The 144,179-nt window shown below is 41.8% G+C and overlaps 4 protein-coding genes across 4 annotated transcripts; 3 read left to right on the plus strand and 1 right to left on the minus strand.

Annotated features, from left to right (window-relative positions):
* Positions 1-28,506: 28,506 nt before the first annotated feature.
* Positions 28,507-65,402, plus strand: LOC119651603 (synaptic vesicle glycoprotein 2B). Its single transcript, XM_038055256.1, has 9 exons — positions 28,507-28,814; positions 40,400-40,561; positions 40,619-40,781; positions 48,076-48,197; positions 58,678-59,092; positions 59,519-59,657; positions 60,127-60,410; positions 65,066-65,193; positions 65,258-65,402. Exons 1-9 carry the CDS (start codon positions 28,688-28,690, stop codon positions 65,305-65,307), a joined length of 1,590 nt encoding a protein of 529 aa, XP_037911184.1. The 5' UTR covers positions 28,507-28,687; the 3' UTR covers positions 65,308-65,402.
* A 4,038-nt stretch (positions 65,403-69,440) lies between these two features.
* LOC119652474 lies at positions 69,441-70,386 on the plus strand. The gene is made up of 3 exons (XM_038056644.1): positions 69,441-69,660; positions 69,743-69,827; positions 69,898-70,386. The coding sequence occupies exons 1-3, from the start codon at positions 69,523-69,525 to the stop codon at positions 70,227-70,229; spliced, it is 555 nt and encodes a 184-aa protein (XP_037912572.1). The 5' UTR covers positions 69,441-69,522; the 3' UTR covers positions 70,230-70,386.
* Positions 70,387-91,490: 21,104 nt separating this feature from the next.
* On the plus strand, positions 91,491-92,260 carry LOC119652712. Its single transcript, XM_038056997.1, has 3 exons — positions 91,491-91,748; positions 91,859-91,907; positions 91,971-92,260. Exons 1-3 carry the CDS (start codon positions 91,599-91,601, stop codon positions 92,228-92,230), a joined length of 459 nt encoding a protein of 152 aa, XP_037912925.1. The 5' UTR covers positions 91,491-91,598; the 3' UTR covers positions 92,231-92,260.
* Positions 92,261-96,257: 3,997 nt separating this feature from the next.
* LOC119651993 (neuropeptide F) lies at positions 96,258-106,187 on the minus strand. Its single transcript, XM_038055913.1, has 4 exons — positions 106,036-106,187; positions 97,340-97,535; positions 96,503-96,566; positions 96,258-96,439 (listed from the first exon to the last, which is right to left on the minus strand). Exons 2-4 carry the CDS (start codon positions 97,516-97,518, stop codon positions 96,404-96,406), a joined length of 279 nt encoding a protein of 92 aa, XP_037911841.1. The 5' UTR covers positions 97,519-97,535; positions 106,036-106,187; the 3' UTR covers positions 96,258-96,403.
* Between the last annotated feature and the right edge of the window lie 37,992 nt (positions 106,188-144,179).

Consider the following 144,179-nt stretch of genomic DNA (forward strand, 5'->3'; position numbering starts at 1 on the left):
TCCCGTCCGCAGATGGGTTTAAGATATTTCCAAATGGTAATTTCGATGCTAAAGAAGAGAATAAACAAATCCGGCAACTGGAAGCTTAGCGCTTCAGGTATAAAAGGCTTTGTGTCTCTCTATGTGAGGAGCATGAGGTTCCATCTTTCATGGAAAGCACTGTATTGATAATAGTCATCCTCATACGCTTTACACTCGAAGTTTAATATTACTAGTAAATGTGAAGAACTTACCCTACAACGGATACAAAAGGGCTGGGGAGAAGTAGATTCTTCAGGAATGGAATTTTAATATTACACTCGAATGTCAGTTATTCTCGTTAATTATGACGTCAGCATCTTATTTTGAAGGTTTAGGGCGCGGTAAATTTGCCCCCAATTGATAAGTTTGAACTGCTATAACGTTGGCAATAATAACCGGATTTTCATGAAATGGATGCGTATACACGATACTGTCTTCTATGCGGGTGCAAAATTTAGTACTCCTAGGATGAAATTAAGGGGGTTTTCAGTCAAATGGCACACATTTTGAGGCATAGATTTCATCTAAGCGCACCATTCTGATTTTTTCTGATTTTTGGGATGGGTAGTTTCCGAAAATGAGTCTTGCTCCACTTTAATAGTGTACACTTTGATTCCCTACTCACGTACTTCACAATTCACGACAAAACTAATATCAGTTTCGAAAAGCATTAACCGAGAACTTTCGCTTGATACCTCACACGACTATATCCAGTGAAAAAAATTATAAATCCACCCTTTGCATATATGGGGAGCCCCTCTTTAAACTCCGCCTAAATCATGTCACTCGCTGTATGCTTGGGATTTCATAGTTCCAATCTGTCCACCAAATTTACTTCGGATCGGTTTAGTCGTTTTAAGGAAAAGTGCGTGTGACCAACAGTGAATCGAATTTATTGAAAGGGCACACAAAACTGTCGGAAACATTGGATGCGATGATGAGAAGAAACTTAAAGTTAAGGCAAATCGATGAAACCTGGTTTGCGCAACAAAGTCTTATTGTTGAAACTTGAGAAGAAGTATGGGCCAATGATGTTGTGGGCGTATGGGACTATCCGGCCTAGCAAGATAATAGAGAATATTTTATAGATGGAACTCAGCAACGCGACACCTCTATAATTGCTGCACTGCGTGATATCCCCCTTTTTATTCTGCTTGAAATTATGCGGTGTTTCCAACGATTAATTAATTGAAATAATAAAAACTTGTTGTTTCCTTTTCGTTGGTGTGGATATTTATTCTTGCAAATACCGATATTTCGGGAACCACTTGCTCCCTTCATCAGTGCTAACAAGTTTTTTATGTATGGGACAGATAATGATCCATTACCGGTCGCCAGGCATAGATTCGCTGTACCAGACTTTGAGCATCAGTTGATGAGCCGCTTGCTGTAGTTGATCGCCTCCATATTTAACCGATTGGGCTGTAATGGTTTTTAAGCCGGTGGATAGCACGGACTGTTTCTTCTATGCTTGGTGGTGGCAGCATTTGTCCGTCGTCTTCAGTTGGCGGGACCTCCAACTCGTCGATATTTTAGTTGTTGAGCAGTTCATCAAAATACTCAACCCATCGCTCCAATATGCTCATTCTGTCGGAAATCAGATTTCCCTCTTTGTCTCGGCAGGATGAGTATCGACGAGAATAAGTTTTCATCCTGTTGACTTATTGGTTCGGTTGCTCCTGTTGGTCGCTTCTCCGCTCGACAGAGCTTTTGGTAGGTCCTGCGCGTGCCCGCTTTCTTTGAGAATGCAACATTACTCGGTATGCGGCATTCTTCTATTCTGTAGCTAGCTTATATTCATCATCGATCCTGGGCTGGGCCAAGTATGTTTGCGGCCGTGTCACTGATAACGTTCTTCAGGTGATTTGGTTGAAAGTGGTCCCGTCTGGAGAAGACCACGTATGTTTGTGGACCGCTTTCCCCGCAAACCAGATACTTCCAACAAGCATTTCATGCGATACGGTTAACTGAATAGTCCGCAGTTATCATTGGTATCCTTATGTAAGCTATGGGAGACGATGTATCGCCTGAATACGGGCTCCGTCCCTACTTGACTGTTGAAATCTCCAAATGTGATTTTTATATCATACTTGAGACAGGTTTCGAGGGTCCGCTCAAATGCTCGTAGAAGGTATCCTTCTCCGACTCTGCAGTCTGTAGGACCGTGAACGTTAATGAGGCTTATGTTTCGAAATTTGTCTCGCAAAAGCAGAGTACATAATCTTTCGCTTATTAATAAAAATAAAACTAGGTAGCTTGCTCCTACTACAATATATTTTAATAGTTAGTAAATACGTATTTTGAAAGCTACTTACTCTCTTCCTCAGTACTTAAGCTACTAAATCATTGGGAAGTTTTTCCTGATTTTTAAATAGAACAAATTAAAGGTCTGTAGGGACAGATTATAAAAAGTTGCTTAAAAGCTAAAGATCCGTATGTGGGTACAAATTCTAAAAGGTAAAGAGAAAAACGTAAAAAGGTCCACATGCAGGTAGGGATAATATTATAACTTTTGGGTTGATGACCATCAATTATCAATAGTTAGTGGGTGGTGCGGTCCCTGTGTTTGTCAGCGAGTTTTTTGATTAGCCTTGATGCACAATTCCCTCCATCTGTGTTCATCAATTTTGCCGCATCCTTTCGCAATATTTCCAAGCTCTCCCATGTGTCCAAGGTGTGTGGCTTATTCACTTGTCGTACCAGCTCAAGATTTGCCCTCGTCACAGAATGCCCCTCCTCTATGACGTGCATCGCAACCGAAGAACGCACCGTGTTGGCTCCTCGTCTTTCTCCCTTCTCTACTTCCTTTAGGTGTTCTTGGAACCTAGTCGTGATGAGGCGTTTTGTCTGGCCAATGTAGACCATCTCGCAGTCATTGCAGCTGATCTTGTAAATCCCACTTTTTTCCCCTTCCGTTAATGGGTCCTTTTCGTTCCCTAATTGTCTTTTAAGGGTTGCGTCTCTGCTTGATCCGACCACTTTTATATTGTATTTCCCTAGGAGGGATTTTATTCTATAAAAGTCTTTGGATAATGGTATGCTCACTCATTTTGTATCAGCTAGAGTGCTTTCTTGCTCGAACAATGTTGAATGTTGGTTCTTCCATATCTGGTCTTTCTTCCTCTTGATCAGCTTTTCGATTATTTCGACCGTGTAACCATTCTTGATAGCTGTATCAAGTATGAACATTCTTTCTTTATGGAAGCTATCTTTGTTTAGTAGCTTAAGTACTGAGGAAGAGAGTAAGTAGCTTTCGAAATACGTATTTACTAACTATTAAAATATGTTGTAGTAGGAGCCAGCTACCTACTTTTATTTTTATTTAGAAGAACTACAAGCATCGGAACGATAACTATCTTTCGCTTATGTTTTTAAAGCGGGTAACAGTAGGTTTCATTTTTTCACTGACTAAAAAACCTACTCCGCACACATGGTTTGGATGGCCACTATAATATAATCCAGGAAACCGGTCCCTGTCCAGCGCATCTTTTGCAAGGCTGTCACATCAGCCTTATATTGGGACAGGGTATCGGCTAGCTGCTGAACAGCATTCGGTCTGTACAGGGAGGGCACGTTCCATGAGGAAATGCGCAAATCGTTGCTCCGTTTTCATTCCCGGGTTCGTCGTGAAATCCATCCTGTCCTGTACGGTGGAAAAAAGACACTTTTTTAACCTTTTTTCACGGGCAATGCATATGGAATGAAAATATTACAGTATTACAGAATGATATATTAAGAATATTTGCTGAAAATTTCAGCGAGAAATATTAAAATTTGAGCTGTTGGCAGCAAATCTCTCGAGGTGTCTCTAAAAAAACTCGTTTTTCGGTGACGGCTGTAACTTATGGGTCGATAATCTGAAGCAAAAAACTAAAGGAATTCTATTGGATATGAGTTTCCCCAGGTAAGGCTGTAGATTACTTCTTTTGTAATGATTTTTCGATTTTTGGTAACACTGAAAAGTCAACAAACGCGATTTTCGCTTAAAATCGGCATATTGCCACTGTAAAATAAAAAATAACAACAAACTTAAAAAAACTCGACAGGGTTATCTCGCCAATTATACAAGGAAAGTGTGTAGCAAATTTCAAAAGAATCGGTGCAATAGATTATATCTACAGCCTGCACAGACTTTGAAAATGCGAAGTGTGGGAAAATTGTTTGAAAGTTCCATAGATCGGGGATCACATCATCGTTAGTTTTGCCCCAATCGCTCTAAAAACAAAAAGAAACAAGTCGGGAAACCGGAAGCTGGACGCTTCAGGTACGAAAGGTTTTGTGTATTTCTTTGCACGTAGCAGGTAATATATGCGTATATTATGTGAGAATATCCACTTTCGGATGACATTGACATTCATAGTCTTGAATTTACAAGGAAGTGACAACTTTGACGTATTATAACTTTGTTAGTAATAGTGGTATTTCGACCAAACTTGATGAGATCGTGCTTTATGTTATACCCTATATTATTGCGAAATTTCATGTTGCTAACATGAACTTAAGGGGGGTTTTGCAGCCAATTACTAAAAATTATGGTAATATACTATTATTAACTTTATTTGTACAGATATCAGTATGGAAGGTATTTCGGAGCCTAGGCACCATATAGTGGCAGCCTCCTGATTTTTTTCAGATTTTTCAGTTTGTTAGTTTCTGAGAATGGCCCCCTTAAAGGAATGGTCACTTTCAACCCCCCGCACTCCCCACCTTTCTAACAAATGTCAAAACTAAGACCGGCTTCGAAAAGTACTAATCGAGACCTTTAATTTGATACCCCACATGAGTATATTTGATGAAAAAAAAATTTACACCCCCCTTTTGCATGTATGGGGACCCCCCCTTAAATTCAACGTAAAAGGATGTAACTCACTGTATGCGTGAGCGCTCACAGTTCCCACCTTTTTACCAAATTTGGTGTTAATCGCTGTAACCGTTTCCGAGAAAAATGCGTGTGACGGACAGACAGACAGACAGACAGACAGACAGACAGACAGACGGACAGACAGACAGACAGACAGACAGACAGACAGACGGTAAACCGATTTTAATAAGGTTTTGTGTTTACACAAAACCTTAAAAAAGTGTCAGAACCGAATATTTCCGAACTACCAACTTCCGTAGTGGGTCGTCCCACTTTTAGTCCAACTGTGTGCTATTTTATACCTTTTATCATATAGAGCATTGCATTCCCCGAAACTTCTACTTTGTTTTTGCGATTAACGGAAATTTTGACCTATTTCACAAAGTGACAACAGGCAGCGTAAAGCTACCAGTCTAACTTTTCAGTTATATTGTCATCAAGCAAAACGTGATAATGCCAAATATTGACTTTTCCACGGTTTCTGCATTGAAAATGAGAAAAAGTACTGAGGTACTGAGGAATTTCGAAAGGTCTAGGACTCATTCACAACTGAGTCGACTGGTATTCGGCGTCAAATCACGATACAAATTCCACTGTCACCAGTGAGATTTGAACGGCGACCTTCCGTACGACAGCTTTGTGCTCTAACCACTCAGCTATAAGGACACTGGAAAAGTCATGCTGATGTAAATGTGAGAGCCGTCACCGTTTTCAAGGTCAACCAACTGCTGGCCTATACTGATGATATCGACATCTTGGGAAGAACAACCAGAGATGTATAAACTGCCTTCATTCGGAACAAGCAGGCGGTACGAGATCTTGGGCTGCACAATAATGAAGGCAAGACGAAATATATGGTGGCAACGGCCGCATCAAAGACGAAAGAAATACCAACAAATAGCACTGGTCAATAACGATAAAGATAAGAGAATACAACTTCGAAACCGTTGATAATATCTAGGGTTGACAATCACAACAGATAACAACTACGACGATGAAATCCGAGCTTACAATAACTCCGCTCAAAATGTCTCACGATAGGGTCAACGTTCTTACTAAACAAAACAATGATCTTGAAAGTCCTCATATATACGTCTTCGAGGTTCATTCGAGAGATGTATCCTCCGAAGAATTTTTATCCCCTTGCAAGAGCGTGTACGATTCTATAATAAAATCTGGGCCAATAAGTTGCGATGAAAGCGTTACTTAAATCATATAGGTGAGGATAATCCAGCCAGGAGAATCCATAAGGGCAATGTCTCTAGTAGAAAAACAAAACTGCCAAAGTACTATATGTTTAGAAAATAATATAATAATAAGGTAACTCCATGTCAACAAATCGTTAATCCTAAATTAAGCTGACCAAAGGCAGTTGCATGAAAAGTGGTAAGGAGCATCGTTTTCCTTGTATACGAGTAATTTTGTGACTTCCAGTTTCATTCAGGGCAGGGACAATTTATAAGAAGTTGCATCACATCTGCCCTAGGAGCAGCGTGACCGAAGTGGCTCCAAGGTTTTATTTGCTCTCTTTAATAAATTCGAAAACATGACATATGGATGAATTATAAGCTGGACAAACCGCCTAAGAAAATTTAGGCCTAAGCCGACCGAAGCTAAACTAGATTTTGTTTAGGAAATTAAGGGAGTTTAGGAAATTAAGGGAGTTCTGGACTTCAGGACTGGGGTGTTAAAAGGAGGTCGACTTTTTTATCCACGAAGAAAATTTTGAATATAGAATATATTATCTTCTTTCTTAGTGAAATCATCAAAGCAGGGATACGACGTTCGGAGGAGGGGGGCGGTTTTTGTGGACGGCTCCAAAATACATGCGCACGTCCACGACGCTTCGCATATCGACTGACCACACAGCTACTATCTTTGACTATAGCAAGCAATTTATGATTGATTTCAGGGATATATGCACGCTCCATGAAAACGATTTCGATGGATCCCCAGGATGGACCTTTTGAGACTAAACAGAAGAGTACCCCTCTCCCTCGAATGTTGCCCGTGTTGTAGTTTAATCTGTTAATCTCTGGGTCTCCTAAGATAGCCAGGCCCCCTTGCCCCTCTAGCTTTCTGCTGTCCCCGTATTGCTGAACTATGTACATGGTGTTCCATGTGATACTATGTCTTTATGATGTAATGTGTTACCATCGATGTAGGCGATGTGGTCTTCCTTTTTATATCCTAGCGTTTCCGCTTTTTTCCCGTACGTACGTTTCAGTCTCAAGTTATCGCGTATCAAAGATGGAGTCCACCAAGGAAGAAATTTGTCATATTTTACATTTTTACTACCTGAGAGGTAAAAATGCAACGAAGGCGGCCAAAAAAATTTGTAAAGTTTATGGGTCCGATCTGTAACGATTCGCACAGTACAGCGTTGGTTCGATCGATTTCGTTCTGGTATAGTGGATGTCGAAGATACACCTTGTACTGGTAGGCCAATCGTCGTAGAAACCGATAAAATCGTCGAAATCATCTAACTAGACCGGCATGTGAGCATTCACTCGATTGGCCAGGAACTGGGAAAGGATCATAAAACCATTTGGAACCATTTGCAGAAAATTGGATTCCAAAAAAAACTGGATGTTTGGGTGCCACACGAGTTGACGGAAAAAAATCTCGTGGACCGAATCAACGCCTGCGATCCACTGCTGAAACGGAACGAATTTTGACCCATTTTTGAGGCGGATGGTGACTGGTTATGAAAAGTGCATCACGTACGAAAATCTCACGCGAAAAGGATTTTGGTCGAAGTACGGCGAGCCGGCTCAAACCATCGCCAAGCCCGGATTGACGACCAGGAAGTTTTTGCTGAGTGTTTGGTGGGATTGGAAGGGAATCATCCACTATGAGCTGCTCAACTATGGTCAGACCCTCAATTTGGTCCTCTACTATCGTTTGAAACAGGCGATTGACCAGAAACGGCCAAAATTGGCCAATAGAAATGGTATTGTGTTGCACGAGTACAACGCTCGGCTCACACATTTTTGATGACCCGCCAGAAGCTACGGGTCATGCAAAACGCTCTTGGTGCTACTAAGTTCGCCTCAAAAGAAGCTTGCGAAAACTGGCTGTCTGAGTTTTTTGCAAATAAGGAGGGGGGTGTTTATAAGGGCGGGGGGGGGGGGGGGGGGGGGGGGATAATGAAATGGCCTTCTAAATGGCAACAAGTTTGCGAACAAAACGGCGCATATTTGACTTAGATCGAATAATTCTAAGTATGTTAAATAAAGCCTCAAATTTCGATCACAAATACGACATTTCTTTTCCCCAACCCAATATATTCCGTTATATAACTATTCTGATCGATAGCAAAGCGGCTATTAAGGCCTTGTACTCAGTGGGGACATCCTCCAGGTTGGTGGGGTAGCGCAGGAACGCGATGAATAGTCTGGGCGACACGCTCAAGGTTACTCTCCTCCTCTACGTTCCCGGTCTTGGAAACATAGAGGAGAATGAGCGGGTTGACGGACTGGCCAGTCGGGGCTTTGCTCTCAGCAGTGTCTCGATGAGCACTGTATATGTCCCGCTAGCAAACGTGGAATCTACTCGCACTACTTAGCAGCCGTGAACCTCAAATGACGAAGGATCGTCATCTGTGCAGTCAGGGAGGATTTGGCACCCCTATGACAGGACTTGGCTGTGATAGCTCTCGTGCCAGATGCGTACAAATGCATACAAGAGTACGCTGGTGTGCATGGGGCACTGGTTTATAGGGGACCATGTCGTCAGACTCGCCATACCCCACAAATTGCACTGCCGAAATTGCGGAGTAGAAGGAGAAACCCTCCTTGCGATTACCCATCTCTAGCTAGAGTCAAGCTGCGGATACTTGGCAAACCATGCTTTGAGGACATCAGAGAGATCTGCCGGCGCACAGGGTATTCTAAAAATTCTTAAACCTAGAAATGGGAGTTCTAAATCGCCTTCAATTTCCATTGTAAATCGTAAGTTCTGGTGCACTTTGTTCAGAATCTGCAGCATTTTATCCACTTTGTCTTTATGGACAATGGTGAAAATATCATCCACATATGTATCTTGCTCTCTAATTTTTTGGTTGGCTGATCCTTTGACGACCCACTTCTTGCAATAAAATTCGAAAACGTGAATCACGCTTACTTGAATGATATTTATTATCAGCTACGTTTACGGGACAATTTCAAGAAAAAAGTAAGTTTGAATTATTACCACAAAAAGGCTCCTTGTTGGTATGAGCCTGAACGAAAGATGAATTGATTTTTGATAAATCCATTCTGCCATCATTTGAAACCAAATTGAACGAAGACTGGATGTTGTAAATTTCGGTCGTTGTTTGAAAGAAATTAATGTTGGGCCAATTGATCCTTCGAGTTTGACAGGCGGGATCTGTTAGCTTAGCAATTTCCTGAAACTGAATGTTAGTTAACATTTTAGTAGAGAAATTCAGGTTTAGGAGCCTTACAGCTAAGACCTCGAATCTGCTGCTCTCACATATATAAGACCCTCTCTTCCTTTTTAATGGTTGATGGTAGTTCTTGCGTTCAACACCAAGATCGCCTTGAAATAAACTCTCTTTTTTGAAGTCATGATCCTGAAAACATCCTCAATAAATTCGCTTAATTTCAAATGCATATCCTTTACCAAATCAGACAACAGCAAAGTCGAGCCTTCAGCTAACATCCTGCTACCATTTACTAGTGGAGGAAATGGTACAGGAGATGGAAATGAAGAGAATTCAAATGTTTCGAAACTTTCCAATACTTCGTGGAAAATGGTTTCTGATAGTAACGGGTTTCGAGTTGTGCTTTTTATAAGAGGAGCAGGCGATTTGTGAGAACTTTTGCAGGAACGGAGAAGTGAGAAATCCTTGAAAACATTGGTTTTGAAGAAGCTAAGGGCGGGCGTTTGAATATTTCTAGATTTTTTGACCCGATAGGTTCTCAAGGTTGTGTATATATTCTTAGTGCACTCAGCTAGATTGGGTGTAAGAATGTCCATAGTGTTGCTTTGATATTCCATCGGAGAGGATTTGTCGATTTCTTCATTATCAATTTCTACCTGGGATGGTATCTCATCTTTTTCGTTATCGTGGATTTCAGGCAACACGGAATTATCGAATGTGTTTATACATGACGGAGGTACACCGTCTGTGAGCGCTGTTTTATTGCAGAACCTCGATGGCGTTGTAGTTAGTCTTCTAATGTTTTCTATCTGAGAGAAAAGTTGTTTACAAGACCGCATAGAAGCAGACTCGGTTTCCCCAAACAGTTTATTAAGACAAGAACTTATTTCCGAATTAACTTTTTCATTAAATTGTTTTCGATACTTCTCTGTAACTGTGGATTCTTTGTTAACTGCTCCAAGTCGACCCATCAAATATCTTTCGATTCTTCTGTTCTTAGAATTCCGTTGAGATTCATATGTTTTGGACAGAAGCGACTGCAGGTTGACGGATTCCTCAGGAGAGTAGAAAGCATTCGGAGAAAGTTTTGAATTTGGTTTTCTTTTCCGGCAACCACGATGAACCATTCTGCGCTCGTAAGTTGATGGTTTCAGGAAATCATTACGTAGGAAATTGGCAATGGCGGAGAAATCCATTTTGTAGAATTCTTGGACTATTGAAGCTTGAATACGTAAAACGCGAGAAACGAACTTATTGTGTTAACGGTGCTGTTACTATTAGTTGAATATGTGTGAAACTTGTAGTAGAATACGACTAAGTTGACTTGATCAATCGATGGCAATACCTCATGAAAATTACATTTCGTGCTGCTTAGAATTTCAAATTTGAACGATCAGCATTAAATATTAGGCAGTCGGGATAATCTGAGTTCCAGGCAGAATCATCCATATTTAAAAAGTCAATTGTTTGCGGTTATGATGTAAATATGTATATATGGATGGATAGATTTGCAGAGGTGGGATTTTGTGGCTGTTGTATGTACGTTCTATCAGTTTGTTGGAGTAAATAGCGGCATCCAATATGTTAGTATGAGGCGATTTTCGACTAGGAGTATCTCACGCAAACGCACTTTTCTCAGAGGAGGTCACTGCTAGTGCTGAGAAGGTGGGAACTGTGAACGCCCACGCTTGCAGTGAGTAATATTCTGCTTTGTGTGTAAGAGGTGCGTTTTTTCATCGAATATGGTCATGTGGGGTATCAAATGAAAGGTGTTCTGTTCAGGCATTTGAGCAAAAAAAGGGGGGGGGGGTGTGGCGCAGGGAAACGATAATTTTTTTCAAGCACCAATTTTTAGAACTTCTAAAAATTGGTGCGTGAAACCAACCAAAAACTGAAAAAAAATAATGAAGCTGGTACTAAACAGTATCTAGGATCCGAAATACCTTCCATATCGATGTGTACTGAAATAAGGTTAATAATAGTATGTTACCGCATTTTTTGGGCGGCTAAAGGGTAGTAGTAGTAGGGTAGGTTCCGAGGGTGAAACGTGGATTTGTATGCACGATTGAGCATAAAAAAATGAAAAGAAATGCCTGCTGAACGAACACCAAAAGCTCTACTACAAAACTCTATCACCACCTACACGGGGAGATCGTTGGGCAATTTTTTTTTTAATGAGAAAGTGCAGACGGAGACGACGAGTTCCCCGCGCCTATAAACGGAAAAAAATATACCAACTAGTCCTCCAGGTTGGGCGTTGGGTAGGGCGGACAACCTTATACGGAAGACCAAAATTACGGAGCCACGAAAGGAACCGGCAAAAAAATTGCTGCATCCAATTTTTCTAACAAATTTTGAAATATAAGCCTCATTAACGTTCAAGGCCCTACAGTAAAGACCGCAGAGTTAGAAAAGGATACTTTCTACGAGGTCGTGGGACGAACCCTCGTAGTTTTGCCCAGATATAATATCAAAGTCACCAGCCGCCACCTCTCACCCTTGATGAATGTCAGAACATATAGGAGGCTAATATAGACTTAGGTCATTATCTCGTTGGCATAGTGCTCAGGGCTCGAATTAAAACACCGCCTAGAATCTTCTCTGACAATCAGGTGAGAGTGATCATTGAAGCCATCCATAACGCAGTCCTCCGTAATATCTCTAAGGGAAAAATGGATGTCACAATAACTATAGCATACAGAGGTCCTGGAGATGAAGCATCAACTAATGATCTTCACAATAATCTGAAGAACGTTATCAATGGTACTGCTATAAACGTATTTGGCTCCAGCCGCCAAAAAAATCGGAATGATGTTGTTATCTTACATTCATGAAATAGAAGAATGCCGCATACCGGGCAATAATGCACTCCTAAAGAAGGTAAGCACGTGCAGAGGCTCAAAATGAGTTCCGTCGACTAGACAACCAACAAGTCAAGTGAGCAGTTTACCATCTGGCAAAGAAGCATTATCTGTCCCATACATAAAAACGGGGAGATCACGCAGTGCAACAATTATAGAGGTGTCCCATTGTTGAGTACCATCTATAAGATATTCTCTGCTATCTCGCTAAGTCCGATACACTCAGAGCATAATTGGCACATACCAAAGAGGCTTCACTCCTGGCAAATCAGCAACAGTTCAGATTTTCTCAGTACGGCAAGCGATGGGAAAACCATTGGGATGTTCAGTTGCGCAATTTTTTCGTCGAATATTAGGTGACTTATAATAGCATATCCATTGTAAAACTGTACACATTTATGAGAGAATTCGCTATCCAGATTTAATTGATAAGACTGCCTAGGTTTACCCTGACCTATGTGCGAAATCAGATAAAAGCCGCAGAATCACTCTCCAAACCATTCAACATCAATAATGGGCTCCGGGGAGGGGGGGGGCTCTATCTCTGCTGCTGCTCTGCATACTTTTTAGTTTTTAACATGACCCTGGTAGTAATGATCGGTGATATTGATGTAAATGCACCACTCTATGCCGACTTTCGGCGAGAGATCTGGGCTTACCCATTAATGTAAAATAATAATAATCGTTAGCGCAATGATGAAATTGTCCTGTGGTTGTTGGGAGCCAACAGAAAATTTTTCAGCTTACAAAAACTGTTCCGCTCAAAACGTCTCACCTTAGGGTCAAAGCTCTTACTTTACAAGAGAATGATCTTATATTCCTCAGAGACTTCGGTTCTTAGGAAGAAAAATTGTGAACTCTTAGCCGCGTTCGAGATGAAGCAATGGTATAGGTCAAAACACCAGACAGCTTTTGAGGATATCGAATTAGTGTTGGTCGGCAAAAAACTGGAATACCTGGAGTTCGTTATCACACTGGTTGTTGTTATTGATTTTGCAGCCAGTAGAAATATAGTCAACAGGTCAATATACTCCCAACTTCATCGTATTCCCAAAATGATCTATCGATTTGGTATATTTTAAACTCCCTGAACACAGCTAACTTTGTCAAAAAATTTGACACAGACGTGCCATTTCCGGAAAAGGGAATAAATTCACATTTATATGAGTTCTCAGACGAACCGATGAGTGGCATTTTTACGAAATTTAAAAATGTTACTGGGCCCGAAATAGAATTTGCGACTCGGCGCAAATGAAACGATTGGTTTCACAATAAATACAAGGAGGGGAATAAAGCCTACCGGATCGAAGATAGACAAAGCTGATGATCTAAGGTCAAAAGCCAATAGATTGCTTAGATGTAAGGAGAGAAATATTTTTGCTAGACTCTGCGGAGCATTGAAAATAAGTCAGTGATAGACAATATCAGATGAGCATTTAGGGTAGTGCAAACACTATAAGATGGTTATCAACCAAGTGGGAGATGGGGATGATCCTTAAGATTGCAACGAAGAGTACGCGTTTTGAGTGTGACAATTAGAGAGATAATTGCGTTCTCCCTGCAGTCGTGAAGATAATAGCTAAAATAATTCTGAAACGTATCAAAGAACATCAAAAGCTTGGTCTACAGAACAGACTGGTTCCCGCTCGCGCTCCGGATCCTCTTGTAATGAATACAAAGTATTACTTGCTGCCCCGAGGTGAAATCACAGAGGGCCCAAAATGGACTCCGCCAGACTTTCACTATATTCTCTTCTCATTATCGCTGACAATGGACTATGATATCTTTCCTCAAACCTCTCGATAAAGCCGATGCCATCCGTTTGCTTTCTTATCGGGTCATGAATCTTGGCCAAATGGATCCTGCTGCATTGACCACATAAACACCGTATGGATAATTTTAGAGCAGTGCGCGGAGCAGGTGCGACGTGCTCTTCATTGATTTTGAGAAAGCTTTTGATAGCGTGAACGGGGAGTATGTCTGGTATGTTCTATGGAGAAGGGGCATTCCGAACAAAGTAATATTATTAGAGCGACATATCATAAAGTAAAATAATAAAATCATAAAATGTCACATGCTGCATCGAGTCAAAATCTCGAGGTATTTGAGGTCGAAAGCCCAGTTGCATTTTGTTACCGATGTTTCTTCTTGTTATCGGTGACGCTCTTGATGCTGTCTTCAGTACAGGCAATTATGATATCTATCCTCAATTATCTCGACTATGCTGATGACATCTGTTTGCTCTCTCTTGAGTCGAGTACCCTGGCCAAATGGCGGCATAAAGAGAGGCAGGTAGAGCCGGACTAAAAATAAACACTAACAAAATCATCAATTTGACGCGTCATCGCACTCTCCCTATATGCATTATTTTGTCGTTCGTCGATTTGTATATCTAGGAAGCGGAAATGCTGTTATCTCAACACAAACATGTATCAGGTGCAACAACGAGTGCGAAATTATTTTGTATTTGGAAAATATTTTGCATTTGTTTGGAACTGATGGGGCGCTGAGTCCTCGATTTACTTGCTAGCGGGCCGGGCCAATTGGAGAACAACTTTCTCCCAATTTTCTGGTCCATGGGTTCTTTTTTTGGACTAACACTCAAAGTTATAAAAAAATATACAAACGACTTCGGTTTAATCTAGAGCAGTGGCAAACTCATCAGACGATGCCAAATCTTTGCCATGGGAGCAACGTGACCGTAGGCGTAAAACGGGCAAAAAGAAAATTCGTTCGGAAATGATAATAATTATTTTCAAGAATATCCAAATCAGAAAAGGACTCTAATGCCGGAATGTAACAAATTCAATGAGAAGTCAATGGCTAGCTTTTGCGACTAGTTGTAAAACGAGTTAGGAAAGCATATCTGTGTTCCGCTAATAAAAAAAAACAAGCAACAATTTAATGTTAGAGGCATAGGCTTGAGTATAGTATATGGGAGCATACAAACCGTTATTATTGGTTTTCCGGTCGAAGCAGCGTATCTGATTACCAATGTTGCTGGAAGATTATAGTATCGAAGACCAAAAAGGTACTAAATGGAGTATGCAGGAAAAAGGAAAGCTGAAAGCTCTCCTGTTGTTGTATTTTATATTTTTTATACTATAATAGTTCTAGGGGTTGTAGAACGTACATCCAAACACGTATGAGGTGACACAGTGAAGAGAGCAAAGCATTTATTATCACGTAATTCAGATTCCACAAGGAAAGCAAAGAAAGTGAACACAACCAAGTGCAACAAATGAGTTGGCACAACAAGAACAAGTCGGGAAACCGGAAGCTGGACGTTTTAGGTACGATAGGTTTTGTGTATTTCTTAGTACGTACGTATCCATATATTATGTGAGAATATCCATTTTCGGGTGATATTGACATTTATAATCTTTAATTTTCAAAGAAGCAACAATTTTGACGGGTTATAACTTTGTTAGTAATAGTGCGATTTCCACCAAACTTGGTAAGATCATGCTCTAGATTATAGCCTACATCACCGCAAAATTTCGTGGTAGGATGAACTTAAGGGGGGTTTTGCAAGGAATTACAAAAAATTATAGTCATATACTATTATTAACTTTATTTGAACAGATATCGGTATGGAAGGTATTTCGGAGCTTAGGCACCATATGGTGGCAGCCTCTTGATTTTTTTCGGATTTTTCGGTTTGGTAGTTTCTGAGAATGGCCCCCTTAAAGAAATGATCAAATGTCAAAACTAAGACCGGCTTTGAAAAGTACTAACCGAGACTTTTAATTTGATACCCCACATGACTATATTTGATGAAAAAAATTTTACACCCCGCTTTTGCATGTATGGGGACCCCCCTTAGATTCGACGTAACAGGATGTAACTCACTGTATGCGTGAGCGTTCACAATTCCCACCTTTCTATCAAATTTGGTGTCAATCGCTATAACTGTGTCTGAGAAAAATGCGTGTGACGGACAGACAGACAAACACAGACAAAGACTTCCACAGTGGTGTCTTTGTGTCAGACAGAAGCGGCAAAGCGGCAATCTGGATTTGCGGAAACCGAGCGATCGAAAATACGAGCAATAGGATAGAAGACGAATTCACACAAGCTAAGGTAAGCGTTATTCACATATTCAGCTGCTATGCTGCGCCGAGCCTCGCACTGATGGTGGAAAAATTAGCTTCCGAAGCAAACCGCCACAACCCAATAATAATAGCTGGCGATTTTAACGCTTGTGCCGAAGATTGGGGTAGTCGCGAAACAAATGCTAGAGGCCGCATATTGCTCGAAGTATTTTCACGTCTGAACGTTGTTCTGGCAAATACTGGCGGCGTTAATACTTTTCGGAGATGGGATATGGGATCGGTGATAGACTTTACGTTTCTTAGCGATTCATTATCTAAGGATCTTCAATGGCAGGTGAGCGAGGAATATACGCACAGTGACCGTCAGGCTACCATCTTCCAGATGGAGCGTACGACAGGAGCAAAGCGAATCAAGAACACTGCAGTATCGGGTTGGACATCCGAAAAACTTGATGAAGAAATGTTCGAGGAAATACTTCTGCAGGAAGCGATGCCGGTGGGAAATGCACGAGAAAAGGTGGCGCAGGCCCTTGAAAAGTTATAAAAAGCTTGTGACGCTTCCATGCCTCGCCGTAGGGTTTTCAAAAAACGAATGCACTACTTTTCGTGGAATGCCGAAATCGAAGAACTTCGTAAAGCTTGCCTTAAAGCCAGAAGACACAGCCAACGAAGCAGAAACCGGTCTGAGTCAGAAGAGTTGCACAACCAATGTAAGAAGGCGAGGAAAGAATTGCAAGCAGCCATCTCTAGAAGTAAAACTGAACACTTCAAGAGGCTATGCAAGGAAGCGGACTTCGACCCTTGGGGAGGTGCATACAAGGTAGTTATGGCAACAATCAAGGGAAAGCGCTCACCGCCGATCACCAACCCTGATTTGTTGCGGGAAATCATTAGCACTCTCTTCCCACAAGTTTCAAGTGAGTCGAACCTACCCACTGGCCAGGTAGATCGCGGTGAAATTCCCGAGGTAACCACGAAAGAAGTCCTGTACGTCGGGAAGAAGATTGCCGAAAATAAAGCCTCAGGTTTAGACGGCATTCCGAATAAAGCACTGACAGTGACCGTCGAGACAGTTCCAAGGTGGTTCGCTGAAACATTTACGACGTGCCTCATAGATGGGATTTTCCCGGAAGAGTGGAGGAAACAGAAGCTTGTGCTAATCCCGAAGTCAAATAAACCTTCGGGTGATACTTCGTCTTATAGACCTATATGCCTGCTAAACGGCATAGGCAAACTTTTCGAACAGGTGATGTTCAATAAGCTTGTACCAATCACACAAAAGGAGGGTGGTCTCACAGACAGCAGTTCGAATTCCGTCAATGCCATCAGCACGGTGAAGAAAATTGCGGAAAAAGCAGTGGAGGCCCTAAAATCTTGCGTGGTAGTTACTCTCGACGTGAAGAATGCTTTTAATACGGCAAAGTGGAGCAAAATAATTGCGGTTTTAGTCAAATTGGGCGCTCCTAAATATCTGGTGCACATAGTCATGGAATTTCTCCGGGAGAGGATATTGTGTTACGATTCGGACGATGGACCTAAGACGTATACAACAACCTGCGGGGTTCCACAAGAATCAGTCCTCGGTCCTCTCTTGTGGATAATAATGTATGACGGAATTTTAAAGTTTCAACTACCCAAAGGAGTGACAATCATCGGCTTCGCAGACGATATCGGAGTAACTATTGCGGCACAAAACATTGATGAGATCACGGTACTCACAAACAAGACAGATTTGGAAATCAGATCTTGGCTAGAGGCAGCTGGTCTGATACTTACGGAGCTTAAAACCGAGGTAGTCTTGATTACCAAGCGAGGGAAACAGACACCGATGAAGATCAGGATTGGTGAACACATCATACAGTCGCAGCCAACGCTTAAATACCTAGGAGTCATGGTTGACCAAAGACTGAAATTCAAGTCCCATCTTGAAAATTTAGCAAACAAGGCTTCCGGAGTGGCTACATTGTTACCAAATGTAGGTAGGCCTAGGCAAAGCCGTCGGCTGCTGATCTCGAGTGTTGTTAGCTACATCTTGTTTTATGCAGCTTCAGTGTGGGCACCGTCTTTGAAAGTGGAAGCAAAAAGAAGAAAAATCGCAGCCCCATACCGATTGAGCGCATTGCGAACGTCATGCGCTTACCGTACGACTTCAGATGAAGCAGGTTCTATGATAGCAGGCATGATTCCGCCGACGCCTCTATGACCCATCATATGCAATCGGCGAGTCCCATACCAATCGTCGGCAATTGGCACGAAGTGAATCTATTTTGGAATGACAAAAAAATGGGATGAATCACTTAACGGACGCTGGACACACCGGATTATTCCAATGGTTCGAGCGAAGGTACGGTGGGGTTAGTTACCACTTAACTCAATTCCTAAGCGGACACGGAGGGTACCGTGCATACCATTATCGCTTCGGGCGTGACGACTCCTCGTATTGCCCGACATGTGTGATGATTCCGGAAAATGCGAAGCATGTTATTTTTAACTGCCCGCGGTTCGCCGCACACAGAGCGGAGGCGGAAATTGACGCCGAGGCACGGTTGACACCCGAGAATATCGTGGACCACATGCTAGCCTCTGAAACATCATGGAGGGCGGTGGAAAAATTAATGAAGGCGATCCACCGAAATGGCAGTCCCGCGGGGTAAGCGAAGGAGGAGGAGGAGGTGGTTTTAGTGAGTAAAAGTCTCACATAACCGTATGGCAGGAGCCAGCGGTAGGTTTTGAACCTTTCCACCTTCCAACGTATAAAAAAAAGACACAGACAGTAAACCGATTTTAATACACAAAACCTTAAAAATGAACGAATTCTAATGAAAAATAATCCAAATTCGAACTTTTATTTTAATTTTAATGTTAGGTATGCAATTACAACTATGAGACAACAATGCACCAAAAGTATTGAGTCATATGGGGGGGGGGGGGGGGGGGGGGGAGATTTCATGAACAGCTTCCTAGAATGCCTTCCGGAAATAATTTTTTGAAGACATGTGCCGTTTATATACCTGAAGTTCGTGCAAATGCTGCAGATGCTCAACGAAGTTGATTTTTAACGATTGGGGAGGCAGATAGAGTCGGAGTGGAACATTTTACAATAACCATTTTCGTGCCGAGAAGGAGATGAACTGTCTGGTGGAAGACAAATGATTGTTCTATGTCTAGGGTGGCGTTTTGTTACAAATTAAACACACATCACATTAAAAAATACTTCCTTTTCATGTTTTAGCCAAAAGATACCTATTTACCCACTCTGGTCGCTTTGAACCCTTGATTTAATCCTTGCATTTGTGTCGCAAGTTTCAAGCTTTGTATTGACTTACCTACAGAGGTACAAACGCTGATTGCCGGTTACAAGGTAAAAAATAAGTTGGGTCATGTGTAAACTCAGAAAGCAAGAATTTCCAATGAGATGCTTCAGATACCTCAATTTCGGCACCTTTGCAGCAGTATGCACCAGTGATAAGACGAAAAGGTGCAGGAAGTGCAGCCATCTCATCACGGATTGCATTGGAGAGAAGCAGGGTATACGTAGACGGAGCGCTAACGCTTTTTGGGTGAAAGATAGTCTACCGAACTATGATATAGGTATCTGCAAGAAAAGCAATACCCGAATCTCTCAAGAAGACTTAAAAAGGTCATACGAAAAAACGATTTTGACTTCATAGGCAGCTATACTATGAGATTAATACGAATAAGTGGGGCTGCTAATAAAATTGTAAAGAACGTGGTTCGGGGGCCCAAATAACTTTATGGCAGGTGATGGACCCAAGGTTCTTGATGAAAATAATTATAACCTTTCTTGTGCATTAGAAAGAGGATGAGTATCAGTCAACGGTTCAACAGGACGTCTTCCCGATACCTGAGGTTATCCAGGTATAACTACTGAAAATCTGCGAACGCATTAGAGATGAAAGGCCCGAGATTCCCTCTGAAGTAAAAAAGGATATCTATGTTGCTGCACTAATCTCAAAAAGTTTGTGCTCACTCCAAATACGCGTGCTTGTCTTGTATGGGAAAATTTAGAGTCATTATCTCATTCAACATTAGCATATTCATACTATAAATGTTCCGTTCTTCTTTTTAAGTAAACAAAAAACTTTCAGAAACGTTCATTGTATTTACAAAAATCCACAGTAATTTTAAGATAACTTTAAAACGAATGACGCGTCAAATTCTAGGAAAGCGGTGAGGGTACTCAAATTTCGTCACAAACTTCCAAAAATCTTGGGGTAAGTAAGTGAATATTATTTTATTGTATCAGCAAATACGAATGTTGTTGATCAAATAAAAACAATGTTTTCATATTTTTATCTGTTGACTTTGTAAATTTGGGGCGATATAAAATGATAGCTAAATTTATACAATCAATGAGCTTTTGAAAAAAATTAATTTGAGATGTACATAAGTAAACTTTTGGGGGAAGCGTAGCTAGCAAAGGATACGTTCTTATTTAAGTGCTTTGCTTAGCTCCGCGATTTCTTGACAATGTTGTACACCTGCTCTTCAGTTCTTCATGGCGTCAATCGGTGGGGGACAGCATTACCTTCGTATTGCGGTTAAGCAGTTACGTTGCTCAAAAAAGAGTATATCAAAAGCTTGATGCCGTGATACGCAACATCTATACTACAAAGTTAAATACATCGTTCCGCACAATTATATGCATTTATGCAGGTTATCAGTCATACATCTTTTATGAGTACGTTGTTATCTGTTTTCACTCTGAAACTGCTTGCTAATCTTTTAGAAGCAGATCTATTAAATAAAAGAGACCAAAGATTTGATTTAAAATACTACAGGAAAGATGCTGCTGTTTATGAGTTTTTTTTTATTCCTCAACCAAATTATTTCTTTTTATCTTTTCATCAATATTTTAACGCGTGTGACAAAATTACGTAGCCATCCTAAAATAATGAGGATGTTAATTGAACTTAGAAGCAACTAGCACCTAGCAAAGCCAAGTAAATATAATAGTTAAACGGGTTTGGGTTTGGAGAGAAGGTAAGCAGGATCGGATTAAAGATAAATACCTACAAAAACAAGGTCCTCAGTCCAATGAGTCAGATATGTTCCCCGACACATTAACTGGGCAGAAATGCAGATATCTCCACATCGAAATTAAGTTAAGGTTGTTCCATATCAACTTTCTCCCTGTTCTGCTATGATATATAGGGGAAGCACATGGAAAATTACTATTGTTACTCGAAAGCTCCAAGCTTTCATTAACACCGTGTTAATTAGATGGCCCTTCCTCTAAATAGTGGCAGTGGTGGATGATCACTTCTTATCCTAGAGTGGCCAATGAGTGGGTTATCTTAGCCTGGAAAATGTGAAGGGAGCTGAAAGGAATTGCCAGGAATCAACAACGACCTCGCTTAGATACGATAGGTACGGTTGATGTGCTTTGGCTCATTTAGGGGATAATGTCAACCATATAATTGAAAGGTTACTTTACGTAGAACACAAGTAAAAACCGAAGAAAGATGAGCTGAAAGTAGATCATCACTACCAACGGCGCAACAACCGGTATCCAGTCTAGGCCTATCTTAATAAGGAACTTCAGACATCCCGGTTTTGCGCCGAAATCCACCAATTCGATATCTCTAAAAGCCGCCTGGCGTCCTGGCCAACGCCATCGTTCCATCTCAGGCAGGGTCTCCTCGTCTTTTTTTTCTACCATAGATGTTGCCGTTATAGACTTTGCGGGCTGGATCATCCTCATTCATACGTATTAAGTAACCCGACCACTGCAACCTGTTGAGCCAGATTTTATCCGCAATCAGACGGTGATGGTATCACTAATAGATTTCGTCGTTATGTAAGTTACGAAATCGTCCATCCTCATATAGGGTGCCAAAAATTCTTTGAAGGATTCTTCTCTCGAACGCGGTCAAGAGTTCGCAATTTTTCTTGCTAAGAACCCTAGTCTCTGAGGAATACATGAGGACTGGCTTTGATTTCGTCTTTATAATTGTTATCGGTTGTGATTTTCGACTCTAATTCTAGTCTTCTATCTATTGTTTTCGTTTGGCCGGTGCGATTCAATGTTGTTGGTTTTTTTTTCTTTCGCGCTAACGTTGCGACCATGTACTTCGTCTTGCCATCATTAATGTGCAGTCCCAGATCTCGCGCAGTCTGCTCGATTTGGATGAAGGTAGACTGTACACCTTGGCATGTTCTTCCCATAATGTTAATACCGTCAGCATAGGCCAATAGTTAGGTGCACTTGAAGAGGATAGTGTATCTTGCATTGACATCTGCATCACGGATTACTTTTTCCAGGGCCAGGTTAAAGGGGACGCATTATAGGACATCCCCTTTTCTTAGACCGTTGTTGATGTCGAATGGTCTCGAGAGTGATCCTGCTGCTTGTATCTGGTCTCGCACCTTGGTCAGGGTCAGCCTAGTCAGTCTTATCAATTCCGTTGAGATATCGAATTCTCTTATGGCCGTGTACAGTTTTACCCTGGCTATGCTGTTGTAGGCGGCTTTAAAGTCGCTTGCGCTTGCTTGCGCAGAGAGAAAATCTGATATGTTGCTGACTTGTCTGGAGTGAAGCCTTTGGTATGGGCCAATTCTGAGCGTATGGGGCTATTCGGCCTAGCAAGATAGCTGAAAATATCTTATAGATGGTACTCAGCAACGTGATTCCTCTGCACTGCGTAATATCTCCCTTTTTATGTATGGGGCAGATAATGTCTCTTTGCCAGTCGTCAGGCATTGACTCGTTGTCCTACACCTTGGGTATAAGTTGATGATGCGCTTGGTGTGGTTGGTTGGTTGTGGTTTCCTAAATATTTAACCAGTTCGGCTGTAATTCCATGGGGTCCTGGCGACTTATAATTTTTAAGCCGATGAATTGAACGGACTGTTTTTTCTATACTTGGTGGTGGCAGTATTTGCCCGTCGTCTTCAGTTGGCGGGACCTCTAACTCGCCGGTGTTTTGGATGTTGAGCAGTTCATTAAAGTACTCAACCCATCGGTCTAATGTGTCCATTGTGTCGGATATCAAATTTCCCTCTTTGTCTCGTTAGGATGAGCATCGAGGTGTGTCCATCCTGCTGATTTGTTGGTAGCACTTTTCGAGCTCACAGATCTGTTGGTTCTCCCAGGCTTCCTTTTTCCGTCTGTGAGGTCGCTTCTTCGCTGGCCGGAGTTCGTGAGAAGTCTACGTGCGTGCCCACGTCCTTCGAGGATACAACATTACTCGGTATGCGGCATTCTCCCGTTCCGTTGCTAGTTTACATTCATCGTCGAACCAGACGTTCCGACTCTTTTTGCGGCTTTAGTGTTAACTCTCACATGGTTGTTAGAGGGGATTCTGGGTGGTGTTGTTATTCGAGCTCGGAGCACCATGCCAACGAGATAGATGCTGATACGAGTCTATATTGGCCCCCTATATGTTCTGACATTCATCAAGGGTGAGAGGTGGCGGCCTTTGATTAGCGCGTGGTAAATTTGGTTGAAAGTGGTCCATCTGTGGACCGCTTTCCGCGCAAACCAGGTACTTCTAACAACCATTTCGTGTTATCATTTATATTTTGATGTAAGCTATGGGAGCCACGGTATCGCCTGAATACGGGCTCCGTGCCTATTTGGCTGTTAAAATCCCCCAAGTATAATTATGATATCATATTTGGAACATGCTTCGAGGGTTCGTTCTACTGCCTCGTAGAAGATATCCTTCTCCGACTCTGCAGTCTCCTCTGTAGGGGCGTGAACGTTAGTGAGGTTTATGTTTTCAAAGCCGATAACAGAAGGTTTCTTTCTTGGTTGACTAAGAAACATACTCCGAGCACATAGTTTACTTGATGGCCGCTATAATATATGGAATGCCAAGAAGAAACTGAAACCAGCTGCCTCAACAGCGGCCGAAGTGATGTGTAACCATAACCGTAATCCGGGACAAGAGGAGGACTTTCTCGGGAATGAACAAGCTTTTGTGGCATCGTGAAGTTGAGAGTGATGGGATAAGCGGATATTGAGGCAAGTGGTAAATTACCGGAATTTTGGAAGTCGCTGACTGCAATGAGAAATGAAATTTATTCAAACAAATTTCATTCATTAGAGGATTTATCTATGAATCTAAAAGAACTTCTCTCTTAAAATATTGGAGTGGCGTATGGATCACACATTCCAGCGGTGGATCGGCGATATGGGCATACGGTCGCCAAACCATATAATGTTCCAAGCCAGTGGATTTGTCTGGGCGGAAATAGGTAATGTGCTGCTATGCAGGTCATTAGATACTTGGGAGTGATGATAGAGGCGAAGCTCACTTACAAGCAGTACATACGGTATGCCTGTCTGTGTCTGACAAGGACGATGCCGAACATAGGAGCGACACGGAATACTTATAAGTTGCTTGTAGCCTTTGTGGCGAGCTCGGTCTTGTTCTATTCAGCTCCAGTTTAGGCGAAAACATTGCAGATGTCATTTAACATTAATAATCTGAGTGCGATCAACAGAAGGACACAGCTTTCAGAATTGTCTCAGATGATGCAACGATCGTCATCTCGTGAATGATGCAGATTGATATCTTCGCAGAAGAGATAACGAAAATATACAATGTCAAGTCCGTTCCTCCATTACCACAAACGAAGTTCTCTAAAAGAGAGTGATCTGTAAATAGATGGTAACAGCATTTGGAACGTTTGGAGAAGGGTCAGTGGTTGGAGAGACAATGTGGTGAGATTAACCAGTTCCTCACTGGGCATTGAGAATATCAGCAATTGCTGTGTAGATTTAAACTGGACACCTCATCCGATAGCCCAAACTGCGATAGAGTCTCAGAGGAACCAGACCATGTATTCATTCACTGTCCAAGATTCGTGTAAGAAAGGAGGAGGATGAGAGGAAATTCCAGGAGAGATGCTGGATAGGAATGCGATAAAGTTCATGATCAGATCTATCCAGAGTAAACTGCGAAAGCCAGAGGAGACCAAAAAGGCGCAGTTATGAATGCCGTGATTAGAGGAAAGGACACTAAGTTACAGTTAGCTAACTCCGCCCCTTGATGCAATACTATACCATACCAATCCACAGGTTAGTGGGCAAATTGATTTTTTCCTACACGCAACCTTCAAAAGATAAAAGATAAAGATAGAAATTTGTGGACTAGTAACCTGCAAATGTTGATACTTTATTGCTACTGAAACATCAACAACGCTTCGAATAGGGACTGATCTCACGGAAACGACCCTTGCTATCAAAAACTGACTATGATTGGTTTTTGGAATGTGCACACATTCTCAACAACGGTAGCGAGGATTCCTAGAATGCTTGCTCTCTCCAACTTGAGCGGGAAATCGAACGATGTAAACTGGTAATTTTGGGCCTAAGCCAGGTAAGATGGAGGGGGAGAGTATACCTCTTCCTCTTGTAAAGTTGTCAAGTCAAGTGGTAGCAAACGTGAATCCCATGTCGGGCTGCTTCTGGCGGCTGCTGCAAAGCGCGCTCTCTTGACCTGTTAGATCGTTTCTGAAGGACGGTTCGTGGATTTCTCTAACTTCCACCGCTTCGCCATTGGTGGCACACTACGCCAGCATAAAGACTGCCATAGGATTAGTTGGGTTTCGGCTGACTGACACCATGCGAATAATTAGATCGACAATTTCGCGATTAGCAGTGGATTTAAGAATGGTCTTCTGGATGCGTGTAACAAGAGAGGCGCTGACATTGACCTCGAAAGGGATCATCTTCTTATGTTCGCTCGGGTGTTGTGTCCACCACTCTTCGGAGAGTTGGGGAGGTGCAACCCAGCAAGATCCAACATGGACCGCTTGTAAGATTCAACTGTCGCTTGACTGTGGGAGAGCTATCTTGCTGATTGAACGGTAGATAGAATACCGATGAGCATTGGGTCGCCATCAAAAATATGTTTTCCTCGGGCGCTACACAAGACATCGACCGCGTTCAGAAGGGGCGCGATAAGATCTGGCTGACTGCGGACATGGAAGCGGATCGATAAACAGAAGGGGTTGAGGATTCTACTGACCGTTGCGAATGATGGCGGGCTTGACGCACTTGAACTCCAATACTGAGCAACATCCCGCGAAGTTGTTATTGCGCTAGTAAGGGATGCGAAATATGTCACGAAATGCAATGATTTCAGAAGTGTATACTGCATAACGAAAGAGTCAACATGTGGTCGCAAATTTTTCGATGGTCCGCTGGAGGGCTTTAACGGTTGGCTTCTCATCCACGATGACGAGCAACTGAAAAGATGGAAAAAAGTTTCACCAGGGTAGTCACCGTAGCATGCAGAAGAGAAGTCATTTCTGCCATTAACACTCAAACGGAGTGAAGCCGCTTGGTTTGACGGTCTCCCCGCAGAGTTATTCATCGCTCCACTTGCAGTTACTGCGGATCTGCTACTTCCACTCGTACGCAAATCTTGGGATTCCGGAACATTTCCCAGAGAGTGAAAGTCACACAAACAAGTCAAAGTACCGGAAGCTCGCGCTTTAGGTATTAAGGTTTTATGTTCATATTGTGTAGGAAACTTCTACGCACATTTTTCCATCCGTATATAACTACAAATCCAACATATTCCTTCATATTTTTCGAAACAGGCATAGATAATATCCTCATTCTAAATAAAAAAACCGCCTTTTACAGAATACTGTACAGAGATGTGGCGCGGCAGGATTCGCGGCATTCGAAATTTATTTCGAATGTCGTGAATACCGGCGGACAGATGACGTCACCGGCGAATCCTGCCGCGCCACATCCATGCACGTACATACATTGGTCGTACCCATATTTCCGATCTAATTCCTACCTACTACTACTAGTACGTATATACTAGCGCTGGTTTAATTTAAAAATATGTCTATTTGAATTAGACACTACTAAAAAACTAAAACAAAATGTTTCTTGGATACCCCCATTCATATGAGCTCACCTTGTTGTGGTATTGATGAATTGATATGTGATGATGACGTTTTGAATGGGATAATTGGAGGGGTAACTGCGTGCTTCTGCCGTCGCAAAGATAATGGATAAAATAATCCTGGAACGCATCAAAGAACCTCTTGAAAGCTTGATCGACATAGAGCAGGCTGGTTTTCGCTCGGGATACTCCTGCATTGACCACATCAAGGCGTTACGGATCATTTTGGAATAGTGTGTGGAGCTTAGATTTTCGCTGTACCTCCTTTTCTTTGACTTCGAGAAAGCTTTCGATTACGTCAACAGGGAGTGTATCTGCTCTATGTAGAAGGGATATTCTGGAGAGAATAATAGGGACAAATTATTGCAGTTACCAATTTGAGACTATTATGTGTTAGTGTTCTTTCTGTGTTTTTATATGGGTGTAGCACATAGAAAATGAACCCCACTTTTATCCAAAAGCTCTAGGCCTTCATCAAAACCTGTCTGCTTCGTATCATCGGAGTACGTTAGGCCGAACGCATTGTGTGTACGAATTGTGATCGGAAGACGGAAGTGACAGTGGATAGGTCACACATTAAGGAGGGGTGACAATTAGATTGCTGGCAAGAACATCTAGTGGAATCCATTCTCCCGAGATGGCTGACGGGTGGCTCGCCCCAAGGATACTTGGCGCAGAACAGTAGAGGAGGAGTACGGGTCTCCCGGGAAGAGGGGGGCAACTGAAGCGCATTTCAAGTAACCGCGAACGATGGCGCGGAGGTGTGGTTGACGTGATATATTCCACCAAGGAGTGAATGACAACCATATATACTTTACGCCATTCTACATTCAAACTATCTCACTTCATTACAAATTTAGGTTTGGATCACTCCGGTTTTGACGTTCTCAAATCCAATGGGGAACTTACTTAAAATTACGAATAGGATGGCACTGGAATTTCAAAAAGAAATTTCAACATTTCTCGATAGTAGATAAGGAAGCTGCTTGTATATCTAATTAATCTACTTCATTGTTACAGATATCATTTCCAAATCATATGCATATGTATAGATTGGCACTGGATCCGAATTCACCTTATTTTCCAGAAGTTGAAAAAATTCTCAGTGCCGCACATTGTTTTCTGGGGGATTGTGATAGCAGTTTGCAGTTATTATCGCACGCAACAAATCAATCCAACTATTTCCTGTTTTTCTAGTAAATCCAGGTTAAATCTCGGTATCTAAATTTAAGTAGTTTGAAATTTCATTAAGAAGACTCCACTATATTCTCTTTAGTCACATTTACATCTATACACGTGGTTACGTCCAATATTTACCCCGTTTATCACGAGGCGTCAAGCTGGATGACAATTGGAAACTAAGAACAAATATAACATTTTTTGTATTATCGCAGTCGTTTTATTTATATAAATGCACGCATAATTAGAAATTATCATTTAGATACATCCGTGGCCAGTAGTCGTTTCAAGCTCTACCAGATGATACGAAAAGATTAAGACTTCTGTGATTTCCTCCTAATATTTTGTGTTAATTTGTGACAACTTGGTTTTGAGGTAGTGAAAGTTAAAGGTTATCGCGAAGACTTCTTCACGCACGAAAAGAAATGGCCCCGAAAAGCCGTGAAGTGTATTTAATTGAGGGTGATATAGTGGCTACACATGACAGTGATAAGGGAGACCCTAGATTATACGAGAAAGAATATAATTACGAGGATGCTTTGGATATTATAGGTTTGTTTGAAGTCTCGATGTTTTTCGCTAGTTTTAATTATGGCAGACTCCACTAAGTACATATCTGTATTCCGTTGATTCCGAAATTTGATTGATTGCTGAAACTGAATATTTGTTGATTTTATCAGAGGAGCTTGACCACCTTATTGTTAAAGTGGTGTTAAAGGAACTAGTTAGAGAGTAGCTGTAAGGAATTCAGTGTCTTGAAATCCGATTCTGTGAAACGAACCTCTCTGCGAGAAAGAAAGGTTGTAAAAGTTTGGACAACTCAATTATTGCTCAGTCAGAACCATCCGTTTGTCCATATTGTGCGAAAAGGTTCGTTTAAAATAGCGTCTTCATGTCCCGGACTACGTCGACAAGTCTCGAAAGTTGGGGATCACGACATGTACGGCTAGAAATGTAAAATGATTAGATATTTACTCCTGCTCTTGCTTGTTCGCTGCGATGTTCGGGACAGACAAAATAGTAGAGACATGCTCAGTATATTCAGAGATTTTTCTTGAACACTTTTGAACAGTATAACAGTGCAAACCGTACGTCCTTCTGGAACTTAAAATCAAAACGTGCTAAATAATAATAATTACTTTCCGTGAGAAAAAAAATATCTGAAGTTAGTCTTGATTGGATTTTTTCTTCGATAATCTAACTAGTAGACTAGCGCCATCTTTATAACTTTAAATTCAACATTTCACTCGTTTTTGGGTCAGCATGTCTAAATGGTTAGCGCGGTAGACAGTCACAGCGGAAGGTCGCAGCGTATGAATAAAATACCCTAATACACTTCAAGGGTCATCTGGTTGGGTTGTCGCGCCAACGATTATTATTAGTCCATGTATGGGGCCCTTCCTAAATCTCAACGTAGGAAGACATCACTCAATGCATGTCTGGGGGTTCATAGGTCCCACCTGCTCACCAAAAATCGTGTCAATCGGTATAGCCGTTTCTGAGAAAAGTGTCTGTGACAGACAGACAGACGGACAGACAGATTTAATAGAAGCTTTCGCGCAGATGGACATAGCTTTGGCTAACGAAGGTGCTGTAAACTCATTCCAGAAAGGGGTGTCAGGCTCAGTTGTAGACCAGACCTTTATCAGCCTTTTGCTGGCGCGTGTTATGTCCTGGTGCGTCAGCAAACGCTACATCCACAGCGATCACCAGGCAATCTTCTTTGAGACATGTGTCGAGCCTCATGCCAAAGAGCTATCATGCCCGAAACCGAAAAAGATTTCAGGCTGGTTTGCAAAATTTTTGGATGAGCAGACCTTCATAGAGGTGTGGTTAGATCAACCTGATAATGCAGGCGCCTTTACAGAAAGAGCCGTCCATCTGGCTCAATGCATCGCCAAAGCATGTGACGCGTCCATGCCTAGGAGGTGCTCATTCCCCAGTAGAAGACCAAACTACTGGTGGAATGATGAACTGACCGGCCTTCGATCAGCCTGCCACCGAGCCAGAAGAGCGGCTCAGAGGACGGTAGGTAGAGTCGATCAGGGGCAGAAAGAGTGCGACTATAAGGCAGCCTGCAAAATCCTCAAGCTCGCCATCCAGCGTAGCAAGAGGAAATGCTTTAAGGAGCTCTGCTCAGAAGCGAACGTAAACCCGTGGGGGAGAGCTTATGGAATCGTGATGGGACGATTCATCTCCGCAGATCACGTGTCCCACCCTCTTGCTAAAAATCATCCACTGATTATTCCCCTAGCAAGAAGACAGCACCGACACACTCCAACCACCTCTGAATGTGACGGCAATCCCGCCAGTCACCAGAGACGAGCTGCTGGAGATCTGCGGCAGAATAGGAGACAATAAAGCACCGGGCCTGGACGGAGTACCGAATAAGGCCCTTAAGCTTGGCGTGAAATCCAGGCCGGACATGTTCGCTGAGTTGTTCGAAGCGTGCATGCCTGAAGGAATATTTCCAGCGGCTTGGAAGCGAGTTGGTACTTCTGCCTAAGCCTGGCAAACCTCCAGATGAACCATCGTCATACCGACCCATATGTCTTTTGGACACTGTGGGGAAAATGTTAGAGCGGGTCATCTATAATAGATTACTCCCGGTTGTTGAGAGCCAAGGCGGTCTTTCAGATCGGCAGTACGGGTTCCGAAAAGCCAGATCAACCATTGATGCCATCAAATTGGTTACTGGCTTGGCCGAAGATGCAATTCACGGAAAGGGTAGTACCAGCAAATATTGCGTGGTAGTAATGCTGGACGTGAAAAATGCATTCAATTCGGCGAATTGGAATCTATAATAATACGCAAATCCCTAGCGAAGGTTGGTATTCCCGCCTATCTCGCTGCTATCGTCGATAGTTATTTAACCGAAAGGAGGCTCTGGTATGACACTGATGACGGACCCCAGGAGTACGTTGTTTCCGCGAGTGTCCCACAGGGCTCCGTATTGGGCCCACTACTGTGGAACATCATGTACAACGATGTACTTAATCTTCCCCTTCCGGAGGAAGCCACAGTGGTGGGTTACGCTGACGACATAGCGCTGGTTGTTGTCGCAAAGCATCTCGAAGATGCTGAGTTATACTCAAGCGAAGCAATCAGTGCTGTCAAATGCTGGTTGGAGAGCTCTGGTTTGACGCTTGCGGAGGAAAAGACAGAAGCGGTCCTCATCACGAAACGCCGGAAGAGAAATTACGCCTGTGTTAGAATCGGGAATCATATCATCACTTCCAAGCCGACCATCAAATACTTGGGGGTGGTGATAGACAGGAAGCTAGGCTATAAGCAAAACGTACAGTATGTTTATGATAAATCATCCACTGCCACTATGGTTCTGGCGAGGATGATGCCGAACGTGGGAGGGCCATGGCATACCTCTAGGTTGCTTATAGCCAGGGTGGTGACCTCAATCATGCTCTATGCGACCCCAGTTTGGAGCGAGGCATTGCGGATGTCAGTTAACACTAGCAAACTGAATGCAGTCTACAGGAGGACAGCTCCGGGGGTATGCTCTGCCTTTAGGACTGTCTCAGATGACGCAGCATTCGTCATCTCTCGAATGATGCCGATTGACATCTTGGCAGATGAGTTGGCGAATATGTACAATGCGAAGCCAACCTCTCCCTTATTGCAGACGAAGAACGCTGAAAGGGAGAGATTCATAAATAGATGGCAAGAGCGGTGGGAACGCTCGGGAAAGGGTCGGTGGACTCACAGGCTCATTCCTGCCATCAAGGAGTGGTTGGAGAGACGACACGGTGAGATTAATTATAATCTAACCCAGTTTCTCACGGGACATGGAGCATATCTCCAATACCTTCACAGGTTTAAATTGGAGACCTCACCCGACTGTACAAATTGCGAGGGAGTCCCAGAACACCCATAGCATCTATTCTTCCACTGTCCGAGATTTGTGGAAGAAAGGAGAAATCTAGAGGAGACTCTGGGAGAGGTGCCGGTACCAGAAAATCTGGTGCCGAAAATGCTAGCACATCAAGAGAATTGGGATGCGGTCAACTGCATGATCGCATCTATTCAAGATAAATTGCGAAAGGCAGAGGAAAGGAGAAAAGCGCGGTCACGTGCGCCGCGTATAGAAGAAATGGGATTAAGCTAGAGTGAGCTAACTCCGCCCCGTGATGTAATACCTTATCGTGGTTCTGCGGGGCAGGGAGGGAGTCGGGGGTGGTTTTAGTGGGTAAAAATCCCACACGCTGGCGTGTCCAGACCAGTGTCTTTCGATGATTTCCACCTCCTCAAAAAAAAAAAATGACAGACTGACAGACAGACAGACAGACATTGAACCGATTTCAATAAAAAAACAAAACAAAAACAATTTTTTTTTTTATTATTTCAAATAATTAATCGCTGGAAACACCACATAATTACACTCAGATATAAAAGTTTGTAGTAGTATAGAATATAACAGAAAGCATGTTATCTGCAAGTTTGATCAAAATCACACTATTACTAACAAAGTTACAGTAGCTCAAAGTTGACTTTACCGTGTAAATTTACTGCAACTAAATATTATATAATATATCACACTGAAGTGCGTAGTCTGATATGCTAAATTCGTATACATAATGGAGTATGTACAAACGGGACAGTTATGCACTAAAATATATTTACAGAAGAGGCAAACAAAACCTTTCATACCTGAAGCGCCGAGCTTCCGGTTTCCAGATTTGCTTTGCTTATACTCGTTTCAAACTTTTTATACATACAGGGTGCGGCAGCATAACTTCCTTTTTTAAAATGCGCGCCACTCAGTTAGTTGATGTCATAGCGGAGCGCTAGTGGTCTGGTTCAAGAGAGGATACTGTAAAGTTTTGTCCCGACATGGTTCAGTCGCCATCATGCGTTGGAATAGTGAGAAGCGTGCCTTTGCCGTTGAGGTTTACTTTACAAGCGGATGTTCGGTTATTGCAACACAGCGTGCATTTCGGAATCGCTTTAATTTAGCCCCGTTGGCTCCCGTCCCAGACCGCAAATCAATTGTTACATGGGTCACTACATTCAGACAAACTGCAAATGCGACAAAAGGAAGATCTGGAGTCGCTCGACCCGTTAGATCACCTGAGAACATTGAAGCAGTGAGAGCGTCAATGTTGCGATCGCCACGGCGTTCTGCGCGCAAACACGCATCTGCCCTTGGACTATCCGATCGATAGAAGATTTCTTCGTGATGGTCTTCACTTTCATCCCTATAAGATGGCGATAGTGCAGGAACTTTCAGAACGTGACTTCAATTCTCGGATGAATGCGTGTGAGCTTCTTCTTGATTTCGTTCCCGAGGGTGTTATTGTTTTTTTTAGCGATGAAGCCTATTTTCATTTGTGTGGGTCGGTTAACAAACAAAACATGCGCTACTGGGCTGACACCAACCCTCGAGAATTGCATCAAAAGCCTTTGCATTCACCCAAGGTCACAGTGTGGTGTGCAATTTCCTCAGCTGGAATTATTGGTCCCTGGTTTTTTGAGGAAAATGAGGTTACAGTGATAGTGAATTCGGACCGGTATGTAAACATGCTACAGAATTTTTTTTTTCCACGGCTAGAAAATTTGAATTTGGGGGACACTTGGTTCCAACAAGACGGTGCAACAGCACACACTTCAAGAGCATCGATGGCTGTTTTGAGGGAACACTTTCCAGAGCGCCTTATCTCAATTAGAGGCAATTTGGAATGGCCGGCACGCTCTCCCGATCTGTCCCCTTGTGATTTTTTTCTATGGGGTTTTTTGAAATCCCGTGTTTATGTGAACCGTCCAAGAACCCTACAAGGTTTGAAGACCAAGATCCAAGAAGAAATTGCCAATATAACACCTGCTATGCTAGCAAGAGTCATGACAAACGCCAGAAATCGGTTTACGCAATGTATGGAGAATGGGGGACGTCACCTAACAGATTTGATCTTCAAAACAATGTAAATAAAAACTTTAGACATGTACCTACATTATAAAAAATAAATAAATATTTTCCGATGCATAGAATAGTTTTTATTGAGTTTTGAAAAAAGGAAGTTATGCTGCCGCACCCTGTATAAGCGGCTTGCCTCATCATCGGCTGCCTCATACGATGTAGCGATACCCAGCTTGATGCGGTCTGCGACTTTTTGAAATGTTTAGCGCTGACATGGCGCTGAGGCACCTATAAGAGGGCAAAACTGACGACTAGCGATAGAAGTAATCGCCGACTATATTTCGGGCCTGCTAATTATCAGCTAATGGTCACTGCTCAGTTTCGGATCGAACGTTGTTCCCGATGTAAATAAAACAGTTTTCTGTTTCTACCGCCCTGTAAAAATTTCCAAATCGGTTGTATGTTTGGCAAGTTTAAGCCTGAAGTCCTCACGGAAAGATTTGATTGTTCAGATAACTCCCCTCGCAGAAATCTCAACTTTGGGGTGATGGCGTGTTATGACCACCAACCATGTCATTTGCGACTCCGGCGACAGAAGCGTATTTATGTACCGGGAGCCGTAGAACGCCATCATATATTATGTTCCATAGCAAAGGACTAAGAACAGACCCCTGCGAACACCTATTATTACATTGTATGTCTTAGTGAAGATTTTAGTTAGTATATAGTTTGGCGTTTATGTCACAATCAGTGTTATGATGGCACGGTTCTACGTCCCAGAAGTGAACGCGCCTTTGATGCCAAGAGCCAAGGGCTTTACTGGGTACCTCAATAATCATTTCAGTGCCTCGTTGGGGATTCGGACCCGAAGTGAATAGGTGTCCCACTGAATTACCAAACGAACTATCTAGTTTTGGTAAAGTTTCTATTCCGGGCTCCTGATAAAACCCCGGCCCTGGCGAAAATCATGTTGGATCAGAAAACTTTGAGGTGACACTAGTGCTATTATCGTTCTGTAAACAATCTGGAGTAGGTACCCTAAAATTTGTTCTCCAGGATTCCGCAACAGATTAAGCGAATAGGAATATTCAGTTGGTTGAACCGCCTTGGCGATGGTTATTTGTAAACCTTCCTGAGGGCAAACTATCACTTTCTAGTCGCGTTCTTCCCCATATCAGGGGAGTCAATACCAGCAATTTAGGTATACGTTTACCTCATCTTATGGAAGTTGTTTCCACTTCAGTTGGAAAGGGTTTTGGAGGTATATTGGTTAATTTGAGGGTGGGAGGAGACAAATTTGGATACCAACATTTGAAATGGCGATATCAAGGTAGGATTTGCCTAGCAGATCGAATTTATTTTATTTTAGGTTTAGGGCGCGCAATGACTTCCAATTGTATATATTACTTGGCACAAAAAACGGCCTCTCCCACCTTCCTCTCAGCGGGGAGATAGGATAGAGACCGGAGACGGAGTCGACAACTGCTGGAAATTTCATTCATTTTCTTCTCCGGAAAGTTTATAATGATCTTTTCGTACTCATACTCTTGGTAATATCTCCTAGTGTTCTGTATCGATCGCAAATCCGACATGTCATAAAGAGCATGCAAACTCTTTATGGAAGAAAACCTCTCTAATTTATTTTTGTACCATGGGACTGAGTTTATTTCTAATTTGAAGCTTAATAGCCCCCGCTAGATGCTAGTATTACGACCTCCAGGTTTTCATGTCCCCTTCTTTTAAGGGACAATAAGCATGCTTCTTTAATGACTTCAGGGTTCTTTCACAAAAATATTGGTTTGTTTCCAGTGAAGTTGGGTGAGTGAGACCTTGTTTGTATCTCTGGATCATCCCATTCAGTTGATGAAGTTGAAGTAGGTACTGGCCATCTATACCATCTACGGTACGACAAATAAAGTAGATTTAAATGATGCGACCATGTCAGTTTTGCAGTTGATATTTATATGTTGCCATTAGAATAGCTGCTTGCAATATCGTAGCTGTTTTGGGACGGGCTGGGAAGCTACATTTTTCGAAAGTGCCCTGAGACTGATACCACAAATGAAAAACTCATCAGTGAAGATTGTGATGCCTTTAACGCCAAAGAATATATGGTCTTCGGGGGATCATTATTTTGCCTCTATGGTCACCGCGTAGTATTTTTAATGATATATCTAGGAACCATATAGAACGCAGATATCAGAGGCCTTGGTATTTACCAAGAAATTCCCAAATAGACTCGTGACTATAGGCTTGATTACTTTTTCTGATACCTTATCTGTGGACGCCATTAGCTGCGGATGGAGTGGAGCATTCATCGGTTTAAGCAATGCGTAGGATATCAAGCTTTTTAATCTGTACTTGTAATTATCAAAGTTTAACTTAGACCACCAGACGGTATGTGGCAGTTTAACGTAGAAAGACCGAGATTTATAATGGGAGAAGTATATTTATTAATAAAGAACGAAATATATGTTAGTAAAAATTAGGAACACAGGTGACAACAGAAACTCAAAATGTCGCCTGAGAGCCCTCCAGAAAAATAGTGAGGCCATCTGAGGTACTTCTGGTATTATCCTTGGAGATTGGTTTTAATTAAAATAAAAATCACTTAAATTAAAATCAGTTAATTGTCAGGATGCCGGCCCTCATAGATATTTTCCTTATAGACTTTCCGGGTTGGATCATCCTCGCCTATGTGGATTAAGTGACCCGCCCGCCGCAATCTATTGAGCGGGATTTTATCCACTAGCAGACGGTGGTGGTACCCCGCATTGATTTTGCCTTTATATAGGCTACGGGATCATCCATCCTCTTGTAACATAATATATATGGTGGAATAATATATGAGGATTGGTAAGTTCATGGTCTTGTTAAGTAAGAGTTTTGACCCTATGGTGAGACGGAAAAGTTTTTGTAGACTGAAATAGGATTTCTTGACTGTCAAGAACTGTGCGGGGATTTAATTGCCGTAGCAATTATCGGTTGTGATTTTCGACCAGAAACGATCTTAACTTTGTGGTCTCTTATTTTTATTGTTCTCATTTGACCAGTGCCATTTGATGTAGTTAGTTCGTTGATTTTTGGTGCTGGCATTGTTACCCTGTACATTGTATTGCCTTTATTAATGTAAAGGGACTGTAAATCTCGGCTTGTTCTTATCATATTGTGAATATCGTCAGTATATGCGAATGGCCTGGCTGGACTTCAAGAAGATATGTTAACATCAGCTTCGCCGATCGCTTTTCCAAGGGCTAGGTTAAAAAGGGTGCATTGCAGGGCAGGTCTTAGACCGTTGTTGATGTTGAATGGTCTCGAGAGTGATTCTGCTGCTGTGGTTAGAACCAGCTTAGTCAGTCTTATCAATTTGTTGCTGATTAGCTTGGAGTGAAGCCTCTCTAATATGGGTCATTGATTTTATGGGCATATGGAGCTATCCGGTCTAGCAAGATATCGGAGAATATCTACTACTCAACTACGTGATACATAATGGCTGCACTTCGTGATTTACCCATTTTCATGTATGGGACAGATAATGCTCGTTGCCATTCATCAGGCATTCGCTTTCCTTCACCATGAGTAACAGTTGGTGAACCGTTTGGTTGAGATGGTCACCTCCATATTTACCCAATTCAGTTGTAATTCGATCGGCTCCTGATTACTTATGATTATCTCTGTATTTCTCAAGTTCGCAGACTTGCTGGTTCTCCCAAGGTTCCTGTTTCTTTCTGTGAAACTGTTTCTCCACTCGACGAAGTTTTTTAAGAGTGTTGCATTGCCCGGTATGCAGCATTCTTTTGTTCCGTTGTATTCACCGTGGAACCAGTCGTTCCGATTTTCTGCGACTGAGGCCAAATATGTTTGTAGCGTACCAATGATAAAGTTTTTCAGGTGGTTGTGAAGATCATTTGTCGATGCTTCTTCTCCAGGATCTTTGTTTATTGCAGCTATTGCGGCATTTATTTCGGAAGTCTTTATTGTGGATGGGTTCCATATTTAGTCTCACCTGACTGTCAAGCGAAATTCCAGGTGGTGTTGCAATTCGAGCCCGGAGCACTATGCCAACGAGATAGTGATAGTGATATTGGCCTCCTTATATGTTGAAACATTTAGGAAGGCTGAGTGTGGTAGTAATGGTGTTCGATAAGCACTTAGTCAACTTGGTTGAAAGTGGTCCGGTCTGGAGAGGACCAAGCGTGTTTGTGAGCTGTATTCCACGCATACCTGGTACTTCCAACAACATTTATGATTGAATAATCTTCAGTTATCATTGGTGAATAAATTCAAGGTAAGGTGTACTGAAGCGGCTACTTAGGAATGTACAAGTAGTTTATGAACTGATATTAAGATATTCCCAGTCTTTTTAAAGAAAGGTAAATGAATTGACCATGCAGTCTATGTAGGTTGGTTTTCCAGTTGTGAAAATAAATACCGCCTTCATGTTCTGGGCCATGATATCCGTTTCCAATTTTTTTCCTATGGAACGAATTAACACAGTTCATATATCTATATCTAGTCTGTGAATTTGTAACTTTTCACTCTTAAGCTCTAGGACCTAAGTCCAATCGGGCTGGCAGAATCCTAAATTGTTGAATATTGACCGTACAAGTCAGTTAATATCTAAGTGTCTTGTTGTACACCTTGGTGCTAGCCAAGTTCGGGATTTCGATATTTCAGTCCCTCTTGCATTACTACAAAAAAATCGACTGTCTTAGTGATAGGTGGAATTATGACCTTCGCTGAAAGGCTAACTTCATTAATTGATATTACTTTACCTAGACGTCGAAGTTTTAATGGGAGACACCACATCAGAAGGCATTTTCACGTAGTTTTTGAGATTTTTTTTTAGTGGGAAGAATTATTCAGAATTCAATAAAATTTGGACATTATATTATTCATATTCCAAACAATTTTTGGGAATGTCTGAAAAGTTTAAGCTAAAAATGAAAGAGTTACGCGACAATATTCTGCCGGTGGTCGTAACTTAAGTTTTTCAACTGCAGTACGTGTAACAACTCCAATTGTTATCTCAAATCAAAAAGTTCTTAGTTTTCAATTTCAAGTATTCAAAAAAATATTTCGATTTTGACTTTTTTTCGCTAAATACGATTTCATCCCAAATATTTCTTCATATTCTTCGTAATTTTGTAAAGAATCATATCTTCCAATTTCATAATGATCGATTTATTATTTTTTGAGCTAGAATTTAGGCAAATGTGAAAACCTCGTTTTGAGAAGAACGTTCTTGAAAAAAAAAAATGGTTTCATAAATCTCCTTTCGGATATGAAGACATTTACCACTCTTAATTATGACTAAAATGCAGTTACACCAAATACAAATGCACTCGTTCAAGAAACTGACATAGTATTTATAAATACACTATTTACATAACGCTACCAGAGTTTGTAACCTACCACTTCCTGGGCAGTGGACCTTGAGCTCGAAATTTCTGCAGCGTATTCTGGGATAGCTAAGCTAACTATTTATGAAATAAAAAAAATCGATTCTGAAAACCTCCTAATGTGGCTCCCCCCTTAAGTTACGGTTCGGCCGTATCTGGAACGGGTTACGGCTCCGTTCCTGAACCTCACTTTGCGTTCGCTTCCCATTCGGAAGCCAAATAAAGTCCTTGCTTCTAAGAATTCTTGGCTCCCTACAGGAGGGTAGACGATAGAGGGACGCTTATATAACGAGAAAATTTATGAGCGACACTACCAACGTCTGATTACGGATAAAGTCCAGTTTAATAAGCTGAAGATAATCCAGCCTGTATAGTTTTTAAGGTTAATATCTATGGTTAGAAAAGAAGATGTGGCATACCCTGCCTTAGATAGAGCGATGGAGTAGGCCAGCACGCCGTTGTTGCGTCATTAATGATGATGAAGAATCACCACAAGATCTTCACAATCCATCTTTCTTGGGCGCCTAATATAGTGGATTTGCTCAAGGACTGTTGGATTGATGGTATTACCAATGCTAGAAAATAGATTCGAAAAATTTTCAGGCAATGGGAATTTTTTCCTGGTGGCCTGCGTGCGCACTCGACAACAGGCGGTCCTTTCTCAGCGGTCCTTTCCTGACATATGAGAGATACACGTCACTGAAGACGTCTACCACTTTGTAAACAAAATAAACATTACTTTGTCGGCCGACTTTTCACAAACCACAGAATGAATATTAATTATTTATAAAATAAACAACAAGTGTTCTTGCTTCGGTTTTAGTTTGTTTAGTTTTCACAATAAAATTTTACTATTTTTTTTCAAGGTTTTGGAAAAGTACATTTAGCTGCTCTTATCATTTGTGGCCTCATATTGATGGCGGTGATATGTGAAACGATGGGAATGATGATAATTGTGATAGCTTCACGATGCGACTTAAGCTTGGAAGATTATCAGAAAGGACTTTTAACGGGAGTTGCCTTTTTCGGTATAGTATGACTTAAACATTTTGAAATCAAATGTTTCTACAACACTTTTCTTGAAGGCATCTTAATATCATCATATTTCTGGGGATTCTTTTCTGATAGATATGGACGAAAGAGTATAATTTTATATTCTACATATGCATCAGTATTTTTCAGTTGTGCATCTGTCCTCACTAATAATTTTTGGATTTTTCTAATTTTACGGCTTTGTAGTGGGATAAGGTAAGTGGGAGTTAGCTTTCTATTTAGATCTTGATCTTTTGACATGTCAATACTTTTTATTGAATGTAATAAATGTATGAGTGTGAGTGTGAGTGTAAAATGAGTGTTTCTGGGTCCAAAATATGTGACGTCCTTTGCTGCTGTTACGTAAATACCGATGCTTTCACATTAGGTTCTATTATATTTGCGTAAAGTTTTGAGACTTCCGAAGTCCCTCTTATATCTAGCGGAATATATCAGGAAGCTGGGCATGTATTTAACTAGGAACTACTTGTGTCTACCATTGGTGATCATTTGTCATAACAAAATATCTACTAAACTGTTATATAATGTGTCACTGCTAAGTTCCATTATGTCGAACTTTCACTGGCATAGCTCGTAACTTTCTTACTTGAAACATAACGTAGTTTGGCCTCATCCTTTCACATCTTGTTTCCAGCCTGGTATATTAATAGTAGATTGAGTGAGTTTTAAATATGAGTGGATACAAGGAGAAACGATACCGGTGACCAAGCATAACTTTGACTGATTCCTCTTTGGAGTTCGTCCTTATCGCCGCAAGAGGAAACCTGCTCGTTTGGAGGCAAGGCGATTCCAGAGTTTCAATTTCTTTCTTTGTCGAAAAGGTGGTCAGGTTTTTTACGTTGGCTGATGATATCTCACTTCGCTAAAGGTTGCAATACAATTTAGCTGGTGGTGATCATTAATCGGTTACCCCTCTCTATGGGTTACGTATTTAAACTGGGAGTAATTACTTTAGAGCTATGATTACTTGTGTTTGTACAACATTACGCTGTTGTTGTAATAGGAGGAGGACTACACTTGTGTGTGTCGCTAATTTTTCGCCTCACACTTTTGGGACCGATTTATTTCCCGTATGATCGTATCATGACCTACCATTATTTCGCATTGTTGTAATTTCGATTCAATCTTCCTAAGGGCATTAACGCCTGCAAAATCGAAGACGTTGACAAGCTTGTATATCGACAGAGTTTTGTTTCTGCCTGAGGGGGCATCAAATTCGATGTTGTTGTTTTGTCCTAAAGTTAGAAATGCAACTATTTCAACATCACTATCAAGTTGCGCCGGTTTGGTGCCAATATTCCATATTTGCTACTATGCGGGAGGACTAAATGGAAAGGGACCATCACGGTTATTCCAAACCTTCATCAACTCATGTTTGCCTCGTACCATCGGGGTTCTCTGACATGAGACAATAATACATAAATAACTCCATCAGATTGGATTCCATTTAGATTCAATCAGAAGGGGGAACTGTGCTGTGATCCAGGAAATTTCCGCTGCGAACGACCTAAGTCAACACAAAGTTGAAGTTATATTCTTCTTGAGATTGCTTGATCTTGACTTATTACGAATATCGGGAGCTCACTTAATGGAAAAAAGTAATAAGTTCAGTATTCCTGGCTATATCATTTATTATGTTACATATGTTTGAGAGAAAGCCAGAAGTGGATCAACGATTTTAATTAAACGGGAACTTAACCACCACCAACTGAAAGCGAACAGTAAAGCCACATTTAAGTAACCTCATCACGCCTGCAAATGAAGTGAGGTGGAATTATAATAACCAAGATATAGGAGAATAGCTTGAGAACAGTTTACTAGGTGAACAAATTCATCGCTGCTGAATATTTCAATGAGAAGCACACTACCTGGGGCGTAAAGTTAGTTAGGGTAAAGAACAACAAGCTTGACAACATATAAGCAGGTCAGTCTGCTAACAAACCGGCTGATATCAACAAATTACTAGATCTAAGAGAGTTTGGAGTTTCAAAAGAGATAGCATGTCAAAGCACTAACAGTCTACAAACTATGATTATACCATTCCTCCGTAATCATCACGGTACATAATAAGCTAATATACAATATTTTACAGAATAGATGGACGAACAAGTCAAAGTCGACAATAATATTTCGCTGAACATTCGATTAAAAACCAAATCCGACATTAACAAAGTGCTTAGGCCTTTCAACGAAGTTATAACCGCATCTACAGCAGCAACGATTTTAAAGAAGTCTGTTGATCGACAATTCTGCGAATCTGATATCCGACGATTCTTGGGCGGGGGGTTTATTTATCAGTCCACGGACTATTCGTTGTGGAAAGAAGTTAAGAAGATCAATAGATCAGTAACCAAAGAGCCTCCGTTAAAACTGGCCATAGGGAATGAGGTTAAAAATAACGGAAACAGAGCCAGAGAATTGGCAGCTCCCTTAGAAGAAGTATACGTACTAACCGAGCCGAGAAATTCAAAATGTCCACTCAATCTCACGTCGAGCCACTTGCGAATATCGCTGAAAGAAATTAGAAGTTTGTTTATGAAAAAACGCTCTTGGGTATGATCCGTTCTTGCATGTTGAAATAGCTGTCTTAAAAGTCTTGAAACTGTCGTGCTTTCAAATGCAATCCTGGGAGTCGGACATTACCCGAACTTTTGGAAAAATACACTTGTGGTAAGGATTCCAAAGTCTGAAGGGGATGCCACGCAATTAAAATCAGACAGACCGCAAAGCCTTCTTCTTACCATTTCGAAAGCATTCAAAAAACGTTTACTCCAGAAACTATTGTAGAGTTCACCAGATTTTATCAGAAATAAGAAGCACTCTTGGAAGGATATTGTACGGCAGTGTTCCAAGATGCAGTAGATGTATAATATTAATAAGATAGAATATCTGCTCCCTCGTTGCTTCTATAAACTATTAACATCGTATTAAAGGAAAACAGATTCCAGGTGAAGCACAAAGATGATTTCAGTGAGCAACATAAGATCAGAGCAGGAGTCCTTCAGGCAAGTGCTAAACACCTGGGAATACAAAAGAAAGCATACCTGGAAATGGCATGTAAAGACGAAGAACCACCAGGTCAGACTTAAGTTCCAAAATTCTCTGAACTGTAAGTTGTTCGAAAAAAATCAAAAGTTGACTGACGGTTTCGTGATTCGTGATTTTTTCGATTTTTTAATGCTTGGGGTGCTACGCTCCAAACTAGGAATCCATGGACTAAAAAACGTGGGAGTAAGTTGCTCCTCATCTAGTCCGGCCCGCCAGCAAGTGGATCCCGCAGATCCTAAACAACAATGTAAGTTATTGATCTATAAATCGACGGATATATGGAATTCAACTATGTGGCTTTACTAAACCATCCACATTAATCTGCTACAGGGATTTCTGTCACAAATTCTAATATATATTAAAGTGTTCCTTAGTATTTCCGAGCCATTATAAAGTTTTGGAAACTGGAACAATATTGGAAGAAATTGTTAGTTTTGTTTTTGTGGTTGTTGTTGTACAGCTAACTGCATGCGCAATTGATGTAGCAAGTTATTTCGATTGACTTGACAACATTTCAGCTTAGCGAAGTCCTTCGCTGTACTCAGCTCTCCTGAGGGGTCTCGACTTAAAGGTTGCTTTTAGTGTTACTTGGTGGTTTTGTTAGCAGGACAAAACATTGAGATATTGTCCCGGTGGAGCTTTGACATATCGTTCTTGATATTTTAGCGTTTCAAGTAACTGTACTTTACTGAGGCCACAGCTTCACAGTTCGAGATGATTTTGTCAAAAACGTATAATCCCTTTTGAGTGCTTTTGAAGCCAGTATGTGAATATACATGAGTGTTATGCCTGGCCGATTTAGCTTGTAAGTCAACTGAATCTTTACAAAGTGGAGGCCTCAATTGTTCTTCTGAATTTTTCATATAGTGTTTGCGAAATAGGACATCCGCACAATCTATGCTTGCTCCCCCCTGTTCTTTTTCCGATGAGGCTATACTTGACCTTCCTTATCATCACATATGCGAGTCAGCCTAGTGAAGAAGGACAAGCATAAATGTGAACATAGATTTTCTTGGCGGACCCTCGCGCGAACGCGGCCAAGAGTTCGCAACTCATCTTGTTAAAGACCCAAGTCTCCGAGGAATACATGAGGACTGGCAAGATCATTGTCTTGTACAGTAAAAGCTTTGACCCTATGGTGAGACGTTTCGAGCGGAACAGTTTTTGTAAGCTGAAATGGGCTCTGTTGATTTGTGATTTTCGACCCTAGATAGGAGAAATTATCAACGGTCTCAAAGTTGTAGTCTCCTATCTTTATTCTTCCCGTTTGACCAGTGCGGTTTGATGTTGGACTTAAAGAGGATCGTACCTCTTTCTCGAGGGCTAGGTTACAGAGGACGCATGATAAGACACCCCCTTGTCGTAGACTGTTGTTGATGTCGAATGGTCTTGAGAGTGATCCTGCTGCTTTCATCTGGTCTCGGTCAGCCTAGTCAGTCTTATCAATTTCGTCGGGATACTGAATTCTCTCATGGCCGTGTACAGTTTTACCTTGGCTATGCTATCATAGGCGGGTTTAAAGTCGACGAATAGATGGTGCAACTGTTGTCCATATTCCAACAGTTTTTCCATCGTTTGCCGCAGAGAGAAAATTTGATCTGCTGCTGATTTGCCCGGAGTGAAGCCTCTTTGGTGTGGGCCAATGATGTTCTGGGCGTATGGGGCTATCCGGCCTAGCAAGATAGCGACGAATATCTTATAGATGGTACTCAGCAACGTGATACCTCTATAATTGCTACACTGTGTGATGTCCCCCTTTTTATGTATGAGACAGATAATGCCTCGTTGCCAATCGTCAGGCATTGATTCGCTGTCCCATATATTGAACACAAGTTGATCAACGACTTGGTGTAACTGGTCGATGAGTTGTAGGACTGTTGGTGGTGGCAGTATTTTTCCGTCATCTTCAGTTGGCGGGACCTCCAACTCGCTGATGTTCTGGTTGTTTAGTAGCTCATCAAAGTATTCAACCCATCGTTCCAATATGCCCATTCTGCCGGAAATAAGATTTCTTTATTTGTCTCCGTAGGATGAGTATCGAGGTGTATAAGGCTTCATCCTGCTGACTTGTTGGTAAAACTTCCGCGCCTGGTGCGGTTGCTCCCTATACTTTTCTAGTTCACAGACTGGTTGGTTCTTTAAGGCTTCCTTTTTCCGTCTGTGCCAACGAGATAGTGGTCCGAGTTTATAGTGGTCCGAGTCTATTTAGGCCCCCCCCCCCCCCCCCCCCCCCCTATATGATCTGACATTCATTAAGGCTGAGAGGTGGCGGCGTTCAATCAGCACTAACTGGATAATGTGCAGTCCGTTATCATTGGTATCCCCATGTAAACTACGGGAACTGACGTATCGCCTGAATATGGGCTCCCTCCCTACTTGACTGTTGAAATCTTCAAGTGTGAATTTGATATTATATAAGGCCTACAAATAAGTTCTGTCGGTTTTCACAATAGATTGCGTAGCTTGTTTTTTATTCCATTGATCCACATTTCCAAACATTCATCGGAAAGCTACTGTCAATAGGCACACACGTCAGTATAAATTATTTAATTGAAGTGTAAACAACAATACTTTTTTCATCAACGAAAATGGCCAATTTTGTACCCAATAATGTGTTTTTGCGGGGAGTTCTACTTCATTATTTCAATATGAAGAAAAAAGCAACCGAAAGTCATCGCATTTTGGTGAAAGTTTATGGTGACCATGCTCTATATGAGCGAACGTATCAGAGGTGGTTTGGACGGTTTAAAAGTGGCAATTTTGACTTAGAAGACGAAGAGCGCGCCGGACGGCCAACAATTTTTGAAGATGAAGAATTAGAGGCATTGCTCTACCAAGATCCATCGCAAACGCAAGAAGAACTTGGAAAAACACTTGGAGTCACTCAGCAAGCCATTTCCAACCGTTTAAAAGCAACGGGAATGATCCGAAAGGTCGGAAATTGGGTTCCGTATGAACTGAAGCCAAGAGACGTCGAACGCCGTTTTTTCACGTGGGAACATCTGTTCCAACGACAAGAAAGGAAGGGTTTTCTGCATCGAATAGTTACTGGCGATGAAAAGTGGATCCATTACGATAATCCCAAGCGTCGGGTAACGTGGGGATACCCCGGCCATGCCTCATCATCGATGGCCAAAGCGAATATTCATGGTGAGAAGATCATGCAGTGTATATGGTGGGACCAGCTGGGTGTGGTACACTATGAGCTGCTATTATAAAACCGAACGAAACGGTCACGGGCAAACTCTACCGACGTCAAATGATGCGTTTGAGCCGCGAACTCAAGAAAAAACGGTCGCAATACCAGCAAAGGTATGATAAAGTTATTTTGCAACATGACAATGCTCGTCCACATGTTCCACAGCCCGTTAAAACATATCTAGAAACGTTGAAATGGGAAGTCCTACCCCACCCGCTGTACTCTCCAGACATTGCTCCTTCTGATTACCATTTGTTCCGGTCGATGCAACATGACTTGGCTGACCAGCACTTCTCCAATTACGACGCACTCAAAAAATGGCTCGATGAGTGGATAGCGGCCAAGCAGGCCAATTTTTGGCGCGATGGTATCTATGAATTGTCTGAAAGATGGAAGAAAATTATGGCTTGCGATGGGCAATACCTTGAACAATGAATGTATAACCAATTTTTCACAATAAAGCTTCAAATTTAAAGAAAAAACCGACAGAATTTATTTGTAGGCCTTTTACTTGTGACAGGCTTCGGGGGTCCGCTCAACTGCCTTGTAGAAGCTATCCTTCTCCGACTCTGCAGTCTCCTCTGTAGGGGCGTGAACGTTAATAATGTTTATGTTTTCAAAGCCGATAACAGCAGGTTTCATTTTTTGGCTGACTAGGAAACCTACTCCGAGCACATGGTTTACTGGATGGCCACTATTATATATGGTGTAGCCTTATATTGGCACAGGGTACCGGCTAGCTGCTCAGCAGCATTCGGTCTGTACAGGGAGTGCACGTTCTATGAGAAAATGGAAGAACAGTTGGTACATTTTGTCCCGTTTTTAGGCGCGGGAGACTCGCCTTCATCCGTCTCCGTCCGCAGTTTTTGATAAAGAAAGAACTCCCAGCGATCACCACGTAGAGGTGGGGATAGGGTTTGGTTGTTGGTGTTGGTTCAGCAGGCGTTTCCTAGGTTTTATGCTCCATCGTGGGTACCAATCTACGTTTCGCCCTGGGATCTATACTACCCTTTGACCGCTATAGTAATTTTTAATTAGTTAAAAGCTCTTTCACCCAGTACTCAACGTGCGCGGCAAAGTCAGTGCCCCGTATAATTAATCTAATTGTTTGTAGACTTATTTTTTTATAAATTCTAAACGCAATATATTGTAATGAATTGGGATAAGCATCACATCAGCATGCTAGTATGCAGCAAATACTGTAAAATTTATTAAATAATTTTCTTTTCTATCTTTTTATAGCATATCTGGACCGTCAGCAGCTATCTACGCATATTTAGGCGAGTTTAACACAATGAAAAACCGACAAACTACTATATCATGGGCTAGTATCTTTGTTGGACTTGCAAACACATTTATTCCAGGTTAGTAAATTTAACTCAGCTTGAATTTTATCTGCTGTTGAATTTATGATGAATAAAATTAAATGGCAGAAGTTTAGATACTGGAGTTCAGGTGGGAGCTAGCACACTTATGTTCATTTCTATGATAACGATAGTATATATTTAGGTACAAAATTGAGTTAGTTGTTTCCTTGAATAGATGGCTGTTGGTATAACCTCAGTGCACGTTTGAGAATGAAATACTGTCGTTATATAGTTTGGAAGGCTGTGACGTAGTTTCAAAGGTGTAATGTGCCCTGACTCGAGCATTTTTAAACTATATTTTATGGGGATACAGTTTTCGTTTAGCCTTCCCATCTCATCACTAAGTTTCGAACCATGGAACACAATATAATATGGACTCTCCAGGGTATTACCTTATCTAGGACAATTCGCACAGCCATCCATTGCTGATACTGCTAATGAGAGAATACCATGCGCGATGTTTTCGTTTCTCCGTGTATCCGCGCAAGCTATTCGTTTGCCTTTTGGCGTTTAAATTTCCGCGCTTCTCCGCTAGTTGGGGATGTATTTTTGGTGCAACTATGTCGTGCTACAATTAATAGCGCTTGATAGCCTCATGTTGTTCTAAGAATTCTGCAGGCCCTCAGAGCTATGATACAATTAAGTGATTTTTTTTCTTTTGGTATTTTTAGTTTCTCAGCGTTCGTACCCGCACTGGCTGTTCATTTATTTATATAAAACGATAATAAACAGAAACGAGTTGCCTTCACAAGGTGAAGATGGTAAAAATGGACCAAGCTGAAGTGTTTTAAAATTACACGGAAGACTCCGATGGCTTCCAGATAAGATGTGCTAAGAATATAGAAAAACTGAGAGGAAAAGGATTTAAGAGGGTAACGAGCGGTATTTGCTCATGATCATCTGCGGAGAGCACACAAGAGTAAGTGATAGTAACGGAAAGGTCATTATAATAATCGTTGGCGCAACCATTCATATTGGATCAGGGCCTTGAAGTGTGTTAGAGCACTTCATTGAAGACCGTAATGGTACACTACAGGATTACAGTCCCCTGCAGGAGGTAATGTGGTCAGCATTGCGCTCGAGATTATTCACAGCTGAGTCGACTAGTACTCGACGTCAAATCACGTTACAAATTCCAATGCCTCCAGTGAGATTTGAACCGCAACCTACCGTACGACAGCCTTGTGCTCTAACCACTCAGCTATCCGGACATACGGTTTTGGTGGTGCCAGATAACCTCCGGCGAAGTTTCGTGGCAAGAGACACTTCAGCTGAATCTCTTGCAGATTGGAGCCTGACGAACGACACTTTCTTTTCCCTTTCTTTAAAGATAATCAGCAAATGTTACAAGGCTCGATACTAGACCTGAATCATAGAACGAAAATTTCACAAAGCTCTGAAGCTGAATCATAAAAGGAAATTTACTTTTATGAATCAAATTTGGTATGGAGCTTTTTGATATTTGTTAATTCTCTATAATGAAAGGGAAAATTTGTCATTATAAGATGAGTTCTATGGGTTGTGCGAAGTGGTTAGTGCCTAGATATTGTACATGATTATTTTCAAGCAACCTTGCCAAGTAGTTAGAAACTCTTATTCTAACTAAGGCGCTTTTTCTCCGTTAAAATCGACGACTATTGTTAACATGATAAAGTATTTCTTCTTTTTTTAGTTCGGATTGACTGTTCCAAGGCTTGGACCCAAACTTATTTTCCATATTTGCAGATATTATATCTAGTATTGCATATGCTTTGAGGAAGACACGTTGTCTGTCTGTCTCGCATTAAAACCGCAGTGAACACCTTTGAGCTTTGCTGTCCTGCACTAGGACGGTGAGCACTCTTATTTTTTCATTTCAGAATAAGGTACCTTCTGATGACTACCTCTTGCTTTGTTTTGTTCTGAGATAACATGGTTTAACCAGCAATGAAATTTTGAGCCTTTCTTAATATGAGATGGTGGTTAAGGTGGGAAAAAGGCATAGCCTTTGAGCATTTAGATCGTCGTGACCAGTTGTGCTTTGGATATGAGGTTAATCTGGTGCCAATTTTGCTTTCTAAACTGAATGTACAAGGATATTTCTTTTACTGAGGGAACAGTTGGTATTATTGGAGCAATGCTTTTAATTCGTCTTTGTATGAATATGGCTTAAATATTAGGAGTTCGCGACAGGGGAGTTATTGAAAAATGGTCATGCCGATGGAGTCGTACCCCAATGTCTCAGGGGGAAGCGGCATGGGAGCTGCTAAGCAATTGCAGATGTGTGTTAAGCGATAGAGGCCATCGTTGCACGCTAGTGAAATATTTTTGGATGTTATGGTTGATTTAGGTTTGAGGTGACAAGACCACCCTGACAAAAATAGATTTCTTTAATCAAGGTACGGTCCACTTTTGTTTCGGTTCCGGATTCGGTTTGCTTTTTGGATATTCCTTTCGAGGTCTTCCATGTTCGTATGATGTTATGGTCAGGAAGTATTCTGTCCATTCTGTGATGGTTGGGGTAGTATTTTCGGTAATCTCCTACCAGATATTGTTAAGGGAATAGATTGTGGTTTATTATAGGTAGCATATTGTTGCCTTTGTGCAATTCTTTTTGGAATCACATCCGGAGGTGAAGGTTTGTCTATTGTATGTCACTTAAGTTAGCAGATCAATTGGGAACTGCATAATCTGCAATAGATGTGGTAATTGTTTTTTTAGGTAGTATTTGCAGATGAATTGGACATGCTATCGAGTGGTAGGACAGATTGAACGTTCGTACGATAAAGCATTGCTGTTGGCCCAGGAGCAGATAAACATGATAATAAGCACTGAAAACGGGAGGAAGGAATGCACAAATATACCGGGTCTCTCATAAATTTAGCTGAATATGCCGCGGAGAGCAATGATTTCAGGAATGTATACCGCATCAAGAAAAAGCTTGCATGTGGGCGCAAATCTTTCGATGGTCCTGTGAAGGACGTCAACGGTTCTCATCCACGATGATGAACAACTTAAGAGGTTGAAAGAACAGCTTACCACGGTTCCTCTTCATCTGACGAAGTTCCTCCTCTTGTGGATGAAATGACTAGTCACTGCTAAATGCGGATACGAACTGTTCAGAAGAGAAATCGTTCCGGTCATCAATGCAGTTAATGTTAATGTTGATAGCCTTGACGGTCTCCCCGCAGAGTTATTTATCGTTGGGCTTGCAGTTACTTCTGAACTGTTGCTACTGCTGCTTGTACAGAAATCTTGGGAATCCAAGAGTTGAAGAAGGGGATGATCGTCAAGATCCGAAGAAAGGGAGGCCCGTTTTGAGTGAGACAATTGGAGGGGTATCTGTGTGGTCTTTGCCGTTGCAGAGACAATAGCTAAAATAATACTGGAACGCATTCAAAAAGAGCTGAAAAGCTTGGTTGACGGAGAGCAGGCTGGTTTACGCTCTGGATGCTCCTGCATTGACGATATCAACACCCTACGGATAATTTTGGAACAGTGCGTGGACTTTAGGTTCTTCTTCTTTTAGCTTTATCGATTTCGAGAAAACTTTTTATAGCATCAACGGGGATTGTGCTTGGACTGCTCTACGCAGGAGTGGTATTCCAGAGAAACTAATAGCTATTATCAGAGGGACATATGATGGCGCAAAATGTCATATGCAGCACCGAGACAAAATTTTGGACGATTTCCAGGTCCAAAGCGGAGTCCATTAGGGTTGCAACATGTCGCTGATATTATTTTTTCTTGTTATCGGTAACGTTCTATATGCTGCCTTGTACGTAGGACGTGGAGGAGTTCAATGGAGAACGATATTTCTCCTCAAACACCCCGGCTACGCTCATGACATCTGTTTTCTCTCCCCCGGGTGGGACCTTGGCAAAATGGTTCTGGATTTCAAAAGAGAGGCCAGTAGAGTTGGACTGAAAATAAACACTAACAAAACCAAGGTTCTCAGTCGGGCGGGTCAACGGATTCTCCTTATCTGCATTAATGGCTATAGCTTCAAAGGCGTCGATAAATTTGCATATCGGGGAAGCGTGGTTTCTGCGGACGGTAGCACCAGACTGGATGTTTCCCGCGCATTAACAGCGCTAGATCCGCTTTCGCTGCCCTATCTTGAATCTGAAAATGCAATTATATCTCACCAAGATCAAGTTGAAACTGCTCTGTGCGAGTGTTGTTCCTGTGTTGTTGTATGGGAGAAGCACATGGAAAGTGAACTCCGGCGCACAGATCGGCCACTCCTACGCACTGTGATCGAAAGTGATGGCAGTGGATAGGTCACACTTTAAGGAGGGGCGACAATTTTATTGGACTCCACTCTCCCAAGATGGCCAACGAGTGGGTCGCCCCAAGGGTACTTGGTGCAAAACAGTAGAAGAGAAGTGCGAGCGTCTTGGAGAAGTCGTGGGCAGAGTTGAATCGCATTTCAGGTAACGGCGAGCGATGATGCTGCTGTACCCTACTTATAACAGATGACGTGTTAAACACATTTGCTCTCTTTTTTTTTAAAATTGGGTGAATATGATAAGGGAGGGCCGATGTGATGAACCAGCTACAAGCAGTAATAGGTGCAGTTGTCCATTTTAAATTATCTCAGGTAAGAATATCTGATGGTGCGATTTCTAAGGACTGTGGATGAAACTGAGTGCGGAACAGTCACAATTCGATGTTTGTTTTGAAGTACAGTAGATTTTAGACAAAATAACGATTACGCATTTAGCCCATTTAAAATGTCGAGTGACATTGATCTAACATCTCCCATTAGCACAAGCTGCACACCTTAGATGCCCCCTGTGAGGAGTGGCCAGATCTCCCATCAGGCGCGACCCCAGCTGGCGGATTGGGGTATACCTATTGATGTGTAAATATGTGTTCATGCACTTTTCTTTTCTGACTGTGCATGGATTATTGTTTGCTCATTTCTGGTGCGCGGACCAAAATGGCTATGAGAAGGATACCCAGAACATTAAACCACCATGGAAGACGAGAGAAGTTGGAAACTTACGGTGCAGGGCTCGGAACCCCAGTACCGGCGGCTTTTGGGAGTGAGCAAGCGGGCTCCCGGTCGTCGCTATCCCTCGACCGCAGTGCCTCGGTGGTGGACAACTTGGCCACCTTGGCATATAATGCTACAAGTGATTTGGATCTGGAGAAGGAGGTATTCAAGCGAAGTACGACTTTACCGAGAACACCAATAACAAGACCAAACAAAGATGAACTAAAAGCAGCTTTTTGGACAACAAAAACCGTGACAACACCCAGCGCACATGTTCAAGATGCTCGACAGCAGGAGGTGCTCCAGGAACAAGGAAGAGACCCATTCAAAAGAAGTTCATCAACTTTGAGATCTCCACCAATGCCAAAGACGATGAAGGACAAAGTACAGGCAAGGTCAATAAACGCCAAAAGTGAAGGACCGTGTAAAAGGGGTAACCCTGCCGGAACTTATAGGGAACAGAGTCCCGATCTGGAGGAATTACCCTTCACCCAGCTTGGGGCAAAAATAGTTGAGCTGTCCGAGTTTATCAAGGACAAGCACAACGTGCACCAAGCCATAAGTAATATGGTGAGGGCTATTAGAGTGCTCTACATTAGATCACAGATGGAGAAAAAGAATAATAAGGACGCGCCGAACCCCGCTGTGCCAACAGTATCACAAGCGACCCAAGTGACGCCTAACCGTACTACCATCGAATTCCAGCGAAATAAGCGAGTACGTGAAAAAGAGGGGGATCCTGTAAATAATCAGCAGGCGCCTAAGAGAAAAAAAGGCGGACAGGACATCCTGAAAACCAACACCAACAGCTGAGAAGGAGGAAACCGTACAGCGAATCTAGGAAACTTGACCAGCGTTGCGAAGCCCAAAACGAACGAAAACGATGGATGGACTAAAGTTACCAACAAAAAAGCGGAACGAAAAGCAAAAGTGCGAACTCGTCCAGTTGTAATTGTTATCTCCAGTAAGGGCAATCTGTCCTACGCGGAGATGCTCAAAAAGGTCAAACCGGATCCCGACCTAAAAGATCTGAGTGGAAATGTAAACCGAATCCGAAGAACCCAGAAAGGGGATCTCATGTTCGAGCTGAAAAGATCCAGTGTGGGCAAAACTGATGACTTTCGCACTCAAGTGAAAAACTCACTTGGGGAGAATGCCGCAGTGCGTGCTCAAAAACATGAGATCTATATACAATGTAAGGATCTCGATGAAGTAACATCGAAAGAAGAAATTTGTACTGCTCTGAAGGAGCAATTTAAATTGAAAGAACTCACCGAGGAGTCAGTTGTGGGCTTGCGAAAAGCCTATGGTGGTACTCAAACGGCCACAACTCGAGTACCAGCGGAGGCAGCACAGATGTTGTTGGCTGCCGGAAGGGTTCGGATTGGATGGGTTTTCTGCCGTTTAAGGGAGCAAATTTCACTGAAGAGGTGCTTTAAATGCCTTATGTTTGGGCACTTCGCAAAGGCATGCACCAGCAGCATTGATCGATCCGATCGATGCAGAAGGTGTGGGGAGAAAGGCCATATTGCCAGAGAGTGCAATAGGGACCCCAAATGCCTATTGTGCGAAGTAAAAGAGGGAGAGGATAACCGGCATATTGCCGGAAGTGGTAAATGTCCGGAATTGAGGAAGGCGCTTACTGCAATGAGAAAATGAGGTTTATCCAAATAAACCTCAATCATTGCAGGGTCGCTCAGGATTTACTTGAGTAGGCCACGTTCGAATCTGAGATGGAAATCGCCATCATAAGCGAACCGTATAGGCACCGTCACGGTGGCATATGGGTCAAAGATTCGACTGGTGGAGCGGCGATATGGGCTTGCGGTCGACAGGCCATACAATTTACTGCAAGTCAGGAAGGCAGTGGCTTCGTGTGGGCGAAAATAAGTGGTGTATATGTAAACAGCTGCTACGCCCCACCAAGTTTGACACTGTCTGAATTCGAGCAAATGCTTGATAATCTTGTTCTCGATGCGAGGGGACGTAGTCGAAAGGTGATTGCTGGTGATTTCAATGCTTGGGCCCTAGAGTGGGGTAGTAGGGAATCAAATGTTAGGGGGCGCAGTTTATTGGAAGCTTTTGCGCAGATGGACATAGTTTTGGCCAACGAAGGTGCTGTAAACACCTTCCAGAAAGGGGGGTCAGGCTCGGTTGTAGACCTGACCTTTATCAGCCCTTCGCTGGCGCGTGGTATGTCCTGGTGCGTCAGTGAACGCTACACCCACAGCGATCACCAGGTAATCTTCTTTGAGACGTGTGTCGAGCCACAGGCCAAAGAGCTATCATGCCCGAAACCGAGAAAGATTTCAGGCTGGTCTGCAAAATCTTTGGATGAGAAGACCTTCAATCTTGGTGTGGTTAGATCAGCCTGATAAAGCAGGCACCTCTACGGAAAGAGCGGTCCATCTGGCTCAATGCATTGCCAAAGCATGTGACGCGTCCATGCCTAGAGGGTGTTCATTCCTCAGTAGAAGACCAAACTACTGGTGGAATGATGAACTGACTGGCCTTCGATCAGCCTGCCACCGAGCCAGAAGAGTGGCTCAGAGGACGGTAGGTAGAATCGAACAGGGACAAAAAGAGCTCGCCTATAAGGCAGCCCGCAAAAACCTCAAGCTCGCCATCCAGCGAAGCAAGAGGGAGTGCTTTAATGAGCTCTGCTCAGAAGCGAACATAAACCCGTGGGGGAATGCCTACAGAATCGTAATGGGACAATTCAGAGGCCGTTCATCTCCGCAGATCACGTGCCCCACCCTCTTGCTAAAAATCATCCAGGGGTTATTCCCCCAGCAAGAGGAGAGCACCGACATATTCCAACCACCTCTGAATGCAGCGGCAATTCCGCCAGTCACCAGAGACGAGCTGTTGGATATCTGCGCCGGGCCTGGACGGAGTACCGAATAAGGCCCTTAAGCTTGCCGTGAAATCCTGACCGGACATGTTCGCTGAGTTATTCAAAGCGTGCATGTCCGAGGGGATATTTCCAGTGGCATGGAAGCGACAGAAGTTGGTACTTCTGCCTAAACCAGGTAAACCTCCAGGTAAACCATCCTCATATCGACCCATATGTCTCCTGGACACGGTGGGGAAAATGCTAGAGCGGGTAATCTATAATAGGTTACTCCCGGTTGTTGAGAGCCAAGGCGGCCTTTCGGATCGGTAGTATGGGTTCCGTAAAGCCAGATCAACCATTGATGCCATCAAATTGGTTACTGGCTTGGCCGAAGATGCAATTCACGGAAAGGGTAGTACCAGCAAATATTGCGTGGTAGTAACCCTGGATGTGAAAAATGCATTCAATTCGGCCAATTGGAATCTAATACGGAAATCTTTAGCGAAGGTTGGTATTCCCGCCTATCTCGCTGCTATCGTCGATAGTTATTTAAAGGAGGCTCTGATATGACACCGATGACGGACCCCAGGAGTACGTTGTTTCCGCGGGTGTCCCGCAGGGCTCCGTATTGGGCCCGCTGCTGTGGAACATCATGTACAACGATGTATTTAATTTTCCCCTTCCGGGGGAGGCCACAGTGGTGGGTTACGCTGACGACATAGCGCAGGTTGTTGTCGCAAAGCATCTCGAAGATGCTGAGTTATACTCAAGTGAGGCAATCGGTGTTGTTAAAAGTTGGCTAAAGAGTTCTGGTCTGACACTTGCGGAGGAGGTCCTCATCACTAAGCGCCGGAAGAGAAATTACGCCTGTATTAGAATCGGGAATCATATCATCACTTCCAAGCCGACCATCAAATACTTGGGAGCGGTGATAGGCAGGAAGCTTAGCTATAAGCAACATGTGCGGTGTGTTTGCGACAAATCATCCACTGCAAGTATGGCCCTGGCGAGGATGATGCCGAATATTGGAGGGCCACGGCATACCTCTAGGTTGCTTATAGCCAGGGTGGTGACCTCGATCATGCTCTATGCAACCCCAGTTTGGAGGGAGGCGTTGTGGATGTCAGGGAACGCTACCAAACTGAGTTCAGTTTACAGGAGGACAGCCCTGAGCGTATGCTCTGCCTTCAGGACTGTCTCAGATGATGCAGCATTCGTCATCTCTGGAATGATGCCGATTGACATCTTGGCAGATGAGATGGCGAACATATACAATGCAAAGCCAACCTCTTCCTCATCGCGGACGAAGAAGACTGAAAGGGAGATATCCATAAATAGATGGCAAGGGCGGTGGGAACGCTCGGGAAAGGGCCGGTGGACGCACAGGCTCATTCCTGCCATCAAGGAGTGGTTGGAGAGACGACACGGTGAGATTAATTATAATCTAACCCAGTTTCTCACGGGGCACGGAGGATATCTCCAATACCTTCACAGGTTTAAATTGGAGACCTCACCCGATTGTCCAAATTGCAATGGAGTCCCAGAGGACCCAGAGCATGTATTCTTCCACTGTCCGAGATTTGTGGAAGAAAGGAAGAATCTAGAGGAGACTCTAGGGGAGGTGCTGGTACCAGAAAATCTGGTACCGAAAATGCTAGCACATCAAGAGAATTGGAATGCGGTAAACTCCATGATCGCATCTATCCAAAATAAACTGCGAAAAGCAGAGGAGAGGAGAAAAACGCGGTCACGTGCGCTGCGTATAGAAGAAAGGTGACAAAGCTAGAGTGGGCTGACTCCGCCCCGTGATGTGATACCTTATGGTGGTTCCGCGGGGCAGGGAGGGAGTCGGGGGTGGTCCAGACCAGTGTCTTTTTGAAGATTTCCACCTCCTCAAAAAAAAAAAAAAACACCCTAGATGCCGAACTTCAATAGACTATCTGTCAACGCAGATAGGGAGACCGTGATGACGCAGCAGATTAAAAATCTTTTCTTTGTTGACACTACTCTTATCACTTCTTTTGCTAACTAAGGTCTATGACTCGGTAAGAACAACTAGGTATCTAATTCAGGTATCTAATTCAGGTATCTGAATTAGACACCTAGTGGATACCGGGTATTGATGATAGTGTGTTTTCGAATTTCACATACGCTGATTAAATAACTGTTATTCGTTTCCTCTTCCGCTGCACTTCACGGATTTTGTCATGGCATTCGGTTTCTAACGCAAATTGATATGTAATTACTTTTGTTGAATGCACAATGTGAATTGTTTTGATATCTTATCTTCCCGTGAAGAAAATGCTTTCCATTCTTGGAGTTAAGTATATATGTTTCTCTTCCCTGTAGTATCTAGTTTGGTAACTACAATATCCTTAAAAACTCTATGACGTGGCTAAGCGTAAGTAATAAATTGGTTGGGAAACGACTTATATGAAGGTTGCTTTCAGAAAACTTTTTAGTATGATATGAATGCAATAACCTCTTAGACCGGAAGACTTAGGATTCGCCTTTTCTTGAATTAGATGTGACTAAACACCTTGGGTATAAGTGCCAACAAGTTACGCATATTAAAAGAAGAAATCAAAAAGCTTCTTTAACTTTTAAAAAATTGTTTAATTTACTCCATCCTCTAAATCTAACATCCATAAAAATTTTAGGAATGGCATGGCTAATTCTCCCGCAGACTTGGTCATATTCACTATACGGTGATGTAACCTTCCGACCCTGGCAGTTGGCACTAATTATGTATACATTTCCTGGACTACTTGGAGCTACTTTGATGATTTGGATGCCAGAAACACCCAAATTTCTGCTTTCTCAAAACAGGGAACGTGAAGCTTTCAAAATTGTCGAATGGATGTATGTGAAAAATACGGGAAGACCAGCACATACCTTCATTGTACAAAAACTTCAGCCGGAAGGAGACAAAGAATATTTGGAAAGTCTGAATCATAAGCAAGGATGCGGGGAGACAATGCTGTCAGTTTGGCATCAAATTGCCCCACTGCTACGAAGACCTCATATAGTAAATTTGTTAATGTGCTGTGTGATCCAATTTGGGATATTCTTCGCGTAAGTAGCTGTTTCGAATAATGACGATATTGTTTTTAGAGGAACACTGCAGATATTAACATATAATTTGATAATTTGAGCTCGTTCATGTAATTTTTGAATATTCTTGATTTTCATTTGAGTTTATTACGTCTTTACTTTCAAATGTGAATACTAAGAACAATTAGCAACCGCACATAGCACTCATATAGTTGTAAAATTCATTAATTTTACGTTGAATTTTCATAAAAAACGTTTGTTTTCATAAAATTAAATAATCGCGATAAGGCTAGAGTCAATTTCGTAAGCCATCCATATAAATAGTAGTTGTTTGAAGTTTCAATCTAATAAATATGGCTGCACTCGCATAATCGCATCGTCTATGCAGATCGAAAAAATGATTTGAAAAATGGTTCTTTTTACTCAGTTTAACTGGTATTTTTGCAGGTCTGCTGGACTGGGCTTATGGCTTCCTGAAATTTTAAATCGTTTCAATTCGATCACTGGAGATGTTTTCTTGACTGTCTGTGATGTTATTGATTTAACAGAAAGTGCTGCAATCAACGATAATTCGACAATTAAGTTGGTAAATATTATGTTTTGCGATCAATAAGTGCCCGTGTTTGAAGAAAGGTGGCATTGTTAAGAGAGATTAATGTTATGATTGACAAATCAACAGCCGTCCTGCTAAATTCAGGTTTTGCTTTGGTAGCCATTTGTATTAGACGAGTTTTCATATTTCGATATAATAGAAAATAGAAAAAAAAATCTTTATCGTTGATCACTGAGAGTGGGATATTAGTTATAGGAGTTTTAGCGTAGCTATTTCTGTGTTCGATGAGAAACGCATTTTTATTCGAGTTTACAGATGTAGCAGAATAGATGAGATGATAATAAAAAATAATCCTGCTTCAGTTTTAACAAGGGTACTTTTTGAACCTCCATTATGCCCCAGAAAGGAAACCAAAATTTGCTTATATAACATAATACTAGTATATTGCAGGCCGTTTGTAAATAATTATTTGAGTAAAACGATTTTTTTTACTATTCTCAAGGTTTGCGACGACAGCATAAATCCGAAAGTTTTTATGGACTCGATAATGTTAGGCGTATCCTATGTAATTGGATATGCAGTTCTAGCGATTATAATCAATCCGGTTGGAAGACAAATTATTTTACCGTCAGTTTTATTGGCATCAGGATTTTCTGGTGTGGCCCTAATATGGGTGGCTGAACCAACTGCAGTGGTTCTTTTATTTTGTGGTTTTCTTATGCTCTCTGGACTCTGTGTGTCTGTGGTGAATGGTGCTATAGTGGATTTAATTCCAACTCATATGAGGTAAGTAACAAGATTTTAAATGATTTTAAACTTAAAATAAGAAAACAACGTTCAAACTTTCAGTGTGCTATATGTATTGTAGTTTGGTTTGTAGTCTTGTGAACTTTTGTTTTCAATAAAAGGGCACAGAAAGTTATTTCTTATTCTGCATCATTATAAAAAATTGCTGTGTTCACGCTACTATCTTGCTTGAGAAAAATATAATTTGTTAAATATTTTCTAACTAGGCCAGAAAGAAGGAGGCAATCAGGGATATTGTTTTTCCAGTTTGTCATATTCTGTTTTGTAAGAAACTAAAAATTATCGTTACTCCTATTCCAAATGTCTTTCACCATTCTCCTTGTTTACCCAAAACAAAAACAATGCGACTTACATGCTTTGCGTCATCATGCCTAGGGTCGCATTGAGGGTGCAAGGCGACTAATTCTGTACGAAGTGAGGGACATTTGCAGAGAGAGAGTTGTATTTTTTCGTTTATTCACTTAGTCCATTTCTCACTGTATTTTGGTATTGTATGAGATCAATGTCCCTCGGTGACCCATTGGCAATGTAGTTATCGTCTTTTTAAGGGGGTCATCCCGTATGAAGGCCGTTTTTTGGCTTTTTTAGATTTTTTTTTGTGAAGAACTGGATAAAGATACAAATGCGAATTTTTCGCCATAGACTTATTAATATCTTGGGCGTACATAATAATTGCAGCCCGATTGCATAGTTCCTTATTGAAATACAGAGCAATTTATAGACCCATCTCCAAAAAAGGTGTTTTTCTGCTGCCACGCTAGAGGGCGCTGCGGCGAGTAAACGGCATTGTAACTTACAGACTTAACTACAGTCCGCAAACTAGGATTATTAAAAAACATTAAAAGCTACATTTTTGGGGTCATGTTAAACTTTTTATGAATTTTGGTGTTTTTTCACGGCTTCTTGAATGAATAAAAACAAGCTACCAAATGAATCGCAATTATCCTAGTTTGCGGACCGTGGAAATATGTTCTGAATAAGTCTTGAATATTTCAAAAAATTTCGTTGGATAGATTTTGGGCTATGGTGGCAGCCGATTTTCAACATGCAGTTTCGAGAAAAACGCATTTAAAATGAAGAATGCGATTTGTAGCCATAGAACCTTAACTGGCCATTAATCTGCTATACCTAATCCATAAACCTTAGGTTTCTTGAAGAAACATATGTACAGCCTTGGCTTCAATTCTTGTCTTTTTAGAGAAGTCATTCCAACCTCATTCGGACCGATAAATACTAGCTTTATTACGGCGATCGACATATATCTGGCATGTGACTTATCGCGTGTTTAACACTATAATTTCCGAACGACTCCGAATATCAAAAAATCACTTTGCCCATATTTTCTACACTATATCTAGATACAATTGATGCAAAAAAAAATCGATTTCGTGGATGTGACCCCCGGGATGACCCTCTTAAGGTTTTGTGTCAAACAATAACAACATTAAAATCAATACAATGTTTTACTGTCCGTCTATCCGTCTGTCTATGTGCCTGTCACACCTGATTTACTCCGAAACGGCTAAACCGATTGTCAAGAAATTTGTTGAGAACATGTGGTCTGTGTGTCCCCCCTTTCCATACAGCGATTAGCGCTATTTTCCGTTGAGTTTGAAGAGCTCCGCATACATCTGAAAGAGGGATGTATATACACAGAATATGGTCATGTGGGGTATCAAAGGGCTCGATTGTTATTTCTGATATCGGGTGAAACATAGGAAAGATAGGGCTCAAAATCCAATCGAAAGATTTGAAAAAAATCATAGTGAAACATCTACTCAAATAAAGTTAATAATAGTACATTACCATATTTTAGAAATTTACCTGAAAACCCATATAAGTTCATCCCAAAAGAACATCAGCATAGGCGATAATATAGGACATAATTCTGAAAAGTTTGAAGGCAATTCAACTATCATTAACAGTTATACAAGGTCAAAGTTTCGCATTTCAGGTAAATTTATTGCACGCTAAGAGTATATGACGTCATCATCATATAAAGTGAATTTATATAAACGGCGGGGTCCATGGGGACGTTTTAGTTTTCCTTTTTTCGCTGTTTTTAGTTATTTGCATATCAGTGTCAATTGCTCCAGGTAGACATGCGCGTGTATATGCATGTGCTAATAAAGATTGCGGGTAGTAATCAATATAGTGGACATGTGTGTAAAAGCAGCTCTCTCAGCCTGCAGCTATAAATCTCTCTAAGGTCCCCAAAGAATGGTTTACCTAGTGTAAGTAGCTTAACTCTAGCTAGAGCTGGGTAATCGCAGAAGAAGTGCAAAATCAACCAGTTTTATGCCAGCTAGGGTTTCGAACTTTTCCTTCATGGGTTCCAGGGTGATGTTTTCTTTGTAAGATGACAAAAATGTCGTCCAATTATCAAACTCGATCCTGCAGCTATTCTTCCGGATCTTGAATGTGAAAGTGAAAGTAGAAACTCTGTGGAATTATAAAGGCAGTTCGGTAGAGATGGACATAATCCTTTCACTTCTCCTGAGGAGATGTTCGTAACAGTATGTTCTGGTGGTTTTCCAGTCCAATGGATGCAAAATTGATCGATTGGTGAAGCACTCATTTCACCTTTTAAGCTGTTCACAATGTGGAATGGAGAGTTGTTCATTATCTTGAAAGGTAACGTCATTTACCGTGCCACGACTTACGATCCTATGCAATCTCCTTCAATATAGAGTAATTATTACGATAACTTCTGTTTTCCTGACCAAGATAAATTTCCTTTTTTGACCTATGCTATGGTATCAGAGCTACAACTCACTCATCGTTGATCATTGGGCATCTCAGCCAGTTATGTCTGTCTATTCGTCGGCAAATTTGCATAACCGATCAGCTTTTATGCCGTGTTTTTGACACGTGGCTGGTAAATTGATTAATAATAATAATCGTTGGCGCAACAATCCAAATCCGATCAGGGCCTTGAAGTGTATTAGAGCACTTCATTCAATACCGTAACGGTACACTACAGTACACTGTGGGAGGCAATGTGGTCAGCATTGCGGTTGGCCGAGATTATTACCCTGATTTGACTCAGCTCATTCACAGCTGAGTCAACTGGTATCCGACGTCGAATCACGATACAAATCCCACTGCCACCAGTGAGATTTGATTCGCGACCTTCCATATGATAACCTTGCGCTCTAACCACTCAGCAATTCGGACACATTAATACCAGAGATGAATAATACCAGAGATAAAGGTTCTCACTTTAATTTCGGTCCAGTTTCCTTTCAAGAAATCTTTGACAATTTTATTTTCTCCCAGAACTGATAGACTGACCAAACCTTCATAGGATTCTTCTCTCGAACGCGGCCAAGAGTTCGCAATTTTTCTTGCTAAGAACCCAAGTCTCCGAGGAATACATGAGGACTGGCAAGATCATCGTCTTGCACAGTAAGAGCTTTGACACTATGCTAAGACGTTTCGAGCGAAACAGTTTTTGTAAGGTGAAATAGGTTCTGTTGGCAGCCAAAAACCGTGCGTGGATTTCGTTGTCATATTTATTGGTTGTGTAAAAAGGGATTGCGTTTTCTTGCAACGACTGGCAGCTGAGAAAGTTTAGTGGCCTGGAAGAGTTTTAGAGACTTGAAAATAAGTCAAACTACTTTAATACTTTAGTTTCAGGGGAAAAGCCCTGAATGGTATCCGAGGAAAATTCTGTTTAATTAATGATGACCACGCTTCAAAAAAGAATGAGCCCCAAACCTACTTTAAGAAGTTCCATGCTGGGAATTTTGATATTAAAGATGTCACTCGGTTAGAACGCCCCATCGCGATTGATGACAACAGAACGTTAAGCCAATTTGAGACATTATAAATTAGTCAAAAAAATGTTCACCTGCGTCCCAATACACTTGAATATGGAAAAAAAACTGGAAGTTTGGATTTTTCATGGACTTGAAGAGGCTGATTTAACAGCGCGATAACAACTGTGATATGTTGTTGAGAAGTCAAGAAAATTAAACTTATCGTTCTTCGGTAATGTTTTTAATAGTGTTGTATTTGCTTTAGGAGGATGTCTAAATTAATGAAGAGATTAATGAACTCGTGAGTTCACATGAAGAACTCATTTCAGAACTGTACTGTTAAAAAGTTATTACCTTTTTGTAACCAACCCTGGAAGGCATTACTTATCTCGCTGGTTGTGATTATCATATAGCAAGCTACGTCATTAATTTAAAGGTTTAAGTGGTCCAAAATATTGACTTTCATTTTTCATATAAAGGAGAATCTAATACCCTTCAGTACATCTGATGATACTATGATGCCTTTGTTCCGGTAAATTGACAGGAGAAGCTCAGTTTTAATCTTCTCTAATTTGCTAAAGATAATTGGATTTCCGCCAAAGTTTCCATAATTGTGTCTCGTTTTATACTTTATTTTTTGTATTCATATTTGTATAGCGTGGGAATGAGATTCATTTCCAGTAAATTAAAAAAAAAACCCTTCCAGTTTTGTTTGAGAAAGTCTCTCCATTCATTCATTCAATGCGTGGAATGGATTTTACAGTTTTCGTACTACCACTAATATTCACGTTTTTCATTTTTACAAACATCACCTTTATGAGCTTCCGTAAGTTTATCTCTATAAACAAAAAAAAAAAATGCTAATCTTTACAGGGGTATGGCTGTTTGTGTACAATTATCAATGGGTCGGTTAGGCAGTATTGTTGGCAGTAATATTGTAGGATATTCAATTTACAAAGACTGCCTTCTCACATTCTCCTTCTATTCTGGGTTCCTCATCTGTAAGTTTTTGATAAATTTGTAGTAAATATATGCATACTCACATTCTTTTTCTCTCCTTTGCAGTTTGCGGCTTGCTAAGTATATTGCTGGCTAAAAAACCGAAGCCTCTTTAGCCTCTAATCAATTTGCTTAGTGTAAATGAATTTAGATTAAGCTAAATCTAGTTCAGTACTTTTAAGTTTTCGACAATTAAAAAGTTTGACATATTCTCATCGTTATTCATTTTCATAACAATACCACCTAGAATCCCTTCTGACAATCAGGTGAGAGTGAACACTGAAGCCATCCACAACATAGTCCTCCGCGACACCTATAAGAGGGAAATGGATGCCGCAATAACCGAAGTCAACAGAGGACCTGGAGATGAAGCATCAACAAATGATCTTCACAATCACCTGAAGAACGTTATCATGAATACGGCCACAAACATACTTGGCCCCAGCCGCAAAAGGAGTCTGAACGACTGGTTTGACGATGAATGTAAGCTATCAACGGAACGGAAGAATACCGCATACCGAGTAATGTTGCATTCTCAAAGAACGCGGGCACGCACAGAGACTTATCACGAACTCCGTCGAGCGGAGAAGCGACTTCACAGACGGAAAAAGGAAGCCTGGGAGAACCAACAAGTCTGTGAACTAGAAAAGTACAGAGAGCAACCGCACCAGACGCGCAAGTTTTACCAACAAATCAGCATGTTCATCCTGCCGAGACAAAGAGGAAAACCTGATTTCCGACAGAATGAGCATATTGGAGCGGGGTTGAGTACTTTGATGAGCTACTGAACAACGAGAACATCGGCGAATTGGAGGTCCGGCCAACTGAAGACGACGGACAAATACTGGCACTACCAAGTTTAGGAGAAACAGTCCGTGCAATTCATCGGCTAAAAAATCATAAGTCGCCAGGAGCCGATGGAATTACAGTTGGTTAAATATGGAGGCGACCAATTATACCAAGCGGTTCATCAACTTGTGCTCAAGGTATGGGACAGCGAATCAATGCCTGACGATTGGCAACGAGGCATTATCTGTCTCATACATAAAAAGGGAGATACCACACAGTGTAGCAATTATAGAGGTATCACCTTGCTGAGTACCATCTATAAGATATTCTCCACTATCGTGCTAGGCCGGGTAGCCCCATACGCCCAGAACATCATTGGCCCATACCAAAGAGGCTTCACTCCAGGCAAATCAGCAACAGATCAGCGATGGAAAATTGTTGGAGTATGGACAACAGTTGCACCATCTGTTCATCGACTTTAAAGCCGCCTATGATAGCATAGCCAGGGTAAAACTGTACACGGCCATGAGAGAATTCAGTACCCCGGTGAAATTAATAAGACTGACTAGGCTGATCCTGACCAATGTGCGAGGTCAGATAAAAGCAGCAAGACCACTCTCAAGACCATTCGACATCAACAACGGTCTACGACAAGAGGATGCGCTATCAAACGTCCTCTTTAACCTGGCCCTGGAGAAGGTGATCCGTGATGCTGAGGTAAATGCAAGAGGTACGATCCTCTTCAAGTCCACCCAACTACTGGCCTATGCTGGCGATATCGACATCATGGGAAGAACGACCCGAAACGTACAAACTGCCTTCATCCAGATCGAGCAGGCGGCAATTGGTACATCAATGGAGGCAAGGCAAAATATATGGTGGCAACGTGAGCACCGAAGACGAATCAATCAACAACATCAAACCGCACTGGTCAAACACGAAGAAGAATAAGGATAGGAGAATACAACTTTGAGACTGTTGACAATTTCTCCTATCTAGGGTCGAAAATCACAACCGATAACAGCTACGATGATGAAATCCGCGCACGGTTGTTGTCAGCCAACAGAGCCTATTTCAGCTTACAAAGACTGTTTCGGAAACGTTTCACCATAGGGTCAAACCTCTTACTGCACAAGACTATGATCTTGCCAGTCCTCATATATTCCTCGGAAACTTGGGTTCTTGGCCGCGTTCTAGAGAAGAATCCTCCGAAGAATTTTTGGCCCCTAAATGAGGATGGACGATTCCGTAGCCTACACAATGACGAAATCTATGAGCGATACCGTAAAATCCGGCTCAATAAGTTACGGTGGGCGGGTCACTTAATCCGTATGGATGAGGATGATCCCACCCGGAAAGTCTATAAGGGCAATATCTATGGTAGAAAAAGAAGACGAGGCAGACCCTGCCTAAGATGGAGCGATGGCGTAGCTCAGGACGCCAGACAGCTTTTAGAGATATCGAATTCGTGGACCTCGGCACAAAACCGGGATATCTGGAGTTCCTTATTAAGGCAGGCCTAGACCGAATACCGGTTGTTGCACCGTTGATGATGATGATTCATTTTCACTGATTTGAGGCACCATCGATCTGGTGAAGAGCACAAAGACATGGGGTTGTAAGCGCTATCCAGTTCAGATATAGATTTCGAATCAGGTTCGACTGTTGGTTTAAGACAGCGCTAGAGCCAAAAAACGAAATCTACTGTTATCAGCTTTGAAAGCATAAGCGAAAGGCTATGTTCTCTACGTTTGCGAGGCATAAATCCTATTAACGTTCAGGCCCCTCCAGGGAACCAGAAAAGGGTATTTTTCACGAACCCACAAAGGCTCCCCCAGATATGATATTGAAGTCATACTTGGAGACATTAATAGCCAAGTAGGGATGAAGTCCGTATTCAGCGGGTATGTTGGCTCCCTTAGTTAAATGAGAATAACAACAGACCGCAGATTATCCAACTAGCAGTGTAGTACGGAATGGTTGCTAGAAGTATCTGGTTTGCATAGAAAGCGGTTCATTAACATACAAGCGCATCTCCAGACGTTACTACTTTTAACCAAATTGATCATGTGTTGATGGAACGCCGCCACCTCTCAATCTTGATGAATGCCCGAACATATACGGGAGCCAATATAGACCCAGAGCACTATCTTGTTGGCATCCATAACAGAGCCTTCCGTTATACCTAGAAGGAGGAAATTGATGTTGCAATAATGGTAGTTAACAGAGGCCGTGGAGATGAAACATCAACAAATGATCTTCGCAATACTTGGCCCGACTCGTAGGAAAAGTCGGAAGGACTGGTTCCACGATGAATGTAAGCTAACAACGGAAAGGAAGAGTGCTGAGTTTGCAGACACCTGTAAAGAGCTACCGTCGAGTAGGGAAGCGACTTCACAGATGAAAAGGAAGCCTAGGAGTATCGAAAAGTCTGTGAACTCGAAAAGTAGAGGGAACAATTACATCAAGCGCAAAAAATTTTACCAACAAGTCAGCTCGATGCTCATCCTGCCGAGACAAAGAGGATAAACTGGTTTCCGACCCTATGAGTTGAGTTCATTGATGAAATTTTCAACAAACAAAAGATCAGCGATTTGGAAGTCCCGCCAACTGAAGACGAGGGACAAATGCTGCCAACACCAAACATAGAAGAAACAGTCAGAAATGAATCATAAGTCACCAGGGGTTGATGGAATTACAGCCGAAATGGTTATATATAGAGGCGACCAGCTACACCAAGCGGTTCATCAAGTGATGCTCAAGGTGTGGGATAGCGAATCAATTCCTGACGATTGCCAGCGAGGCATTATCTACCCAATACATAAAAAGGGAGAAGTAGCTCATTGCAGCAATTATAGAGGTATCGAGTTGCTGACTGTTATCTATGAGATATTTTCCGCTATCTTGAAGGCCGCCTATTATAGCATAACCTGGGCAAAACTGTACACGGTCATGAGAGAATTCGGTATCCCGACCAAGTTGATAAGACTGACTAGGTTGACTAGGAGATCCTGATCAATGTGCAAGGCCAGATAAAATCAGCAGAATCATTCTTCTTCAAGTCCACGCAACTACTGGCCTATGCTAACGATACTGACATTATGGGAAGACTAACCTGAGATGTATAGTCTACCTTTTGTAGGAACGAATGTTTCTCTGTTGAATGCGGCTCAGTGCCAGACTTATTAAGGAGGTATGACGTACTTGTCTCTACAGAAGTTCAGTTATGTTGTATAATTATTGGTTTCTTTATTACATGTAGCATCATCTAGTAAATGTCTTTTTTAATTGAGTTTCCATTCATAACCGTGCTATCAAGTCTGACTAGTTTTCGGTTGAATCTTTTGTTAACTTTATTAGAAAATAGTTTTAAATCTGGAGACCCAATCCAGAAACCGCAACAAGGTTGATTTTATCAATATAAATACTTTGAATGACATACTGAACTACATGAGTATTTTGTAGTACGCTCAGTAACATAGAGCGTTCGTAAGGAGAAGTTCCGATATTGAGTGTTTGTGTTGGGTCTGTTTTTGGTAGCCATGGTGCACTCGCTAAGTAGTTTTATATTTCCTATTTGCATCCTGTTGCTGGGTTTGACTATAGCAACAGCGCGAGAACTACCCCAAACTGAGGTGGATGATGTCGCAGAGCTGAGCTTACCTGAAGGAGTCGGCGCGGTGAGCCTATTATTCCGTTTGCTTCTGTTTATTTTACGTACATACCTATATCCTCTCTATATTCTCGTAAAATGAATTTCAGATGTCTATAAAGCTCCCGATCGACGTCAAATGTGAGAATCATTCATGCGTGCTTAGTGTGACTTTCATGGGTATCGTCTTCGAAGGTAATACCATTCACCTTTTTCGCACTCGTGGAAAATGCACTAACAGTTGAAATTTCAAATGTTTCCGCAGCTAATTTAACATTCGATCTTGCGGAACAGATATTTAATCTGAAATTTAAAGTTAACGGAAAGACGCTCTTGGAGTTGAAGATAGACAAAAAAGTGGATGACTGTATAGATATTCCGATGCCAGGATTATTACATGCATGTTTGGTAATTCACGATGTTCGGACAGAACTGTCTGATTTTAACATTTGTGTGGACTTACATCTGTACAGGACTTTTGATTATGTGGTGATATATTTTCCGTGCATCGGCAATCATGTTTTCATGGACGGTGACGCATTGGCGACACGTATCGTATCAGACGCAAACATATTGGAAGCTACTTCCGATAAATGAAAAACGTTTGCTTTTCGTTCTACCACTGGAACTTTTCATCGCAAAAGAAAGCAATAAATACAGTGGGTGGGCAAATTATTAGAGCCACCTTTGAAAAATACATAATTTCAGTTTATACGGAAGGAAAGGCAATAAACATGTTATCAATTTTACAAATTATTCGTGTTTTCATAGACAAGGTGGTCAAAGGGTAGTATAGGTCCCAGGGCGAAACGTGGATTGGTACCCACGATGGAGCATAAAACCTGGGAAATGCCTGCTGAACCAACACCAACAGCTCTACTACCAAACCCTATCTCCATCTCCACGTGGTGACCGCTGGGAGCTCTTTCTTAACGAAAAGCTGCAGACGGAGTAGGATGAGGGCGAGTCTCCTGCGCCTAAAAACGGTACAAATTGTACCAACTGGTCCTCCAGGTTAGGGGTTGGGTAGGTCTGATAACCCTACTCGGAAAACCGATGTTGCGAAGCCACGGAAGGAGCCTCGGGCTGGACGGGTAGCACAACGACGAAACTGGCGACGACAAAGGAATAACGATTTGCGCATTTTCTCATGGAACGTCCGCTCCCTGTACAGAAATGAAGCTGCCAAGCAGCTAGCCGAAATTCTGTTCCAATATAGAACATAGAGTGGCCATCCAGTAAACCATGTGCTCGGAGAAGGTTTCTTAGTCAGCCAAGAAATGAAACCTGCTGTTATCGGCTTTGAAAACATAAGCGAACGGCTATGCACTCTGCGCTTGCGAGGCAAGTTTAGAAATATAAGCTTCATTAACGTTCACGCCCCTACAGAGGAGACTGCAGAGTCGAAGAAGGATACCTTCTACGAGGCAGTAAAACGTACCCTCAAAGCCTGCCCCAGATATGATCTCAAAATCATACTTGGGGATTTTAACAGACAAGTAGGGAGGAAGCCCGTATTCAGGCGATACGTTGGCTCTCATAGCTTACATCAAAATACAAATGATAAAGAAATGCGGATTATTCAATTAGCAGTGTCACACGAAATGGTTGTTGGAAGTACCTGGATTGCGCGGAAAGCGGTCCACAAACATACATGGGCCTCTCCAGACGGGACCACTTTCAACCAAATTGACCACGTGTTGATCGAACGCCGCCACCTCTCGTTGACATGGTGCTCCGAGCTCGAATAACAATACCACCTAGAATCCCCTCTGGCAATCAGGTGAGAGTGAACACTGAAGCCATCCACAACACAGCCTTCCGTGACACCTATAAGAGGGAAATGGATGCCGCAATAATCGCGGTCAACAGAGGACCTGGAGATGAAGCATCAACAAATGATATTCATAACCACCTGAGGAACGTTATCATGGACACGGCCACAAATATACTCGAACTCCGTCGAGCGGAGAAGCGACTTCACAGACGGAAAAAGGAAGCCTGGGAGGACCAACAAGTCTGTGAACTAGAAAAGTACAGGAAGCAACCGCACCAGGCGCGGAAGTTTTACCAAAAAATCAGCAGGATGAAGCCTTTTATACCTCGAAGCTCATCCTGCCGAGACAAAAAAGGAAATCTGATTTCCGACAGAATGGGCATATTAGAGCGATGGGTTGAGTACTTTGATGAGCTACTGAACAACCAGAACATCGGCGAATTGGAGGTCCCGCCAACTGAAGACGACGGACAAATACTGCCACCACCAAGTTTAGGAGAAACAGTCCGTGCAATTCATCGGCTAGAAAATCATAAGTCGGCAGGAACCGATGGAATTACAGTCGAATTAGTTAAATATGGAGGCGACCAGTTACAGCAAGTGGTTCATCAACTTGTGCTCAAGGTATGGGACAGCTAATCAATGCCTGACGATTGGCAACGAGGCATTATCTGTCTCATACATAAAAAGGGAGATACCACACAGTGCAGCAATTATAGAGGTATCACGTTGCTGAGTACCATCTGTAAAATATTCTCCGCTATCACTCCAGGCAAATCAGCAATAGATCAGATTTTCTCTCTGCGGCAAGCGATGAAAAACTGTTGGAATATGGACAACAGTGGCACCATCTCTCCATCGACTTTAAAGCCGCCTATGATAGCATAGCCAAGGTAAAACTGTATACGGCCATGAGAGAGTTCCGTATCCCGACGAAATTAATAAGACTGACTAGGCTGATCCTGACCAATGTGCGAGGCCAGATAGAAGCAGCAGGATCACTCTCAAGACCATTCGACATCAACAACGGTCTACGACAAGGAGATGCCCTATCATGCGTCCTCTTTAACCTCGCCCTCGAGAAAGTGATCCGTGATGTCGAGGTAAATGCAAGAGGTACGATCCTCTTCAAGTCCACCCAACTACTGGCCTCTGCTGACGATATCGACATCATGGGAAGACCGACCCGAGACGTATAAACTGCCTTCATCCAAATCGAGCAGGCGGTGATTGGCGCGAGATCTTGAGCTGCACATCAATGAAGGCAAGGCAAAATATATGGTGGCAACGTCAGCACCGAAAAACAACCAACCAACAACATCAAACCGCACTGGTCAAACAGGGAGAATAAGGATAGGAGAATACAACTTTGAGACCGTTGACAATTTCTCCTATCTAGGATCGAAAATCACAACCGATAACAGCTACGATGATGAAATCCGCGCACGGTTGTTGTCAGCCAATAGAGCCTATTTCAGCTTACAAAGACTGTTCCGCTCGAAACGTCTCACCATATGGTCAAAGCTCTTACTGTACAAGACAATGATCTCTTCGGAAACTTGGGTTCTTAGCAAGAAAAATTGCGAACTCTTGGCCGCGTTTGAGAGAAGAATCCTCCGAAAAATTGTTGGCCCCCTACATGAGGATGGACGATTCCGTAGCCTACACAATGACGAAATCTATGAGCGATACCATGACCGTCCGGTTGTGGATAAAATACGGCTCAATAAGTTACATTGGTCGGGTCACTCAATCCGTATGGATGAGGATGATCCCACCCGGAAAGTCTATAAGGACAATATCTATGGTAGAAAAACAAGACGAGGCAGACCCTGCCTAAGATGGAGCGATGGCGTGGGTTAGGACGCCAGACAGCTTTTAGGGATATCGAATTGGTGGACCTCGGCGCGAAACCGGGATGTCTGGAGTTCCTTATTAAGGCGCCGTTGATGATAATAATGATGATTTGTGTTTTCAAACAATATTGAGTATACATTTAAAATATGCCTAGAATAGTCTCGAAATGTTGAACATATAATAAAATTTTAATACAGGGTGCAGGAGCATAACTTCCTTTTTTCAAAACTCAATAAAAACTATTTCAAGCATCGGAAAATATTTATTTATTTTTTATAATGTAGGTACATGTCTAAAGTTTTTATTTACATTGTTTTGAAGATCAAATCTGTTAGGTGACGTCCCCCATTCTCCATACATTGCGTAAACCGATTTCTGGCGTTTGTCATAATTCTTGCTAGTATAGCAGGTGTTATGTTGGCAATTTCTTCTTGGATGTTGGTCTTCAAATCTTGTAGGGTTCTTGGACGGTTCACATAAACACGGGATTTCAAAAAATCCCATAGAAAAAAATCACAAGGAGACAGATCGGGGGAGCGTGCCGGCCATTACAAATCGCCTCTAATTGAGATAAGGCGCTCTGGAAAGTGTTCACACGCGTTCATCCGAGAATTGAAGTCACGTTCTGGAAGTTCCTGCACTATCGCCATCTTATAGGGATGAAAATGAAGATCATCACGAAGAATTCTTCTCACAGAACGATCGGATAGTCCAAGGGCAGATGCGTGTTTGCACGCAGAACGCCGTGGCGATCGCAACATTGACGCTCTCACTGCTTCAATGTTCTCAGGTGATCTAACGGGCCGAGGGACTCCAGTTCTTCCTTTTGTCGCACTTGCAGTTTGTCTGAATGTAGTGACCCATGTAACAATTGATTTGCGGTCTGGGACGGGAGCCAACGGGGCTAAATTAAAGCGATTCTGAAATGCACGCTGTGTTGCAATAACCGAACATCCGCTTGTAAAGTAAACCTCAACGGCAAAGGCACGCTCCTCACTATTCCAACGCATGATGGCGACTGAACCATGTCGGCACAAAACTTTACAGTATCCCCTCTTGAACGAGACCACTAGCGCTCCGCTATGACATCAATTAACTGAGTGACGCGCATTTTAAAAAAGGAAGTTATACTGCCGCACCCTGTATTTGGTCACGCCGTCTATTGCTGGAATCATATCTCATAATCTTCTTGGCATACTTTCAATGCATTTAATGCAGTTTGTTTTTATTTCATCGTTTCTATACTTGTGTTTTCCATTGATCCCCAAAGCAATGGGGGATCCTGTTTTCCTTTTTTTCTAAAAATGTCTTTTTTCTTTGGCCTTATGGCATAGAGCAGAGTCGTCCACAAATATAAAGTTGCCATTTGATAACCATTCGTGTACTTTGCATAGCATCTTGGTCCTTTTATATGATATATATGGCCAGCTCCATGGAATTTTGGATAAATAACAGGCGCTCTCTACTTTTGCTACTAATGAGTGGCCAGACCATAATGCTAAATGGATGCTACTTTTACGTTGCAATCTTTTTTAAAGAATCTGCTTTGTCAATCGATGCATATACCGATGATTCGTCCGAGAAGTAAACTTGGAAAATATTGTTGAGTTCGGATTTTGCAAAACTGAGACTATATGGAAGCAAACTGGCTAGCGATTTTCATTAAAAAGAAGTCTAGTTATCTGTTTCCAATCATCAACCACCCAATTCAAATGTTAATTGCATCTATTGCTTGAAAACCCCTAATTCTTTGATTCGACATCAAGCTGACCTTATTGATAGGAGTTATTTCACTATGGTTATTATAGAAGCTTTTCTATTTTGAAGACAAACATGCCATATTTTTCGCTAATCTCTGGATGAAGTTAACCTTTTACCATCACATTGGTAATCCCATTCGGTGTTAACTATAATTGTGGCTTTAATAATTTGGCCACCCTCTGTATAAGGACATGAGACATGAGACATGAGATTTCAGCAGTTTAGTTTACATAATTTCGAAACTTTTCGTCTAGCAAGATCGTCAGTGAGTGGTAATAGCCACCTCAGCCCCCACCCCCTTTTGGTGTTGATCCCATTAATGTGCATATCAACGCTCATTTGACATAACATGTGCTTAAACCTAAGAATAATTTATAACTTACAACTAAACAAACATAATACAAAAAAAAAACACAAAATATTATAGTAGTCCGTACTGGAAAACGGGAAAAAGGGAGTTTTTAGGCACCAGTGGACAGGATTGATCGACGGATTTGGAGTAAAGCGCAGTCCTTTGTCAATGGTGGCAGCAATCTGAGAAAGGGCTACCTTTTACTCGATTTGGACCTGTGCAAGGACAGTGACCCAAGGCGGGAGGGATGAAGAGGACTGTGGGATTGCGGGGCATGTATTGTGGAACCTAATTGGTAGAAGGAGGGACCTTCATTTAGGGAAGAAGTTAATGCTTGGAGATATCACATATTGTACAGGCTAATTAATGTTTATTGTCTTAATCTGGACTAAGTAAAGAAAAATAATGAAAGGCGATCTTCACCTGCACGAGGATTGACTGCCGGAACATTGGACTTACTACTCGGTTAACCTCTGTGAAAGTCCGGGGAGGAGCTTTGATAAAAGGAGGGGATGAAGGAGGGAGGAGAGGCGTGATGGTTGAGAGGAGAATTACTGTCCGAGAGGAGAGCCAGCCCTGACACGTAGTACCTTTGCTCGCGTAACAATGCATTGCATAGCCACTTTTATGGAATTATGTGGCAAACCCTGGAAAGGTCGTACAGGAGAGAGTTTTGGTGAAATTTTAGGTTTGGCCTTCTGTATTTGGCCGTGCATTTCCTGAGTATCGTCCTTTCAAAGCATTGGACGGCTTCTGCTACGTTCGCTGGGGAGCCGTAGGTCAGGATTGGACGAATAAGAGTTTTGTATAAAAGGGTTGGGTGGTGGAAGGGTACAGCGCCCGGGATGAGAGGAGGTTTTTTAAGGCAGCTGATGCCTTAGAGGCATTGGCAATAGCAGATCTGCCATGAGGGTTGGATTTAAGTTTCTTGTTGAGGGAGATTCCCGGGTATTTAATGTTTGGTTTCGGCTTGAGTGTGTGGTTGGCAATGCTTAAATGCAGATTTTTGCTTTCTGGCACTGTGGGCTAGTGGCACTTCCCACTGGGGTTTCTGAAGCAAATAACCTCAGACTTAAGGGAATTAACGTTGAGCACTCACCGGTTGAAATAAGCGATGATCCTATTGGTTAGGAGATTGAGAGAGAAGGAGGCTAGTGAGGGCCTGAGACCACTTGCCTATAGGATGGTGTCGTCAGCGAGGACGATCCTTCCTGACGCGGGAGGACCATTGTCGTTGGAGAAAAAGGGTGGGTGAAGGGCTGTCTAAGTTACCATTGTCGTGACGAATAAGTTTATAGGAGGGAGGGGAATATCGTGGAGGAAGATGTTATTGCCTACTCGGTTGACCTGAGGTTTTCGAAGCCGAATTGATTAAGTGGAATGATAGTGAAGTAGTGTCTATTGAGGTGACTTAGTCGGAAACGTTCGAAGATTTTTCCAATATTGGAAAGAAGAGAGATCGGCCTCATATCTTTGAGATCGCCCGAGCACCCCTTCTTAGGGGTAGGTATGAGGAGGGCTGATTTCTAAGATACCGGGAAGTGGCCGTTGTTCTGGCAGTTGTTGAAGAGGATGGCGAGATGTCCATTGATGGCAGGCGCACACTTGCGCAAAACAAAGTTAGAGATGCCATTGGGGTCCGAAGATTATTTATTGTTGCAGCGGGAGATTGCAAGCTTGACAGGAGGCGGACGGGCCTGTTCTGACTATATCAGCCGGGCATCTGGGAGAAAAGGGGCAAAGGTAAGACCCTTCCAACCTCAACCTTTTATTGCTGACATTATTGGCGACCCTCGAGTTCCAGATGGGGTCCGCTGGCGATTTGGCTCTGGTCCAGTTGGCATGAAGCAGAGTGTTAGCCTGCGAGAGACGAACAGACGAGGGTCTGTCAAGGTGGTGGAAAAACGAAGCAGATCGGGAGTGCGGGATGCTTTTGGCTCTCTTTCCGCGCTGGATAGATTCCAGCCTACGGGGCACTTACAGAAGTTGGCAGGGTGACCCAGTTGGCCACAGTTTGCACTTTTGAGGGGTGCCGCCGATTCCTTTTCGGCGTTGTCTTCTACATTCGAACGGGGGCGGCCCCTGGAGGCGTGTGGGCCCGCGCACTTCACGCATCTGGGGTCGTATCCGCAGCTTGAGGATACGTGGCCAATTTTTGGCAGTTGAAACATTGGGTGACGTGCCGTTTTCGGGGTTTCTCCCAGCTAATCCGTTGATAAAGGAGGGTATTTTTTTTGTGACTATATTGGTCTCTGCCTCAGAGTCGAAAGTCACACGGAAGAGGCTCAGATTGGTGTCAATGGCTCGTGACTCGGGGTGGAAAGCCTAGTTATGCGGACAGGCGTAACCTGCGTTAGATCCTTAATTTCCGAAGCCAAGGGGAACTCATGTGGGGAGATTCATCTGAGGATGAGAGTTGGCTCCCTCTCCACTTTCACCGTGAAGGAATGGCCTTCCAGTTTGGTGATCTTAACTAAATGTATTAGTTTCTAATGGATATTGGGACAAGTAAGCCGAACTTTGAGTCTGTCTATGTTCTTGACTACAAGGCCCAGTGCCCTGGCTGTCAATCCATACAAGAAAATGGGGGAGGAAACTAATTCTATTCTTATCTTCAACTAATGGTGAGTTGGCCGTGTCAGCAGATTTCGAGGTCCCGGGACGTGCGTGTATCGCTTCGGGATGATGCTCGTTGTCAGAGAGAAGATAAAAGCGGTATATGTTCGCTGCCGAATCCGAGATGCCCGAATCCGTTTGTTTTCGTTTGAAGGCAGACTTACCTGAAACAAGTTTGAATTCGGCTTGGAAACCTTGGATGTAACTGACACAGTAATTGGCTGGTCCCTAGGAGGAAAGCTCTGGTCCTCGTCGAATGTTATGGCTGGGCAGTCGTCACTAATCAATGGAGGAGTTGTGTGGTGATATTAGAATTGCACAATCCATGGGCGGCGACACTGTAAGCTGATTCCGCGACCTTTACACGCTGTAATTTGGTGTCCCTCGAGTAAGGATGAGTTCCGCACTTGCGACGCGAGGCCTGTACCAGCTTCACTTTGTTATCGGGAAGTCACGTGTATTAACACTCTAACTGGCACGGTTTTACCGTTAAATAAAACCGTTAAACAAACACGGCTAAACAACTGAATGACGATGTTCGTAAACTTGACAACAGCGCAAAAGCCCGATCCGAACATAGGCGAGAATAATCGGCAGAACGAACCATTCGCTTAGGCGGACACAAGCGAACTCCAGGATCTGAGTCAAATCAGAATAATAGTCTCGGGCGAGCGCAATGCTGTCCTTATTACCTCCGGCAATCCTGTTCCAATTCGATTGCTGCGCCAACGTTTATTATTATTATGTCGTCATACACGCCTTAGAGCACTACAAATTAAAATGAAATACAAAACTCTGACCTTATATAATTTTGTTAATAATGGTTGGATTGCCTTCAAACTTTTTAGAATTATGTCTACTATTATCACTTATACCGATGTTTTCTATAATTAACTTAAGAGAGTTCTCGGGTAAATTTCTAAAATATTATGAACTTTATTTGGGCATATAATGTATTGGTGTTTTTTTTTTAGGCCTAGATTTTGTATAGATGCATCTCTGTGATTTTTTTTCAGATTTTTGGGTTGGATAGGTTCTGGTCACATAGGGAACACATTTTGGGTCTTCACTTCTTTGTATTTCACCCAATATCAGAAATAAATAATTGTCGGAAAGTATAATCAAATTGTGTTTCACAAAACACTTTACAAAGGTTTGGCGAAGTAGTTTCTTCATATACGGGACTTCACTTTGATTTCAGTTACTCTCGTTAATTATGAGCATCTTATTTGCATTTTCGATGTAGTGATTTCGCGCTAAATTGATGAATATGAACTGCTGTAACTCTGGTACCAATAGCCGGATTTTCAGGAAACTTTGCAGTACTATGCGCGGTACTATTCGCTGCTAAGATAAACATAAAGGCGGGGTTTCCAGTGATTTTCAAAAAGGTGGTAATATACTATTACTAAGTTTATTTGGGCAGATGTCGGAATAGGGCATATTTTCGGCCCTAGATTTCGTATAAGCATTTCGCTCTGAATTTCTTCAGATTTTTGGATTGGACAGTTTCTGGAAATGAGCATTGTCTTGCTTCAATTTTGACGGCTTATGTACCCATTTTGCACTTTACATGGAAGCTAACCGCTTGTGAAAGTATTAATTGATGCTTTTAATTTTGGTATTGCTTTTTAAACTCCACGTAAATTGATTTCACTCACTGCATCCGTGGGATCTCATAGTTCCAATATGTCCACCCAATTTGGTTTGAATCCGCGTAATTGCTTCGCAAAGAACTGCATGTAACCCGCTGACATGCAGTAGAACGATTTTAATAATAATTCATTTAATAATTGCCCATAGTATCCTGGACTCGAATAACATCACCCAAATCTGCGCGAAAATCAGGAGAGAAAAAATATTGAATCGATTATTAGCAAAGGCACATACAAAAGGGGAATGGCTGCCGCATTGGTCGCAACCGTCAGATGTCGTGGAGGCCGAGCATCGGCAACTGACTTTTTACGATCACTTAAAGAACATTGTCATTGATACGGTTACAAGTATGTTAGGTCCCTGTCGCAAAAAGTTAGAGTGGCTGGAATGTTGATGGAATACTAACAATGGAACCGAAGAACGCTGCATACCAGGCATGGTACAATATCAAAGAACATGCATTCCCGCAGAGAGGAAAAGGAATAAAGGAATACCAATAGGTCTGTGAACTGGCACAGGTTTTACCAAAAATTCTGCAGGATGAACCCAAATATACCTCAATGCGCTTGTCGAGATCAAGAGAGACATCTATGAGCTTCTTAAGAGGTTGAGTCTTTTTATGAATTGGAGGTTCAGTCAACAGCAGACGACGTACAAATTTTGCCACAATGAAGCATAGGAGAAACGACAATTGACTTATGAATCATGAGTAGTCAAGAGCAGATACCTCCTCTTCAATCTAAACACATATGTTTTCCAGAGTCTCTACTGAAAACCTCCTATGAGCCGTTACGCTCATGGCGTAATTGTAGCTTCACAGGAAGATCGGGTAAGTTTTGTTAGTGGAAGTCACTTCTACTTCTTCTCCGCTACTATGCGTTCGCACATAATAAAATTTGGGAAGGCGATAATAATTGGAGAGGTGAGTATTTTCTTCAATTTATCTTTAGTGAGAGAAAACAAATACGTCAAAATTCGTAACTAGTTTGAGAGATCTTAGGCTAACCCTGGGAAGTAGAACACTGCTTCAAATATCCACTTTTACTAGTGGGACTAATTTGTGAGTAAAGTTGGGTTAATTTCGTCACATGATTACAAACTGGAAGGTTAGGTTTTTTTGCCTAATGGTCATTTCTCGGTGACTTACATGCTGCAATGGTAGGGTGAAGACGGAATTTTTTTGTCACATAGGCAAATTGGTCCTTGTGATTTCAAGGAAGTGTTCATGGGGTTGTATTAGTTGGTTTTCGGTCTGAGTTAGCGAGATACCCTCTTATTGTGGCTAATCAGTATGGGAGCATCCTTCCTGTGGCTTAGAGAGCCTCAGATACCCTGCCGTTTTTCCAGTTCACCTCTGTCTTCTTCGTCTTAAGAATGCCGATGACGATGGCTCCCACCTTCTGCAGAAGAAAAAGGAGTGGCAACCTCCCTGAATTATTCTATGGTATATTAACCTCTAGTCTGCAGTATAGGCAGCGATTGAAATAACTACTGTTATCACCTTAGCTTGTAGAACAAGGTGTGATCTTCATATCTGTGAAAGGTAGCTAGGCATACGGAAATAATTTTCCAGCGACATCCAGCGATCATCATTTGTTGACAGTACGACTATGTGTCTCAGCCAGTCTCGCAGCTTGGACCATTTTGTGAATCGACTCAATTGTGAATCGCCTCTTTTCAAAATCGTCCTGTTTTCGGGAGAAGTCTCCCGTAGTACGTCCTGCATTAGTCAATTTTGACGCGACCATATTCTCAAGCAGTTTCCTAGCTGTGTGTGTGTGGGAGAATTGTACGTTGATGGCGCCTCGGGCCTGTCTTAGCTTATCAACACGAGCCTCACAATCTTCAAGAGGGAAGGAGAAACACCCCTTGTCCAACGTGCGATGAATGCGCTTAGTTGATTAAACAAGTTTCATCAGTTCGTGTAAAACAAAACCTTATTAAAATCGGTTCACTGTCTGTCTCTCTCTCATACTTTTTATCTCAAATTCCTATCGATTTGGTAGAAAGGTGAGACCTGTGAAACCCATTGCATGCAGCGAGTAACATAGTTGCACGTTGAGTTTCACAAATGAGGGGGGCGTAAAATTTTTTTCCACTGAGTTTTGTCATGTGGGCTGTTAAATGAAAAGTCTTGATTAGTACTTTCCTAAACCGATATTAGTGTTGACACTGTTTGCAAAGAGCAGGAGTGTAGGGATCCGGAAAAGGTCAGTTTGTTCAAGGATCCATTCTCAGATACTACCCAACCCAAATATCTGAAAAAAAATATGGTGTTCCATGTGGTTCATTGTCCACAATTCTTTTAAATATCTCGTTAGAGACTTCAATCCGAGCAATGAGGGACCAAGTGCGATTTGTCCGAAACTAAAGTTCTTTTGTCATGTGACAACTGATAACAAAAATGAAACAGCCAAGAACGAATTTCATAATACCCTAGAATTTTATATGTAATACCCTAGCATTGCCCTTGAACGACATAAAATTGGTACTAGGGCAAAAATTGCGCATGAGGAGACAAACAAAGGCACAACAAGAGGGCACAGTCCCCACAGGAGAAAAGATGACAATGATGGTTGAAAGAACAACTCAGTAGTAACGAAATATGCGCCAACAAGAAAAATACTACAGTGTTCCCCTGACGGGGACAGACATATAAGTGGAATAGTTGTGGACGCACATGAAAAATGAACTGAAGACAATAGCAAAGAAGACCGCAGGATTTGTCAACTGATGAAAGCGGAGAAGATATAATTATGACACCATTGGAAAACTAGACGATTTAATCAAAAACAATAACTTACGCGCCGGGTATACGATAGTGAAATTTCTGTAGGGAAAAAGGAGGAAATATTATTAGTTCGTTCGTTTAGATGGGTTCAGCGTTTCAAAGAGTTTCTGGTCTCTACCCCAGTGGGTACCTTAACCTAAACAATCATCCTATATCCTTCGAAAATGGCCAACTTTATTCATGACCTCTATTGTTAAAGGAGGTTAAGCTCTTGGTGTTGTTTTTAGGAAATGTTGTGAATTTGCTTGCGAGTCATTTGTGGACCCTATTCATGATCCTGAAATGAAGGTAGCGGCAATTATTTTATCAAAACAAACTTTCATGGAGTCTGAAGCTCCTTCTGCAGTATGTCGACCCGAAAAAGATTCAGCTCGTCCGAGCCGCAGGAGGGGGAAATAAGAAAGAATTAATAGATAAAAGCCAAGCTACATTATAGAAACACTAGTGGGAGTCTGTTTGAAGGGGATTATCCCGGTATTTCCAATTCCCAATTTACGTGGAACGAAAGTAGCCTAACAACGGATGTTTTTAAGGAAGAACCTTCACGATGATCGCATTTTATCAATCGAATTGATTTAGCAGATGTTACAAGAATTCGTTTGGTGGCCGTGAGCAGCCTGGGAATACACCTGAATTGGGAAAAGTAGCTGATGATAGGTGTGTGTGTGTTTGTTTGAGGTGGGGGAGAGGCAAAAGCCTCTGAGCTCTCAGACCGTCGGTACATTGTACTCGATTCCCCCGTCTAACGGAATATCCCGGATTCGTTTATGTATCGCAGGATTTCCGTTAGTGGCTGTGATGCTATCCGCCGCACTTGGAGCACATCAGCACCAAAACTCTGATGTCTGATGCGTCCGTAAGCGGGTACTCACATAGAAAATGTTCCGTGGATTCCGCTTCCTCATTACAGGATGGACACGTATCATCTGGGATAATTCCTATTCTGAACATATGCCCAGCTAGTGAATTATGCCCAGTCAGATTGCCCACAATACTTCTGCAAGTCTTCCTGTTTTTCGACAGGATAAACTTTGCAGTATGTTTGTTCGGTTCTGACAGGAAGATTTTGGTCTGTCTAGCTGCATTAAGGCTTAGCCACCTGTCATTATGGGAAGCTTGTTGTAGCCAATGCTACCGACACCCCAATTGCTGGTTCCGGTCCGGGCATGGGGAAAGTTGAAGCCTCTTTTGCTAAGGCATCCGAGATTTCATTTCCCTCTACATCACAATGACCCAGAGTAAATCCACGGTATTGAATCTGGAAACAGAATTCAATGGGTTTCTACATTTCTGAACGATTTTGGAAGCGATCAAAGTACTACTCAACGCCCTCAATGCAGCTTGACTATAGCTACATATTGCGATGCGCCTGCCCCTCAACCGCTCGTTAATCATCCAGATTGTAGCCTTTAGGAGCGCATACACTTCAGCCTGAAAGGCCGTTGTGTATTGTCCCAAAAGAAAAAGCCCACTTCTCGTTTTTATTCGAGAGGTAGACTCTTGCTCCAGAACCGTTTTCTCTGATAATAGGACGATTGGAACAACAACCGTAAAGCAGTAATTTATAGTGGTGGAAATAGTTGACAATATTATTCTGGGCATAAATTTCATGACAAGGAGTGGATTTACCTTAGATAGAGAGAAGGGAATTTTGAGATGTAGAAATGCAGAAATACCTTTGAATCTAAGCTGCGGGGACACACAGTGTTATGTATCGAGAAATCGTTCCAGCCGGAAGCCATATTATTGGGTGGAGGTTCCGGTGCCCACCCAGCAAATGATTTTCTACTTTGGATCTGCAAGTGGATCCTGCAAGTGGAAGTCCTTTCATTTGTAGATGGACGCAGGTAGTGAATATCCGCAAATGTGTCTAAAAAGTAAGTAATTGACACGCACATATAAGATTTTTTAAGGTTTTGTGTAAAACAAAACCTTATTAAAATCGATTCACTGTCTGTCTGTTTGTCTGTCACATGCACTTTTCTCCAAAACGGCAAAATCCAAAAATACGAAAAAAAAATCAGGGTGATGCGCTTAGATGAAATCTAGTCCTCAAAATATGTCCTCCTCCGATATCTGCTCAAATAAACTTACCAATAGTATATTACCAACTTTTAGAAATTTACTGGAAAAGCCCCCTTTCATCCTAGGACTTCCAAATTTTGTATCAGCAAAGAGGACAATATTTCGTACCCATGTGCCAAATTTCATTGACATCTGGCCATTAACGTCAAAGTTATAACAGTTCAAACTTAGCAATTTGGCGCGAATTAACTGGTTCCAAGGCCATGCAAATAAGATGCTGACGTCATAATTAACTTGAATAATTGACATTCGCGTGAAATATTAAAGTCGCATTTATGAAGAATCTACTTCTCTCCAGCCCTTTCTACGGTTTTGTGTAAAACACTTATGTGAAATCTAAGCCTTAAATAAATTTACTAATAGTATATTGCCAACTTTTAGAAACTGACTGAAAAACGTACCGCGTCGACATAGAAAACAGTCTCGTGATACACATGTCAAAGTTACAGCACTTCAAACTTATCAATTTCGTGCGAATTTACTGCATCCTAAGCCATACAAATAAGATGCTGACGTCGTAATTAACGGGAATAATTGACATTCGAATGAAATTTTAAAATTCCATTCATGAAGAATCTACTTCTCCCCAGCCCTTTTTAAGGTTTTGTGTGAAACAAAGCCTTATTAGAATCGAGTCGGTGTTTGTCTGTCCGTCTATCTGTTTGTCTGTCACACCCGATTTATTCGGAAACGGCTGAACCGATTGTTACGAAAATCGGTGAGAGTATGTGATCTGCTGTGGCGTCATATTGTATTAAGTTTAAGGGGTGGGGCTCCCCATGCACGTGAATAGAGGGTGCAACATCTTTTTCACAGAATGTGGCCATGTGGGGTACCGTATAGAAGGGCTCAATTAGTACTTTTCGAAATTGGTTCCATATTTGATATTGGGGGAAAAATTGGGGAGCGAAAGCTCAAAATATGACCATCAAAAAGTGTAACAGATCCCGTTCTTAGAACCAATTCTACGGAAAAATCTGAAAACAATCACAGTGGTGTCTCTCTGTGTGCCTTAATATACATCCGGTTCCGATATCTACATAAATAAAGTTAATAATAGTATCTTTCCGCATTTTAGAAATTTACCCGGCAACCCCCCTTATATCCATCCCAAACGTAAAAAGTTTGGCATGGGTGTAAGGAAGAACATAGTGCACAATTTGGTCAAGTTTGAGGAAAAACCAACCATTATTAACAAAGTTATAGGGGGTGAAACTTTGCCATTTTTTGTGAATTTTGTGCACTCTACAACCTGCATGACGTCATCATCACATATCAATTTGTCAATATCACAACGAAATGAGTTCTTATAAATGGGGTTTCAAAGAATTATTTTGTTTTAGTTTCTTAGTCATTTGTAAGTCAATATTAATTACTCCCATGGGTCTGTAGCTAAATACGGATAGAAAAATGTGCGTAGAAGTTTTTCACATAAGAGGAACACGTAACCTTTATTCCCGAAGCGCGAGCTTCCGGTACTCCGACTTGTTTGTATCTGTTGTAGGTTAAATTCTTCGCATTTGCTGATAATATTAAACTCAGAGTGTGAAGCGTATGAAGTTGACTATTATCAATACAGGGCTTTCCATCAAATGATTTATTTAAATCGCTTTCTACAAACTAGAGGGCAATGGAATTTTTAATTATGCGACACAGAACTGTCATGCACTCGTCGCTCTTTACATCTTTTTCTTCAGCCTGTGCCCCATTCAAAAGCGGGGTCGCCTCGTCGTGATCGATTTCGTCATTTTATTTTATAAAGCACCTGAGCGCAAGGTTTTTAAGTCTGTATCAGCCGGCCTTTTGGTCGTTTACCATTGACTTCATTGTTTAGACCAATATTGGCAAGTGAATTCTCGTTAGCGTGAATTACGTGACCATACCATCGAAAACCCCTCACACGCAGTTTTTCTACGATCGAAGCAACCCCATATCGATCGCGAATATCCTCATTTCGGACATGATTAAAACGTGTCACGCCACCAGTGCAATCCAACATCTTCGTCTCCATTACCGCAAGATGCCGTTCATTGTCTTTTATAGTCGGCCATCACACAGCATCAGCGGCAGACGGACGACATTGAAGTAAATTTTTGATTTGAGTCGTGCGCTGATACGTCGATCACAAAGAACACCAGTTGTGGAATGCCACTTCATCCAGGTCGCATTAATGCGTGCAGCAATTTCAAAACGCTTATCTCCATTGGCCTGAAATATTTAATTCACTCAGTTCTGGGCAGGTTATTGAAGCTGACAGCGCTGAGCAATTTAAATATTTCGAGTCAATGCTGCCAGTCAATGAAGAACTGCGTTATGCTTTTCACATAGGGAAACACAAACCCTTTTATATCTGAAGCGTCAAGCTTCCGGTTTCCCGACTTGCTTGTTAGTTACAAATGGTATAAGCAGTTCAAAGAAGGTCGTGAAAATGGTGAAGAAGGCCATCAACCTTTTACGGTGGACAACGCGTCAAGAAAATCCAACGACTTGTGCTTTTCAATCGTCGAATGACTGCTGGAGACCTCGCTGATGCTGTTGGTATTTTGAAAGGATCTATCAATACCATTTTGAAAAATATTTTGGGCCTGAAACGTTTAAAATCTTGGCCAGTGCGAAAACAACTCAATTTCGTCGAAAAAGAGCGTCGCGTTAAGATCAGTGAAGAGATGCTTTCTGTTTATAAACTGGTAATGAAACGGATTATTACTGAAGAATATCGTGCAAAACGCGAAACACCACCATATTCGTCTGATTTAGCACCGTGGGGCTCTTGGCTATTTCCGAAATTCAAAAGACCACTGCGGGAAATATTTTTGAGACGATAGAGGAGATACAACGTAAATCGCTGCACGCTTTGAAAGCCATTCTGGAAGGCAACTTTAATTCTGGTTTTTGGGGGAGATATCATTGAAGGTCAAGAAACAGATTTGCAAGTGTAAATAAATACGTTTTGGAATAAATAAAAGTTTTACTTTTTGGACACAGTATCTATGTTACTTTTTCACCCTTGACAAAAGCGTCTGAAATGCTGTAAATATGGTTTTGTCCTGCGGCACCGATACGGTAGAGATTATACGGAAGAAATAGAAACATCGCTTAGTTGTAAGAAATCCTTGATTCAACTGTATTCATTCTAGTCAAAGCTCGCAAGCGACAGTCTGCAGGTCATGCGGAGCGTAGGGACAAAGCAAGATCCCCCAAGCGCACACTAAACGGTGGATGTTGAGGCAAACGATCAAAAGGTAGAGCACAAAAAAGATGGAATATAAGTGCACCAGATCGCTTAGATGGCTTTCTTGTGTGTGTTTCCAAATCCCATGTGGCAAGCCATAAATAACGGTTTAATGCAATTTCAATTTCAATTTATTCAGATAGTGGCTTACAACTAGACAATGTTACTTAATGCTACCCTAAATAAAAGCTAATTGATCTTAATTCTATCAAACGGGTGACTATTACATAGTTTGGCCAACCCGACCTTCTCTGTAATTTACTTAACTTTGTATATTTTTCTTTATATACATGAATCTTGACAATTTTTTGTTACAATCTTGGCTTTTTTTTTCGAAAAACAGCGCCCGCACTAAAGGCGCGAGAAGGTTGACATTTACTTACTTAACCTAGTTAAATATAACTTAACCTAACTTATTTTAACTTAACCTAGCTTAATCTAACATAATTAATTCTTAACTAATATTTACAATAAGCACATTACAATTTCCTGTGCTTAGCCTCTATCCACTCCTACCAGGCAGGGAGTTTCAAAAAGGGTGCGGATTTTGGGTCTGTGGGATGAACTCACGATTTGGCAGGGCCTTAAGAATGTGGCCAATGGGGAGTTTTTACCCTGTTGGTAGAGATGCCGAATTAATGGGTTGGGGTGGTCCTCCGTTCTTTCGAAGAACCTTTCCATTATTGTGAGAACGTGTTCTCGAAGTGGTTTGACTTTGGCTCGCCTATACACTTCGGCGTTTTTTGTTTTCCAGTTGTAAGAAAAGCCTGTGCAATGTCTAAGGATTCGGCGTTCGAATGACTCGCATTTTGCCATTGCTTGGTTGGAGCAAGAGATCCAAGTTGGTGCCCCATAACAGATAACGGGTCTTATAAGGGCCTTATACAGGGTCAGTTTGGTTTTTGTGCTGAGACCTACTGTCTTGCGAAGAAGATAGTAGATGCCACTGACTGCACCGTTTGCCTTGCTGATAGCGAGCTGAAGGTGGGGTTTGAACTTGAGGAGTTCATGCAGGGTTACTCCCAAGTACTTGATCGAAGTAGATCTGCTCACTGTGGTGTTCCCGATTCTCATTTTCAAGCGTTTAGCTTTCCTATGGATGCCTCTAGAACCTAAGTATCTAGATTTTCTCCTAAAGGTGCAGATTTGCGTTTTTCCCTCATTAATCTTGATTCCCCAACTACAGTAGTACCTGCAGAGATTTACAATGTATTTCTCAACCGCTTTGGCTGCCCTGTTGGGGTGGAGGTTCGAAGCGAAGATAAGCGTATCATCGGCGAATTGGATCAGTTCAACGCCGTCGTCGGGGATCGGAACGTCAGCCGTGAAGATGTTACAGAAAGTTGGCCCATAAATGAATCCTTGGGGTACACCCGACGTTACCGGCAAGAGATCGGAGAATTCATTCCCCACGCTGACATAAAAGTGCCTATCTTCGAAAAAACTTAACGCAAGTCTAATTATCGGGACAGGGAATTCATTGTCTATTAATTTATATATAAGTCCGTTTACCCACACGGAGTCGAAGGTCTTCTCCAAATCTAACGCACATGCTACTGTAGGTTTATTGTTGACGTTAAGTCTTGAGACGACAGTGTCGTGTAGGTAGCTCAGTGCGTGCTGGGTTCCGTGTTTAGAGCGGAATCCGAACTGGTGGTCAGGGATAACTTTGTTGAGATTACAATGCTGGACTAGCCTATTGTCCATGCTTTCTCAAATAGTTTGCCAAGGTTGGATAATAGGGAAATGGGCCTGAAATTGCTTGGCTCGTTGGATGTTTCTTTTTTCCGGATCGCAATAATTTTTGCGACTTTCCACGCGGATGGAAAGTAGCCGTTATTAATGCAGTTGTTGAAAACTGCTAATAAATACTTCAGTGAGGCTCTGGGGAGGTTCTTTATGACAAAGTTCGGGATTTCATCAGGCCCGGCTGACCTTTTACCGTTGAGGTTTCTGGTTAAGTCGGTGAGTTGAGGTAAACTCAGAAAATGTTGCGATTCCGATGGCTTAACTGAGGTGTTGGTTGTGGTGAATTTAGTTAGCTTCTTGGAGCTCTCAGAGACGAAGGCCTTGATTGTTGAATCAACAATCGACGATATAGCTGGGTTGTTTTGAGGCGGAGGGGAATTGAGCTGAGTCTCAAAAGATTCCGCGAGAACTTGCGCTTTCCTAGCGTCACTGCAGATGTGCTCCCCGTTCTTGGAAAGAGCGATATTGCGGGACTTACATATGTTTGCCGGTTAGCCTGTTGATATGCTGGAACATATCTGGGCCGGGCTTAATATCTGCTAGTTTCCTTGTCAGTTCTTTGTTCCGGAAATTCGCCACTCTTTGCCGAATTATTGTACTCAGACAATTAATCCGGGAAAGTAATGCTTTATACTCAGCATTAGCTTTATTTCCGTGCTTGTGGAAAATCCGTTTGAGTTTCCTACGCCATATTTGCCTGACTTTCATGTAGAGCATGATATCGTGAGGGACTGAGTTATATTATAACTCGTCGACTTTGATGAGCCTTGTGTTTCTGCGTGTAGCAGTATTAATGGCATCTGTGGCCAAGGTGATGGCTTCGTCGATCTCCATGTCTGATAGATTGGGGTCAGTTGCGAGTTTTTTCAAGTTCAGCCTTGGTGCAAGGTCTGACTTGTATTTGTCCCAGTCAGTGTGGGCGAAGGACCTTACGGTGGTCATCACTCGCTTTTGCAGTTGGGAGGACGAGGACAGTTTAAGTTGCACTGCGAAATGGTCAGACATGCCTGGTACAGTAGTGCACGATATCACTTGAAAGTTCAGGGAGGTTTCCTCAGATAGAAGGAAGTAGTCAATGGTTGATTGACTACTGGGTCTTGTCGGAGAATCTGGCAAGACCAAATCGACATAAGCTGGCGAGTAAGGGTCTTGGATCCATTTAAGCAGGGTTTCCCCATTTTTATTTACTGCCGTATCGCCCCAGGAGGTGTGCCTAGAGTTAAAGTCGCTACCGAAAATGAGGTACTTGTATTTTAACTGGAGGTTGCCCAAAATCTTAAGATCTTGTCCCAGTTGCTCATTTCGAGAGTTGCATTTGATGTAGATGGAAACTACCAAAATCCGTCTACCATCAGTGGTTTTTACTATTGCCGCCGCGGCGGAAGAGGTCTGCAGGTTTTCAATGACGACTTCCTCAATTTCATAGTCTTTCCTGACTAAAAGGGCAGCGTGTTTAATGCCATATGTCCACAACCATATATATGGGCGCACACCAATGCACTGCATTATATATATGGCGCTAACATAGATTTATGCGCGGATTTTTTTCTCCCGAAATTACCGTCACTGTCGAAGACGCGCAATAATTTTTCTTCGCATAAAATTTCGAGGAATGGGTTGCGAGTTGAATGTTCAGTCTTTTATATGATTTGAAAAAAGTTTCATTTTGCCCCGCACGATCGCGAGGAGCTTTTGGTATGGATCACTAGAATCTAGTTTGGATGAGGAGGAGACGATTTCAGTTTGTGATATAATTACTGTTATCAATAGGACTTTACTTCATATATTTTATTTCCGTCTTTACACTTGTATTGACTTTTGCAACTTAAGGTACATTCAATACTTTCATCTAAAAATGTTTTCAAGGGCACATTATAATCTTTACAGTCGATCCCATGAAAAAGTGTTATCTTTAGTGCTCGCAATAAAACTCATCTGAAAGCCTATGCTAGTAAATTTGTGAAGTATCTGATATTTAGCTCTAGTAATGACAATTAGTTAAGATAGTGCTAGTAGGACTTTTTCGGCTGATTAAGAGGGATTGCAGTCCTTAGAGATTTGGAAGATTTTTTACCTTTTTAGCAACAATTATGGGACACCATTTTACTATCAATCTTTGTAGCATAGTTTTGTTTTCTTTAGTGATAGCGGTCGTTCAGGGACATTCGACAGGAAGCCCCCTGATGCAAGGAAACTCTACCAAAGTCAATGCTACGAATTTCCAATACGAGGGTGCTTTTGTGAGTATATTACCTCTGTATTTTATCACGATTTTAATGCAGGGAAGATGCAAAGAAAGATCTGTGTATATATGTTTTAAAGAAATCTAATCCGTTAAATATATTTTTAGTGTAAGAACCGAACCTGTGCTATCATTGTGGATATTTTTGACAATAAAGGTAAGATCTTGCCAAGATAACAGATTAGCCGGAAGATGAGTTTTAATTAAAATTCTTTTTCAGTGTCTTTCATTGCAACCGTCGATATCGAACAAAGAAAATTCGAACTGCACGTTAGAGTCAATGGACTCGTGTATGCGACGTTTCATTGGACCAAGCCTATTAGTAAATGTATCCAGTTCCTGTCAATAAAATCCCTAAATTTTTGCGTAAAAATTCGACACGTTCAAATAGCGTTGACTGGCTTTACGTTCTGTTTAGATGCTCATGCCTACGAAGCATATGATTTTATGATTTTCCACTTTCCATGTTTAGAAATTTAATGCAAATTCATTATCAACGAGTTTGAATAAATTTTTGGTTTCAAAAGGAAAAAGGAAGAAAAACTTTGGTCAGGATATGTAGGTAAAAGTGGGGCTAGGAAAGACGAACAGTGGAGTTATTAATTCGAAATTGGACACAAAGGGGTGAGGCAAATTATGCAATTTTGATTGAATCAACTGAATAGGCAAAAGACCTAATGGTGCCGGTCTTTGGTAATTTTATCAGAACCTGAGTAGGTTAGCTCTTCGATAAGAGTATCAAGAGAAAACGGATTACCGAGTACTTTCTCATTGAACGTGTAATCCCTGTACAGAAGAAGATGTGCCAGCCAGCTAGCATGTCCCTATAAAGGCGTTGCAATAGATGCGTTAGGCAGGGACCGGTCTCCTGGAGAAGTGCCACTGAATGATATATTACCGTGGTCATCCGGTAAATCAAGTGTGGAGTGGGTTTCTTAGATGACCAAAAAATGAAACCTGCTGTTATCGGGTTCGAAAATATAAGTGGATGGCTATGCACGCTGCGTTTGCTGGTAAATTTCAAAATATAAGCCTCATTAACGTTCACGCCCCAAGAGTGGATACTGCAGACTCGGAGAAGGCAGTAGAATGAATGCTCGAAACCTGCCCATGATATGACATCAAAATCATGCTTGGATATTTTAACAGGCAAGTAGGGACGGAACCCGTATATAGGCGATACTGGGACTGCGGACTGTTCCACTAGCAGTGTCGCATGGAATTGGAAGTACCTGGTTTGCGCAGAAAGCGGTCCATCCAGGTGGAATTAGTTTCGAATAAATTGACCATGCGCTGTCAAAACATATAGGGCGGTTAATGTAGACTTGGACCACTATCTCGTTGGCATGGTGCTCCGAACTCGAATAACAATGCCATCTTGAATTCCCTCTATCAATCAGGTGAGAGTGAAAATTGAAGTCATCCATAACAGAGCCCCCCGTAACACCTATAAGGGGGAAATGGATGCTGCAATAACCGCAGTTAACAGAGGTCTTGGAGTTGAAGCATCAACAAAAGATCTTCACTACCACCTTAAGAACGTTATCATTGGCACGGTCACGAACATACTTGACCCCAGTCGTTAAAAAAAAATCGCAACGACTGGTTCGACGATGAGCTAGTAATGGAGTGCAAGAATGCCACATACCGGGCAATGCTACACTCTCAGAGAATGTGGGCACGTGCAGAACCCTATCACGAACTTTGTCGAGCAGGAGAAGTGACTTCACAGAAATAAAAAGGAAGCCTGATAGAACCAACAAATCTGTGAACTCCAAAGCTACAGGGAGCAACCGCACCAGGCGTGGAAGTTTTACCAACATGTTAGCAAGATGAAGCCTTATACATACACCTCGATGCTCATCCTATCGAGACAAAGAGGGAAATCTGATTTCCGACAGAATGCGCATGTTGGAGCTCAACGTGTGAGACAACGAATCAATGCCTGATGATTGGCAACGAGGCATTACTGGTCCATACATAACAATGGAGATATCATGCTGTGCAGGAATTATAGAGGTATCACGTTGATGAGTACCATCGATAAGATATTTTCCGCTATATTGCTAGGCGCTTCTTTTTTTTCTTTAGCCTTTGTCCCGTTCACAAGCAGGATCACTCGGTGTGATCGGTTTCGCATATTGTTCTATCAAATCCCCATCCAGGGTATCCAGCCACCTTTGTTTCGCTGATGTTTAGGCCGCTTATCATCGACTTCGATGTTCAGGCCAATCTCGGCGAGTGAACTCTCGTTAACGCGAGTTATGTGACCGTACCATCGAAGACGCCTCTCACACAATTTTTTAACCATCGGTGCAACCCCATATCGATTACAGTCCAACGCAACATTTCTCCATTAAAGCAAGATGTCGTTCATTGTCTTTTATAATCACACAACAACAAGAATCATAGAGGGCGGCAGGGCGAACAACATTGCGGTAAATTTTACATTTGAGACGATCGTTGATACGTCGATGACAAAGGACACCGGTTATGGAACGCCACTTGATCCTGGTTGCGCTATGCATAAAGCAATTTCATAACGGAGTTCTTTGATGATTGACAGCATTGACCAGAGATATTTAAATCGCTTAGTTATGGGCAGCTCACTGCCGCTGATTGTGGTTATGCCTGTTTCGTGGGGATAGGTTGGCAAAGATTCAGATTCAATCTGAGACAATGTTGCAGGAGGCGGTCATTCCATTTCTGGACAAGTTGCTCGAAATCATTTTGCTATTAGACGCTAGGAAAACATCATCTGTATAAAGCATAACAACACAAAGAGGAGTTATGAAAGGGCGCTTTCTTGGGGAACACCAACAGAGACGCGAAGCGGTTTTGATACACCCGCCACACTCCGAACTTTACTTTTTGATCATGGTAGGCCAATCTAAGCCACTCCACGAGTTCTTCTGGTACTAAGTATTGTCGTAGAGCACCAAATGAGTTGGTGTGGCACACGGTCAAACGTTTTCTCGAGATCCTGAAATGCAATGTAAAGAGGGCGATGCTTCTCACGGTGTTTCTCCATAACCGCGCAGCTTGTATTGCGTTAGTAGTTATTTGAACGATTTGGCAAACACAGTTGTCAAAAATGCGTTCAAAAATCTTTATGGTATGGGAAAGCAACAGGATCGGACGGTAATTTGTGATACTTTCTTGCCAGTCAGATGGTGTTCTACCTTCCTGAGCGACCTGATTTAAGAATTCAGTGAGCCACAGTGTTGGTTTCATCAGGTCCGGTTACTTTTCCCGAATTCATTCGTTTTATTGCTTTTTCGACTTCAGTTGCTTTGACAGGTGTCGGCTAAGTTGTATTGTGTGTGTACGGTATCCTGTGTACGTTGATGTCAGCTTTTGGAAAGTTGATGCAAATGTCTCTCGCCTTCTCGAGTGTCCAGTTTATCGTAATTCTAATGGACCGCTCGTGTGATAGCGATCTCGCGGTAGAAGCCTTTCTTTTCATTTGAACATTGTCAGGCCAGAGTCAAGTATCTCGGTTGATGAACAGCTTACCTAGTTTGGTGTTCCTCGGTCTTCCCAGTGCGGGTTCCAATATTTAGCGTTCCTGTATTTAGCGTGCAGATGTCTATTTGTTTTGCTCGGACTAATTTACGTCCTAACAGGATTGGGGCTAGTCCTACCGCGTTGAATGTGGTAAACGGCTTAAGATTTTTCCGAGGCTTATGACTCAAAACGATAATTTATTTTTAATGATATTGAATGCATTAGCTTAGCTGGTTTGTCGTGGGTGGATTCGGTCTTTATTATCAATCTTAGAGTGACTTTCTAGGACACGTGGACACGAGGGTGCGGCAAAATTTAGCATATCGCTAGCATGGATGGTGCCTAAGATTACTTACTTATGGTTGGCTAGCTCTATCCAAACTACCGGGGGGTACCGCTTAGTAACGCTAAGGGTATATAATATCTTTAGGACAATCTCAGACGACGTAGCGTGTGTTATTTCGGAAATGGTCCCGATGGATTTTCTCACAAGTAAGCCCGCTCTGTATGCGAAAAGGAACATGAATCTACTCGAAAAGGTTTCAAATTGATCTCCGCGTTAGAATATAGAAAATATTTATTTTAATTCGGGTTCGAAGATTCTCCAGTTTGTCCTGAATATGGTTGCAAGTTTTGATCAGAGAGGAGGACGTTGGCATACTTCCTGAAAGTCAGTGTAAGCCATAGAACATTGTTAGAAAGGCCTATCCAGAGGAAAACTATTGCACAGTGAACTCAGTTATAAGGAGAATTCAGATATAACATGCAATGAAGGCGGAGAGCTTAGTCGCTTAAAGCACAATTCTACACACAAAGTAGTGAATTGCTGCGGTTGCACAGGAAAGGAAGATAGTCAAAATGAGGGTGATTTTGGTGAGTGAAAATTGCCAAACCAGTCAGACGGTAAATCAATTTTAACTATATTTCGTTTAAAAAAACATGAAATTTTCATAATTTTTCAATTGATATTTAATGAAAAAGGAAAAAGTTGAGCTTGCGTCAAATTTATCAATTTATTTAAATTGTATTGATAATCATGAATAAATACAATGTACATATTAGTAGTGAAATTTAGATAATCCTTCTCCATACATTTTCCGTATGACGCAGAATATATCAAACGTAGTTAGGGTGCTTGAAAATCGTTCATCTTTGGGGTTGAAATTTACTTTGGTAGTCGTCCTAAAGCGCAAGAATAAATATTAATATAACTTGAGAGATGTACTTCTGCAATCAAGGCCATACCATGTCAGCTTGATCCTCCGCCCAGTCCTTCAGATATTGTAGTAGCGATGTCCTTTTTCCAAATCTAGAAATATAATGGATTATATGGAACATGTGTATTAAAAGTGACGCAGTGTTTGTCATTGGTCATGTTTTCCATAGAAAATAAGAACGAGAATTGTTAGTATATGCGGAGAAGTAAATAAGTAAATAATTTATTAACATTACATAAGGACATTAAGGAGGGCAGCCATGCAATAACTGAAACGAACCCGATAAAATACTACCAAAGGAAGAGAGGATTCTCCATAACTAAAAGAAGCAATTCAAACTCGACTTCTCACCTAGGTAGCGAGTGCTTTGAGTAAATCCAATCGATCATTATTAAACGTAGTAATTGCAGAGCTGTGGTCAATTCGAAGGGTTCATTTGTATTTTCTTCCAACCTAAACATACAGAAATTAACTCAGGATATGATACAAGTGCTGGAACTGAGGTATAGCAAAATCAAATTTGTCAAGGCAATTTTCAAACTTTCAGCTGTCGATTTGTCAGGTCGAGGGGTTTTGAATTCACTTCTTTCTGCACGTCGCCAAGCCTTGATTGGCCTTGTTGAAGTGAATCTAGGATTTCAGGTAGCTTTCGTTCAAATTAGCTGCCCCAATGATTAATTATTTTAATTCATAATTTCAATTCAAACAAACAAAGAAATCATAGAAAAAAGCATCACAAATTGAGCGATCTCAGCGGGGGTAAGACGATAATTAGACCATAGTAAATTGTTATAAATTTAACACATTGATGTCTTGCACTAATAAAACTATATCAAATAAGGGGCAACCATAGCTTCTTCTTTACCTTGGTCGTGCTGCATTCGAATAGAAGTCATCCAGTTGTTTCAGGTAGCGCACGGCATCTTCGGTGTTAACAAATTCATTACGTCTCTGTGGTGGTCTTACCATTGTGGTGGCAACAATTGATCCGATTAAAAGCATAAAGCAAACAATTACGCCAGCTGGTCTGAACATTCTTGCCATGTTGATTCTGTGGAAGTCTGCAACCAAATAGTGAATCTAATAAGTCTTCCTAGATAAGTCGTGATGGAGTATTTTAATTAATATTTGCGATAAAACTGATTTTAATTAGAAACCATATTGAGTTCCATTTTAAACGCTAGTTTACATGACTTGTTTAACTAAGGAAGCTAATACATAGTCGCAAACAGTGTGCTAGAATTTTATTAACTGAACATGTGGTATCTATATATCTTGCGCAGGATATGAACATTACTTTCGATTCATGCTTGCTCGCCATTAGAACCAACAATGGCATGCCGAACGGTAGGGGTAACCACTTTTATTCAGAAATAAGAAATTGTTTTAAAAAGGTAACTGTGAGTAGCGCTATAGGGAAGATGTAAATTTATCTTAAAAAGTCGTAATGCCCACTTTAGTTTCTTAACAGGATATCGGCTAAATGTTGTCTATCCACCTGCAAATAATATTGGAGAAGGATCATCCTCCACGCATTTGACTCCATTTTTGTTAACATGTCTTTTTCCCATGAATTAGGTGTCCCTGTGCCTCATTCCAATCCTACCCAGTAGAGCTGAACGTCCCTTCCTCCTTTTACGAGTAACATACCTGAGAGACTGAGCATTCTGGCGAGGGTATTTGACACTGTTTTGATGTTAAACTCTCTGAATAGGCATCTTGCCCCGCGCTGTGATTAGGCTTGTGTTTAAGGTTTTTGTTCTCGTAAGGGTGCCTCCCTTAAGTCTCAGAACACGGGCTTTGTCAACCAGAATGTCAAAAGTTGTGCTGCTCGAGCTCTTAGGAATTACCTCCTCTTTTACGTAGATTCCACCTCGTTTTAGTAACTTTCAATGCGCCATTTTGTTGCCAGCGAGAGGATGATAGGAGGTATCATCATCATAAGGTATCATCAATATTTTTAATTTAGTTAGTTTTTAAGTTTTCAGTGAGAAAAACGAAACAATTCGTCATCAACAGAGCGAGGCTTTAGTTGGAAAGTGATGATTCTAGCCGTCGTCCAATATGTCGTCTTTCTCGTTTTGAATGTCATCTATGAAAGTAGAAGAGAAGGTTGATTAGCCCGTATTCGATTGGAAACGGGGGTAAGCAATATGATGCCGCGCCTGGCTATCGCCATAATTTCGTCCTATCAAATAGATTAATGCCGAATTAATCATCTTCCTTCTTTATAGAAAAGAAGAATCGATGCGTAGCATTTGGTTGGATGGAGGGTCGCAGTGTGGTGCTGGATATCATTTCCAGTGATGCGTCCTGGTCTGGCTTATTTTATTCTCGTGACTTCTTTTGAATAAAAGAGAGGAGAATTCCTATGAGCAGCGCGAGTAACGTACAATCCCAACGAGCCCGATACTTACCTACATCGACCAATCAACAATATTGCTGAGCAGGTAAATATACCGGATATACCAGGTAAAAGTCAACAAACTCCGTTGACCCCAATAAATGCAAATAATACGAAATCAACAGTTTTCGCTAACCTAGCAGAAATAGCAAATAAATATAGTATGTAATGACATGTAAGTGTTCTGTTCTGTACAAAAGTTCAATAAATTGCGACGTTTAGAAAATTAACCGACACCGTGTTCTTTTCTTTTTAATTTCGTATGTTAAATACATTATTCGCGTATGATGTTTTCTTTTAGTAATGAGCAGTTTACTTGAATTCGTTTAGCACGTTTTATAAATTTTGAAGCTCATGTGGAACTTTCCCATCCATCGCGGGTCCTTTCCCCTTTTTGAATCATCAACTTCCTCATTATTGGTATTTTCCTCCTTTTTTTGGGACGCTAATTTCCTTTTATTTTTATTTAGAACTTTGGTTCACTTTTTACGCTTAAAGAGCGTAAGGTAGTTTGAACGTAGATTTCATTAGCAACTGCTTGCATATCTTTTGTTGAATTTCAAAGTTGCTTTTTTTATTATTGGTGGTTTTCCGTTGTTTTTTTGGTAGATCTAATTATATTTTGGGAAAGAAAATGTTTGATAACCACCCACAGTCAAAGTATGAAGTGTTTGAAGAAATTCAACGCTCTACATTTTCGAATGACTGTGTTGAAAGAAAAGAATGTGCACGGCAGTAATTGCGGGTAGTTTTCTTTTTCAGGTTTTTTATAAAACAAAACCTTACTCAAATCGGTTTGCTGTCAGTCTGCTTGTCTGTCGCACGCATTTTTCTCGGAAACGGTTATAGCGATCGATACCAAATTTGGTGGCAAAACTCAACTTATCGTCTATGTCCTCGCCATACAGGGTGGGCAATATGCTGATGTCAGTTACATTTGCCCCCAACTACCCTCCTTTTCTATACTACTTCCTCGACATGGTCTCAAATTATTAACACCTGCATATTAAATCTGGCACACGATGGTAATTAGGCTGCCATGTTGTTGTACGATTGTATCGGGAAGTGCATTGTGATTGATAGGGGAAAGTGTCGTTTGTGAAGTTTCCTAAAAAACATCACATAAGATTCCTTCGAAAGCGCCAGTGTTTAAGGGAAGGAAACAATCTAAAAAGTGATTGAATTACAGTTTGAAAATAAGTTCACCTATTTAATTAAGAAACGGAGTGGCACTTGTCTCTCGTGGTCCTTTCAGGCTCTCGGGCAGTGGACCCTTAGCAACTGGCTAACACAGAGGCACGCAAGTCTTTGTTGACGGTATACTTCAGTGGAGCTACATTTATGCGCTGGAGGACTTTGGACCCTTTTTCTGTTTTTGGGGTACCCTATCCCAAAAAAAAAACTATATAGTGATGGGTTGAGCGAAGAACTGAACGAGATCCTTAACTTCCTTAAGAGTTCCTTAGCACAGTGAGTATGTGAACTTTTTGCATCACCACACCCGAGGATTCGAAGATTACAATCCTCTATTACCATTGAAACATAGAAACAAGTCGGGAAACCGGAAGCTGGACGCTTCAGGTACGAAAGGTTTTGTGTATTTCTTAGTACGTAGCACGTAATATAAGCATATGTCCACTTTCGCGTGATATTGACATTGATAGTCTTCAATTTTCAAAGAAGCAACAACTTCGATGTATTATAAATTTGTTAGTAATAGTGCGATTTCCATCAAACTTGGTACGATGATGCTCTATATTATAGCCTACATTACTGCAGAATTTCATATCGCTAGGATGAATTTAAGGGGGGTTTCCAGCCAATTACAAAAAATTATAGTAATATACTATTATTAACTTTCTTTGAACAGATATCGGTATGAAAGGTATTTCGGAGCCAAGGCACCATATAGTGGCAGCCTCCTGACTTTTTTCAGATTTTTCGGTTTAGTAGTTTCTGAGAATGGCCCCCTTAAAGAAATGATCACTTTCAATCCCCCGCACTCCCCATATTTCCAAGAAATGTCAAAACTAAGACCGGCGGTACTAATCGAGACCTTTAATTTGATACCCCACATGACAATATTTGATGAAAAAAAATTTTACACCCCCCTTTTGCATGTATGGGGACCCCCCCTTAAATTCAACGTAAAAGGATGTAACTCACTGTATGTGTGAGCGTTCACAATTTCCACCTTTCTATCAAATTTGGTGTCAATCGCTATAACCGTCTCCGAGAAAAATGCGCGTGACGGACAGACAGAAAGACAGACAGGCAGACAGACAGACGGACAGACAGACAGACAGACAGTAAACCGATTTTAATAAGGTTTTGTGTTTACACAAAGCCTTAAAAAGGAATAGGTTGAGGAAGTACACGAATGCGGATATACGATCCAACGATTTGATTTATAAGAAGCTAAGAGGAGAATTGTTATGCTTTAAACATCACAATAGTGTCTAAAGAAAATAAAGTTGAAGCCTTAGGGCGTAACCACGAAGCAAATCGAACACGGGGAATATGTATGTAGTTGCCTAAAGCTGTGCCTTCCCTACAAAATAATATCATACATGGTGATACGGCAGAAAGAGACACAAGAGAAGTGGTGGTAGTATTAATGGGTGTCAATCCCGCTCGCTAATAAACTTGGTGCAGCATCGTCCTTCTAAATTTTTCATGTTAAACGATAAATAAAAGTAGGTTCGATGTAGTGTAAGTGTGCTTATGATTACCGTTGCGTAATTGAAGCATTTTGAAAGAGAAGAAGAAGAAGAAGAAACCTCGGTAAGAATAGAATATGTTTTTTTTGTGAATAGGCTCAATAAAAGTCTTTTTCTTAATATAAGGGAATACTCCTTTTTGAAGACTTTTTTCGGTAGTGAGATGTGTTGTTTAGAGAATTAAATGGAACCATGCCCAAAGAATTCAATTCAGAAAGGATAAGAAAGAAATGGTGGCCAACATACAGCTATCAATATTCGGATAAAAGATAGGAAAGGTAGGAGAATAAGGGGTTGAGTAAGTACGAACAGTATAATTGGCGAATACCGGACAGATTTGGGTTATCTGCATATATAAGACGCTATACTTACTTGAAATGTTCTCCTCAGGTATATCCTATGGGACTAAGTAATGATTTCGCAAAGGAGTGCATAGCTTTGAAATAGCCAAATCCCTTGGAAACGTGAAATAAGGATAAGAGACCAGGTACTTGGGGAAACGAAGTTTTGCATGATGTAAAATGCGTCGTGAGTTTGCGTTAGCTAAGATCCGATTTCCGGTAATTGCTGCCAAGGAAGTCGGTTTTTAAAAAGTTGGGCATAGCTGGTTTGAGTTTGACGAGGGTTTAAACCATCGAACTGCGCTTAGAGTTCGTCATCTGTAGAAAAACTTCGATTTTAATTTTTGGAGATGTAGGTGGAAATAGAGCACTACCAAAAATCCAAATCGAAGTTATTCTGCAAAAGACGAACTCTAAGCGCAGCTTCTTGTAATGTTCAGAGAAGTTCGAAAAAATGAGCAGAGATTATGATTTAAACCATGACTGGGGAAGTTGTACTTGAGAGCGGAAGATGTATTCATAAAGAAGGAAATCAATAAAGAGGAGAGGACGAATTATTTGAAGCGGACCGCGGTATTAAGATTATGTTAATCACCAGATAAAGGCTAAGGGAGACGTTAAGGTTATAGTTCCCATTTTCCTCTAATAGGAGCATAGTGCATCACCCCCATACCAAATCCCCATCGCTTTAGGTGGGCCAAAAAGTGTTTCAGTTTCCTTCCAGAATTGCCGGCAATATCAAACTCCTGCTGCACTGCTCGCAGCATGTGTATCCCGTTCGGCGACCATCCTGTGATATTTTAGTCCATTATATGGCATGAGTGACACTTTCGAATTCCTCTTAACATGTCCAGCGGCACCTGGCATCGATGACCGATGTAGCTCTTTATTCGATGTTTTATTAAGCTAAAATATCCTGATAGCATGATGAAGAGAGGTCGTAATGAAAGTTTGGAGTTTAATATTATATAACACTTTCATGTGCTGCTTCCATATAACAACACAGCGAGCACATTGATGCTGCACAATCTCAACTTAGGGTTTGTGTTGACGTTTCTGCTTTCTCAAAGTCAATAATAATAATAATAATCGTTGGCGCAACAATCTATATTGGATCAGGACCTCAAGTCAATAAAGAGTAGGTAAAATTGAAATCTGAAGTTTGCAGTGATCTGGAAGCTGTCGATAGTAATCCAGAATCCAGAGCAAAAATCAGCCTGTTCTCCATCGAATAAGTTCTTTGCTCCGATTTTTATACGTTTCAGGATTGTTCTCGTTATTTTCTCCGCGATAGCAAGAAGGCCGTAAGTAGCTAGCCAGATCTTATGGCGTCCTTCGATATTTAGCCAGACAACAGACAAAAGAGTACCTTTGATAATAGCCCAGTATTTGAGAAAATTCAAAGCTATTCAAAATGTCCGATCAGCAACGTAGTTTGGCCACTGTAGAATGTCAGTCGGTTTCCAATAGCGGATCGTGTCCAGAGAGCTCTCTATGACGGTGAGTAGATGGCAATGTAATGCAAAAGCGAAGTTAAATAACCATTACATGATGGACTCGCTCGAGGCACATATCAACGTTTCGCGAATCTAGAAGACAAATCGCGGTGTGATCGATTTTATTAGATTTATGTTCCCAGTTAGTTGAAATCGAACTGACCTTATGAAAGACTATCCAGCCAGGATTCAGAATATCCAGCCAGTGATGAGGAATTGGAAGTTGTAGAAAGCCATAAACCCCTAGTTGTTGTCAATACGGTTTTCTAGACTGTAATTTCCCATCACTGCTTCAAGGAAGGTGTTGTCAGATAGCACTTTGGTGATCATACATTTTAAATAATAATTACAACGCTATCCTTGGGAAGCCTCCCCTGAATTACATTCAATTCCGCACAGAAAGCCTTCCCTACACACCGGGGACCTCCTCTACTATTGTACGTCTGTCTGAGCCGTCAGACTACAATTTTACAGTGCCCAAAGGGGGAGAGGGGTTGTTATAAGAGTCTGACCATTTCACCCCCGTTAACTTCAGAATGAATTTTAAGAGCTGCGACATAAACTATCAACACGGCAAAATTGACGATGAACCACTCCTTTTTGGCAAACTGGGTATTCAATATGTTGTCAACATTACCATCTCTAAGGATTTCCGTGACACCATTAGGAAAGTCAAGCGATTCGATTACCAGCTAATGAAGCTCACTATTATATCCGCTGATCGCATGATTCACTTCTTCACCGCGAACGCACCACAGACAGGCCCACCCGACGCTAGAAAAGATGGCCTGTAAAGTGTCTACGGACGACCATGCCGTCTTTGCGGGCGATCTTAATGTGCATATGGGTGATGAACGGTTTTGAGTGCGCAATGAGGGTAGCGAGCGTATAGTCGATTTTGTAGGTAATCACGACCTTATACTTGTTAATATATGGTTTACCGTTGATTACTCTCTTGCGAATCAAGCCACCGGTAAAACAGCGCGAGGAAGACCTGCTCGCCACGGATTAAATAGTTGCGATTTTGTGAGAGAAGAGAAGAAATCCAAAACTGAGGGACTTGGCTTTGGAATGACGGTGTCGAAATGAAGATTCATTAAAAAAAGATGCCTCTATCACAAGTTTCGTGTCGATAAAATATTGGGCAATTGGTAGATTTACAAGAATGCCAACCGGGAAGCAAAGAAAGCGAACGGTGTTACCCGAGAGATTGATTACAACGATACAGAGAGAGAGATTTGTCTCGACTTGATAAAAGCCGAAACCAACAACATTTCTGCCATCCACCACCAACAAACATTTTTCTTATCTTGGTGCTAAGAATAGATGGCGACCAGATTTCAACGGAAGAATTTGTTTACCTTCCACTTTCACAAGCACTGTTGACATGTGGAGCATTTCCACCTGTCAGCAATACTAAAGTCGAGGAAGCAATAAAACGAACTAAATCGGGAAAAGCAATAGGACCTGTGATCTGACGGTATCGGGATCTGAGGAAAACGAAGAGCTGGGACCCAACACTGTGGTTCAGTGTGTTCTTCAGCGAGGGCAGAATACCATCTAACTAGCGGGAAAGCACGACCATGAAAATTTCTGACATTCTTGATGAACGCATTCGGGATATCGTCGAAGTAATAGTGAACTAATCCGGGTTTGTCAAAAATGGGCGAACATACACGCTGTGCTGTCGTTCTTGGAGAAACATGGTGGGAAGTATTAACCTCTTAACATTGCATTTCTGAATCTAGAGATCGGCGTTGGGGGTGTCCCACACAAATTCAATCTGTATGATTTGCGGTAACACCTAGTGGCAGATTAGCCCGTAGGCTCGAATAAAAAGCGTGTCGTTCTGAGGTTAGCCGAATATAAAAGGCAATGGACGGCGCCTTACGGTAATGGAGACAAAGAAATACGCTTGATACGAAGGATGACTACTTGGAATTTTCACGACTCCATTCAGATCAGGCGTTTGTTCGAGCAAAATGACGAAACTGATCAAGATAAGCTTATGAATAGAATAAAAGCTAAAGAAGAAGAAGTAGATACCAAAAATGAGTCTCCTAGGAAGAAGTAAAATCGTTCAAATGACTGCAGGAAAGCTACTAGTAGTTGCGATGGAGAAGTCAATATTGTAAATTTTTCGAGTGAATATGCTCAAACGTAGATTATAATGTTGGTCTGTTAATGTTAACGAAAATCGTAGAAATTGAGCTAAGAGGTTTCATTTTTTATTTTTATTTCACTCCAACGTGTGCAAGGTTTTTCATAATCCTCGCAGGGATCGTAAGCCTTGAAGATGCTGAGCAAATCTGGCAAAATTTTGGAGTGAAATAACATTTTTTTAACAGTTTTAACAGTGTTTGACATATACTTTATCCACCGATTAAGAGCTGGCTTATTTATATTCACTACCACACTTCTCTCATGTTGCATCATCGAATTTTAAGACTGATAACCTGATTTATTATATATTTAAATATGTTGGCTTTGTAGAGTAATACTCCTTGAAGGCGCTATTCTTAAATTATTTGCACATTTGAAAAAACTCCAAAAAAGGTCACCGAAAAGCATTTTAAAATAAATGGGAGAATGTCACTCACTCTGTTTTCGAGCAATCGTTGGCACCAAAATTTATCCAATGTCTTGGTCGAAGTGTTCAGCAGCTAATTCTTGGCTCTAATTCACACTTGCCTTTTATGAGCGCACTGATAACATCGAGAAGGATACTTGTAGCGGAAATGTTGGCCGATGCTACGTTTGATGAGCTTTTATAGGAATCAGCAAGTCAACCAAGCGCCTCATGCGCTGAACAACCAGCATTCCACCATTTATGCATACATATGTATATTTACTCTCCACCTGCTTATCAGACCACGAAAATATTCGATTTGTAATCATCCCAACTTTTCCATTCAACCACGACCTGATGTCCCCCGTAATTCATTATCAATTATTGATTTCAAGGGTGGAGAATTTTCACCCCTAGGAATCAAAACCTGTTTTGAGGGATGTTCTTTTAATTTGGTAATTACACCCAAGGATAGACGTTGTTTTGATGTATGCTCTTCTTTTTCCTTGTGAGTTCCGTTGGCACTTTTGATGGAATTCATCGAAAAGTTGGTTTTTGCGTCAATGGCAATGAGTGATTTGCCACAGTTACTAATACTAGACGAGGTCTGGAACTAAGTTTTTTCATATGTAGGTGGTTTTGTCCAATGAATGAAAGACAGAAAACGATGTCGGGTTTTCAAAAAGAAATTTGTTTAATGAGACTTTAGTTTGCGAACTTGATTTGATATCAGGAATGATATTCTATATGATAAAGGCGAACGAAACATGTACTGTAACATATTAACGTGAACCATTGATCTTTCTCAGGTGGTAAATTTCCAATTTATAGTACGTAAATTTGTCAGTATTCACTAATAATAAGTGCAGCAAAACAAGTGTTAGTTTTCCAATGAAAGAAAAGGACTCAAGGTTAGAAGGAGGCTGAACATTCAAGACTCTGGCATATCAGGAAGCCATTTCAGCATTAGAGGTAAGTTCGACTGCAACGTCATAGATTTTTACCAGTCTCCATCAACGTTAACGACTAGAGCAAATAAAAACGCGTTCCTTCTCCGTAAACTAGTGGGGGTTCTCAAAAAGAGCATGGTCCTATTTCGATGAAAAATTAATGGCGCTAACCTATCTTTTGTAAAATGTAAATTATTACAATCCTGTCGTTGTTAAGGAATGGACTGCAGGATAGGCTGAAGTGCAATAAAACTACAGCGAAGACCGCAACCATTGAGGTCCTTGCTCAGAAAGCAAGGTTAAATGATACCTGCGATGGGTTCAATTGCTCTAACACGATCCAAAAAGTAAAATTCGAAAGGTGGCCGGTGTATCAAAACCGCTTTGGGTCTCTGCTATCAAGGAAGCTTCCTTCCACCACACCTTTTTGTTCTTGTTATGGACACCGTCACAAGAGACATCCAACGTCCAGCGCCCTACACTCTGCTTTATGCAGATTATATTTTTCTAGCGTCTAATAGCAAAAATGATCTGGAAAAACGCGTCCAAAACTGGAATAATCGCAACATGGTCTCAGATGGAATTTGAATAAAACTGAATTTTTGACGACCTATCCCCACGAAACGGGCACAGTCATTGCCATTGTCGACGTATCAACGAACGTTTCGAATCTAAAATTTATCGCAATGTCGTCCGTCTTGTCGCTCTTTATAGTTCTGAGTGTTGGCCGACTCTAATGACAATGAACCGCGTCTTATCGTAATGGAGACGAAGATATTTCGTTGGACTAGTGGTGTGACACTTTTTCATCACATCCGGAATGAGAATACCCGCCATCGATATTGACTCGCATCGATCGTGGAAAAATTGCGTATGGTCATGGATTTTGCGCTAACGAAAATTTACTTGCCAAGATTGGTCTGAACATTGAAGTCGATGGTACGCGACCAAAGGCCGGCCAAAACAACGTTGGCTTGATATGCTGTATGGGGATTTAAAAATCTCGCGATTGCATTCAAATCAGGCATTTGAAAGAACCAAATGGCTGATGTGATCTTGACGAGCCTAGCCCGCTTGTGAACAGGACAAAGGCTGAAGAAAAAAAGGAGGCTATCTGAAGTCACGGAAACGGCACTAAAGAGCGCTCAGTATATATTGGAGTCCAAGAGAAGAAAATCTCGGGTAGCTCATGGGCAAACGTAGGAGCCAGAAGGCCGATCATTAGCTATACTATTACGCGGAGAAGTATTTAACTGGCCATACTGCCGAAATGTTTCTTCGTGAGAAGCAATAAATCATCGAAGACGGTTTTGTCATGAAGATGTGCAAGGGGTCTGGTACATAGGTCTTGTTAATTGGAGTACGCTTTCCACCATGTCTTATACTGCACGACGAAGGTTACGGTAAAGTGGCTTAGCATCGCAGTCACTCAATTGGCATGCTGCAAGGGATCAGAGCTTTCGGGATGTGCTGGGGATGATATACTAGAAGCGCAAATGGGGAGAGTCTGCTGTCTCAAACTCCCAATGATGGAGACAGAGCATTTTCCAGGCTTGCTAATTACTCAGAATAAAGTTCTTGCAAGTGGTTGCGTAGAGCGTTAGAGGAGCCGAAGAAAAATACTTTGGAGGAAACATCAGGTGGGAAGCCTCTCGCGATCCCCGAAAGTACTATGCAAGTCATAAAGGTTACAAGGGCAAAATAGAGCGGAGAAGGGGACCCGCAGAATACTGAGGAGGAGCAATTGGAAGACCTACACCTAAATTTTCTAGGGTGCAAAGCAGATAATGATACGGAGGAAGGTACCATGTCAGAGGTGGTTGATGCTACACCAAAATTGGACAAGGGCATTAATGGACAGGGTATCTTATTTCCCAGGTAAACTTCCACAATGCACAAGCTGATTCTAAAGTAAATGCGAGAGAAATTTCCAAGGACAAGTGCTGGCTCCTGGACCCTGGGGTATTAGGGATAAATACGTGCTCTGCAATCGGGAAGTATGTAGGTAATTTGAAATTGCTCTGGTGAAAGATCAAGAACTTGCATTATTCATAAACCTAATTTAAAATAATAAAATTTTTAAGAGTTCATAGTTTCACTCGAAGACGGTGAAAGGGAGGCAGAGATGGCATTGGGCTAATTCCCAGAATAAAATTGCAGCCCACCGGAATGAGCCATTCGACTCTGAAATTCTACGGAAGGAAAGAACTACCAGGTCTCCTCGGCTGCAATGCCAAAGCACATAATGAAATTTTGAGAAACATCAACATTAATCGAAGAGACAAGGAACTTCTCCAGCGTATTCTTAAAGGCAATATATATTACAGGGAACACGTCAATATAGATGACACCAGGTTAGAGGTACTAGCCATAACTCTAGGGAATACCCGTGAGAATGGTTAAGAGTTAGAGTTTGGCGGAAGAGCCTACCATATCGAATTCATCATCAGCATCATCAAGGGCGGAACGATCGGTACCCAGTCTAGGCCTGCCTTAATAAGGGACTCCAGACACTCCAGTTTTGCGCCGAGGACTACCAATTCGATATCCCCAAAAGTTGTGAGGAGTGCTGACCTAGATATTGCCCCTATAGACTTTCCGGGCTGGATATTCCTCATCCATATGGATTAAGTGACCCGTCCAACGCAATCTGTTGAGCCGAATTTTATCTAAACCAGACGGTCGTGGTATCGCTCATAGATTACGTCGTTTTGTAGGCTAGGGAATCGTCCATCCTCATATAGGGGGCCAAAAATTGTTCAGAGAATTCTTCTCTCGAACGCGGCCAAGAACCCAGGTCTCCGAGGAATACATGAGGACTGGCAAGATCATAGTCTTGTACAGTAAGAGCTTCGACCCTATGTTGAGACGTTTCGAGCGAAACAGTTTCTGAAAGCTGAAATAGACTCAGTTGTCAGCCAAAACCCGTATGTGGATTTCATCGTCGTAGCTGGTATCGGTTCTGATTTTTGACCCTAGTTCTAGTCTCCTATCTATTGTTTTTGTTTGACCGGTGCGATTCGATGTTGTTGGTTTTTTGTTCTTTCGCGCTAACGTTGCTACCATGCACTTCGTCTTTTCTTCATCAATGTGCAGCCCTAGATCTCGCGCCGTCTGCTCGATCTAGATGAAGGTAGATTGTACATCTAGGGTTGTTCTTCCTATGATATCAATATCATCAGCGTAGGTCAATAGTTGGGTGGACTTGAAGAGGATGGTGCCTCTCGCATTTACATCTGCATAACGAATCACTTTCTCCAAGGCCATGTTGAAGAGGACGCATGATTGGGCATTTCTTTGTCTTAGATTGTTGTAGATGTTGAATGGTCTTGAGAGTGATCCTTCTGCTTTTATCTGGCTTCGTACATTGGTCAGTGTCAGCCAAGTCAGCCTTATCAATTTCGTTGGGATACCGAATTCTCTCATGGACGTGTCGGCCTTAAAGTCAATGAAAAGATCCATCGCTTGCCGCGGAGAGAAAATTTAATGTGTTGCTGATTTGCCTGGAGTGAAGCCTCTTTGGTATGAGTCAATGATGTTCTGGGTGTGTGGGGTTATCCAGTCTAGCAAGATAGCGGAGAACATCTTATAGATGGTACTCAACAACGTGATACCTCCATAATTGCAGCACTGGGTGATATCTCCCTTTTTATGTATGGACATATTCGCTGTCCCATACTTTGAGCATTAGTTGATGAGTCGCTTGGTGTAATTGGTCGCCTCCATATTCAACCAATTCGGCTGTAATTCTATCAGCTCGTGCCCACCCCCGGTGGTGGTAGCATTTGTTCGTCGTCTTCTGTTGGCGGGACTTCCAACTGTCGACTTTTTTGGTTGTGTAAGGCATTGAGGCGTGTAAGGCTTCTCTTGCTGAGTTTTCCATTTTCCGTCTGTGAAGTCACTTCTCCGCTCGACGAAGTTCGTGATAAGTCTTTGCGCGTGCCGGCGCTCTCCTTGCGGCATCCTCGAGGGTCCGCTCAACTGTCTCGTAGAAGGCATCTTTCCCCGACTCTGCAGTCTAATCTCTAGAGGCGTGGATGTTTATGTCCTGTTTTTAGGCGTAGGACACTCGCTTTCATCCTGCTTTATCTGCAGTTTTTCATTAAAAAAGAACTCCCAGCGATCATCATGTGGAGGTGGAGATAGGGTTTGGTGGTAGAGCTGTTGGTGTTGGTTCGGCAGGTGTTTTCCAGCTTTTTTGCTCCATCGTGGGTACCAATAGGAGAATGGATTCGGATCCCTATATAAGGTAGCTGACTAATAACATGGTTGATCTGCAAATAGACACTGATACCAGGAACGAAGTATGACTCGAGATAGTGGTGGAAGACCATAAATGATTCTTTATCCACCCATAAGATGCCAGCTGCCTGATTAGGACTTGTCATGTCATCAAGGGATGTAAGTTGGAAGATGTGCAAAAACGCACTGACAACGTACAGTAACGTGACCAGGGAAACTTAACGAAACATTCAGGGAATTGGATTGAGCAAACCATAGGAGGATTCATTCTATACAAAGCCGGAGATAAGGCAATATCTATTATCTGTCCGAAGAGGAAAAGTGGGATAACTCTTTGCGGGGTTCGATCTCACGACTGAGGAGAACAACATTTTGATACTCTAATAAGAAACAAAAGGAGAACGGAGGAACACTGGAAAGCAGCAAAGGAAATATGATCAGAAGCCTGAGTAGGATGGACAGTGGGAAGTGTGGGAATTCCCCGGAGAAGCATCAGCTTCGAATATTACTAAGGACATGCATGAGGGCAAACGGTGTTTTTATTCCGAAAGCAGACAAAAAGGATCCTTGTCATCCTAAATGAACTAGACTCGCTTTTTCACTTAGATATAATTCGCATTCACGTTGTGCTTGCTATTATATAGTTATATGATGATGGTAGTGTGGCCCAGCAGGATTCGCGGCATTCGAAATTTATTTCGAATGTTGCGTATACGACGGATAGATGGCGCACGTCTTTAGAACTTGTAGAAACATGAAAAAGTATGTTTTTAAGGTTCTACCCATTTATTCAATAAACACCGAGAAGGTCGAGAGAAAGAGTGTGTAAAAGAGTCGGATGGTGTCGAATTTATATCCTTGCCGATCCATATAGTGACGTTACTTTGTTGAGCATATCAGCTGTTGAAAGGCGTTGCCATGTTGGTGCTGTCATGTCATTACCATGTCGCTACACTGCTCCCTCCTGAGTAGTTTTGACGGTTAACGGCTGGAAAACTACGTATCGAATATTACTCGCCTCTCACTCGCTGGTTTCGCTCTTGGTCCTACATACGTTTTGGGAGCCAAACTTATTGGTCGTTGGGCTGCTTCCGTTGGATCAGATGTTACTTCGAAATAGGCAGGTTTTAGTCGCTCGACGCTGATATTTGTTGCTTTGCCCTGAATTTCCATTTTAAAAACGTTGTCGGAAAGTCTTTCTAACACCTTATATGGTCCTTCGTACGGATGCTCTAGCGGCTTCTTCACTCGATCAATCCGCACGAACACGTGTGAGCATGTAGAAAGATCCTTGTGGGCGAACACCTTCCTTCTATCATGTCGAGAGATTGGCGTTGCACGAACTTGCGTCATATGGTGACGAAATTTCTGAACGAAAAATTTCGGATCGGGAGGCATTTCCTCGTCAAGAAAGAACTCTCCAGGAATGCGAATCGTTGTCCCACAGACTAGCTCAGCAGCTGTTGCGCCAATATTCTCCTTAACGCTTGTACGAAGACCGAGCAACACTTCGACCCATTCACGGCTGTTGTGGCACATAATAGCTGCTTTCATCGATCGGTGCCATTGCTCAATCAATCCGTTAGAAGCAGGATGGTATGCAGTGGTTCGAATCTTTTTGCAACCCACTAAGTGCGTCAGCGACTGGAAGATCAAGGATTCGAACTGGGATCCTTGGTCCGATGTTAATATAGTAGGTGCTCAAAATCGTGAAATCCAGTTGGTGTAGAATGCGTCTGCGATAACATCTGCCGTAATTGATCGTATCGGAACCGCTTCAGGCCATCTCGTAAATCTATCGATCATAGTCAATACATACGAGTGACCTTGTGATTGCGTTAGCGGTCCGACAATATCGATATGTACGTGACTGAATCTCGTGTCCGGCATATCGATTTGGCCTTGCGATGGTTTTGCATGTCGTCCAATCTTACTTCGTTGACACGCTTGACATGTTCGTGCCCACTCGAGAATGTCCTTGGACATACTAGGCTAGACATATTTTCGGCAAATCAGCTTCTTCGTGACGCGTCCGCTTGAATGAGATAGTCGGTGAGTAATCTCAAATATTCTCCTCCTGAGAAGTATTGGGATATACGGCCGTATTTGGGAAGTTGACACGTCGCAGTACAACATTGTATCCTTGTCGTCAACTCGCAACTTTTTCAAATCCAAGGTCGTTTCAGAACGCAGTAGATGTTGGAGTTCCTCATCGTTTCGTTGCGCTGTAGCTAATTCTTCGGGCGTTATGGCAACCGGCAATGTAACAGCACTAATTCGGGGCAAGGCGTCTGCTGTAACGTTTTCCTCGCCAGTGACGTATATGATATTGGTCGAGAATTGGCCGATATAGTCCAGTTGCCTTAATTGCCGTGGACTAGCTTTATCGGCTTTCTATTGGAAGGCAAACGTTATCGGCTTATGATGGGTTTTGATTAATAACGGACGACCTTCGACCATGTAGCGAAAAAACTTGACTGCACTGTAGATTGCTTGGAGTTCTCGATCGTAAGTGCGGTACCTACGTTGTGTATCGGAGAACTTCTTCGAAAAGAAACCGAGCGGTTCCAAAACATCGTTGTTCCACTGTTCGAGAACTGCTCCCATAGCCGTGTCCGATGCGTCTGATTTGATGGCCAATGGTGCATTCTCAATGGGATGTCGTAGTAACGCAGCGTTGGCAATTTGCTGTTTGCACTTTTCAAATGAGACATCTGCTCGTGGATTCCATTCGATTTTGCGTTTATCCCGATTCCTTGCACCAATGAGATACTCGTGAAGAGATGCTTGAATTTCGGCTGCATTCTGCAACAATTTTCTATAGAAATTAACAGCTCCTAAAAATCGTCGCAAATCGGCAATTGTTGACGGTTTTCCGAAATTCAAAATGGTTTCCACTCGTCCTGGAAGGTGCTTGATGCCATTTTCGCTCACCAAATATCCTAAATATTCGGCAGAAGATGTTCCGAAGCTGCATTTATCGACATTGATGGATAATCCGTATTCACGGAGTCGATTAAATATCGTCAATAAGTGCTTCCGATGCTCCTCGTTCGATTTAGAAGCGATAAGAATGTCATCAATGTATGCATAGCAAAAGTCCAATCCGCGGAGTGCATGATCAATGTACTGCTGGAAAGTTTGTGCGGCATTACGTAGACCGAACGTCATTACTCGGAACTCAAAAAGCCCAAAAGGAGTAATGACAGCTGTTTTGGGAATGTCCTCGGGTGCGACAGGAATCTGGTGGCATGCTCTCGTCAGATCAATCGTGGAAAATACCTTGCATCCACTCAGTTTGTGCGCAAAGTCACAAATGTGAGCGATGGGGTACTTATCTGGGACGGTGATAGCGTTCAAACGCCGATAATCTCCACATGGTCTCCATTGTCCGTTTTTCTTCCGTACCAAGTGTAACGGGCTCGCCCATGGGCTACTCGATGGTTGGCAAACTCCCTGTTGTAGCATGTAGTCAAATTCGGCCTTTGCTTCGCGCAGTTTTTCGGGCGCTAATCGTCTGGGTCGGTCAAAAACAGGCGGTCCTTTAGTCAGGATATGGTGGTAGATATCATGAGCCATCACTTTCGCTCCGTCAGATGGAATTGTGATGTCGACAAAATCTCTCAGAATGTCATGATAACTTTCGCTAGACTTCAGCGTTGTCATACCACAAGTTATGGTGCCGGTGAGGTTTGCGATGCAGGATAAGTTGGCCTTTTCGTCGATTATCTTCCTCCTGCGTAGCTCCACTAATAAGCCATAATGGTGCAGCAAATCGACACCGATTATTGGTTGTCGAACATCCGCTAAAACGAACCTCCAGGTAAACGGTCGTCGTAAGCCGAGGTCGAGCGTTATGATGCGATGTCCATATGTTTGGATCGGCGTATTGTTGGCGGCATAAAGCTGAAATTGCATTGGAGTGTGCTGATTTTTGTCTTTAGGCAAAACTGAAATATCAGCACCGGTATCTACCAGTAAATGCATGCCGCTTTTCCGATCGAGTACTAATAATCGGCTGGGTTTACTGTGAGAGGGGTCGTCCTCGACCGCCGAAAATCGGGACGACGAATTTAGTTTTCCGAAGTCGCGGAATTATTTTGCCACTTACGTGGCGGTCGGCAATTACGCGCTTGTTTCCCAAACCGTTGATGAAAGAAGCAAAACCCTCGATTCCGTGAACCTGATCTTTGGCTCCTGGTGCTTCGTTGTTTGGATCGGGACCGGTTGCGTGTCGTGATTTCCAGGCGGTCAATTCGGCTCAATATTTGCTGCAAGACATCATTTTCCGTGGATGCCTTCTGAACGGTGGAAACGCAAGGCAGTTGTTGCATCTCGATCATTAAATCCGCCATTTTCGCCAATTTATCGACGTCTGCTTCGTTAGAAATCGCTAACACCATTCGAATATTTTCGGGCAATTGCTCAAGCAGCAACGATCTTAGCATGGCGTCAGTTACCTGCTCTCCGCCAGTGTTTCGCAAGTCCTGCAGGTAATGCGATGGTCTCTTTCCTTCCAAATTCTTCCCTTGGAAAAGTCGTCGCAGCTTGGATTCGGCGGACTCTGCAAATGCTGCCAATATCCTCTCCTTCACGGCTTCGTACTTATTTGTTGCTGGAGGATTGCGTGCTATCGAGATCACATGCGGAAGGATTTCCGGCTCGGCAAATTGTATCACGTACTTAAATCTTGTTTCGTCCGACGTGATGTGATTAGTGTGGAACGCAGCCTCTAGCTGCTCAAACCAAAATGCCGGGTCGGGTCGATAAAATGACGGAAATTTTTGTATGCGTGCCGCTTCCTCGAATACACCTGCTGGTCGATTAGTTATCGGCGGCCGGAAATCACTCTGAAGGGATGTTTTCGGCGTCTCTGGCGATTTGGATTCGATGGCCATTTTGAAACTCGCGCTTGGTGTCGATTAAACGTATGGAAATTCAAGATCACTGCACTTTTTATTTTAACTCTAGTCGTCGGGGTCACCAATGTAGAAACATGAAAAAGTATGTTTTTAAGGTTCTACCCATTTATTCAACAAACACCGAGAAGGTCGAGAGAAAGAGTGTGTAAAAGAATCGGATGGCGTCGAATTTATATCCTTGCCGATCCATATAGTGACGTTACTTTGTTGAGCATATCAGCTGTTGAAAGGCGTTGCCATGTTGGTGCTGTCATGGCATTACCATGTCGCTGCAAACTCGCCACGGGAGTGGAGAGCTAGCGGTGAGAGTGTGCCGTTGGTTGGGGGCAGAAAGAACCACATGGAGACGGATCGGTTTCTTCTGCCTCCAACCTATCGATAGACGGTTGTTCTTGCGGTGCAGCGACTCATAATTACTTTAAACTCTTTCGTTCCAATTAGTGGATTTTTTTTGTACGTTGCCTAGCGGTGGAGTTTGTTCGTAGAGAGTATCGATATCTATAAATCATTCTGATCAAGCATTTACGGTCATTTTTTATTCATTGTTTTGGGAATTCTGCGCTCGATGCGAAAGTGGAATTGTTCCAGTGAGGTGACACAAAACATCTTGAAATTTGATTTTTGTATGAGCTGCCGAATGGCCAGCGAACGAATTCTAATTGGTGATATTCCTTTTCCATAATAACGTTCGAGCTTAACGAGCCAGGTCGCTAGCACTAGTTACGGAGCGAAGAATAGCTAAAGTAGAATTCCCGTTTATGATGGTAAAAATTTAAACGATGCACAGTACCACTTGTTTGAAGAAAATTGGCCCAGGGAATGGGTACTCTATCTTTTACTGTTACAGAGTTATAGCGGTTTTGGTGAATAGTGCCAAATAGCTTGATCTTTTCAAAAATATCACAATTCCCCCCCCCCCCCCCCCCCCCCTCAATCATTTAATCCCAGATTTGATCCCATTTTCGGAAACTACAAGTAGTTCTATGCACTATTAAAATTTCTACTACCATAAACGGGACACTCTGTATAGTATCCAGGGACGGACTTAACGGGTAGTCTGCACTTGGAGGTGTATAAAAGAGTTATGTGGGTTATTGTAGCTGAAATTTTATCTATGCATAAATAAATATTTGAAATAATTAAATGGCTTTTGCTTTTTCACTTGTATTTTTTATATTATACGCATATACTAATATTTCGGCAACCACTTTTTCCACTCATTAGTGCTATTTTACATAATTTATTAGCTTGAATAATCGCAAAATTACACTTGGAGAAATTGAAATAATATAATTCGAATGAAGTCAGTTCATTTTAAGTTTTGCGTCTTATCTGAAGATAGTGCTGTGTTAAGCGGAAGAAGTTCATTGTGTAGAAACAATGAATGCAAGTGTTTAGATGGAAATTCTTATACTAAGATCGGAAAGTTTAAGTTTGACTGATATCGATGGCGATATTTTTGGAAACATGGTAGGTGAATGCATTTACGCAAAAAGTGTTGGACTTTCGCAATGGTACGCCACTGGGCTACCAATTAAACATCGTCAAAGAGCTAGCCTTGAGCCGCTTGTCATATAAATTCGGGCTCACCACCGAGCTCTTTTGCTTTGGGGAAGGAAGAAAACATTTAGTTTGAGGAACCTTCTGCCACCCGGGCCCTACACCGCACGGGCATTTTTTTGCAACAAGAAGAACCCGAACATAATGCACAACATGGTTCTACCTATCAGTGCTCTTCAGCATCTAACCGAAAATGTAGTCTGGAGGGAGATTCCCTGTGTTTAAATAAAGTTGTTGACGAATCCCATCCTACCTTCAAGACGCCACTCGCAAAGCTTCCTGTCTCCGTACTTGTGTAAGGCACCTACAATAAACCTCTTTGCCAAGAGAAACATCCCATACTTCTGCACTATAGAGCAGAATAGACTACGTTGCACTCATTAGGAGTGGTCTACTAGTAGTAGAGCCCCAAAGTTTGCCAACTTAAGGGCGCCCGCTGCCTTGCTTGCTGCTTCTTTAATTGGCTCGCCGATCGATATAGGAGGGATGGGACTGATTCTCTTTTTAGCCAGGATAACTACTTCTTGTTTTTCCAGTGTACGGTTGAAATCATGAGCATCAATATGTTAAGTCTGCTTTACATCTGTTTGACAGTGCGTTCCGCAACAGCAGGTGCTCTTCATAAGCGATCAGACGTGACTCTTCTGGCATGTCAAGTCTTAGTAGACTATCGTAGGAAGCGTTCCAGAGTTTCGGCCCTACGGTGGACCTCTGCCCAACCCCGGACATGACCTGCATCTTCCTCCTGGTAATTGCAGTCTAAATTAACACGTGAAGAAAATAAGGACACTATCTGCATATTCTACAAGGAGTAAGGTGCAATCTCAATCCATGTTCTGAGACAGTGTCTTTCCTACACTTGCGCAAATCGAGATCAGGCTGTGTATAAAACACTTGGAAGTTCGTAACATCTGAAAATTTGGCCGTAATCACTTCGAAGATCTATGTTACTGTTTACATTTTAAAGAAATTTCAATTTCAAAACCTTATTAAAATCCATTTACAGTCTGTGACACGCACTTTTCTCCAAAACGGCTAAACCGATCCGAACAAAATTTGGTGGACAGATGGGAACTATGAAATCCCACGCATACAATTTCAAAGACGGTGCCCAGACTGGAGCTGCATAAAGCAAGATGGAGCTGACAGCTCTCGAGATAAGGAGCCGATTGCTATGCCTAAGTCCACCTATATTTTGTAACATTGTTGCCAACAATGTAGCCACCCCAGAAGCTCTGGTTGCTGAATTTTCCAAATGGGGCTTGAATTTCAGTCGACTATCACTCCTAGGTATTTAAGCGTTGGCTGCGACTCTTTGACGTGTTCACCAATCCTGACCTTTATCGGCTCTGTCTGTCTGTTTGTCCGTCACGCGAAGACGATCATAGCGACTGACACCTAATTTGGTAGAAAGGTGGGAACTATGAACGCTCACGAATATAGTGAGTTACATCCTTTTACGTCAAATTTAAGGGGGTACATGCAAAGGGAGGTGTAGTTTTTTTTTTCAACAACTATAGTTGCGTGGGGTATCAAATTAAAGGTCTCGGTTAGTACTTTTTGAAGCTGGTCTTAGTTTTGAAATTTATTTGAAAGGTGGGGAGTGCGCGGGGTTGAAAGTGATCGTTTCTTTAAAGGACCCATTTTAAGAAACTACTCAACCGAACAATTTGAAAAAAGTCAAGAGGCCACCACTGCATGATGCCTAGGCTCCAAAATACCCTCCATATCGAAACCTAAAGTTAATAATAGTACATTACTATAATTTTTGGTAATTGGCAGGGAGAACCCCTCTTACATCATAGAGTGCGATCCTACCGAATTCGGTGAAAATCGCACTATTAATAACAAAGTTATAATAGGTCAAAACTGTCGCTTCTGTGCAAATTCAAGACTTTGAATGTCAACATCACTTGAAAGTGGATATTTTCACATAATATATGCATATATTACGTGCTACATACTAATGGAACAAATGCATACCCAAATCTCTTTATAAAAGAAATATCCAAAACCTTTCATACCTCTAGCTTCCGGTTTTCCGACTTGTTTATATCTGTTGTAGGTTAAATTCTTCGCATTTGATAATAATATTAAACTCAGAGTGTGGAGCGTATGAGGTTGATTATTATCAATACAGGGCTTTCCATCAAATGATTTATTTAAATCGCTTTCTAGAAAATAGAGGGCAATGCAATTTTTGGCGATGTGACACGGAGCTGTCATGCACTCGGAATATGTAAATCGCTCAGTTCTGGGCAGGTTACTGCCATTGACAGAACTGAGAGATTTAAATATTTCGAGTCAATGCTATCAGCCAATGGAGAACTGTGTTATGCTCCTCGCATAGAGAAACACAAAACCTTTTATACCTGAAGCGTCAAGCTTCCGGTTTCCAGACTTGCTTAATTATGAATAACGTTATGGTCTCATTAGGTTCATTAAGAGATTCTTACAGTCAGGTGCTCCTTACACACTTTACTATGTGAAGTTGAAACTAAAAATTAGGAAGATATCTAGATACATTTATAGTTTCAAGAAATGCCAAGTAGTCACTCTATTCTATCATATTTTTCATAATTCTTAATACCCGAAAATATTTCCATTAATTACTAAGTGGGCAATCGGCTCATATCGTGATATGCGTGCTTGTACTGTCTGCACCTTGGCTTAGACTTCAGTGGTGTTAAGGACTACATATGTGTATATAATTGAATAGTGTAAAGGGGTGAATCTAACACCTATTTGCTAAGCAGGACAATTTGAGGATTGTTTATGTTACAAATTTTTACCCCTACGTGGAAAGTTCATTGATATAAATAGTATTGTCTATGTTATGACAACCTACAACTGTTTACTTATAGGTGTAGGGTAATGAGATAGTCCCAAGGAAGAAATAGATTACGACTGTTCGGAAATGTTGGACATTTAATAAAATCATATCACAAATGTCGTGTAAACCTGTGCTACCACTTAACTGAATTTTTTTGAATCCGATGAACAATTTTATGATAAGATAATATCGTAATTGATGTAGGACAACAGTTTGGGGGAGTAATAATGGTAGAATATTTATGTTAATTTTGCTTATTAACGCTGTAATTAGAATGCATGAAGGGTGTCAGGTGTTCATCGATATTTTTATGAAATCAGAAGCGTGGAAAATTAGATCCTTCAGTGCTATTTGTCGGTTGCTTCGTCATACTTGTGGATTGTCCATGAACAAGGCCTGCTGGTGAATGATAAGAGGTTTTGTAATGTGGTAAAAGGTATGAAAAAATATCGTTGTTTATATATTTTAATATAAAAGTAATAGTGAACTTACAGATACATTAAATTATCAAGGATATAGAGAAAGAATGTTCTTCATACGCTATCTATGGACATAATATAATTCATATCTCACTACGAGAAGATAGAAGTGAAAAATAAATCAATCGAGTGCAACCGAGAATTGAAAATTAGAAGCAGCGTCATTAAATATTCGAACAGAACCGAAGATAATTGGAAGTATTCACTTCATAGTGAACTTCAAATTGTCATCGCATGGCGGTTTAAAAATATACCACTGTTTTCCTTAGTAAAAAACAATTTATGTTCATTTAGAAGCGGTGTCGGTGGCCTGTTTAGCCAACGTTGATTATGTATTTGACTTAGTCGGTTTCGATGGCAGAACAGAAGCGATCTCATCAAACTCACAATCAGCAGCTCTATCCTGCGGGGCAGCGTGATCGAAACCGGTCACAGGTGGCAGCTCTTTTAAACCTTATTAAAACCGATTCAATGTCTGTCTGTCCGTCTGTCCGTCTGTCCGTCTGTCCGTCTGTCCGTCTGTCCGTCTGTCCGTCTGTCCGTCTGCCCGTCTGCCCGTCGGTCTGTCAGTCTGTCACACCCGATTTACTCAGAAACGGCTGAACCGATTGTTACGAAATTTCGCGAGAACATGTGGTCTGTGTGCCCCTTTACATGCAGCACTGATCTCATTTCTGACATTGGATGAAACTTTGGGGAGATAGGACTCAAAATGTGTGCCCCAAAAAGTGAAACGGGTCTCGTTCTCAAAACCTACCCAACCGAAAAATCTGAAAAAAATCACAGTGATGCATCTATATGAAATCTAGGCTTCGAAATACATCCCGTTCCGATATCTGCACGAGTAATGTTAATAAAAATATATTACTATCTTGTAGAAATTTACCGGAAACCCCCGTTGTTTCATTGTCACCTAGCAAGTAATGTATACGCATATATTATGTGAGGATATTTACTATATAGCGTGATACTGATATTCAAAGTCTTAGAATTTCCATTGAAGAGACAACTTTGACCTATTCTAACTTTGTTGGTAAGCTAACATTTATTATGGAAAACTTCATGATTTTAGTATGAAGTTAAGAGGGTTTTGTAATAAATTACTAAAAATTATAGTAATGTAATATTATTGACTTTATTCGAACAGATATTGGAGTGGATTGTATTTGGGAGCTTAGGCACCGTGTAGAGCCGCTTTTGTTTCCTGCAGATATTTCGGTTGGGTAGGCTCTGGGAATGGATCCGCGAAAGAAATGACTATTTTCCAGCCCCTCCTCCTCCTTGCATTATATATCAGAACTAAAGCTAAAATTGCAAAATACTAATCGATACCTTTTATTTGGTGCTCCACATTAATACATTTGATGAAAAAAAATGAAAAAATGTATGGAGACCCTCCTTAAATTCTACATTGAACCTTCTCACCAAATTTTATGCCAAATGATGATGAGATTCATAGAGAGCAAAGCCTAATTCGAAGGAATTACTTTTCACCCAGCATGAGCTAGAAATAGTTGAGCTGTCCGAATTCATCAAGAACAAGCACAACGTACACCAAGCCATAAAGAATATGATGAGGCCTATTAGAGGCAAGGTGTGGGGAGAAAAGCTATATTTCCAGGGAGTGCAATAAGGACCCCAAATGCTGATTCTGCGAAGCAATGGAGGGATAACCGCTATATTGGCGGAATTGGTAAATGCACGGAATTTAGGAATCGGCTCATGGGGTTTATTAAAATAAACCTCAGTCATTGCAAGGTCACTTAGGATTTACTTGACCAGATCACGTGCGAATCTGAGATGGAAATTGTCATTATAAGCGAACAGTAAAGAGGCCATCATGGTAGTGTATGGGCTACAGATTCGGTTGGTAGCGTTGAGGTATGTGTTGCGGCCTACAAGCCATACAATGTTCTGCAAGTCAGACAGTCAGTGGCTTTGTGTGGGCAAAAATCAGAGGTTTATATATATACAGCTGCTACGCCCACCAATTTTGATACTGTCTGAGTATAGCAGAAAAGTAAACGAAAGGGGACGCTGTTTATTAAAAGGTTTTGCCCAGTTGAATATATTTATGGCCAACATGGGTGATGTAAAGAACTTTCGGAAGGAGGGCTCTGACTCTCTCTCTGTTGAAGACTTGACCTTTGTCAGCTCTCCAATGACGCATTGTATGTACTGGTGCGCCAGCAAACGCTACATCCACAGCAATCACCAGGCAACCTTCTTTGTGCCACGAGTGAAGCCACAGGGCAGAGAACCATCATCACGGAAATCGAGAAAGATTTGAGGCTGGCCTGTAACAGTTTTGGATGAGCAGACCTTTATAGAAGTATGGTTAGACCAACCTAATAAACAGGTACACCAAAGTATGTGACACATCCATGCCTAGACGGTGCCTATTCCTCAGTTGAAAACCAAGTTACTGGTGGAATAGTGAACTGACTAGCCTTCGATAACGCCAGCCATCGATTCAGAAAACCGGCTCAGAGGGCGGTAGGGAGAATCGTTCAGGGGCAAAATGTGTGCGCCTATATGGAAGCCTGCAAAACCCTCACGCTTGCCATCTAACGGAGAAAGAGGGATGGTTTAAGGAGGCCTCTTGGGAAGCGTATATAAACCCGTGGGCCAGCGTCTATAGAATTGTGATGGCGCGATTCAGAGGTCATTCATCTTCGAAGATCACGTGCCCCCCCTCTTCTTAAAAATGAGTTATGCAAAGAGCGTGCATGTCCGAGGAGATATTTCTTGCGGCATGGAAATGGCAGAAGCTGTAGCTTCTGTCTGAGTTTGGTGAACATCCAGATGAACCATTTTCATAAAGACTCATATGTCTCCTGAATACTATGGGGAAAATGTTAGATCGGGTAGTCTATAATAGATTACTTCCGGTTGTTGAAAAGTAAGGAGGCCTTTCAGTTCGGCAGTATGGGTTCCGTAAACCAGATCAACCATCGATGCTATCAAATTGGTGACCAGCTTGGCCGAAGACGCAATTCACGGAAAGGGTAATAATAATAATAATCGTTGGCGCAACAATCTATATTGTTGTTTAGGATAAGTGAGGGATCCAAAGTCCACAACCACTTGCTGTTGGACAGGACCAAAGGATCCCTCACTTATCCTAAACAATAATCTAGCTTTAGCCTAGCTTAGGTTCAAACTATTGGCAGTTACAATTGGATATAATTCGCATCCTTAGCGTGTTTTTCCAAATATATAAAGGATCGTTTTCCATCTGATGCCACTCACGGTCACGTTGCTCCCAGGGCAGATGTGAGGCAGCGTCTGACGAGTTGCCTCTGCCCTGGACGAAACCGTTTGTCCTATATTTTTTGAAATCCCTCATCCACCGGTGAGATTTGAACCGCGACCTTCCGTATGACAGCCTTGTTCTCTAACCACTCAGCTATCCAAGAAGGGAAGCAAATATTGCGTGATAGTGGCTCTAGACGTGAAAATGAGAGGCTTTGCTATAATACCGATGGTGGACCTCAAGAGTGCGTTTAACCCGCCCTGTAGGGCTCTACAATGGGCCAAACGATGTCAATCTTTCCATTCCGGAGGAAGCTATGGTGGCGGCGAATCAATCAGTGCTGTTAATGGTTGGCTATAGAGTTCTAGGGTCCGGATAGTTGAGTGGTTAGAGAACAAGGCTGTCGTACGGAAGGTCGTGGTTAAAATCTCACTGTGGTAGTGGGATTTGTTATCGTGACTTGATGTCGGATAATAATCGACTCAGCTGTGACACCTGGGTCAAACCAGGGTAATAATCTCGGGTAAGCGAAATGCAGATCATATTGCCTCCTATAGGGTACTATAATCCTATAGTGTACTGTTACGGTCTTGAATGAAGTGCTGTAACACACTGCATGGCCTTGATCCAACTGGATTGTTGCGCCATTCTTGCAGAGTTCTGGTCTGATACTTGCGCAGAAAAACACGGAACCGGTCCTCATCACCAAGTGGCGCAAAGACAATTATGCCCGCATTTAAATTGGAAATCATATCATCACTTCCAAGCCGGCCATCAAATTTTTAGGAGTGATGATAGACGGGAAGCTGGCCGCGGTAATTAGCATGCAATAGGGTTAACAGTTAAAAAAAAATAAAACTAATTAGTGAATAATTATAAAAGAACCTTATAATTGCAATCGTTTTTAGTAGTTTTGTACTGATGAAGGGGGTGGGTGGCTCCAGAAATATATATTTACCTTTAAAACTAAAAATTGTAGTCTGGAGGGACCTATCCCTTGTCTACCAACTTTAGGCTAGACCACAAGTAGTTGAAAAAAGTCTAATTTCTTATTAACTACAATCTTACCCAGTTTAGCACGAGGTATGGAGGATATCCCCAATGTCTACACGGTTTAAACTGGCTACCTCACGCGATAATCCAAACTGCCATGTTCTTCCACTGTCCAAAGTTTGTGAAAGAAAGGAAGAACCTAGAGGAAACTCTACGAGACATGTTGGTACCAGAAATCTGGGGCCGAGAATGATAGTAAGTGAGAAAAATTGGGATGCGATCAACTCCATGACTACTATCTAGAACAAACTGAACACGTGCGGCTACGTACGCAGTATAAAGGAGAAAGGGAAGCAAGCTAGAGTGAACTGACTCCGCCTGGTGTTGTAATGCCTTAAGGTGGTTATGTTATGGCAGGAGCGGAGTCGGGGTTGTTTTCAGTGGGTAGAAATGTTACACAATGGCGTATCCAGGGAAGATGAAGAAAACAATCCAGACGGATAAACAGACAAACAGTAAACCGATTTTTTGTTTTATTTGTCTGTTTTAGACGGCTGCAATAAAGCAGGACAGATATCATATAAAGGCTCCATCTGAGCCTCTTTCCCTTCTTCATAAACAATCAATGAACTCAATCCTGAATGGAATAGAAGCAATGTTTGCTTTGGTGCGTTGACGCGTCGGCAAATACGTTAAGTACGTAAATTTTTAAATGAAAGCTTGCAGAAATATAGGCCTTTTGCGGATCGAGTACTGATGGTATTAATTTTATCTTTGGGAAACAAAACGTTGCGGCAATACAAGCCGTCATATAGGGTATGACATTGGGCAAATTCAAATTTTGCTATAATATTTGGATAGAGAAAGATGCATGTATTAGAACAATAATGTTTCCGCTTTACCCTTCTCATTGTGTTTGCTAATTTTAATTGTCTATTTCTGAACGCAGATATTTCTTATATGGCAATCACTAGAACAAAGCCATCACGTAAATAGGTCTTAGGAAATACATACATGGGTTTCTGGCTTATCTGTACAGATAAATGGTAGAGATTTGCACCTAACATTCTTTAGAGTCTAAAGCATGCAGTCTTGCTTTTCCAGTTCAGTACGGTGTTGCTCTATTTCAACGATCATAAAATTGAATTATTTCCCTAAAACTTACAAGCTATCACGGCCACCTTGGCCATGTATTATACCCCCCTTAACTTCATATTTTTTTATATTTCTTGCCTTCAAATTACTTGCGTATCTGGTAAACTTGCGTTGCATTTTCTTCAACAGATTCGAATTAACTTCTTGAATTCCTGCGGAGTGATTATTGCAACTTGAACTTCAGGATCTAGGGAAATGGACAATTGTGAACGTGTTCTATCGTCAGCAGAAATTATGCATAAAAGTAATTGTTATCTAGTTTTTAGTTTTCAGCTGAATTGCGACCAAATAAAGTGTTATTAAGAGGAACAAATCTGGTATCTTTTTTATGAACCGTCCGGTCGGATTCCATAAATTACACACTACGCCCCTGAATTTAACCTATCTTGAAACAGATTGGAAGCTTGGATAAAAGATGGTGCATATCCTAAAGTCTACATAAAAGCTTTGAGGTAGCAGACATTACGTTAAGCTTTTGTTAGTTCAAAATGGTTCAGGTATTATCTACAGTAAATGCTAAAGTAAAAGCAATGGTACCAGCAAGTCTCCAAGTCTATCAGTAACAAACTGGCATTTATTTTACTATTAATAAAGAATCTGCTCCTTTTTTTCCTCCTTTCAGGGATATTGATGGGGATTGAGAGAGGGATTTTAATATTTGTCTATTCTTTCCTCAAGAGGCACTGTTACATTTAACACTTCATTCAAAAATTTTGTACAAGGAACTTTTGCTGCGAAATGACTTTAGAATATCCAGTATAGTGGCATTTTGTTGAGTTGGTTCATTTTGTTGAGTTAGTAGAGTAATTAATCTGCTATACCTAGTCCACAAAAACCTTTGATTTCTTGAAAAAACCCATGTACGGCCTTGGATTCAATTCTTGTCCTTTTAGCGAAGTCATTCGAACGTCATTCGGACAGATAAATAAGAGCTTTATTACGGCGATCGACATAAATTTGGCATGTGACTTATCACGTGTTTAACATTATAATTTCCGAACGACTCCCAATATCAAAAAATCACTTTGCCCATATATTCTTCACTATATCTAGATAGAATTGATGCAAAAAAAAATTGATTCCGCGGATCCGACACACGGGATGGCCCCCTTAAATATTTGAGCCCTAGCATTTATTGAATTATTTATTCATCAACTTTAATTTTACTGTTACCATCTCTTTTCTCCTGCTACTATTTCGGTTTATGCTCAGCAGGTGTAAGGCTGGTTGTAAATACTCCCACCATAGCCTGTCTCCTTGACTTAAGGAAAGCTTTCGACTCCGTATGGCAATACGGACTCACGTACAAGCTTTCCGAAATCCTCAATTTCCATCCGCACCTCTGTAAGCTAATACTTAGCTTTCTAGGTGGACGGAAATACTTAGTCAGCATCCAGCAGCACCTTTCCTCGTCCTATACTTACTCCGCCGTTATTCCCCAGGGTTCAGTCCTGTCTGCAACCCTTTTCTCGCTGTTCACCTCAGACATCCCCAAGCCACCTCCACACCCGTGTCCCATCCGGATCCTCCAATACGCGGATGACCTAATCATCTATACGGCCACCAAAGACATCTCCCGTGGTGAAGCGCGTCTGAATGCTTATTTGGACGAACTTTACCACTATTTCACCCATTTGAAACTTTCCCTAAATCCCGACAAGTGTGAGACCATCGTCTTCCATGGAGACATGAGAATGACACCAGATCATTGTCACTCACAATCCACGACGAGCTCATTCCCACTGTTAAAGAAGTCACCTACCTCGGGGTGACAATGAACTCCCGCCTCTCCCACGTACCTCATATAACGAGGGCACAAGGCCGTCAAACTGGTGTCTTCCGGTCCCTGTATCCTATCCTTAGATACAACATCCCGACTCCAAAAAAGGTTAAGCTGTTGTGTTATAAACAGCTTATCCGCCCACTCCTCATCTTCGGCTTCATTTTCTGGTCCGATTGCTCCCCATCCCAAATGGAGCGACTCCGCCTCAGAGAGCGCAGGATCTTTCGCCACTGCGCCAACATCTTTAAGAACGAGGACTGCTCCAAGCACATTTCCAACCAGATCCTCTATGAATGCTGTCAAACCCCACGCATCGACGCTTTCCTTGCTCGTCTTGCCCTCAACTTCCTGGTCAAGTGCCAATCCCATCCCAATCCTCTTGTCGCCAATGCCATGCAGATCGAGATCGTTGAAGATAATCTTCTCCGGACTCATCTGTTCACCCAGGTCCTTTTATCCCTCCAGTCCCAGAACCGTCTGTTCGATCCCCTAGGTAGAGTAGTCTTCTACACAGGCAATTTCTCCGACTCCCATTTTTGTAAACCTTCCCATCATTAGCACCCCTCCCAGCTTTTAATTCCCTTTCCTCTCCCGCATGCCTCCCATCCTACCCCAGTCCTCTTTCCCTCCTAGTTCCATCCTGTTTTTATATATGCTCAACGAGTGGAGGTTTTTTTCGACTTTTCCTCCAAAATGAAATGTAAATATCTTTTTTTTTCACATAGCCTTTTTAGTAATAAGTTAGTTTAAGCTTTATGTTATACCTTAGATTAAGTTTAACTGTTAAGGTAGTCCCTAAGTTAGCTATAAGTTTATTTTCACGAACTCTGTTTTTCGCAAAATTGTTGTTTTTCGGCCGGTTGTCAATATGATACGCATGGTGTCAATACACCAATGTCCATATTTATCCGCAATAAAGAAGCCAAGAATGAACCTTGTAGTATGCTTCAATAGCAAGACGTATCAAGCATTTTGGAGTCTAGTTTTACTAGGGTACTTTTGTTAAATAGTTAAACTCATATCTAGTGTCCACCACTGTTGCTTAACCGGGCCAGCTACTATAGGGACTGCATCGACAGTTGATCTTGCCTTACAAAATGCAAACTACTCGTCAGAAAGGCTTCCTTATTTTTCGCAATCGTAGGGTGCCCATTATAAATTATCCCCTCACAAAATGTGGCAATAATGATGTGGGCATAAATCTGTACGAGCAAGCGTCATTCAATAGTTTACCTTCCCTTGGCGTGGGAACGGCTTTTCTTTCAGGCATGTAATTGGGCCTGGGTCAACCTACCTGGTTTTAATCTGTCAATTCCAGAGTGAGATTTGGGAAGTCCTTTGGCTTTATTTTCCATAACTTTATTTGGGGAATATAGAACTTCCTCGTATGCTACTGCAGGAGCTTCTTCGAGGTTCATTTGACCTGTAGGTGAACTACATATTGCATTTCACATCTTCCAGGAGAAGAGTGATGCTCAGGTTTGCGTGAATTTAGGACAAGTGATCGATGGGGGCGTCTTCCTTTCTGTGAATATATCTGCGACTTATATGGGGCACTCTATAGATTATGTTGTTCGGTTCTGCTTTTGGTGATGGACTTTTGTCCTAGTGTTTTTGTATTGCACGTGTAACTCTTCAAATTCAGGTTGGGATAATTCCGATATTTCTCAATTTTGAAAACCCGGCATCCTTATTATTCGAATTGTTGGCTTCATATTATTCCTGTGCAGTGTTTGGCAGTTTGTGTACCTTTTGCTAACATGCCAGTTCTTTGACTGGAGTATCGTTAAAATATAATGAACGTTTTGTATATCATATTCTTGAGTTGTACAGAGGGACTTGTACAGGGATTAGCCGACCGTAGGCGGCCCTGTTCTGAACGCAGTAAGAGAGTGGTGGAAGCGAATAAGCCGTAACCTAGTGGTTCGACAGAAAACGATGTCCAAAGAAATTAATATTGCATGGAGAACTAGCTCATGTGTATTAAAAGATGATCTTTATACATCTAGGAGCATTTAAAGGGCGCACTGTATATCTGCATAAACTGCGTTTGAAGGCCTTCCGAGTCGAACGTGGGGAAGAACTCTTGCACTTCAGGGGGTTCCCCCCGTGTAAAGGCCGTTTTTTTTTGCCTTTCTTTGAAAAATTATTTTGGAGGACTGGATAAAGATAGAAACGTGATTTTTTCACCATATATTTATGTATATCTCTAGTATAAAAGGGCTCCAAAACAAATATTTTAATCTATTCCACAGCACAGGAGACGCTGATCAGGCTAAACCTAGAGCATGTATTCTTGCGAGGAAGAGTCTGCACGCTTTTCTGTGCCCGGACCTGAGTTCCAGTGACCTAGTTGTGGTCAAGCTGGAGCAGGTGGGGGCAGAGAACGTGTATATTTCCTCGGCGTACATGGCTCACGACCGATCAGCTCCGCCACAAGAACTACAACATCTGATGAACACCATAACACCAAAGAAAGCCAACCTGCTGATAGGCTGCGACGCAAATGCAAGGCATACGCTTTGGGGCAGCTCTGAAATCAACGAAAGGGGTGAGTCATTCTTTGATTTTATTATTACTTCAAATTTATCGGTGTGTAACAGGGGCAGTACACCAACCTTTCATTTCCCCTGCTCGGAGAACTGTGACGGTTGGGAAGAGGTCCTTGATATCACCCTAATAACCGACAACGGGATTCTTAGGGTGGAGGACTGGAGAGTGTCTGACCAGAGATCCTTCTCTGACCACAGTTGGATACTCTTCAGTCTAGATCTCGCCGCAGAGGTCTCCAAGCCCTTTAGAGACCCCAGGAGGATCGACTGGAGAAAGTTTGGCCAGGTAATTAAGAACAAACTCTCCGGTGAGCAAATTGGTAGGATTGGCACGACAGACGAACTGGAGTCAAAGGTCGGGGCTCTGGAGAAGGCTTTTGATACCGCCTTCAAAGTCTCGTGCCCTGCTAAGTACAGCAAAAAGACCCTGCCACCGTGGTGGAACGAAGATCTCTCTAGTCTCAGGAAGTTGACCAGAGAAATCTTCAACATCTGCTACAGGCAAAAATACTGGCAGCCATACAAGGACTGCCTAAAGAAGTACAAGTCGGCCATCAGGACCGCCAAGAGGCGGTCTTGGCTAGACTATTGTCAGAACATTGAAAGCACTAGTGAATCCGCGAGGCTCAATAAGATTCTGTCCAAGGAACATAAGAGTCCATCCTTCCTTAAAAAGTCGGAAGGCTCCTGGACGGAATCTTCTAGTGAAACCTTGGAGCTGCTGGTGCAAACGCACTTTCCCTCCAGCGAGGAGGACTGTGAGTCAGAACCTCGCTTGGAGGGTTTGCGGCAACCCCAGCTGTGCGAGACTATCAAATCGGTAATTACCGGGGATAGGATCGGCTGGGCTATAAACAGCTTCTCCGCATACAAATCTCCGGGCCCAGATGGCATAATGCCAGTCATGCTACAGAAGCAGCAGGAAAGGGTTGTGCCGTGGCTTGTTGAGATTTACCGGAGCTGCATCACTTTAGGATACGTACCGCAGTCCTGGAGGCGCGCACGGGTGGTTTTCATACCGAAAGCGGGCAGGCGCGGTCATGAGTCCGCGAAGGACTTTCGACCAATCAGCCTGACCTCTTTCGTGCTGAAGACCCTAGAACGCGTCCTGGACATTCACTTAAGGACGATTATGGAGAGAACGCCTTTCTCTAAGTCCCAGCATGCCTACCTCAAAGGAAAATCCACAGAAACCGCCCTCCACGAGGTAATTGGCACGGTTGAGCGGTCGCTGCAGTACAAGCAGTATACCCTTGCTGCCTTCTTGGATATAGAAGGAGCCTTCAACAACGTCAGTACCAACGCCATCAAGGAAGCCTTGACCGGTATTGGATTGGAGGGGTATCTCACGCATTGGATTATATCCATGCTGAGTACCAGGATAATCCAATCCGATCTGGGAGGCAACCACTTGACCAGAGCTGTGAACAGAGGCACGCCCCAGGGTGGTGCTATCTCACCGGTGCTCTGGTTAATAGTAATGGACAAAATTTTACGTACTTTAGACAGCAGCGGGGTGAAGGTGGTGGCGTATGCCGACGACTTGGTGATACTAGTATCTGGGATGTTTCTGTCCATTATGAGCGACATCATGGAAGGAGCGTTGCGAAAGGTGTGTCTGTGGGCCGCAAGATGCGGACTCAGCATAAACCCAACCAAAACGCAACTGATGCTATTCACCACCAAGACAAGGATACCTGAATTCCATCTACCACGGCTGAATGAACAAAGATTGGTTCTTTCCTCTAATGTGAAGTATTTGGGTGTAATCCTGGATCCTAAGCTAAATTGGAGGTTGAACATAGAACTGAGGGTTAAGAAGGCCTGTATAGCCTTCTATGCCTGTAAGAGAACCTTTGCCAAGAAATGGGGTCTCCAGCCGAGGATGGTTCTCTGGATGTACACCGCTGTAGTGCGTCCGATCCTGACGTACGGATCTATTGTATGGTGGCAGGCTTTGAAGAAGAAATACAATAGAACGAAGCTTAATAGGATTCAAAGAACCGCGTGTGCAGGTGCTACGGGGGCTCTGCAGTCTTGCCCGGCAGATGCTCTCAATGTACTCCTGCATCTCCTCCCCCTTGACCTCCACATCAAATATGTTGCAGCGTGCAGTGCCGTAAGACTGCGTGAGTCCGGATGCTGGGCAGCGAAGTCCTACGGCCACAGCAACATTCTAGATGAAATACCTCGAGAAATCTGGGCATCCCCCACGGACTATGTCACACGGCAGCTGAACTTCACGAGAAACTTTGCTGTGGACCTTCCAACCAGGGCAAAGTGGAAGACCGGCGGCGTGTTGCAAGACTATGACACGGTATTCTTTACGGACGGATCAAAGATGGCCTATGGAGTCGGCGCGGGGGTTTTCTCGAATACACACGGTGTATCCAAGTCGTACGGTCTCCCAGGTTTCGCCAGTGTATTCCAGGCGGAAGTACTGGCGATATTGGAAGTCTGTCGATGGCTGGAGCGTGATTCGAGCCCCAAGCGTAACATAGCCATTCTGACCGACAGTCAAGCGGCCATCAAGGCCTTGTACTCAACGACGACATCTTCCCGGTTGGTGGGGCAGTGCAGAGACACGCTCAACCATCTGGGCGGCACGCTCAAGATCACTCTCCTCTGGGTTCCCGGGCATAGGAACATAGAAGGGAATGAGCGGGCTGACGGATTGGCCAGGCAAGGCTCTGCTCTTGGCAGTCCCTCGGGGAACACAGTCGGTGTTCCGCTGGCGGCTGTCGGGGGCCGAGTCTACTCGCACTACCTAGCAGCCGCGGGCCTGAGATGGCGAAGGCTTACAAGCTGTGCCAAATCAAGGAGAATTTGGCCCGCTTATAACATAGCCCGATCACGAGAGCTCCTGTGCCAGACGCGTGCAAATGCATTCAAGATTACGGCGGTCTGCACGGGGCACTGGCCCATAGGGGACCATGCCGCTAGGCTCGGCTTACCCTACAACTCGCATTGCCGAAGCTGCGGAGAAGGAAGGGAAACCCTCATGCACTTTCTCTGCGATTGCCCGGCTCTGGCTCGAGTCAGGCTGCGGACACTGGGTAAACCATTCTTTGGGGACCTCAGTGAGATTTCTAGTTACAGGGTCGGAGAGCTGCTTTCCTTCGTGAATGCTACGGGCTGGCTCTGAAGATCCGAGCCAGCTGGACTCCGCTTCCCTGTTCCTATAACAACAGTTACGGTCTTAGGAGTTTGTGGCATCAAAACGGCGCACCAAAGCGCTAATTGGGCTCCTCGGAGCGGCCACTGATACCTACCTACCTACCTAGTATATGTGATAAATTTTTTTTTTAGTTTTTTTAGTTTTCAGAATACGCGCCAATTTATGCACCCATCTCCAGAAAAAGATGTTTTTCTGCTGCCACGCTGGAGGGCGCTGTGTTCATCTCCGGAAAAAAACTAAACGGCATTTTAATGTGGACAATTTTCCACGGTCCGCAAACTAGGATAATTAGAAAATATTAAAAGGTAAATTTCTGGTGGGCTTTTAAACTTAATTTTTTGGATTTTGGTGTTTTTTTACGGCTTTTTTTATGAATAAAAAAAACTAACCATTCGATTGCAATTATCCTAGTTTGCGGACCATAGAAATATGTATTAAAGAAGTCGTGAAAATTTCAAAGAGTTTGGTTGGATAGGTTTTGAGCTATGGTGGCAGCAGATTTTCAAGATTCAAGATTATCAACAGTAAAATTTTCACTCACCATTAATCTGCTATACCTTGTCTATAGAGAGCACCCTCGGTTTCTTCAAAAAAGTCTTCTAAGGCCGATTGTTGCTCCCTGGTTTCAATTCTAGCTCTTTTAGCGAGATCAGTCGATCGTCATTCGGACCGCCAAATTCGCGCTTCATTACGGCGGTCGGCAGAAACTTGACATATGTGACCAGCTTGACATCCCATTGTCACTAGGATTTTGAGAATGCCAGTGGATCCTTCATTGAAAATAATTACAGCCAGAAAAGTGGCTATCTCTACGACCTTGGCCCCAGAATGAAGGTGTTTAGGAGCGAAAGTCCAGATCAATGCATTTAATGACTCATTGTTATTCCGGGTCTCTGCTCCTAAACATCTGTTCAATAGATCATCTCGCGAAAAATCTCCGTAGATTGGTTTGATGACTGTTTGAATTTCTTCAGTCAAAGGTGCCTTCTCGTGGTGGAAACTACCCAGTTCTTCTTTAGCTTCCGCTTTGCGCCATTTGCACCAACTGTCCTCCCCTACTGGACAATTTTGATGCTGAGGATTTTCGTCTAGAGGACATTCATGGAAGAAAGTTTCCCAAATTTATTGCTTCATTCCTTCTATCGAATTTGTATGTCGACGAATAGCTAGCCCAAAAAATGTAGCGAGGTCGTTAATAACCTTATCAGTAAGTTTTCCAGCCCCTTTTCCACCAATGCCTTTGTGATTCTTCTTTGCATTTCTAAGCCGCGTTCCCATTCTTTTCTCGACATATCCTACGCATTCCTTTTTTACTACTACGTATATTTTATCATTTGCAGAAATTTGCAGAAATACCAAAGAAAATTCCAGCAAAATCCAATATACAAAACTTGCCGCAATTGGAACATCCATGTCCATGCTTGCTAAAAGTTTCTTTGCTGATGTTGATGCGAAGTCCTTTTTCTTCTCTGATAAGTATCGATTCCCATGAAATACTCGTTTTTTTAGCGCGAGCGTGACATTGAACGTTAGAACGATCTCCCTTCGTACGATCCATTTAAAAAAATCACTGAACACACAAACAGCACAATACTTACAACAAAATATAACTGAGTATAGCTTGACAGCCCTTCAGTGCTCACTCTAGACTGGATTATCCTTTTTATTCCAAACAGCAAATAAGTTTAGACAATTGATTGGTTTTCCATCTTTTTATATTTATATCTGTGTTCGAATTTATAAGGTTCAGGTAAAAAACTAACAGGTAAAAAAAGATTCGATGCTCTTTCTCATCGAGTACTCTAGCTGCAACTGCAAACTCCATACCTGTTTAACACTGTAATTTCTGAACGGCTCGGAATATCAGAAAATCCCTTTGCCAACATATTCTCCACTATATATAGATATAATTCATGGAAAAAAAATCGATTTCTCCAACCCGACACACATTATGACCCCCTTAAACAGCAAAAGAAATGTCTACGATAAAAGAGAAGTTCAATCACCAAAACAATAGGGCGTATGCTCGATCGTTTACTGAGGCCTCTGAAAAAGTGCATTTCTGATGGATTGGTGACGATATCATGGCACGGTACCTGCCTCCGTTTCCGTTCCGTTTCTACGAGGATGAAGTGAAGACAGCGGGTGATGTTTACCAAAATACCATAATAGAACTATTTGTAAAATTTTTGAGCGATGCTCTCTTTGCCGACATGGATTGGATCTTCCAATGTTACAGGGGCATATTTCGCGAAAACGACTCAGCAATGTCTAGGAGCCAATGTGCTCTCCTTTATTCGGAATGAAGATTGGATTTCGGGCCGCCCCGAGGTGAATTCTTTGGATTATCGAATTTAGGGCAATTTAGAGGAGACGACCTGTGATAAACTCCACGAAAATTTGAAGCCTATGATGAGCAGTCGGTGCGCCTGCCAATTTTCCGATTGAAACCACAGTTACGGCAATAGAACAATGGCCTGGGTGTTTGCGGCTTTGTATTGCAAAAAGCGGCGACTGTTTTAAATAAACTACTGTGGTTCATATTTAGAATTGTCTCCTGTTTTATAATAATTTTTTTCGTTCATGTACGACTTTCCATTCTTTACATACAGGTTTTTAATGTAAGGAGAACACATATAGTCAGACAAGGTATGTGTTGGATTTCAAAGTTTCCATAAGCCCACCAAATTTCGTTGCAATTGGTGTAGCCGTTTTCGAGAAAAGTGTGTGACAGACAGGTAACCATTAAACTGATTTTATTAAGGTTTTATTTTGTATGATAAAAGACAAGCACCATGAGAGTGGCTTCTTCAAATTGGAAGCAAACTCAAAAGTAAGGAATGCTTTGAAGGAAGGAAGATAATGCATAGTCGTTTTCTTAGATGTAGCGGAAGCCTTCGACTTAGTTTGGCACCTAAGTTTTGTTTATAAAGTCAAACATTTACTCCCAGGTTTTTCCCTAAACTATGATATTTTATTTAAAGATACAAACATTTTACTTGAAATGCGAAGAGGTTCTCACTGGGTAGGAATTCCAACGGGGGGCACTCAATCCCCTTTGTGTCTTATCCATACGGTGTAGTTTCCTGTTACCAACAACAACCATTACTGGCGACACAGCAATCTTAAGAAACAACGATTCAAACTTAAGTCCTAAACCTTTTTGCTGATTCTCTACAAAAAGTCTTAATTCTCACTGAACCGTAAGTTGTTGACCTGCAAATCGGCGCTTAAGTCTATATGGACATATAAGATTCAGCTATGGTACTCTCCCAACCATCCAACAGTCATTTGCTACAGGGGTCTCGGCTTAAAATGCTAAGGTGTATTTCCGAACCCCCCGTGGTATCTTGGGAACGTAGAGACCCATTCAGGTTTGGAAATTAGGACAATAGTGGGGGAATTGAGCGCTTCGCAACTAAGTTCTCAGCTAGAATAAAGCGTCAATACAACGTCTTATATTTTATCGCACAGGAAATTTAGGAGACTAAAAAGAGTTGACTCCCTGTAGATAGAGATGCCAGCCCAATCAGAAAATTACAAACCCTTCCTTTCGTTTGTACCTACTTCGTATTGTTTATGCATTGAGTTTGCCAGACCATTCCCTTATATATGATACTGACATTCAAAGTTTTAGAACGCAAGGAAGATCTACAAAAGCAACAGCCTTGACCAATTATACCTCTGTTAGTAACAGTGCGATTTCCACTAAAATTGGTAGTGGCATGCTCTATTATATAACCTAAATTACTGCAGAAGTTGATGATTCAAAAAAATATATTAACAATAAAGATGGCAACCTACCATTTTTAAATTTATTTAAACATCGGTATGGAGAGTACTTTGATGTGCGTGGACCACCATATTTCTTTTGAGATATTTGGGTTGGTAGTTTTTGAGAACGGGTTCTTGAAGTAAGGGACCCTTTCAGATCATCGTGCTTCTCCTTTTTGCAACTAATGTCGAAACTAATGTCAAGAAAGTACTAATCGAGACCTTTAGTTTGATGACACCCCTTCTTAAACTCAACGTGGATCTATGTTACTCACAGCATGCAGGGAGATTCAAAGGTTTACCTTTCTACTAAATTTCGTATCAATGGGAGTAACCGTTCTGGAATAATAGGTGTGACTGACAGACGGAACGGCAGACAGACATACAGTAAACCGATTTTAATAAGGTTTTGTTTTACCAAAACCTTAAAAAGAGAAAATTTAAAGCTTGTGCAGGAAACTTCAAGCAACGGCGTCGGATTAACATATATGCATTATTTAATGGTTTGAAGAATTTGAATTCTGTTTGAAGCTACTGAGGTATGGTTGGAATCAAATTATGAAATGTTTATTATCAAAAACGTTTTCATTGTTCAATTCACAACATTTATTTATTTCCATTTATCAATTTTAGAATATGAAGTTTAAAGTAGCTGTTTTATTTCAATCATATTTAATCGTTTAATATAATAGATTGAAATAATTCACTTTGGCTTGATTGCAATAGGCAATCGAAGTCTATTAGAAATATTACTTTCACCTTATGATTGATATTTCGTGGTTTCTATCAATGTCTGTATGTCCCTAAACTCGTGTTTGGCTTAGTCCATCTATTAAGGTACCTAATGTTTTGCTGCTGCTTCCATTTTATTTATATTATTCGAAACAATACCTTTCCAGTTTGTCTATCACTGAGGAGTTCGTTTATATTGCGGTGTGCACTCCTTATTTTTCCTTTCCTTCTTCTTCTATCCTTTGACTATTTTTGACTACCTGCCGGTTTCCGCAGATGCATTAAAGGACTATTGTTTGTCCACTCAAAAATAAAAGTCCTAACTTTACTATAATATTGTTCGAAGAGGCCCCACATTGGGCGCTAATTAATAAAAGATAATTGTTGCGTCTTGAATACAAGTACAATTTTGAGCCTCTGGATATGATCAAAACAAACAAAGAAAAGGAAAGGGTAAGCGATGAATGTGATTACTCGGTACAAATTTCATAGTATGGATACTCCTTATAAAAATAAGATGTGCTGAAAACCGAGGATGTTGACATATTCTTCAGTTCTTAGATTTCACTTTCTCCAGAAAATTTATTAAATGAGGCCCATACATCACTACTTTTTTTCAAGTTGCTCCTCCTCCTTACCTCAATTTAGTATTTACTTTTCTCTCCTTTATTCTCCATATGATACCGGTGATATCATGATTACATGGAACGTACACTTGTGTGAATTTCCCTTATTTATTATTTCCAAGAAAATTTTAATTAAATATTCTGGAGATTGATATCATTAAGGTTTGAACCACTTTTAGTACTATAGCTTTGTCTGGGAGTGCACAGCAGTCTTCTTCTTTTTGAAGGGCTCAGGAACCTTGACCTGGTTGTGTTCGTATAGTGACATGTATTCGAAAATATTATTTAGAGAACACCTCAGGCGAAGAGAAAGTTTATTATAATTTTCACTGCCATACAAGGATGGAAGTTTGGAAATCTTCACTTGTTTGAGATGTTCATGTGTGTCTGATATGTAAATTTTGGGAGCATATATTCCGTGAACAAAACTTATCTGCAGGCGAAATACCTGTTCTGCATGAGAAATTTAAAAAGAAGATAATTAGAAAATGATTAGGTAGGGGTATTCCACAAAGAATTGAAGGTGATGAATATAATAGTTTGGTTAGGAATGTTAATGATCAATTTGAATTATTGTCAGGAAAGTTAATTCAGTTTAAACGAATCGTAACGGAAGATAGAAGATTTCTGTGAAATGTTGAAAGATAGATGTTGTTGAGTAACTGCGTGCAAAAATGGAGGTGGAGACGCTGTGATTCCAATAACTATTGTTTGCGCTACTTTGAATAGTCTACATAGTTGACGAAAATCACTAGAAACGCAATGCGTTGTTCATCGGATATAAGATTTCGTTCTCCAGTATAAAGTCAAATGTCAATTTCAGGCCTATTTTTGAGGGTTAGTTGTAAAGCAACCGCTGCAGAAAATCTAATGAATATTTCTATATTTATTTTTTTTATTGAATTTTCAAAAATATTTTTGAAGAATACCCACCGTATGTTCTTGAAACGTCCCTACCATAGCCCCTGTCGAAATATCATGGCCGAATTTCTGCCACCTGAACGGTAATTTGTGTGAAGCAAAACCTTATCAGAATGGAGTCGATGTCTGTGTGTCCGTCTGTCTATCTGTTTTTCTGTAACACCCGATTTATTTGGAAACGGCTAGACCGATTGTCATGAAAATTGGTAAAATCATGTGATCTGCTGTTCCCTTTACATGCAGCGAGTGAAGCCATTTTGTGTTAAGTTTAAGTGAATGGAGGTTGCAAAATTTTTGGTTATGTGGGGTATCAAATGAAAGAGCTCAATTAGTACTTTTCGAAACTGATTCCATCTTTGTTATCGGGTGAAACATAGAGGAGTCACGGTTCAAAATATGATCATCAAAAAGTGTAACAGGTCTTGCTTTCAGAACCTATCCAACCGAAAAATCTGAAAAAAATCACAGTGGTGCATCTCTACGAAATCTAGGCCTCAAACTACATCTAGCTGCGACGCATATGCACAAATAAAGTTCATAATAGTATATAAGTTCTAATGAAGTTTGCGGGTAGATATATTTGTACATTAAACCAGCCGTATTTAATATGCGTACTATATATGCACATATGTATGCTTTTCTGCACGAAGTAAATCGCAAATATGGGTACGATCAATTTGCATCTATATGTACAGTATTCGGAAATGTTTGTTTAAGGGTGAGGATAATATCTTTAACTGCAGTATGTACGTATATCTTGTAGTTTGGAAAAGAATGAATGAGCTTGCCGTATTCCGACTTGCTTTAACCCTTTAGAGGTGGTAAAAACGGAAAAATCAACATTTGAAAATTGACTCAGAGTGTCATAATGGGATGTTGTGAGCAGCTGAAAAAAAATATTTCTGGTAAAAATAATGCCACGCTGTTAAAAAAAGTCAACTTCTGGGAAAATGGGTTAAAAAGTGAAGTATGGTATAAAACATGATTGTAGAAATTTACGATTCAATCTGTAATGTCAGGGTCGTAGGGTTCTTCTTCCTCATTAAGAAAATGTTCTCGGTTGGCCGTATTTTCCTTTCTCTATAGAGTTTGGGCAATTTTTGCAACGTCACTTACCCTACAATCGGAACTGCCGATGTATTTCTCATCTCCCAAAGTAATTCCCAACACATCCATGACTTGCAAAATGGTCAAAAATCTTTCGTTGAAGATCATTACTGCTAAGGGATTCGTTGCTGTTTTGAGTGTGTGCACCCAAGCCTTTTCTAATAAATTATCAGAAGACAGATCACCGTATGCCGATCTCATCAACTGTTCAATCTGAGAGCGATGGGAACTCTAACGCCACTTGATGAGCGGAGCGGCCTCATGCCACTAAGCCTCGAAAAGAAATCAGGTATTCATATTTCCCCTCCAAAATACCTACGAAGGAATGCGCTTTTCACAAAATCCTTTTTATGGTGTATTCTTAATGACCTTCAACTTTCAAAATACGCACAAAAAAATCTATTTCTTTAAACCACGACAGTAAAACTTAACTTGGGTACTTTCGTTATTAGCATTTTAAGTCAATACATATTAATGTTCAGGTTTAATTTTAGTGATCAAGAGCTACCCGGATAAAAGTTTGATTTATCTCTTAGCTAGTTAGCTATGATAGCATTACAATCTATATAATAAGAAGTCGGGATACTGGAAGCTGGGCGCTTCAGGTAAAAGGTTTTGTGTTCATATTATGTAAGGAGCTCCCTATGCATGGTTTTCTATTCGTACATAGCTAAAAATGCAAAATATTCCTTCATTAATTGCTAAACTCCAGATATACTTATCTACATAAATTTCGAAGACATCAATAGTGTTTTAATCGTAAATAAACAAACGTTGCCCATCCAAATTGCTCTAACGCATCTTCTTCCATTTTCACTTTACCACTTGCGCAAAACGTACAAATATGTACTTAAAATATAATAAATACCGCTGGTCCTAACGGACATGTCTACCTTATTGGACACTACCCGCAAAATTAATTAGCACATACATATATATACACATGTCTGTCTGGAGTAATTGATGTTGATACAAAAATAACTAAAAAAAGCTAAAAAGGAAAACTAAAATGTCCCTATAGACCCCGCCGTTCGGATAACTTCACTTTACGTGATGATAACGTCATACACCTCTTAGAATGCAATAAATTTTCGTAAAATGCTCCAACGGCAATATGTATGTATGTATGTCTCAACGATGTGTGTATGGCTCTACGATGATAAAAATAAATTAGCAAGAAAATACTTTCAACATACGTTCACAGTAAATATTAGGTGTACTTCTGACTTCGGAGTTGACACACAATGTTCGGTTTCCACTATTTGCATTCTTTACAAGTCTGGACACAGAAGGTCAAATTTCTTGTTTCCGTTTCCTGTTCCTTGGTTACCTCGGACTCTTGCACCGATTACCTACCTTGTCGTAGTGAGGAAGCTTAGAAAGGAAGATTCTCTAAGGAATCAGAAGTGAGAGCTGAAGCTAAGCAGTAATTAAACCCAGGCGGAAGGTTGAATGGTCGCAGGGGTTAAGATGTGGCCAGGAACGATGTATTTTGGGTATCAGGAAAGAAAAGTTGCCTTGCCTTGGCAAAAAATGGCTCTGCCTAAATCGACCTATTTTCCCCGGTAAAACTAAGGCCACAGAAGTCAGCTATGATGAATCGCAAAACAAAAAGAAAACAAAAACCAGAACTAAATTCTAATGATAACGATCCAACTTTTAGTGAAACGGCAACCCTGAGCTCATTGATGGAGAATTCGAGTCTAGGTTCAAAATCTAGTGGCAACCAATCAAATTGGGACCCAGTCATTAACAGACGAGCCGAAATGGTTCCATCTGTTAGCACTCCTGACCTCGGGCTTCAATTGACATCACCTGTTGAGTCTTGCCCACGGGTAAGTATCTGGACACAAAACGTCCTTCATGCTAACCCCCTTCTGACATACCGAAACTTACGATAAAACCGCCCTCAGAGAAACCACCTCCAGGCAAACCGCAACCCACGGGTTGTGCACCCGAGCCGTCGGAGCAGTCCTCTGACGATCTCCATTTTTAACTAAGAACTCAGCAAATAGACCTCGGCCGGAAATCGCCGATAGATGGGTCCTGTATGATTATGCCAGTTCTTCGGGTTGCGAAACCAAGCAACGCGCACATCGTGAGAGGAAACTTCTCCAAGCTGCAAAGATTGTAAGGCATTAAGCTTTGCTTTGAATCGGTTGCTGTAACCCGTAAAATGTTACTTCCAAACTATGCAGACGAAAGTATAAACAAGCGTCTCAGACCGCACTGTTCCTCCCTCGTTGTGGGAGAGTGCGCGACTAACCGTGAAAAGAGTCTCTAAGCTTCCATCTTTCAAAAGGAGTTTTCTCTGGTTTCCAGAAGTGGAATGTAATGGTGCTGAGGTTTTGGAATCACTTTATATCCAGAATAATGACAGTACCCCCTGGTGGGCTGCTGCAAGGCAGCAAAGCAAGAGAGAGAGCCGATAAGCCGGGAACTTCCCTTACTCTCGGCGTTCCTGAATCAAATATTAGGGAACAAACGGGCTGCGGGCCATTTCGTTATAAGTGTCCACTCTTAAAGCCAATAAAAAGGACGTGCGTCCCACTGCATTTTCATCTGAACCGTAGATGAGGTGCCATATTTCTTAAATAAATTTACAGCGGTGTAAAGCGGCCACTTATTAGTTATTGGATCAGTAAATGCCAGACAGTTATATACTTCATACAATAACCATGGGTTGTTCGTAAGGAAGTCAGGGGCATAAACTTCCAACATGCTGACCTGTTGTATGCCAAAGGAGATGATAGACCCTGCTCCTGCATGGTAGTTTTACTAGACTTAAAAATCAACAGGCATATAAGGTGATCTTTTGGTGTTCTGCTTATTTCCCCAATAACGTAGACAAAGTTCCTAGTGCATCAGAGCTATCTAATACCCCAAAAGTAAAGGCATGGTGGTAATAGCAGGATGTGATGTGAACGACTATCATTTATGTTGTAGAAGTTTCAACATCAGCCCGAGCGGATCGAGACTATTAAGGGGGAGTAGCATCTTTTCTCGGGGATGGAACATTTAATTTTCAACCGCAGAAATCGACTAAACGGTCAATTCCAAGCAAAAAATGTGGTCGCCATTCAGTTTTTGGTGGGGTATAGCGTGTCAACAA

This window comes from Hermetia illucens, chromosome 3, assembly GCF_905115235.1.
Source record: "Hermetia illucens chromosome 3, iHerIll2.2.curated.20191125, whole genome shotgun sequence".
Lineage (NCBI taxonomy): Eukaryota > Metazoa > Arthropoda > Insecta > Diptera > Stratiomyidae > Hermetia > Hermetia illucens.

Excerpts from the sequence above, each read along its gene's own strand:
- LOC119651603 (XM_038055256.1), top strand. The coding sequence starts at position 28,688 with ATGGCCCCGAAAAGCCGTGAAGTGTATTTAATTGAGGGTGATATAGTG. Across the intron at positions 40,562-40,618 it reads AACGGGAGTTGCCTTTTTCG|GCATCTTAATATCATCATAT; the intron begins GTATAGTATGAC and ends CTTTTCTTGAAG. Across the intron at positions 59,093-59,518 it reads CAATTTGGGATATTCTTCGC|GTCTGCTGGACTGGGCTTAT; the intron begins GTAAGTAGCTGT and ends GTATTTTTGCAG.
- LOC119652474 (XM_038056644.1), top strand. The coding sequence starts at position 69,523 with ATGGTGCACTCGCTAAGTAGTTTTATATTTCCTATTTGCATCCTGTTG. Across the intron at positions 69,661-69,742 it reads TACCTGAAGGAGTCGGCGCG|ATGTCTATAAAGCTCCCGAT; the intron begins GTGAGCCTATTA and ends AATGAATTTCAG. Across the intron at positions 69,828-69,897 it reads CATGGGTATCGTCTTCGAAG|CTAATTTAACATTCGATCTT; the intron begins GTAATACCATTC and ends ATGTTTCCGCAG.
- LOC119652712 (XM_038056997.1), top strand. The coding sequence starts at position 91,599 with ATGGGACACCATTTTACTATCAATCTTTGTAGCATAGTTTTGTTTTCT. Across the intron at positions 91,749-91,858 it reads TCCAATACGAGGGTGCTTTT|TGTAAGAACCGAACCTGTGC; the intron begins GTGAGTATATTA and ends ATATATTTTTAG. Across the intron at positions 91,908-91,970 it reads GGATATTTTTGACAATAAAG|TGTCTTTCATTGCAACCGTC; the intron begins GTAAGATCTTGC and ends ATTCTTTTTCAG.
- LOC119651993 (XM_038055913.1), bottom strand. The coding sequence starts at position 97,518 with ATGGCAAGAATGTTCAGACCAGCTGGCGTAATTGTTTGCTTTATGCTT. Across the intron at positions 96,567-97,339 it reads TCGAATGCAGCACGACCAAG|ATTTGGAAAAAGGACATCGC; the intron begins GTAAAGAAGAAG and ends TTATATTTCTAG. Across the intron at positions 96,440-96,502 it reads CGGAGGATCAAGCTGACATG|GACGACTACCAAAGTAAATT; the intron begins GTATGGCCTTGA and ends CTTGCGCTTTAG.